The sequence below is a fragment of the Peromyscus maniculatus genome, chromosome 5, assembly GCF_049852395.1.
Source record: "Peromyscus maniculatus bairdii isolate BWxNUB_F1_BW_parent chromosome 5, HU_Pman_BW_mat_3.1, whole genome shotgun sequence".
NCBI classification, from domain to species: domain Eukaryota; kingdom Metazoa; phylum Chordata; class Mammalia; order Rodentia; family Cricetidae; genus Peromyscus; species Peromyscus maniculatus.
In genome coordinates this window covers 53,096,723-53,199,506 of record NC_134856.1, presented here as the reverse complement: position 1 = coordinate 53,199,506, position 102,784 = coordinate 53,096,723, and the positions used below count along the sequence as shown (strand labels likewise).

Genomic DNA, 102,784 nt, shown 5'->3' with positions numbered 1-102,784 from the left:
TCAAGACCGAGGGCCGAGGTGTGACTCCCTCTGGTTCTCAAGGTGGCTTGGGGAGGGTCAGCCAGGTCAACCTTGGTCCAGGGTTGACCTTAGTGGCGAGCCCCCCAGGCCAGTCCCGAGAGCAGAGGAGGGCCTCTAAGCTCCTTGCTTACATACTCCTGAGCTGAGGCCAGGGAAAGTTCTGGACTTTCCTTTCACATGTAGCACAGGGCTGCATAGTCACTGTCACCAAATAGGAGTTATGAAGAACAGTACCATCTCCTTGTCAGGGACAATGGTATTAACTCACGTGTGAGTCTACCTGTGTCCTCTCAGTCAGACTGACTGATGGACACCTGGATGGGATGTCCTCAGGTCCTGGTGGTCATGACCAGTGGCTGTGTTCGAAGCAGAAAGGGCTCTGAAAAGATCCGGGAGGAGCCAGGCCTGGTGGCACATGCCCATAATCCCAGCACTCAGGAGGCTCCCCAGGAGAATCATGAAAACTTCAGGGCTAGCCTGGGCTGGTAGGGAGATCCTACCTCAACAAAGAGAAACAAACAAACAAACAAACAAACAAACAAACAAACAAACAAACAAAATTCCAGCCGGGCGGTGGTGGCACAGGCCTTTAATCTCAGCACTCAGGAAGAAGGGCAGGTGCATCTCTGAGTCCGAGGCCAGCCTGGTCTACAAAGTGAGTTCTGGGACAGCCAGAGCTGTTCCACAAAGAAACCCTGTTTTGAAAAATCAAAGCAAAACAAAAACAAACAAATCCCCAAAGATCCAGGAGACAAGAGAGGTGGTGGAGACAGGGTCAGTCGCTGCTTCCTGGGGTGGGACTCTGGCCTGTTTGCGTAGAGAAGATAGTCATGTTTGCGCTCCTCGAGTCCCATTCTTCTATGTGGAGACACAGCACACCATGAGTCCTGAGCTGGAGACCACATGGCCTTCCTTCCGTGACATTCCTGATCTTTGAGATGTGGATTCAAATTCTTAGTTGGTTAATCCCAGGACTAAGAGGACCCATGGAGTTCTCCTTGAGGTCCCATGGCTGGTTCCAGGAGCCCCTGATCCTGCTGTCATTGCTGGTGAGGAGGGACATCTCCAGATTCTCTTAGGGGATCTTGTTAAGTTCCTGAGGAGATAGGAGCGAATATCTGTTTCCCCCATGTTAGGTACCATAGATAGACCAAAGGAATTCCACTCACGTCAAGCTTGGTGAACCAGTGAGTTTTACTGGGGTCACTTTCGGAAGTGTGGGTGGATTATTTATAAAAACAGCTGCATCAGCGAAAAGTCCACCCAATATGGATGATTCCAACCACCTTCTGTATCCCTTCCAGGTACTCTAGCATCTCCCAAGATCACATGCAGCTGGGGCAGAATTACAGTTGGAGAAAGGGCGCAGGAGTGAGCGGCTGGATTCTTGGGCGAGGGTCTCATGACCTTCCCAGCCCCTCTGTCCATGAGGGAACATCTACAGACTCCCCACATATCAGATAGCTCCAGTCAGATCTCAGGGTCTCTTGTGGGCAAGGTTAGTTGGTCTGGTGACGATAGTCGTGGCATCCCACATAGGGGAGGTCTGAGCAATCTGTGGCCACCACCGGTGGAGTGTGCACACACAGCAGCCTCAAGGCTGAGCTTTGAAGGGGAACAAAAGTCTGTTACGGGATCAAAGGTCGAAGGTGAAGAGAGCATCTAGGAGGAGGCTGCAGGGGCCCCAGTGGAGGCAGGGGTCCCTACATTTTTAAACTGGTGGCAATTGCCCAGCCCTTTGACCTGCTTGTTCATAGGATGCTCTTTGGAGCCATAATGTCTCATGTCACCTCTGCCTGGGTGGCAGCCATTGCCGCTGGTTTTTCAGCGCCATCTCAGGACTCCAAAGTCAGTGACCCCACTTTGAAGGCTATTCAAAGTCTGAGCATCCTTTGAAAATTCTCCCGGAACTGGCACTGAAGGACACTGGTTCTCAACTTTCCTAATGCTGAGACCCTTTAATATTGTGGTGACCCCCAACCATAAAATTATTTTATTGCTACTTTGTAACTGTATTTTGCTACTGTTGTGAATTGTAATGTAAATATCGGATATGCAGCCTCTGTGAAAAGGGCATTTGACCCTGGGGTCACGACCCATAAGTTGAGAAACTGGTCTAGGAGTAGATTAATGAGATCTATCAAGTTTGAGCATCTGGGGCCTTGCTGCTCAGGCCTTAGCAGATGCAGAGGTCTCTAGAGCCGAGGCGCACAGGGACACGTGTGCTGTACTGGATCCGAAAGCAGTTGAGAGAAAGCATCTTACAGGCCACTGGCCCCACACCCAACCCAGCCCAGCCTCACCCACAGTCTCATGGAAACTTAGAAGGGGCACTGAAGAGTGGAGGTTGGTATGAAGTCTCTGTGGCCAGAGAGGGCAGACTCTGCCTCCTAGCCCTCACCCCGGACACCTTGAATATAGACTTCTAGCTTCTGTACAGGGGGATGAAGTTTCTGTTGCATCAGGGCGCCCAGTCTCTGAGTCAGGGTGTCTGGTCTCCCTGTCAGGGCGCCCGGTTTCTGCGAAGCAGGAAGCTGCTACAAAATTTGTTTCAGAAAAATCAATGTCCAACACACAAGGACAACCCCTGCCGTGGGTCCTCAGAGAAGAGGCAGGCAGCTGGAGCAGGTAGGGTCTCCTGGAACCCACAGGCCTGCAGGGACTCACTGCGCCACAGTGCCCCTGGTCCTGCCTGTGGGCTCTGCTCAGCCTGTGTTTCTCCCACCTTCATGTGCACGTGTATAGCCTGCTTAAAATGCAGACCCAGCCTGTCCAATGATGGCAGGCTGCTGCCCTTGGACCTGGCATCGGTGAGCAAAGGTTTGGGAATAAGAGTGTACCTCTAAATATTCATGAGAGATGGGGCACGGAGCAACCTCCAGGAATTCGGGGAAGAGTCCACAGCTTGGACAATTTTATCCTGCCTTCAGCCATTTTAGCCTGGACAGCAGGGAATGTATGCCAGCTGGCTACAGAGAGATGGGCCTCTGCTAGACCACAGGGGCTGGTCCAGCCTCCATGCAGTGATCACCCGGCACTGGGTTTCTGTGAAAATGAAGCAGCTGCCTGGTCACCCTGCTGGTTTCATTAGGCAGCTGGTTGGAATTACTTCTTCCACGCATTTCTGTGGAACGTCCCCCACTCCACCCCCCATGACAGGGAAGCACTCTAAATTAGGAGAGTCTGAAAATCAGGGCAGGGCGACTGGAAACAGGCAGGAAGAAGCCTGGGGAACTCTCATACCAAGATGTTCAGGGATACCTGAGCTGGAGCCACAAGGTGAGTGTGCACTCTGTCTCCCCCCTCCCAGAAGTGACAGCTGGAAGCCTGTCAGCAGAGAGGCCATCTGTGCCTAGGATTCATCTGCAAAGGGACACATTGACTTGGTTGGTACTGGGCACTCTAACACCGAGACTACCTGACCTGATGCAACAAAAACACTCTCTCAGTTCGGGAAGCTAGAAATCCACAGGCAAGGTGTCGCCTGGGCGTTTGTTTTTGTAAATGTATTATTATTGGGTGCATGTGGAGGTCGGAGGACAATTCTGTGGAGTGGGTTTTCTCCTTCCCCCTTTACCCGGGTCCCAGAGATCAACTCAGGTCACCAGGCTTCATGACGAATGCCTTCCCACTGAGCCATCCTGCCAGTCTAAGACTTGGTGGCTTTTAAAGATTCTAGTCCCTTCTAAGATTCAGTTGTTAAAATAATTTTTTAGATCTGATTTTGAGACAGGGTCTCCCTGTGTAGTCCTGGCTGGCTTGGTCCTTGCTGTGTAGACCGGTTGGAGTCAGACTCACAGGAGTCTGCGTGCCTCTGGGTGCTGGAATTAAAGGTGTGGCCCACCACAGCCAGCCTAGGATGATTTTTTTTTAATGAGTTGGGCAATGACAAATTGTTTTACCTTTTAAAAAATGTACTTGGTGGCAAAAACCTGGGTGCAGCTAGCTGTACACTGGCCCTGGGCTTGCTGCATTGACCCATGGAGCGTGCAGGTCTAGATGCCGCCGACATTAGCCCCTCTGTATAAAGATGCCTGTGCAAGGATGTTAGGTACAAGCCTGTCCATAGAGCGACGGGCAGAGTAGCTGCTGTGCCCAGCAGGAAGGGATTGACGGGGTACATGACCACGCCCTCACTCCTTTCACATGCTGGGAAAGTGCATGCAGACTTGTGTGAACACTGAATACGTGCTTACGTGGAGGGAAAGAGCAGGTGTGATATTGTGGGTGGTGTCCAGTGTGTAAGGGGACAGGTGGATGTGAGTGCGTGTTCACGTAAGTGTGGGAAAACCCCTCGGGACCTCTAGTGGCAGCTGCTGTGGGAGCCCTGGGTGGAGATGAGATTGTCTTTCTTTTTCTTCTTTCTTTTCCTTCCTTCCCTGTTCCTCTCCCTCCCTCAACACTTCTCTCTTCCTTTCTCGCACGGAGTCTTCTGCATACTAAGCCTTCTAACACTGAGCTACATTGCCACCTCTCTCTCTCTCTCTTCTGTTTATTTTGGGACAGTCTCACTGAGTTGCCCAAGTTGGCCTTAAACTTTCAATCCTCCTGCCTCAGATTCCTGAGCAGCTGGGAAGACAGCTCCAAAGTCCAGCTGAGATTTTTTTTTTCAAATCTTCTCTCAGACTTTTTTTTAAAAAGATTTATTTATTTATTTATTTATTTATTTATTTATTTATTTATTTATTTATTTATTTATTTATTTATACACAGTGTTCTGCTTGCTTGCATGTACCTGAACACCAGAAGAGGGCACCAAACCTCATTACAGATGGTTGTGAGCCACCATGTGGTTGCTGGGAATTGAACTTATGACCTCTGGAAGAGCAGCCAGTGCTCTTAACCTCTGAGCCACCTCTCCAGCCCCTCTCAGACTTTTTTATAACAAGTTTACAACGCTTGTATGTTAGGAAGAAAATGCCTGGTATTTGTGTGTGTGTGTGTGTGTGTGTGTGTGTGTGTGTGTGTGTGTGTAGGTGAGGTGTATGTGAGGATGTGGGCTTTTCTTCACACCCCAGCATGAGGACAGCCCATCACTTTCACAATCTGGGGGCTTCAGGGATGCTCAGGGCCTTTCTTAGAGACGAGGTGAGAGGCAGAGGTGCCTCTCTTTCTCCTAAGCGTCAGGAAGCTGTGCTGACGTCTGTACTAAAGGGCTGTTCCTCTGCTGGTGGGCACCCCTCCACTGCTAACTCTGCCCTTCTACCTGGCGAGAGGCCCAGCTGGGGGTCACCCACCCATTCCCTCCACATTCGCCATTAGCAGAGAGAGTAGGGCCATGAGGATCCCCGGTGGCAGCCTGGAATACCCCAGTTGTCTGAAGTACCCAGGCTGCCTGAACGCCTCTCTGTCCCCGCACACCAGCCTCTCTCTCACGGTGGCCTCAGCCAGAACAGCATGGCTGAGCTTTGAGGATCGATCTGGGTGTTCGTGTCGTAGGGCCGCCGTAGGGAAGAGCCACAGACAGGACAGCCTGAGCGATCACCGATCACCGTTCTGAAGTCGGATCAATGTGTGGGCGGGGCTGCCTCCTCCCTGCGCTCCTCTCCAGGGCTGACAGATGGCATCTTTATGTGTGAGCCACAGTCACGCCTCTTTCATTTGGCTCCTCAGTCCTTGGCCCAGTCCCTGTCTGTGGAGCAGTGGGGAGAACTCAGCTTTCTGAGTAACACTCCTGCCTCGACTCTTTGTGTGCAGCGGACCCCTCACTCACTTCTACCACATCGTTATGGGGTGTCTGCTCTCAGGCCTCCTCCCTCGAAGGTGTGCTTTACACTTTCTGGCACACAGTAGGTACGCAACAGCTGTGCAGATGCATGGCTAATCATGCAATGATTTTACAGGCTTGGATTCTGCCCCCTCTTCCACCCCCCTACCGCTGGGCCCCAGGGTCCCCTAAGGAAGCTGGTAGTATCTGGGGTCTAAAATGATATGTGTACATGTGTGTGCCAGTGTGTGTGCATGTGTATACATGCAGGTGGAGGCCAGAGAACATCCATGGTGTCCCTCCTGAGGCACTGTCCACTTCGCTGACACACGCTAGCCTGTTTCTGCTCCACCCTCTAGTGCCGGAATTCTGAGCACACACCACCAGGCCTGGCTTTTTTTTTTTTTTTTAAACAGGTCTGTGGATCAGAACCAAGTCTTCATGCTTCCATGGCAAGAACCCTACCAACAGAACTGTCTCCCCACCCAGGAGCCCTGCCAGCATCTGAACTGTAAAGAGATACAGCACACACATCTCACGTGGGATTCTGCCTTCCCTAGTGGTTCCTGCCTTGAGTGGTTAATTTGTGCGGTATATCTTCTGCAAGGTGAATCATCTGGGGACTGTCCCAGAGGACTCCACTCGGACTAGAGGCACTGGGGGATGGGCAAGCTGGTGTTCTTTGTTTCAGCCAATGCTGCCCCATCTACACTCCCAGCACAATTACTGTTCTAGGTCTGTGTGTCCACCTGTGGTCTGTCTTGGTTTGGATAGTGTGTGTCTGTTGTAAAGGTCCCTGTGGGGGAAACTGCATGAAGGGCATGTAAGACCATGCAAAATGATCTCATTTCAACACAGCTTTAAAATCCAAAACATTTTAACTTCTTTGAAAATTCTCTCTCTTCCCCTCTCCCCCCGCACTCCGTGTGTGTGTGTGTGTGTGTGTGTGTGTGTGTGTGTGTGTGTGTGTGTGTGTGTGTAGGTCAGAGGACAATTTGTAGGAGTCAATACCCTCCCACTCTGTGGGTCCTGGGGATTGAACCGAGGTCATCAGGCTTGGTGGCAAGCCCCTTTACTCCCCGAGCCCTCTAAGTGGCCCCATATTTTACCTGCTTTAACACCACCAGCTCTGGTGTGCTTCACCTTCACACTTACACCTCCATTCAGACCAGCCAGGCTTCCTTCCCGTAGCCAAGTTCAGCCTGCGGCTACTGTGCTGTGGGCACAGCTTGCAGCCCCCTGCACCCTCGGGTGTCTCTCTAGTTGGCTGCCCTGGAGGCAGAGCTAATGTGCTGTCTCCCCCACTCGCTGCTCACTTGGTGGACCAGCTCCTGATCTTCCAGACATGGCCTTCTCTCCCGAGTGGGACTGATGAGACTACCCACCCCTACCCGCCCCTGCCCACCCCTACCCACCCCTGCCCACCCTACAGAGTTCTTTTGAGGGATACATGAGATACTCTGTTTCCAGCTCTAGCCTGGGTGTGGTTCATTTTAACCACTGGGCCGGAAGTTAGCCGACCTTATTTGACTTGGACACCTGCTTCTTCGCCCAAGGCACCCCGGCCCTTCTGTAGAGAGTTAGATAGCCACCAGCACCGAGGCCTCGCCAGCCTCTTGTGAAACTGAGCGCTTCCTCCGCCCTCCCTGTCTGCACTTGGTGGCTGGTGGGTGGCTGCTCTTGGCCCTATAAGGCAATCTCTGCTCTCGGGGACACAGGTGAGCAGGCAGCCAGGGGCCTCTCTCAGCAAAGCCGCAAACTCTCCCAGCTAAGCTGTGCGCAGGGGACTTCAGCAGCTGGGAGACTTTGTCACCTTTTATGGCTTTGGAGGAAGACAAGAGACCCGGGCTTCTTCACAGAACAGAAGCACAGAGCCTCCCACTATGAGGTGTGTGGGCTGAACTCGGAGTGACACCTCAAAGCCAGCCTTTGCTGGAAGCCCGGGGGGGGGGGGGGGGGAACACTAGCTCTGCATGGTGACTGCAGACCCGAGGTGGGGACAGCGATGGGGCGGAGGGCAGAGTGTCCTCCAGGGCTCTGCCCCCAGCTCCCTGTGGGGTCTGGTCATGGCTTGGGTTGTCAGCACAGATGTCTGCTGTCCGGTTCCTTCATCTCAGGGATGGGGCTGGGAGGTTTTGAGGGGATGTGAAGGTTCGGAGGGGGCATCTGAGCAGAGGCCTGAGGGGGGAGGGGTGGGGAGGAGGGGGAGAGGTGAGGAAGCTTGTTCTAAGCAGAGATGAAGGCCCTGGGGAAGTGGGCGTGGACAGACACGGGGCCCTGAGAGGTGGCAGGCAGGCAGGCTTGGGCAGGTGCTGAACCAGGTGAGAGGCAGGCTCCTGTTTGTGGCGGGACTGAGCTGCTGTGGGTGGGGGAGTTTTCAGCCGAATGTTCAACAGTCACTTTGTTTGAACCAGGGTCTCCAGTAGCCCAGGCTGGCTTCAAACTGACTATGTAGCTGAGGATGAGCCTTGAATTTCTAATCCTCCAGTCTCCACCTCCAAGTGCTAGGATTACAGGCACGAACCACCGTGTCCAGTCAGTTAATGTGGCGCTGGGGATGGATCCCAGGGCTTCATGTATGCTAGGCAAGCACTCTACCAACTGAGCTAGCCTCAGCTCAAGGGCCACTGTTTCAGCACCCACTGTGGGCAAATCCTTCCAGGTGCAGGATGGAACACAGCTCTCCAGGGCTTGGGCTTTGGCCATCGTAGGGGATGGGACGAACCTGCCTCCTCACTGGATTCATAGTTCTTTTCTGTGTGTTCTTTGCTGGAGTTCCTATTAAGGAGACTGGGTAGGTTTTACTGGTGTAATTTTTTGGTGTGGGAAGAGGTGAGACCCATGAGCTATTGTTTTATACACCAAACTTTTTTTTGGTATGTGTCTGTGTATCATCTTCCTCCTTCACACTCTACCCTGCTCTTTGAGTCAGGGGGGCACACTTGTAACCAGGCTAGCCCGCGAGTCCCAGGGACCGTCCCGTCTCTGTCTCAGCCTCCCTAGTGCTGGGTCTCAGATGCAAGCACACTCTGTACTTGGCTTTTTATGTGGGAGCTGGGAATAAGACAGGTCCTTGTTGTGTGGCGAGTACTTCACTAACTGAAGTGGTGCTCTCCCTCGCTCTCTCCCTCCCTCCCTCTCCCCCAGGCTTTTCAGGTCTTATTCTGTAGGGCAGGCAGAGCTTCACTTTGGATTCCTCCTGCCTTGGCCATGGAGTAGCTGGAAGCCTGAGCTGCCCAGTCTGGCTAGAATGTAGTCTTTAGTTAGTCACAATGTGTCAATGCCAGTCTCAGAATGGTGAGAATGTGCTGGAGAAGTCCCCAGTGGTGATGGCAGATGAGAGGCCGTGTGGGTTACACAGCAGCCCTCTGATGCATCTGAAACCTTCTGGAAAATTAGGACTACTATGTTCTTTTTTGTTTTTTAAAAAGATTTATTTTGGTGATGTATGCCTTTTATTTCCAGCACTCAGGAAGCAGAGGCAGGTGGACCTCTATGAGTTCGAGGCCAACCTGGTCTACACAGTGAGTTCCAGGACAGCCAGAGTTACATAATAGAGAGACTGTCTTAGTCACTGTTCTATTGTGGTGAAGAGACACTCTAATGTCAACTTAACACATGCTAGAGTCATCAGAGAGAGGGAGCCTCAATTGAGAAAATGCCGCTGTAAGTTTGGGCTGTAGCCAAGCCTGTACGGCATTTTCTTAGTGATTGATGGGGGAGGGTCCAGCCCTTTGCTGGTGGGGTCCTGCGCTAGTGGTCCTGGGTTCTGTAAGAAAGGAGGCCAAGCAAGCTATGAGGAACAAGCCAGTAAGCAGCATCCCGCCATGGCCTCTGCATCAGCTCCCTGCCTGAGTTCCTGTCCTGGCCTCCTCCAGTGATGAACTATGATGCAGAAGTGTAAGCCAATAAACTCTTTTCTCTTCAAGCTGCTTTTGTCACGGTGTTTCATCACAGTAATAGTCACCCTAACTAGGAAAAAATCATGATCACAGTAACTCTTATAACAGAATGCATTTAACTGGGGGCTGGCTAACAGTTTCAAATGTTCAGTCTATTATCTTCATGGCAGGAAGTATGGCGGCAGGCATGATGTTGGAGAGGAGCTGAGAACTATACTCTGCAGAGAGAGGAAGGCAGGCGGAGAGAGGAAGAGACTGGGCCTGGAATGGGCTTTTACACCTCAAAGCTCACCCCCAGTGACACACTTCCTCCAACAAGCCCACACTTCCTAGTCCTCCTAATCTTTTCAAAGAGTTCCAGTCCCTGGTGACGAAGCATTCAAATATTCAAATATATGAACCTATGCAGGGCCGGTCTCTTTCAAACCACCATAGAGACCATCTCTCAAAAACAAAACAAAAACACAAAAAGGACTGTTTTCATTTTACCAGTGTTTTGCCTGCATGTATGTATGTGCACCATGTGTATGTGTCCCCATGGAGGCCAGAAGAGGGACAGATCTAGTCAGATCTCCTAGAACAGGAATTACAGGCTTGTGAGTTGCCACATGGGAGCTAGAAACCAAATCTGTGTCCTCTGCAGAAGCATTCTTCTTTATTTTTAAATTCTTTATTTTTAAATTTAATTTTATTACGTTTAACTGAATGTATGTCTGTGTACCATGTATAGGCAATGCCTTTGAAGGCAAGAAGGTGTTGGGTCCCCTGACACCAGACTCACAGATGATTGTGAGCTGCCATGTGGATAATGGGAATCAAACCTGGGTTCCCTGGAAGAGCACTTAGTGTTCTTATTGCTCCTGCCCCCACCTTCTCTATTCAAAAACAAAACAAAACAAAACACCTTATTATTTTGATGGTTTGAGATAGGGTTCATGTATCTGAAGCTGGCATCGAACCCCGATTTTCCTACGTCATCTTCTGAGCCCTGGGATTTCAGGTATGTGTCATCAAGCCCTGCAAAGCCAAGGATTTTGCAATTTTTAAACTGAGCTGTTGCAATTAATTTTGCAGCAACGAGTGCCACCTAGTGGGCATAAGGCTATATGGCCTTGCTGTACCCAGGAAGAACTCTCTCCAAGGTCTCTGGTACAGACAGTGGAGGGGCCTGTCTCATGCCCTGTGGTGGTTCCTAAGACAGAGAGGAAAACCTTCCAGGACAAGTTAGGACTCCTAAGCACAGGAGGCTCTGTCTGCACCTTGACTTTGTGTTAGACACAGAGCTGATGCATCCCACTGTAACTGACCCTAGGCAGCCTTTGGGGGATGACTTCATTTCCTGCCACTGACCCCCAGTCCTGCTTGGGGATGACGGGGAATCTACTGCCTCTCCCTCAAAGAACTTCCCCTACCTACAGGCTTTTCAGATCCCAGAGTCACTACACTGAGAGCAATTTCAGTTCATCAAGGTCTACAGTGAGGCAGGTGCAGGGTCTCCCTTCTCTTCCCCTACACCTCCAGTGTATGTTTTTGTTTTTATTGTTTTGTTTTTCAGCACTGTTTTTTGTTTTTGTTTTTGAGACAGGGTTTCTCTGTGTAGCCCTGGCTGTCCTGGAACTCGCTCTGTAAACCAGGATGGCCTAGAACTCAGAGAGATCTGTCTGCCTCTGCCTCCCTTGAGTGCTGGGATTAAAGGTGTGTGCCATCACTGACAGCTTTACTTTGTGTGTGTTTTTTAAGTCAAGGTGTCACAACCCACTGAAAGGTTTCTACACCCCGATAAGCTTCTCTGCCAATGCAGCAATCCAAATCAGACCAAATCAGACTGAATTAGAAAAAGCCCTGGTTTAATGGGTAAAGAGCGTTCCCAGGTGATTCTCCGGCCCCCCAGAGAGGAGATGGGGATGAGAGACTGAAAAACCATGTGTCTGTTTTCTGGGATGCAGTTTAAACACCCTATGGGAGCGGTCTTGAGCATCTCTTGGGGAGGAGATGTGTTTGGTGGGCTTTGAGAGGGCAGGTTTGGGAAAAAAGACAGGGGAGGGGAGTTGAGGTGGACCTTCCACCAGAACACCCACACCTTGAACAGTTGAGATAGATAAGGATGGCCTTAAACTTCCAATCCTCTTGCCTCCACCTCCTGAGAGCTGGGACTGCAGGTGTAACTGCTATGTTCATAGGATTATGGCTGGGGTCATCTGAGCCATCCAAGATGCTCTTCATCTCAGGGTCCTGGACTCAGTCCCACCCACAGAGTCCCTTTGGAGGTGGCATCTGCACAGGGCACATGACCATTTTGGGGGCATGCTGGCTTCACTCTGTCTGAGCCTGGTCCATGTCTCCCTCTGACCTCATGGTCCCCTTTGACACCTTCCTGATGGCTTTATGCTCCCCGATCCCACTGGGAATTCCTCTGGCTAGTGGCTCCCCGGTCACCTGTCAAAGCCTGTGAGGCTCTCCATGTTTGGCTCCCGCTGCCTTGGAAAGGTCCTTTCTGTCCTGACTCTGGGCAGCAAGCTCACATGTCCCAGATCCCCACCTGGGCCTGCTGCTGTGAGCAAGTGGTCACATCCCAATGGCTAGGTGCCTGGCACCGGGGTATGTGCTGAGGGGACAGTGGCAGGGCTGACACGTGTTTTTATAGGAGGTGGGCGACAGATAAGTCCAGCTAGGTCCAAGCGTGGCACCGGGGATGCAGAAGGCCGCTCAGGGGTCCCAGGATGAGCATTGCCCTGCAGGCATGAAGAGCTGGGTGTGGCAGTGTGAGGGTGCTCTGCTCAGGAGGCGGCTGGGCAAGGAAAGGCTGAGGAGTTCCAGGCACTGGCAGGAGCTGAGGTTGGCTGTGCAGTGGGGCGGGGGAGGGGGGGCGAGGGGGAGTAGTCCTGGCTGAAATTAGAAATTTGGTGACAGGTGAATTTGAAAAAAAAGGTCTTGTGAACCACAGCAGGAAGCCTTGAGAGTCTTTCAGGGAGGGGTGGTGTGATGACATCTTCCTTTAGGGTGGCTCTGGCCACCGGGTAGGCACAGAGTGAGGTGAACAGTAGGCGAGACATGAGGCTGCCGCGGCCCAGGTGGGCAGAGCAGTGGACGTGTGGTGACAGTGGCCAGGAACGCGAATGTGGGGAGAGACCCCTTGCCACTGCTTTCCTCTCTGGCTCTGATACCTTGAGCCGTCTTCCTCGTCCTGTGTGTGTCAGGCATTTTCTGTGCAGAGTTCTCCTTCCAGGGCTCTGCCCAGCAGGCGGACAGACGTGCTGGGTCCCTGCATCAGAGTGCAGTGGAATCCCTGGGCCAAGCCAGTCTCAGGTGCCTTTCTCCGAGGCTCCTGCCCATCGGCAGACCTCATAGGGCCCCTAGAGACAAGGCTGCCCACACTGGACATTTGCATTTGGGAGGAGGAGGCGGCAGGATTGCAAGTCTGAGGCCAGGCTGGACGACAGAGATCTCATCTTAAACGACAACAAATGCTGAAAAACCCATAGGGCCAGCAGGATGGTTCAGGGGGTAAAGGAGCTTGCCACACGGCCTGATGACATGCGTTCAGTCCCCAGCACCCCCATGGTGGAAGGAGAGAATCTCCACAAGTCATCCTCTGACCTCCACACATATGCACATGACGTAACAACAACCAGGCCCTCAAAACCAAACCCACGGGGCATTCTCTTCCCTGGAAGTGACTGCCAGGACATCACGACAGGCTGCAATGCAAAGAGCCCTCAGCTTGCCATCAGGAGTGTCTGTGTCCCTGCAGTGTGTGCCCAGGAAAGTTACCCTCTCTGGGCCCTGGCTCAGAATATGACCCTGGCTTCTGATTATGAAAGGCCTGGTGTTGGAGCCCACTAGGCTTCCTAGTGGCTGTACCCAGCAGGACTGCATAAGAGGATGATTTGATCACGGGCCTGAGTACCAGGTGTTGGTAAGGGTCCACACTTGGCTGTAACTAGCAAGGGGGAGGTCCTTTGCCCCACCCCTTGGCATTGTTATAACTAGCCCTTTGGAATGAAGTTCTGGGCCGGTGGATGAGGATCCAGGCCCACCCGAGGCTATCCTGTGTTTTCTCTCTGTTTCTCTCCCCTCTTTATTTCTACCTAAGTCATCCCTCAAGTGTCCCTGGGGTAAATACATGTGGGAGCTGGTCTCCCACAGCCTGGAAAGGTGGCTGACCCATGGCATGGAAAGTAGCATGTTTGGATGGACTCTCAAGCCCAGACATCCCAGTTGGGATCTTTATAACCCATCTGGCTTCTTGCTAGTAGCCTCTGGACCTCAGCTTCTCTCCATCTCTTTCCCCATCTGCCCCAGCTTTCATCCATGGCCACACCTCCATTCCCACCCTCTCCCCTTAGTTTATTCATGCCAGGTGGGGACTGGATGAAGGAAGGAGGGTGCTGAGGACAGGGACTGTGTGGCCTCCTAGATGGCCTGACATGTGGCCAGGTGCCACAGACTGAAGACGCATGCTGCCCTAGAGGACCCAAGAGCTGTCTTGGCTGCTCAGCCCGACTACCCCAGGATGCCTCCTGCCGTCCTACATCAGCTTGTGACTGTGACTGCGCCCGCGGACTCAGGCAGTTTTCACAGGAGCTTGTCGGAGGCTGGGGCTCAAGTCAATTCAAGACATCTCAAGCAAGCCCGAGACACGACTCTTTCTTCCCAAGGACTGGAATTAAGGTGAGTGGGAAACTGGTGTAGCTTGGCTGGGCGCAAGGCAGGCCGGCTTCTGATGGCCATGTGATTTCCGTCCACTAGGGGGAGCCAACTGTCCATTTCATTTTTTCCTCTGCCTTCTTCTCTCTGTTCTTCTCCTTCCAGTCTCTGTATCCCAGGCTGGCCTTGAACTCACTGTGTAGACCAGGCTGGCTGCAGACTTGCAGCAATCCCCTGTCTAGGACTCCTGGACTGTTGGGATTATAGGTGTTTGTCACCACACTCAGCTGGGGTGAAGTCATTAAAAAAAAATTACGCGTGGGTGTTTTGCTTGATGTGCACCGTGTGTGTGATGCCTTGTGGAGGCCAGGAGAGGACGTTGGATCCCTTGGAACCGGAGTTACAAGCAGGTGTGAGCTGACACGTGAGTTCGGAACTAGCGTCCTCTGCTAGAGCAGCACGTGATCCTAACTGATCCTAACTACTCCGCCACCTCTCCAGCCCCTGGTGTCATCTTTCCAGCTACAATTTCAAACAGCAAAGCTTCCGTTACTGTGGGCTTGGGAGGAGTCCCCTCTGCCACTCGGGTGGTGGAGTTCTCTGGAAGGGGCTGCCTGTCAGTGGGCACATCAGTGCTGAGAATTCTGGAGCTTCCCTGCATCCTGCCTCTGCTGTGTCTGTCACCAGGGCCAGAAAAGGTCGGGTGGGGCTGACTGGAAGCTATCCTACCCTCCTGGGGACAAGACCGGCTGGCATCTACTTCTGTGCGTCAAGTGCTACACGGGCCGCTGGGATGGACTGCAGGAGGTAAGGAAGTCCGCTTTCCCACTCTAATCCTGGAGGGCTAGCCTCAGCCCAAGCCCTTTGTTCCCAGCTTCCCTGATCCCACCATCCTTGATCTACCCCCGGCTCCCCTGCTCCCAGCCCCTGCTGGGATCCCCCTTCGCCCAGGCCCCCTTCTATCAGCCCCTCGCTCTCAAACCCCCTGCTCAGCAGCTTCCCAGCACCTCCTCAAGGCCCAGGTACCGCTTTCCTAGAACACTAGCCGCTGTCCCCCGGCTTCCAGCCCCAGGTTCTCCTCTTCGCAGACTCAAGTTCACCTCTCCCAGGCTCCTCCCACTCCCTGTGAACTACAACTCCATTGGTTGTGCTCTTTCTCGGGCTCGCCCTCTGAGTTGCCCTTCCCCAATTGGTGCTCACGACCATCCGTCAGCGCTGTTGCTAGGGAATGGGCTGGGCGACCCGGGCAACCCTGGCGCCGTGGACGCACCGGAAGGAGCTCGGTCCCTGTGGGCCAAAGCCGGTGAGCCTGAGGTTGGGAGCACTGCGGGGAAGCTAGGGACAGATCAAGGAAGGAAGGCTTGCGGGGTGGCCTGAGCAAGCCCCCCAAGGAGCCTTCCCTCGGTCAATGCTACGGTTAGAGAACCAGAGAGCGCCTGGGAAGGGTGAAGCGGGGCGTGCTCAGGAGTCTGTGGGCCTGCCTTGTATTCCAAGACAAACCCAGCGAAGTTCCTTCAGAGCCGAGCTCAAAACCCAGTTAGGTAGAGGCGAGGGAGAGCCTTAGCCTGCACCCCTGCGGGAGGCTGAGCTGGAAGAAGAGCGTCCAGCCAGCCGCAGAGGCCCCCGTGGGCTCCAGGATTCAAACATGGGCTTGATACGGCTGCTCATATGGGGTGGTGGACATTGACCCCAGGAACCAGAGGGTCATGATCCCTTGGAGGCCTTTGTGGGAAGAGCCCCGAGGCACACCCTAGCCTGCCACCGGGATCCCGTGCTTTAGGACAAACTCAAGGAGCTCCCTTCTATGATTGTGGGCCCACCCGTGTCTGTTTTAGGCCTCTGGGAAGCAGGACCAGGCACTCCGATGGCTTCCTTCAGTCTGATGCCCTAATGTTAAATGATTCACCCGAGCCTATTAAAGCATGGCAGAGCAGACTCCTTAAGGCTGTGGAGTAGTGAGTTGGTGATGGGATTTCACAGCTGGGGAGAGGCTGGGCTCCGCTGGGAATGCATCACCTGGTTGGGGGAGGAGAAAGGACCTGATTGGCTAATAAGGGTGGTGGAGTATTGACAATGGACTGCTGCTGAGATTGGATTGTTCAAGGCAGTGGGTTTAGGAGACTTAAGATCTGGTCAGGCAAAGGCTTGCCCCTTGATTGTACCCAGGTGGGAAAGCAGCCGTGTGCCCATTGTCCTGGAACAAGTGTTGGGTGGGGCCACCTTTGCTCAGGCTGAGACGGCAGAGCTTTGACCCTGTGTGGAGAATGGCTCGGGCTGTGACTCTGGGTGACCTTCAAGGGGCCCCTCCTGTTGGTCCCTGAGCTGAGTTTTCATCAAGCCATGGCTGGATGCTTTGTGAGGTTCTGTGCCCTGTGAGGTGTTTAGCAGTGTCCCTGGCCTCTGCCCAGTGAGCAGCACCCTCCCCTACCGCCATTTCTGATAAGAAAAAAGGCTCTGATCCTCTTGAATGTCCCTTCTGGGTTGCAAGGTTGCTCACTGCTACAGCTGACCTTACAATAACTGAAGCATCCTCACCTATGAAGAAGGGTGGATATAAGTTGGCAGGGGAAGGCTGTCCCATGTCCCCATGAAGTCCTGTACTCTAGACAGAACCTGCCTCTGCCTGCATTGCTCTGTGGACACATCAGTAGACCTTGTTCCTGGAAGCTGACAGATTTCTAGCCACATTGCAGAGCTTGTAGCTTGGAGGGACGGCATGGGGCCCGAGGACCACTCTTAGTGCAGTTGTGAAAGGAGACAGGCCGCTTTTCAGCTGCAGTGGCTGGGGTGGCACAGGGTACAGAGCTGTAGTCTGAAGGTCCCTCCCCAGTCTTCCCTGAGCTGTGGGCTTTAGACCTGCCCTCCTCTCCCATGCACCCCCCCTACACACACACACACACACACACACACACACACACACACACACACACACACACACAGAAGCTGCACTCTGGCTCTGTCCTGGCATCTGGCCCTGTCCCATGCTGCTCCTGGCTTGTTTTCTGTTCAAGGCTGGGTGCTTATCAATTACCTTCTCAGTAAGTTGGGTCCCCATTGAGGCTTCTCGTTGGCAGGCCATGGTTCTACAGGTGACATTACTGAGCAGGGGCAGGCCGTGGTTCTGTAGGTGATGTTACTGAGCAGGGGCAGGCCATGCTTGGTGGGACAAGCAGTGCTGACTATGGGGCCCCTGTGGGTCAGGGTGGGCTTGAGCCCTTGGGGGCTGCTGCTTAGGATCTGGTGGAGAATTAGCACTGGACCCACAAAGTGGAAGGAGAGGGTGCCATTTACCTGACAAAGTAATTTAAGAGAGGGAAGATTTATTTGGCTCACAGTTTGAGGGAGTACAGTCCATCACAGTGGCGAAATAACAGAGGCAGGAGCACGAGGCAGCTGGTCACGTGGCATCCACAGTCAGGAAGCTGAGAGGAATGAACACTGGTGCCCAGCTTGCTTTCTCTCCTTTCTCTCCTTTCTCTCTCCTTTCTCTCTCTCAGTCCAGGCCCCCACCCCATGGTTAGGGTGGGTCTTCCTGTGTCAGTCAACCTAATCACAGTCATCCTTCACAGACTGGCCCAGATCTGTGTCTCCCGGGTGATTCCAAATTCATCAAGTTGACAATCCAGATTAGCCACGACAGAGAACAAACCATGCCCTGAGAGGCTGCAAGGGAGCAGACTCGGCCATCGGTACACATGTCCTGTCACCTCAGGCTCAGGCACAGGACAGTGGTCGTGGGTCGTTGTCCCAACCCCGCCTTAGGGCACTTCACAGTGGTCCCCACGCGGTTCCTGATGGTCAGCTGGCTTCGGCGAACGGCAGAAGCAATGTCTCTTTCCCTGTGCTTCAAGCCTGGGCGACTGGCATGGCTGTCCCCCTGGACCATCGACGCCCACCCTTCCAGCTGTTTTGAAGCACACTATTCACTGTCCACTCCCCCGTGCCCAGCGCAGGACTCCGTACCTTCCCCTAAACAGCAGTGACACTGAATTTGGTGACCCTCGCCCCCCCACTGGAAGTCAGTGGCTGTGTGTAAAACTCAGCTGGGGTGACTGATCACCTGAGTCCCCGATGGCCGAGCTGCTGCTTAGGGTTGCAGTCCCAGGGGTCTGCTCCAGGTGACAGCAGAGGCTGTGTCCCTGGAGGGGTGGGGTTCAGTTGTGCTGCCGTCTGATGTGGAGGTGAGGCCAGCCTTGTGCTCCTGGCTGTGGAGTGCAGCCTGGACTTGCCGCGGAGTCTCTTAAGAATGGGTGGACCGAATGCTGTGTGTGTGTGTGTGTGTGTGTGTGTGTGTGTGTGTGTGTGTGTGTGGTGTGGCTGAGGGAGCCCCCTTTGCAGCCTGCCTTTGTGAGTAGTGCTTCGGTGAGCCCTCTGGAGGGACATGGGACATGGCTTCTGGGGAAACTTGGTAGCATGGACGCCTTGACAGCAAAGAACCAAGGTTGGCGGGGATGCGGAGGAAGTGGGACCTTGTCTTGGGCTGGTGGGAATGTCCTTGGAAGAACAAGATGGCGGCTCCCCAAAACATCAAGTTCCACTGTCCCGCGTCTGAGGCTTGAAGCCTGTGGGTGGAGTACTGAAAAGAGGAACTCGGGCACGCAGGATCGCAGCAATGCTAGCTGCAATAGCTCCACTGTGCAAGCAGCCCAGATGCCTGCCGGTTAGTGACTGGTGGACAGAATGTGGTATGTCCATACTGTGGCATATTATTTGGCCATGAAAAGGAGTGAAGTATTGATATGTGCTAAAACATTCTTATGTAGCCCATTCTGGCCTCAGGCTCATGGCCACCACCACCCCTGCTTCAGCCTCCTGAATTATGGGAGGAGCCCATAGGATTATTGGCTGTGCCGCTAAACCAGGGCCAAGCAGTGTGGTTTTAAATGAAGGGATGGGGCTGCTTCAGTTGACTGGAGGGATCCCGATGGGGCCTTCATACTTCACCTGTGCCAGCTGTTCATTTCTACCCCGTCAAATCAGAATTCCTATCAGAAGTATGATAGCTGCATTTTGCAGTGCGTGGTCGTTCGCCGCCGCCACCATGGGTTTTCGATATTTCGGTGACTCATGCTCTAACTCTTCTCTCTTCCCGGTCTGCAGAGAGCTCCAGAGGCCAGGGAAGATGGGGAATGCCAAGAGCCTGTCCAGCCAGAAAACGTGCCCGAAGTTCCTGCCCGAGGAGCAGGCTGAGGTGGACAGGCTGTTTGACGCCCTGTCCTCTAATAAAGGTGCCTCCGCACCGGGAACGTTCTCTCTGGAGGCGCTGAAGGCAAGAGCGACCACGTGGTGGGGATGTGGGGTCTGCAGGTGTGCTAAGTGCCACAGAGCTGGTTTATGGTGAACAGCCCCTGTCTGTGGCATTGTGGGCTCCACGACTGTGTCACAGCCATGCTGCTCTGTCCTTGTTGGGGGGAAAGCGGTGATGGGCCATGGAGGAATAACACTCCCCCCACTCTGGTTTTTTTTTTTTTTTTTTTTGAGACAGGGTCTTGCTACATGGCCAAAGCTGGCTTAGCTTGGAATTCACTATATAGTGAGTTCACTGCCAGTGGTTCTCTCCCCTCAGCCCTCTGAGTGCCGGTGCAAAAATATGTACTAAAGCGGGGACCTGATGCCAGGCGTGGCTGTGCCTGCCTGAGGTCTACACACTCAGGAGGCTGACGGGAGGGTTGCTGAGTCTACGTAGTGAGGCCTTGTCTCAGAAAACAGGAAGGAAGGTCAGACAGAAGGGTGGAGGGAAGGAGAGAGGGACTCGGAATGCACTGTGACCGGGCAGGGTTCAGGATAGTTCTAACTTGGCGTGACGTCAGAGAGGAGGAGCGGCTGCCATGTCTGGGGGGTGGTCTAGAGCCCGGCTTGATGCCTCAGCTCTCGGTGGCCTCTAGAATGTGGTCTTGACAGGAAGGAATTTCCTGGCACTCCTCACTCAGTACCAAAGTCTCAGTTTGGGAAGTGAGAACTGGCCATGTCCTCAGGGTGACTTCCTGCTCCTCAGGACTCAGACATCGCAAACATCAGCTTGCTCCCAGAGACCGGGGATGGGTGCCGTCTTCAAAGTCATTCTAAAGCGGCAGTGTCTAGAACATTGGTTCTCAACCTGTGGGTCATGACCCCTTTGGGGAAGTGTCGAACGACCCTTTCACAGGGGTCCCCTAAGACCATTGGAAAACACAGATATTTACATTCTGATTCATAACATTAGCAAAATTACAGTTAGGAAGTAGCAATGGAAATAATTTTTATGGTCGGGGGTCACCACACCATGAGGAACTATATTAAAGGGTCCCAGCATTAGGAGGGTTGAGAACCACTGATTTAGAACATGTGGAAGTCAGCTGATGGGGGCTTTGAGGATCCAACGCCACATTCAGCCAGCCAGCCAGCTGCTCCAGAAGTTATGGGGCCCCCACATGTGGTATATGTGCATATGTGTGCATGTGCATGGGTATACGTGGGTGACTAAGGTGCAGCTGCACATGCATGCCGCTGGAGCAGATAGACCAGTCAAGCCTGCAGCTTCTATCAGGGAACATGGTGACAAGTTGCTACGAGGCTTGGCGACTCTTCTTTGGGAAGGCAGTAGTGGCTTCTGTGCCTCAGCCCTTTGGGGATTTCCCTCCCCATGTATGAGGGACGAGCCTGGCAGCAACTATGGTATTCTACAGTAACCCACAGTAGGGGCAGGTTATGGGCGCCCTGAGCTGTTGGGAGGATCCAGCACAGACCCTATAGGACACCTGTGACTTTGTGAGAAAGACTCCCTTTCCACCTCTCTGTGACCTCTGGGCCAAGACAGATTGGATGGCTCCAGCCGTTTGCAGAAGGTGAAGGTCTGAAGAGTTGGTTGGTCTAACGGCGGGTGCTGTCGTTCAGTGGGAGGGTGCTAACCTGGCGTGTGTAAGGCTGTGGGCTCCCCTGCAGGACTGCAGAGGAAAAGAGTGAAGAATAGTTGAGAACACGGCGGGAGGAGGAGCCAGCCAATGCATAGCGGCCCAATGCAGGGACCACACCAGCTCCCCACAGGCCTGGTCCACATGTTCGCGAGCTCAGCCAGGGCTGCAGCCACAAGAATCTGTGAGCCCGGGCCCTAAGCAGAGAGAGGAGCAGAGGCAGGAAGGGCATGTCTGGCCTGAGGAGACGGAGTGTGAGGGGCAGGCAGTGACTAGACAGGAAGTATCTAATGGCCATGATGAACTGGAGTTCTTTGGGTTTTTTCTTTTTTATTAAACTAATTAATTAATTGATTAATTGGTTTTCTGATACAGGGTTTCTCTGTGTAACCCTGGCTGTCCTGGAACTCACATTGTAGACCAAGCTGGCCTTGAACTCAGAGATCTGCCTTCCTCTGCCTCCCGAGTGCTGGGATTAAAGATGTGTGCCACCACTGCCCGGCTCCCCCCCACACTACTAAAACTCAAACCTTGGGCTTTCCATGTGGCAGTGAGCTCGATACCACTGAGCCCCACCCCAGCCTGAGCCGGTACACTTGGGGACCCTCTGGTTGGGGAGATGGCACTGTTGGGTCCTGGGAAGGTTAGGCAGCTGCAGGCGGCGTCCGGGGAGCAGCGGTTGGTCCTGTCCTCAGCGAACCCTGCCTAAGGTCTCTTCTGTTTGTCCCCAACAGAGCCATGTCAAGGAGGCTCTTCCTCCAGGGATGGTCACCAGGCTATATAACGGCATGTGGAGGGTCCAGCTGACCCACAAGGCACACGGGGGCAGCGGGAACGTTTCCCGGGAGCAGTTCACAGTGTTCCTGTCCCACCTGTTGAAAGGGAGCTTCGAGGAGAAGGGCCAGATGGTTATGAAGATGATCTTACCTGCAGAGGGTCCTGTGAAGGCCAGAGACGTCCAGAAGGTAGACACTTGGTGTCCTGGTGGGGGGCCTGGGACAGGGCCTTAGGTAATGATGGCGGCATGACCATGCTGGCCAGCCTCAGGGAGCTGAGCCCACACAACAGCTTGGTTGGTTCAGAATTCCTGACCTAGTTTTGGCAAACTTTCAGGTGAACCAAGAGAGGTATTAGGAGAGTGAGAGCTGGAGCCTGGAGAGATGGCTCAGTGGTTAAGAGCCCTAGCTTCAATTCCCAGCAACCACATGGTGGCTCACAACCATCCATGAGATCTGGCGCCCTCTTCTGGCCTGCAGGCATACATGCAGGCAGAGCACTCATCCATAAAATACATAAACAAACAAAAAAAAAGAATGAAAGCCGGGCCTTGGGGCACAGGCCAGACATCCCAGCTACTCAAGAGGGTCAAAGGTCAGCCTAGGCACCTTGCTAAGACCCTGTGTCGGAATTTAACAAGAAGGGGAAGAGGGCTAGGGATGTGTTACCACTTGGTAGAATTTTCACAGAACATCCACAAGGCCCATGGTTCCATCCTCAGCAGCATCTAACAGGTGCAGTGGCCCACATCTGTAATCCCAGCACTAGGCAGGTAGAGGCGGGAGTTCAAGGTCATCTTCAGCTACGTAGCAGTTTGGGGGCCAGTCTGGGCTACAGGGGATGCTAAGAAAAGACAAGACATGAATAGCTACACGAAGTGGGCTGATGCCCACGCCGTAGTCCACTGTGGTTGATACCGAAGAGACAAACGTCACATCTTCACTGGGGTGTGCCGGGAGTGGGCCGGGGAGGGTTTGGCTTTAACAGTGAAGTATGTCTCCCAGTTCACAGAGGAACTGGTGGCCTCTGCAGTGCACGTGCTCACCCACCGGCATGAGCTTCGAGGCTGGACTCAGAGGAAATCCACGGCGTCCCCCACCAGTGTGCAGGCGATGACGGCCCAGCTGCTCTCAGAGATGAAGTTTCAAGGCAAGTGTGGGACCGTCCTGTGCGATTCAAACCTTGGCGTGGTGGGGCAGCATGGTTGCTGGGACTGTAGCCTCCCAGGGAAGCTCCGCTGTGGTGTGTGTGTGTGTGTGTGTGTGTGTGTGTGCCTGCCTGTCTCCTTCCTCTGCCCTGAGATTACTATGGGATGTCCTTATGCAGAAGCCACCGTGACATCATCTCACTTCCTCCTCTGGTTTCAGTGCCTGAAATCTTTTTTTCTTGGTCAGTCTAGTAGAAAGGGTCTCAATATTTTTGTTGATTTAAAGAAAGATTTATTTGTGTGTGTGTGTGTGTGTGTGTGTGTGTGTGTGTGTGTGTATACATGGTCATGTCAGGCATCTTTGTGCTTTCTCCATCTTATTTCTGAGACGTGATCGCTCACTGAACCTGTGGCCCACCCATTGGCGAGGCTGGCTGGCCCAGAAGCCCCAGGGATCCACTTGTCTCTACCTCTGCTCCCCAGTGAGGAGGTTAGACACAGCTGAGGATCTGAACTCACGACTTCAGGCTTGCTAGGCCGGTACTTTACCAACCCAGCCATCTCCTCAGCCTCCTAAATGGTTAGTCTGAGGTCTCCATTCTGGAGTGTAGGTGTTTGATTAGTGAGTTCTCTTCTGTAGTGTAGGTGTTTGGTTGGTGAGGTCTCCTTCTGTAGTGTAGGTGTTTGATTAGTGAGGTCTCCTCCAGCAGTGTAGGAGTTTGGTTAGTGAGGGTTTCTGTAGTGTAGGTGTTTGATTAGTGAGGTCTTCTGCTGTGTAGGTGTTTGATTAGTGAGTTCTCTTCTGTAGTGTAGGTGTTTGGTTAGTGAGGTCTTCTGTAGTGTAGGTGTTTGGTTAGTGAGGTCTCATCTGCAGTGTAGGTGTTTGGTTAGTGAGGTCTCATCTGCAGTGTAGGTGTTTGGTTAGTGAGGTCTCATCTGCAGTGTAGGTGTTTGGTTAGTGAGGTCTTCTGTAGTGTAGGTGTTTGGTTAATGAGGTCTTCTGTAGTGTAGGTGTTTGATTAGTGAGGTCTCTTCTGCAGTGTAGGTGTTTGATTAGTGAGGTCTCATCTGTAGTGTAGGTGTTTGGTTAGTGAGGTCTCATCTGCAGTGTAGGTGTTTGGTTAGTGAGGTCTCTTCTGCAGTGTAGGTGTTTGGTTAGTGAGGTCTCATCTGCAGTGTAGGTGTTTGTAGCTGTGAAGTCGTCCTCCAATCGTTCTATAGCTGCATCCCAGAGGCTGGCATGTTCTGTTTTTGTTGTCATTCATCTGTTTCCCTTTAATTTAGTTTTATTTATGTGTGTACGTATGTGCACATGTATGTGTGTGTCTACAGAGGCCAGAAGAGGGCATCAGGTCTTCTGGAGCTGGAGTTACAGGCACCTGAGAGCCACCAGACATGGGTGTGGGAAACCCAACTTTACCACAGGATGTGGTGGCGCACGCCTTTAGTCCTAACACTTGGCAGGCAGAGGCAGGAGGATCTCTGTGAGTTCGAGGCCAGCCTGGTCTACAGAGCAAAATCCAGGACAGCTAGAGCTACACGGGGAAACCCTGTCTTGAAAAACCAGAACCAACCAAATAAATAAATAAATAGAACAAAATTATACTAAGAAACAGAGACACGAGTTTTGCTAATATATCCAAAATATGCTTCTAACCTGTATAATGTGGATGTTGCAGTATGTTACAGCCAAATTTTCATACCGACTGTTTGAAATCGGGAGTGGTCATTAGGCTTAGGACATGCCTCAGCTCAGACGAGCCACCTCCCCAGGTCCACAGCCCACGTGTGACTAGTGGGTCTTAGCTTGGTCATCGCGGGTTCGGGTGGCTGCTGTGACGTGGTGGGCTCACTGACGCTCATTCCTTTTCCTTAGATGGCCACAAGTTTCAGGGGCCCCAGTTCCTGGACCAGGTCTGTGAGCAAACCGTGATCGAGGACTGGGTGTTCCACGTCCCGCACGTGGGCATGTTTCTGGGCGTGGTCATCCACCGGGGCCTTCGCCTCCTGAGCTCAGCCCTTGACCTTTCCACGCTGGTCCCCGAGTGCCACGTGGACCCAGGGCAGCCGCTGGAGAGCATCCTGGACGCGCTGTCTGTCGTCTACCTCAACTCGCAGCTGGCCGCCGAGCTGCGGCTCCGCTGGCGCCTGCTCTTCTCCACACAGCTCCACGGACAGAGCTTCTCTCAGCTGTGCGGCCGCATCACACACCGGGGGCCCTGCCTGCTCGTCCTGGAGGACAGGGACGGCCATGTCTTCGGTGGCTTCGCCTCCTGTTCTTGGGAGGTCAAGCCTCAGTTTCAAGGTAAGACTTGGAGACGGCGGCGGCAGTGGGTACTCTGCTGGTTAGGGCGAACTGTCAGCTTGGCACAGCCTAGCATCCCCCCGGGACAGAGTCTGAGGCGTTATCCGGAGCAGGTCCATAGTTGATGGGGGAAGACCCCACCCACTGCTGGTAGCGCCCTTGTGTGGGCGGGGCCTAAACTGCCCACGAGTAAAGAAAGCCGGCTGAGAGCGAGTGGGCGCAGCAGGTACCGTCTTTCCCCTCTGCGGCCACTATGGCTGTGGTGTGCCCAGCGGCCCGAGTTCTTGCCTTGACTTCCCCCAAATAATGAACCACGACCTGGAATTATGAGCCACATAGTCCCCTTTCCCTGCCTTGCCTGTTGTCCGGGTCTTATCACCGCAGCAGACGAGGTAACTAGGATCCTCCTTCTGTCCCTGTGACCTGACAAAGGAGCGGCTGAGGATGGGGGGGCTGTCATGGCTCACAGTCTGCGGGGTACAGTCCATCAGGGTGGGCAAGGCAGGGCAGTGGGAGCACCGGCTGGTGGGTTCATCATGGTGGGCCGACGGCCGCCCGTCCACATCGTGGTGGCTTAAGGAGCATCGCAGTGAGGCTGGAGAGGCGCCTCAGAGGTCAGAGCACTGGCTGCTCTTTGCAGAGGGGGCGGGTTCGGTTCCCAGCACCCACATGCTGGCTCACAGCTGAAACTCCAGCTCCAGGGGATCTGATGCCCTCTTCTGGCCTCGGGGGGCACCAGGTACACATGTGATGCACATACATACATGTAGGCAAAGCACACCTAGACACATTTTCAAAAAGCGTATTGTCGGGGGCAGGGCAGAAGTGTCACTGGGCCGTAACCTCTGAGACCTGTCTCCCCAGCCACCCTCCTCCTCCTCTGTCTAAAGGTTCCACAACCTCCCACACAGCTCTGTTAGCCTGGCACCTGTGGGGGACATGTCACACTCAAACCTTAGCACAGACCTAAATCCTGAGGGCAAGCTTGGGAAGGGCTGGTCAGGTGGCCACTGCCCGGACACAAGCTCTGGCGTCCATATGTATTTGCCCATACTTGTACACACACGCACGCGCGCACACACACACACACACACACACACACACACACACACACACACACGCACACATCCTGACCCTCCAGTGGTTTCTGCAGTGGAGGTATTATGCTCCTCTCTGGCATCACAGACCCCCTTTTCTTTGGCCCTGGCAGGGGGTCAACCCTGCTTCCAGGTGACAGCAGAGATGTCACCAGATAGATGCCCAGGAGGGCATGTGAGTTCCCTCCTCACAGGGATGCCTGCTCACTGCACTGCCCCCTCCCCAGGGCCGCCACCTTGCCCCCGCTTTTCTGTTCTTGTGGCTTCGTCAGCTGTGGAAGCTCCGTGTGTGACTGAGTCCGTTGTAACCCTCCCTCACTGTTCTCACAGGAGGTGTCCTTCCTGGCTGTCCCCAAGCTCCTCCATAGGTGGCAGACCGCCTCCCGTGCCCACAGATGGCCAGCTTTCACCAGAGTGCCACCATGGTGTCCCTATGTTACAGCGCACCTCTGGGCTTCCTTATCTTCATTCTACAGATGCGGCTCTGGAGGCCAGGGGGCCGTGGGCAGGGGGGACTGCCATCCCCGGAAGTCTTCCGGTCAGGCTGGTGGCCACAGGCCTGGGAGGGGAAGGAGCGGTTGGTTGAGGTTGTCTCATACATGCTCACACACACATGAACACACACATGTTCCCTTGGTTCCCTAGATCAGGTGTGCTTAGGATTTGATTTACTGCTAGGTTTTGGGGTGTTCCAGACCTTTGACCCAGTTCAGGGAACGGTGGGAACCATCCCCAAGTCCAAGAGCCTTTGTGCCGACCTTAGACCGTGCTGCAGGTCTCAGATCCTGGAGCCCTCAGCTTCTCCGTCTGGGCCCCCAGACATCCATAAGGCTTGTTTTGTGTGGTGCCCCGGCCTGCCCTCTGATCACCAAGACTTCACTCCACACCCCTCCTCAAGATGCATAAGCTCTTGGTTGCTGCATTCTGAGATGCAGCCTGTCAGTGTTTGGGGTTCTCTGTGTCTGGCTCAGAAGCAGTGACTGTTTCGTTGGCGGCTGTCTGTCACTTCCAGGGGACAAAAGATGTTTCCTGTTCTCCATCACCCCCAGCATGGCCACGTACATGCCCACGGGTTACAATGACCACTTCATGTACTTGAATCACGGACAGCAGACCATGCCCAATGGACTGGTAAGCAGGTGGGGAGGGGGTGTCCCACCAGCCAGGTGGGAATGCTTTCAGTGTGTCTGTCCCTTCTGCGGTATGTATGGACTCTCCACGTCTTCCTTAGTGATAGCCACGCTTTTGCTGGGCTTTCCCCGGGTTTGTGTGTAAACAGCCTGGCCCTCTCCATGGGCCCCAAACGATTGGCCGGTGTCCCGAGGGGGTGTAGGCAGCAGACCTATTACAAGGCACTGCCGTCCTGCCCCACACCTGCACGTGAGCCTGCGCACCGAGGCTGTGTGCCGAGCTTCGTGGAGGTGGGAGATCCCTGAGCTGAGGATTCTGGGCACTGGGTCTGGTCCTTAGTAACTTAGGAGACAGAAAATGGGCTCTGCTTGTGGTGGCCATGTTCTTGCATGTTGATAGAGACAGGGAAGGAAAAAAGAGGGGGGGAGGGATAAGAGGGGAGGGGTGAGGAGAGAAGGAAAGGAGAGGAGAGGAGAGGAAGCTGGAGACCAGGCCACCAATAGCAGCTGGATGTGTGCTGGTGTTGTGGGATGGATACCCACCAGGATGCTTGGCATGGAAACCCAACCTGCTGGCCTTTTTCTTTTCTGTTTTCTTGATGAGTCTTCTGGGAAGGCCCAGCTCTGTGCTTGCTGAGCTGAGAGCCAAGTCGAGATGTCCCCTCAGCCAGCTAGAGAGGGTTAGGTCCCAGGCTCACACCACAGCGAGTAGAAGGGGGATGGCCAGGTCTCCAGGATGCCAGGGTTTTAGACACTGGACTCCTCTCCGAGTGAGCCTGGCTGTCAACCCCAGGAGCAGCCTCAGCATCCACAGGAACCACTCACCTTTGGCCTGGGGACCAAAAGCGGCTTCTAGACATAGGCTTAGATCCCTGCATGTCCAAGGTGGGAAGCAGGTCATATCATGTGCTCCAGGTCCATGAGGGACAGGTGTGTGTGTGTGTGTGTGTGTGTGTGTGTGTGTGTGTGAGTGTGAGTGTGAAGGAGGTGGCGTCAGGACAAAGCGGTCAGGGAGGCAAGGTAACAGCTGGCTTGAGCCTTGCAGTGGGACTAGGTGGTGGGAAGAAAAGGTCTGAGTTGCCACGCCTAGCCTGCCACCTTTCCTGAGGGAGGTCATTGGGCGGAGGTCAGTTTCCCATGGGGACGGGGCAAAGATGGGTTTCCAGGGCCCCTGTGCTCACCTCATCCCTGAGTAACGGCTTGGGACACCCAAGGAATCTGCAGATTTTCTAGTCTGCTGTCCCCTGTGCGTAGCCTCCCCAGGGAGCTGTAGAGCGTGCTCTGCTGATGTCCATGACCGTTTGGTAACTTGGAATGTGATTATAATCACAGCCTAAGAAAACCAAATGGCCCACTGTATTCCTGCCTCCCCCATGCCTCAGGCAGGCCAAGAACTCAGGACCCTCCTGGTTCTCGGGCGTGACAAAGCATGGCTGCTGACTCTCATCTGTCTCCACTTGCTCCGCAGGGCATGGGCGGGCAGCACCATTACTTTGGGCTTTGGGTGGCCGCCGACTTTGGGAAAGGACACAGCAAAGCCAAGCCCACCTGCACCACCTACAACAGCCCCCAGCTGTCCGCCCAGGAGGACTTCCAGTTTGACAAGATGGAGGTGTGGGGGCTCGGGGACCACTTAGAGACCCAGCTGGTGAGTTCCACACGGCGGTGACCTCACACAGAGCCCCAGCCTTTCCGCTTTTTCTTACCTTTACTCCGCCTGCTTCTCCATCTAGGGACATTCGTCTTTTTTTTTTTTTATATATATTTATTATGCATACAGTGTTCTGCCTGCATCCCTGCATGCCGGAAGAGGGCACCAGATCTCATTACAGATGGTTGTGAGCCATCATGTGGCTGCTGGGAATTGAACTCAGGACCTCTGGAAGAATAGTCAGTGCTCTTAACCTCTGAGCCATCTTTCCAGCCCCGGGGGACGTTCGTCTCTAGCAGCTCTGGGCCACGCCAGGGTACACGCAGCAGAGTAGAGTGTGGGTTTGCCTTAGAAGTGGGGACCTACCTAAGATGTGCTCCTGGCCCAGCCAGATGGTCCTTTGCCTCCCCTACCTGTCTGCAAGAACACGTGGTTTCTGCCTGACCCTGGCGCTTACATCCCAGCTAGGGAGGCTTCAGGGTACCCGTGCCTCCTGGCCTCTTTGTGGCTCCAGTCTGAGAAGCCGGCCGCTGGGAGGAAGTCACTGTGTGGCCCAGGTTGGTGGGACCTGTTACCTCCCTGTGCACTGAATACGCTCATCCCCTTCTTCCCAAGGTCAAGAACAAGAAGAGCATCCTTGACTCGAATCTCGAGGCCCAATCCCTATTGGAGATCAGTGGGCGGGCTCGCCACAGTGAGGGACTGCGGGAAGTCCCTGAAGATGACTGAGGCTCCTGAACCGTGGGCTTCCTGGAGCAAGGTCGGGGACTCCCCGAGAGATGCAGCGCACACAGCGTCCAGATTCCTCACTGCTGGGTAGGCAGAGCCCCTCAGACCCTCTGCCCTGACTCTGGCTTAACTTTAACACAGCCACATCGCCACATCCAGGCCGTCATGGCTGTACTTAATCAGACCACAGCCACACCAAGAAAAATCCCTCTGAAGCCATAATTGGTGGGTGTCACCTCCCAGGATCCCTGAGCATAGTTTAGAACTTTGGCCTTATACTTTGTTTTATGTCAGTGGAATCCAAAGACAGAGGCTTGAAACCTGCTGTAACGGGTGATTGTCGGGGGGTATGTATTCTTGCTTTGGGGTCCCAGTGAGTGCCTGATGGCCCATCGTGTGTGGGAAGACAGAGGTGCTCAGATGGATCTGAAGGTCATGTTTCTGGGGCCAGGACTCTTAGAACAGGTGTGTGATGGGGTTCCCATCTAGCTTTTTCAACATTTTTAAATGAGTCTGATGAGCAAATGTGAAAACTTGACCTGTCTGCCCAGGGACCAAGCCGTTACTGTGCTGCTAATTCAGACATGAGGGCATTTGGAGAGAGCCAAAGTCTGGGTGCTTGATTAGTGGATGCGTAAGAGCCATCCCTGAAGTCAGTGGTGGGTGGTGTCTAGTCTTGGCCGGGAGGGGCAGGCCTCTAGGTCTCCTCTGAGGTCACAGCTCAGGGCTTCTCAGAAGGATGATAACTAATGGAGCTGTGTAGACTGACTTTAGAAAGACTCCACTGATCCGAGAGATGGAGAGTACCCAGGTGGGCAGGGTGCCCATCACACTGAGTTATTGCCACCCAGTGTCACCCACTCAGAGGAGCCCTGGGCCCCTCTCTGAGATCTCTACCTCTTCTGTTTGCCTTTTTGCTGTAAACTTCAACTTTTACAGACCTGATAAAGAGTCTACCTTTGATTGTACAGTTTGCCTCAACTAAAAGCCATAGAAAAGCCAGCTACGTGCATTTTTCCAGCTCGGCATTCTTGCCCAGGAAGCTCCTGGAATACTCCATGTAACCATCTTGAGCACAACAGGAAGTCTGAGGCATGTACCTTCCAAACAAAAGTGCTGTTCCTGTGCACGGAGGGGTAGGTGTGTGGTGCAGAGGGCTGGGCCATTTTGGTTTTCTTGCTAGGAAGCCAGCTGTCAATGGTATATGGGATAGAGAGAAAATACTGGAAGCTTCAGACAACCCCATTGTAACCTCACAGGATTAGGTCGCTGTGCTATGGAGTGTTTTTAATAAAAATGTAGTCATGTCTCTCGTTGGTAGCAGACCTGTGGTGCCCATGGCTTGGTGTGATCCATTGGGAGTCATGACACCATGGCCCCCATGCTTTCTGACCTCTGTGCTGACTAGAGCTTCTCAGAACAGTACCCTAAAGACAGGAGGGCCTGGGAGCCCTCATGGGGGTACAGGTGACAGGCTCTGCTTCTACACACACACACACACACACACACACACACACACACACACACACACACACACACACCTCTCAGAACGCAAACGTGTGTGGGGTGTCAGCTAGGCCCTGAGGAACTTCTCACGTCTTCCAAATGAGGAGTGTGGTCTTTTGAGAAACTGGAACAAGAATTCAGCTGTGAGTGCCAGAGACCTCCTTACGCATGGGGCCTGATCCGAGCCCAGAAAGCGCTTGAAGGAAGAAGTAAGAAACAGACCATGCTGCAAACATGGTTGTTGTTAGAATGAATGCTGGAATGAGGTGCTGGAGAGGAGGAGACAGGAAAGGACAGCTCTGGGCAGGCATGCCCCACCCCCGCTCCTCCTCTGGGCTCCTCTGGAGGCCACCCTCTGCACGCTGGGGCCCAGCTGTGTTTATACATGGCCTGTCTTCCAGTGGGCGTTGCTCAGGGCTTCCCCATCTCCTCTCCCGCTGTTTCTGTCAGCTCTGCAGATGTTCCATCCCGTTAGGCAGGCCAGCATCTTCCTGGAGGCTTATTGTTGCCATAGTGACCATCGTGAGTCTGGCATTGTGTCTCTAGGATGAACTGAATGACTAGTTGGTTTAAGATGCTTTCCCCCCCTCTTCATTCTTTTTGGTAATGCTGTGGAATGCAACCCAGCCCAGTGTGTGCTAGGCAAGTGCTCACTACTGTGCTGGGTCCCCAGTCCTTGGCTGCTATGTAGCCTAGGCTAGCCTTGGAGTCACGATCCCCTACTTCTGCCTCTCGAGTGCTGTGACCACAGTCGTGCCTCACCATGCCCGGCTGAGGCATGACAGGGCTCTTGACTTCCTTTCACCCCATAGCATACTGAGTGCCTGCTCCCCGGGGAGTGGCGGTGGGCAGCTCCATTTTTCCAAGTGTCTGGGGTGGTCTGAAGGAAATTCCAGCGGGATTGGCACTACTGGGAGGTGTGGCCTTGTTGGAGGAAGTGTGTCACTGTGGGGGCAGGCTTTGAAGTCTCATATATGCTCAAACCGCGCCCAGTGAGACAGTTCACTTCCCGTTGCCTTTGGATCAAGATGTAGAGTTCTCCAGCGCCGTGTCTGCCTGCACACCGCCATACTCCCAGCCGCCACGCTCTCCACCATGATGATAATGGATAAACCTCTGAACTGTAAGCCACCACCTCAGTTAAATGTTTTCATTTATAAGGGCTGCTGTGGTCATGGTGAAACCCTAAGACAGTGTCCCTCTGACTTTCTAGGGTGTCTCTCTCCACTTTGGTTTATAAGAGAAAGGGCTGGAGAGATGGGTCAGCAGTTAAGAGCACTGGCTGCTCTTCCAGAGGACCTGAGTTCAATTCCCACATAGCAGCTCCTAACTGCCGGTTAATTCCTGTTCCAGGGAATCCAGTGCCCTCTTCCAAGGCAGCAGGCGCACACAGAGGTGCACAGATACACATGTAAGCAAACCAATATAAGCGTAAGATAAAAATAAACATTTCAAAAATGAGAAAACAAAAACAAAAACAAAAACAAAAAAAAATAACCAGCCTTTGTCAAAGCAACACCATGCTTATTTGGAGTGGTTAAAATTTGTCTTAGTTTGTTCAGCTTTATCTGGGGCGGTTTTTCTGCCCATACATCTTAGCTGTTACGTCACACTTGTCTGCATCCTCTCTTAAGCAGCTGCACACCCTCCACTCGGGATAGAAAAGGTTACCTACCTCTGCTATTCCTGTGGTTTCTGGTTATATATCTTTGGCCCAAAGTATTTTTTAACCTATATCTCATCCCTAAAGTTCTAATGCTTTTTTTTTTTTTTTTTTTTTTTTTTTGGTTTTTCGAGACAGGGTTTCTCTGTGTAGCTTTGCGCCTTTCCTGGAGCTCACTTGGTAGCCCAGGCTGGCCTCGAACTCACAGAGATCCACCTGGCTCTGCCTCCCAAGTGCTGGGATTAAAGGCGTGCGCCACCAACGCCCGGCTTCTAATGCTTTTTTTAAAAAATTATTTTAAAATCAATTATGTGAGTATGGAGGTCAGAGGACCATTGGAGGAGTCGGTTCTCACTCCCACCATGTCGATAAGGTCTCTTATTTCTGCGGCCTTGCTGTGCACTGCAGGCTAGCTGGCCTGAGATCCCGGGTGCCTGTCCTGCCCCTGCAGCGCGTCCCGCTGTAGGAGTGTTGGGGTTACAGATGCGCACTCCTGTAGCAGGGCTTGAACCCGGGTTATCAGGCTTTCTCAGCTCCTCTCTACCCAGCGAGCCATCCCCTCAGAACCCTGCGTTAAATGGTATGCCTTTCCTCTACTTACGCTACTTGCTTTAAAGTTTTACTTCATTTCTATATTATGTGTAAATGGGCATTTTGTTTGCATGTCTGTCTGCACACCAGAAGAGGACATCGGATTGCATGGGACTATAGTGATAGATGGTTGTGAGCTGCTATGTGGGTGCTGGGAATTGAACTCGGGCCCTCTGGAAGAACAGCCAGTGCTCTTAACCACTCAACCATCTCTCCAGCCCCTTAAGCTACTTTCTTATCAACTGACTTTCTGTGTGAATTCCAGCATCTTCCTTATGTTTGAATACTGGAGTTTTAGGGGTGGGTGTGGTGGCGCACGCCTTTAATCCCAGCATTCGGGAGGCAAGAGGATCTCTGAGTTTGAGGTCACCTGGTCAACAGACTGAATCCCAGGACAGCCAGGGATACACAAAGAAACCCTGTCTTGGAAAACCAAAATAAAAAAATGAACGAGTAAAATGAGTTTTACAGTAAAAGGTGAAGCAAGGGTTCTTTCCCTCCTGTAGTCTGGAATGGCCTCTTGGGTTTGCTTTTCTCTGAACTTCAGTGGCATGGTGACTGTTTTTAAAAAGTCAGATGGTGGAGGCTGTAGTGTGGAGGTAGATTCAAGAGCCTGCTTGTGTTCATTAACCACTGGTTAAGAAAATGTCCACTTAGCTCCATAAAAGACAGAAGCTCACTTCCCAGATGCTCAGTGCCTGCCCGGACAGAAGAGTCCATTATGGCCAGATGCTGGCATGAAATGAGTGAACACAGGAGCTGACGTGAAGATACTGCGTGGTGTGAACAGGTACCGGCACCACATGCCTCTTTGTGTGTGTGGCTTATGCCTGTGTGTCTGTGCACGTGTGCATGTATGGCATATACCTGTGTGTGGGTACACATGTGTGCACGTAACATACGCCTGTGCGCAGGCAGGTAGGGGTGTGTGTGTGTGTGTGTGAGATGTATGCCTGTGTGCAGGTGCACTTGTGCATGTGACATATGCCTATGAGTATACTTGAGCACACACGGTCACACGTGTGTGAACTTTGTCCCTGAAGCTTGGGGCTCGCTCTGGCCCCCGCCGGCGGCGGCGGGATGGTTTTGTTCTTGTGTATTGTCCTGAGTCTGCAGGCGTTGCTCCTCCAGTGGCATTATCACACACTGCTGTGATTCCTTTGTTTTTCAGTGTGGAACAGCCCGGGACCTCATCCACGCCAGGCAGACACTCCAGTGCCAAGCCCCAGCCCTTTTCACTCAGAGGCAGAGGCAGGGGGATCATGAGTCCCCCTGAGTTGCCCAGGCAGTAATCCTTTTACCTCAGCCTCTTAAGTAGCTGGCATGTCAGGTGTGTGCCCAGCTCCACAACACTGACAACTCCTCCCTCTCGGGGAAGTTCTGGTCTTTCTCCACGAGGCATGATGTCGGCACGTGCTCTGGTGTATCTGTTTTTTTTTTTGGGGGGGGGAGGGAGCTTCCATGTGTGTAAGTGTTTATGAGGCATCCCTGTCAGAAGTGGAGGAATTCTGAAAAAACTTGAGGGTTTTATTTTGGTGTCTGTGGAGTGAGAACTTTGCAAACCCAAGGCGTCTGTGTCCTTCATCACAGCAAGTGGAAGGCAGCAGCTCTTGGCGTTTCGGCTTTTTAGATGACTAATGCCTTTCCCCGCTCAGTGGCACCACCTTGTTTTTTGCATAAATCATACTTGTGGAATCTTTTTTGAACACTGGGGATTGAACCCCAAATCGTGAGACAGCTCTTTACAGAATTGCCCTTAAGCCCTGCTCTTTGATGAGGAAGCAAGGTCTCCAGGGGGATGGCTGTGGGTAGCGTGGCCGTGCTCCTGGTCACCCTGTGCCATCATCACGTGGGGCCACATTGCTCAAGCACAGAAAGACAGGTTAAATAAAAAAACACGGTGGTTTAATAAATAGTGCCATGTTTTAGTAAGCTCCGTCCTGACCTGTGCATCCCAGCAGGTCAGGACAGGTGGAGCCAGGGTCCTGATGCTGCGTGGTCACTGAGGGCAGGGACGGTGGTTCCTTCACATGGCCCCTGGGAACGTCTGGGGGGTCTTGCCTCTGGAGCAGAACCTCTCACACAGCTTGAGCAACTCCGACAGAAAGAAGACGGACGAGGCCAGGCCGGCTAACAGCAGCAGGTCTGTGGGAAGAGAGGCTCAGGTGGCCGTGGTCACCTGCCACGTCCTGCAGTGGCTCCCTCCGTGTTCTCTGCCTTTCTCCTCAACCCAACAGACTTGTGGGGGCTGAGGGGAAGGGGCTGGCCACTCTTGAAGAAGCCAGGGTCCTTCTGTGACACTGGATGCCCAAATGAGTCACCATGGCTTTTGCAAGCTGACTTTCTTTCTCACCATGGAAAAAGCTGCTTAGAAACTTGCTTGGGGGTTCCTGTCTTTCTGAGATAGGGTCTCGTCGGGTAGTTCATGTTAGTCTCGAACTTATTACGCAACTAAGGACAACTTTGTGCTCCTGATCCTCCTGGCTCCCTCTCCAGTGTCACTGTTGGAATTACAGGCAGGCCTAGGTTACGTGGTGCTGGGGATGGAACCCAGGGCTGTGTGCGCCAATCAAGCACTCTACCAACAGCTACGGCCCCAGCCCGAGGGTTTTGTGTGTGGGGGCTTGCAGGAACATGCAGGCAGAGGTCAGGGGTCGACATTGGGTGTTGTCTTTTGCTCTCCACCTTTTTTTTTTGAGACAGCTCTCTCACTGAGCCTGGAGCCCACCATTTTCAGCTAGGCTAGCTGGCCACGGAACCCCCGAAGTCCTCCTGTCTGCCTCCCCAGCCCTGGCATTACTGGTGCATGCATTCTGAGGCTCAGACTTGGGCCCTCATGCTGTCCTGTCTCCCCAGCTCCTGGGTTCCTTTTCTTTGCTCCCATAGGGTGCTCGCTGGGGCCAGCAGGGACACCGATTCTAGATCACAGGGAGGGGGGCCCATCCTGGCTTTATCCAGGTCTCCAGTGCCCTGTCTGCACATCTCCACACCTGGATGACTATTTGGGGTCTGTAGTGAGCTGTGCTGGACCTGGGAGCTGACCCTCTGTTCTCCACTCCTGGGTGGAGGTGACAGAGGAAAGCTAGGGACCTGTCACGGCTGTTCTTGGACTAGTTCCTCTGCAGGGCCTGTCCCTGCAGGAATAGGGACGGTTTGCTTCCTGTCCCCCCAGCTCTTTGGCTGTGGGAGCGTCCTGGGCTCCAGAGCAGAGCATGCACACAGTGGCCTTTGAGCATCCCAGGCAGCTAAATTATGTCCCTTTCAGCAAGAACTGCCTGATGGCCAGCTCAGATGAGCACCTGTCCAAGTCACCCCAGTCAAGCCCCCAGACTGTGTGTGTCCTGAGGTTCGGGGTGTTGCCACCCAGCCCTAGCTTCAGGCCCCACTTTCAGCAGAGGGGGGGGGCTCTTTCTGGGCTTCATTTGCGTTCCCTGTATCTGCATGTCACCTCCCTCCTCTAGGTGACACAGCAGATGCTGCAGACCAAACTCTTTCCGGAATGGCCCTGAAAGCTCCCTCTCTCTGGTCCCCGCAGCTCCACCCCAGGTGGCGGTAGTCTCCGGGGACCACTTGTTCCTGTTCCCTCACTCACCGAGAGCTCTCAGGTTTTCGGTCTGGAAGACCCGCTGCAGGGGCGGGGCATAGATCACAGCCAGCTGCCCGAGAAGGGACCCGAGGACCGAGTAGAGGAACATGCGGTTCCGGAAGAAGCCGATCTCAAATATCAGCTTGGTCTGTGGGGGAGGAGAGGCCTGATTGGGCTTTTGCAAGCACGCAGTGTGGGTTCGGCAGCTCTGCCCCCGGGACACTGTGCAGTCTGTGTCCGTCCCTGCCCAAGTTGGCACCTGGACAGAATGGCAAGTGCTGAGGCTTGTTGGACCTGAGCCACTGGGGGACATGAACTCTGATCCCTGCACCCCTCTCCCCAAAACTTTGCCAAGAGGATAAGAGGCAGTGGAGCAGTGTTCCCGGTCCACAGGGGCCCCCTGTTGTGGGTCCACAGGGGTGGGGCTTGGGGCGGGGTCTGGGGCGGGGTCAGCCCTGCTCACCTGAGAGCGACAGCTGAGGGCATTGAAGAGGTCGAAAAACACGAAGCAGGTGAAGGCCATGGTGGTGGTGCGTGGAGTACTGGTCCCGTTCTCTGGGATCTGGAATCCGGCACATAGGTATGCTCACGGCCGAGAGGGAAGGGGACCCCCTGCCTTAGAGCTGAGGGGTACAGTCAGCGTGCCAGGGGTGACCTGTGTGTGCTGCCCGAGGATTGCTGGTCAACCGAGCCCCAAAGGTGTACCCTAGAAGCTGACTCTGTGCTATGTTTCTGTGCCGGCCCCAGGGGCCTCCCACCCTGGGAAGAGCCTTGTCTTCTGTCAGGAGTGTCGGCGGCCAGCACCGGTAGTAGAGAGAGGAAAGACAGCTGCTCCTGGGGCAGCAGTTCTCAACCTGTGGGCCGCGACCCCATCGGGGATAAGCGACCCTTTCATAAGGGTCATCTAAGACCATCGGAAAACATTTATGTTGTGATTCATAAAAGTAGCAAAATTACAGTAATGAGCTAGCAATGGAAATAATTTTATGGTTGGGGTCACCTCAACATTAGGGACTGAATAAAAGGGTCGCAGCATTAGGAAGGTTGGAAACACTGTTCCAGTGGGTAACTGCCTCACAGGTCACGACACTACCCCAAACCCACAGATCAGAACCCATGAGGAGTGTGGGACAGCCGCTCCCAAAGACAATGTGGCTTGGTAAGAATGTCTGTTGAGGCCTAAGCTGTGTCTGCCTGGGTTGGCTCGTCACAAGGACTGGCCAGAGCCCCAGTGAGATGGATTTGTGGGTGCAAGTTTTCAGATTTTTTTACCTCAGTCCCCCCTCCCCACCGTGGAATCCTCATCAGGCTGGAACACAGCTCAGTCAGTCCAGTATACACCCCTCTACCCTGGCTACCAGGCAGGCTTTCAGAAGGAAGCTCTCATCTGGATGCCCTGGAGGACGTCTACACACAATAGGGATCCCTGCTTAATTCCTCATCTTGGCCATATATAACCATGCCAGAGGCTCCCTGGCCCGGTGGGCCTTGAAAATTGTCCTGTGCTAAGATAGTCTCAGAGTGTAAAGGGATCCTGTAGTCTCCTGTGACGATAAAAACCGCGCCCGCCATCCAAACACCCGCTCTCTGTGCTCTGGCCACAGTACCTGACCCCCACGCTTCTCCCCACCTCTCCCAGGCATCTGCACCCACCACCCACTCTCTGGCCTCTGATAGCACCAAGCTGTGTGTCTGTCTCCCCGGAGAGATCACCCAGTCCTGCACAGGGCTCCCGACTGTTCCTGAGCGAGCCAATGCCTGCCCTGCTCACCTCTCTCCAGAAGATAAAGAGGGTCCCTCCTATGATGACAGCAGCGGACATGAGGACCTTCAGGATCAGGGCTCTGTTCAGGATCGTGTCCCTGACGCTCCGGGGAGGCCTCCGCAGGGCATCTCTGTCCACAGGCTCCACCCCCAGGCTGCGCAGAACAAGACAAGCGATGCTTTGAAATAGCAAGGTCACTTGGAAGCTGGGCCAGGGGGCACACACCTGTAACCCCAGCTTTCCGGAGGCTGAGGCAGGAGGATCTCTGAGTTCAGGGCCAGCCTAGGTTATATAGTGAATCCCCCAGCTAGCCTGAACTACAGAGTGATAGCCTGCTTCAAAAAGCCAAAAGTTTAAAAAGGCCCCCCGAGACCCATGCTTCAGCCTTGCCCTCTGGCCTGTCGCCCGTGAGCGGGGATGTTCTTGTCCCACAGTGACTATCCCAGGGATGCCCATAGCTCTCTCCTCCTTTCTCTCCAAGTATCTAGATGCAGAGAGGCCAGAGCACCTAGCAAGGGCCAGCACCAGGCTTTGGCCTTTCCCATGTCATGAACTCCTGACCCCCGCCCTCCTCCCCACAGTTCCCACTACCATGCAGGGTCCTCCAGGGTCCATCTGTCAGAGACTCATCCTTTGTCACTCAAACATCTGGAGAGCCCAGTTGTACATGGGCTAGAGACCTGGGAGCTACCTCACCTGCTGTCTCTCACACACAGGGAGCCTTGTGGAAGCTGCAGCCCTCACTGGGCTCTGGGAAAATGAACCGGCCTTCCCTCTCGGTGGCCCCCAGCAGATGGTTATAGTGATGTTAACAGTAACACCAGCCCCATTTGGAATGATACCTCTCAGTGCAAGCAACCAAGGCTGCTGGGCGCACAGGTCTCCTGTGCCACCAATGAGTTCATGAGCATCTTTGTCATGTAAGCACCACCCAAGGGTCAAGGGGCATCAAGTCCCTAGTCACCAGCTACAGTAGGGATGGGTCCAATCAACCAGAACAATGATACTCTGCTCTTTGGGGAAAAGGATGGGCAGAGGCCCAAGGATGAGGCCACCCCTGTTAGAGTGATCAGGGAGGACTTCTTGGTGGTGGTGACCTGACTATACAGTGGGACTGAGCCATGGGCTCCAGGAGTGGGCTGTAACAGAGAGAGCGCAAGGCTCCATTTCTGCATTCATGCCCGTCAAGAAGCTGCTCACACTTCAGCAGCCTGGAGAGTCCAAGAGGGAGCTCACGTGGTCCTGCCTTCAGCCTGCTGCCTCACCTCTGCGCTGGCGGCCCATCCATGATGATGTTCACCCACAGGATCTGCATGGCATTGAGGGGGCTGGGCAGGTTGCACACGGTGGACAGGGTAATGAGGCTCAGGGCTGCAATACTCCTGCAGGGCACAGGCGACAGGCAGCCCATTAACGCATGCACCAGATCCAGTGCCCGCTGACCACGGAGGAACGTCTGCCTCTGCTTACGTGCTCAGCTGGAAGCGGACGAAGTTCTTGATGTTGTAGAAGATGCCTTTGCCTTCCTCCACCGCACTCCTGAAAGGGAGGTGAGTGAGTGCGGGCAGAAAGGTCCTGGGGGCGGGGCATGGTCAGCTCACACGCAACAGTGCAGGTAGCCCTTGCTGGCACAGCTGGGACACCCTGGTGGGAGGTGATGTCCGCCCTTCTGTGCAAATCCTGTGTGTGACCCTCTCAGCTGGAGCCCAGGGCCCCACCTGTGCCCGGATGCCCGGAGTACAATCCACCTGCAGTTGGACACAGCAGAGCGGAAGAAACCCAAGCTCCGCACACGCTGGAGGCAGAACAGGAGAGGGTCTGAGAGGTTCAGAGACATCACCATCTCTCTCTCTCTCTGTGTGTGTGTGTGTGTGTGTGTGTGTGTGTGTGTGTGTGTGTGTGTACGTGTACCTGTGCGGTTTCTGTGTCAGAACATGTGTGTGGAGGCCATAAGAACATGCTGGATGTCCTGCTGACTCTGCCTTACTCCTTTGGAATCAGTGTTTCACAGAGCCCGGAGCAAAGCTGGCAGCCAGCAAGCCACAGGGGCCTCCTCTCTCTGCCCCTCATGGTGCCAGGCTTACAGGCACACTCCTATGGCCATGTCTGTGGGACACACACGCACACTAAATCCTTCTTGGAAAAGTATTTTTAATAGCAGAGAAATGTTGCTACGCTGGTGCCTCTGCTGTTCAAAGCACTCTTCCAAATGTTCTTCTGCACCCTCCGTACTGATTTACTAAAGATTAGTCTTAATTATAGCTTCAAATTAAATCCAGGGGAAGGCAACTTTAATCCTCCTGCCTCACCCCCTGAATTCAGGATTCCCAGGTCTGTGCCTCCTTGTTGGGCCTCCAACTGTGACTTCTGTTTGTGCAGATGTGCACACATTTTGGGGTCAGAGGGACAACCTGGGTGTCGGCCCCAGGACGGCTGTCCTCCTTGGACACAAGATCTCTCACTGGCCTGGAGCTCACTGATGGGGGAGGTTGGCCAGCTAGCCAGCCCTGGTTCTGCCTGTCTGCTCCGCAGCGGTAGGATCAACAGCCTGTACCACCTCACCTTCATTTTCTCGAGAACTCAGGGTGTCACACTTGGTTCCCCATGCTTGCAGGCCAAGCACTTTGCTGCCTGAGCCATCCCTCCGGCCCCCAAACGTGGTTTTTAACAGCTCTCTGTTACTGACTAGTCAAGTGGCTCTAGGCTTTCTTTATATCCCAGTGACGAAGGACAGGATGGCCCCAGGACCCAGTTTGGAGTGAGCTTGGGATACAGCTCTCTTCAGAGAGTCCCCCGAACCCCGAGCAAGCCCCCTTATACCCACTACAGTACATCCTGGGGATGCTAGTTATAGCAGCTCACATAATGGTTGAGAAGTCGTCGTCCACCAGAATCATGTTGGCGGCCTCTTTGCTGACGTCCGTCCCTGTCTGGCCCATGGCGATCCCGATGTCCGCAGACTTCAGGGCGACCGAGTCATTCACACCATCCCCCGTCATGGCTACAATTGCCCCTGACTCCTGCAATGCCTTTGGGAAGAGCAGGTGATGGAGGGCCGCAGCCCGAGGACCCTCCTAGACTTTCTTGATGCCCTCCCTGCCTGGTGAACCACGGAGGCAGCAGCCACCCATCGGCTAGACGCTGGCCTGGTCACAGTCACTCTACGGTGGTGGAAGTGGGCGTGGCCCTGAACTACTCAGCCTTAGTTTCTCCATCTGCAAAGCAAGTGGCAGCCACCATCCTGGACTCACAGGCTGTTGTGACACCCCATCTAAGACAACAGAAGTGACTTGTAAAAGCTGCTGTTGGTGAGCAGTAAATAAAGCCATCAGAAGCCTTATCTCTGGGCTGGCAAGATGTCTCAATGGGTAAAGGAGCTTGCCGCCGATCTCGATGACCTGAGTCGTAGAGCCACATGGTTAATAGAGAACTGATCCCCACAGGTTGTCACCTGACTTCCACACATGCACTGGGGCCTGTATGCACCCATGTTCGTATATACAAAATTTGTTTTCTCTCTCTCTTTTTGGAACAGGGTCTTTCTGTGTAGCTCAGACTGTCCTGGAACTCATGATCCTCCTGCCTCAGCCTCATGAGTACTGGGATGGCAGTTGTGAGCCAGCATAGGTGGTTGGCATTTATTCTTCATCCCTAAAAATTAAATGCCCAGTACCCCCTCAAACTTCCCCCAAAGAGCTCAGGGAACTGCCAGGTGCAGACGTGGGAAAGCCCTGAAACTCACAGGCTTCTGGTTGTGACAAAGAGAAACCATGGCAGGTCTGTGTTGGCACCTAAATATTTTCTCTTTACATCATCTAATTCCCAGGGCTGTTCCTAGTGTCTGTGGTCAGTGGTCCCCAGCTTCCCAACAACCCCATAAGGGGATCCATCCCCGGTTTTAGCTGTGAAGTGCCCATCCCACTAGAGATGGCATTTCCCAGCATCCTCTGAAGCTAAAAATGTGATAGCATTCTGGCCCGCAAGCAGGGATGGATACATGGGAGGCATGCAGCTGTCAGGAGAAGAAAGCTACAGACAAGGCCAGCTTAGCAGCATCCCCCCCCCACCCCGCCCCCGACCATCCCTGTCACTTGGCCAGCTGAGAACCTGCCACCCTGGATGGTCCCACCCTGAATGGATCCTGTCGTTCAGCCCAGTTACCTTTATGATTTTAACCTTGTGCTTCGGGCTGGTCCTGAAGAATATAGACACCTGGCATAGGGAGTCCAAGAGTCATCAGTGGACAGAGGAGCTGGAGGACCTCTCCATCCCTGCCCCGTCTGCCCCCCGGGAGAACCCACCTGCCTCACTCGGGCAGCCAGTGCGTCCTGCTCCATGCCTTCCACCTCCTCCCCAGACATGGCTTTCAGCTTCTCGTGGCACAGGCCGATGGTTCTTCCTTGGGAGGGGAGTTAAGGCTGAGGAGTACCTCCAGGGCCCGAACTGTGGTCCCGTCCCACCCAGCATGTGACACACCTGACTTTAGTCCATCTGAGTCAGTTGTCTGATAACCACGGTGAACCCATATTTGCCCATGATGAGGAAACTACGTGAAAATTGGCTTCCCTGAGGCCACACTGCTGGGAGGTGCCCCTGGCACCTCCCATGAGGGCTCTGAGACTCTGGCTGTGACCTCACGGCCTTGGGCTGAGTTGGGCAAAATCAAGATAGACAGCTCAATAGACACGATTAGAGGAGGCAGAGGGGCCTGGCAGCCCACCGCCGATGAAGAGACTGGAGGACCAGAGTGGCTCTATGACTTGTCAAAGATGCCCAGCCAATGGAGGGAGCCAGACTGGAACTCCACGGTGTGGGGTGCCACCTGGGCCTAAACAAGCCCCTAAACACATAGCAGGTCCTCAGTTTACCTGTGGACTTTCCCCCAGTTTGGACGCAAGCTGGAGCAGGGAGCACTGGTCTGCACAGCTCAGATCCCTGTCAGCTGGGTGTGATCCCTGCACTCCCAGCCCCAGCCTGGTTACCTATGGCCATGGCCGTCTCTAGGGCATCTCCTGTCACCATCTTCACTGACACACCAGACTCCGAGAGGACCCGGACTGCTTCCTTGACGCCAGCCCTCGGGGGGTCGATGATACCCACCAGACCCAGGAATGTCAGTCTCCCCAGCTCGGGCCCAGACGCCAGGGCCAGCACTGCAAGAGACACAAGGACAGGTTTCTGGGGGCCTGGTGACCGTCTATAGTCCTAGCAAGCACTGCTGTGACCCTCAGGGCAGCACAGGGGTGCTGGGTAGGGAGGGAGGGGTGTGGGAATAGCTCAGATGATTGTCTGAGGCTGGTTGTCCAGCTGAAGCCCCTGGGAGATGGCAGACAGGCATCTGGGACAGTCCCGCCTGCCACGGGCTCAGTGCACACTCATCTGTCCCCAAAGTAGGGAGGTCGAGGTAGCGGACAGGGTGAGCCCAGCGCCTCTCCCAGCCCTGTGCCCATGGAGTACAAGTCTTCCAGGGTGTTTTGAGATGTTTTCTCCAACAGGGGACAGGGCAGCAAATGGCACAGGGTTTAGCACCAGCCTGAGGGGACGACATTGACCCCGAAGCCGAGAAAGCTGCATACGCCACGAAATGAAGCGTCTCCCCTCGTCTGAGAGTTCTAGGTTTTCATGGCAGAAGGCAGGGAGTGAAATGGTGCCTGAAATTATGTTCATGGCACAAACTTCATATGCCCTAGAGAACTCGGCGAGCAACACCCCTCCATAGATGAGCCACACCTGGATTAGCGGGCGTCATGGGGGGCTGGGGGTGACTAGGCACTTTGACTGTGGAGTTTCACGTTGGGAATTGCTGTCAGCTCACCCCGGCCTGCATTCTGGCTGGTGGCAGATTCACCCCGGAACCCTGCTCTCATGCATCTCGGGAACACTACAGGCCAACTCAAGGCCCCAGTGGGCCGAGGAGGGAGCCCTGACACCAACCCCGCAGGCCAAGCGATCCCATCTTCTTCTCTTCCTGCTGCCAGTAGGACTTCTGTTGGGGCGTCAGAGGCAGGGGGATGCCCCCATTGTTGTACATGCTACAGTGATGGATCACTTCCTCAAAGGCCCCCTTCATGAAGTAAACGTCTTCCTGCTCCTTGGAAAAGAAAAGGAAAAAAAAAATCCGCTGTCGCCGGGCGGTGGTGGCGCACGCCTTTAATCCCAGCACTCGGGAGGCAGAGCCAGGCGGATCTCTGTGAGTTCGAGGCCAGCCTGGGCTACCAAGTGAGCTCCAGGAAAAGGCGCAAAGCTACACAGAGAAACCCTGTCTCGAAAAACCAAAAAAAAAAAAAAAAAAAAAAAAAAAAAAAAAAAAAATCCGCTGTCACTGGGTACTTCTTGCTGCCTCACACTTGAGCCTACACCAGAATCCCCCAAAGAAACAGGTCCCCGGGTCCACACCTGGACTTCCCAGTGCAGGTTAATAGGAGTCGGAGACTCCACAATGCTAATCCCCAGGGCCGAGGCTGGGTCAGGGTCTCCACTGTGAGCATCATGGGTCAGAAAGCCCCCGTCCATGGCTGTCACCTCCGCTTGGAAGTCTTGGAAGGTGCTGGGCTTGCCATCCTCTCCCCCCAGGTGTTTGGGACTTGGTTTGGTAAGGGACAGAGGACAGCACAGCCATGGTGTGCTCCTGCCATCCATCCCGGCTCAGCTTGGCCCCCACAGTGAGACTCTGTCTCAACACCAGCCAGGCTCACCTCATTCTTCGGGCTGCACCTCACTGCCATCCACTTCTGCTCCGAGCTGAAGGGAATCTCTTTTCTCCGTGTGTAGGAATCTTTGATGCCGCCTAAGTTCATCTAGGGCATAAGACGGGGTGTTTTCAGGGAGTCATCCCAAGCCAGGCTGTAGGCCAGTGGTTCTCAACCTTCCTAATGCCGCGACCCTTCAATACAGTTCCTCATGTTGTGGTGACCCCCAACATAAAATTATTTTTGTTTTTACTGCAGGCACCCCATGCATTAGAGACAGTGTTTGGGAGAGAAAGGAATTCCAGAACTCCTGCAGAAGTGGTAGAGGTGGGAATGGATTGGGGAAGGAGGGGCTCAGAGGACCACTTCCCCATGGAGACAGGGTCTCACTGTGTAGCCCTGGCTGGCCTGGGATTTGCTATGTAGGTCAGGCTGGACTTGAACTCACAGAGATCTGCCTAGCTCTGCTTCCACAGTGCTGGGATTAAAGGCGTGTGACACCATGCCTGGAAAAGGTTCCCCATCCCCCCATCCTCCTCAAAGCACAGATATGTCAGCAGCCCCCATGGTGGTGAACAGTGGCTGTGCTGTGGAATGCTGTCCTCTGAGAAAGGCAGCCATCAGTATCTTTATCTGAGAAGCTGTGACTTATCCCGAGACCCTCAAAATGAGGCCTGTTGTCATTCCCTCAGAAGGAGGGGTAGGGCGGGCATCAGACCCTCACCTCCTCAACCCTACCTCAGCTGCAGCAGGGATATGCTAGAGTATTCGGAAGGCAGAAGGTTCCAGGCAGGGGGCACACCAGATCAGGGCTGGGCTCCACAGGGATGTGGCTGTTTGTGGTCACCATACTACTTTGAGCAAACCCAGTGAAGTCAATCACCCACCAAGTTGGGCCTGGGTGGAAATGATCTTTTGGGGGTGCCCTATCTGGGTGAGTAGATGTTTGTTTGTGTCACCCCAGTTCACAAAACATGGAGATGTGATGGTGGGCAGGGTGTGGTGGCACGTGCCTGTAGTCATACCTACTCAGAGGCTGAGGCAGGATTGTGAGTTCAAGACCAACCTGGGCCACACAGCAAGGGCGTTTCTCAAAGTAAAAAGGCCTGGAGTTTAACTCAGGCGGAGATGATGCCCTGGGTTCCATTCTCACTACCGAAAACTAATAATATTGTGAAAGTGATATAAAAGAGGGGTGGGCAGATCACAAACATAATGTCTAGGGCTGGGGAGATGGCTCAGCAGGTAAGGGGGCTTGCTGTGCAAAGCTGAGGACTGAGTTCGAATCCCCAGAGCCTGTGTCTACTAGTCAGGGCTTCCTAAAGGAGCAGAGCTGATGGAACCAATATAATCACATGAAAAAGAAAGAAAAAAAGCACAAATACCTGCTTAATATGTGTATCTATGCACAAACACATTTTCATTGGTTTGTTTGTTTGTATTTTGTTTTCCCAGACAAGGTTTCTCTATATAGCAGTCCTGGCTGTCCTAGAACTCACTCTGTAGTGACCTCGAACTCACAGAGATCCACCTGTCTCTGCCTCCCAAGTGCTGGGGTTAAAGGTGTGTGACACCACTGCCAGCACAAACACATTTTTTTTTTTTCCAAGACAAGGTTTTTTTCTGTGTAGCTTTGGTGCCTGTCCTGGATCTTGCTCTGTAGTCCAGGCTGGCCTTGAACTCACAGAGATCCACCTGGCTCTGTCTCCCGAGTGCTGGGATTAAAGGCATTCGTGTCAGTTATAATCCTTGTTTCTGTAATTGGTCGCCTGGCCTTAGCTGGTATTTATAACAATGTTGACGTGAGACATGATTGCTCCCGGCAGCACCGATCTACTCCCGAGAGGATGTTGGGCATCGAAGACACTCCATATGGAATTTGTTTTCTTCTTGGCAAAAAATGGCCTGTTGGGCAGAGAACTGCCCTTGCCTGGACTGCTGACAGTAAGCACGCTGTCCAGTCTGGACAAGCAGGACACGAGGAAAAGCGACTGATGGAACTTGCCGAGACAGGGTGGGACTGTCTTTCAAATTTTCCTGCCTCTGAAGATGGTCTGTCCGATATTCTAGGCCTCTGCCGACAGTGGACGCCCCAATGTTGCAGAGAAACACTGGGTGACTGTCCAGGCAGCCAGCTGTCTGTCATTCCTTGCGCAATTTTTCAGAAGTTGCTTGCACTTCCTGCTTACTCAGGTAATGTTATTTTCCTCCTCAGGTCTTTGATGGGGCTGAAGACTAGATGGTTACAGTTACAAACCTCTGGTATCTTAGCTAAGAGCATTTCAGGTACAAGATTAGGTTCTTCAAGATAGGACAGCTTTTGGAGTGATCTCTGTAACTCGCCAATTACCTAGGGCTTGGACAGTTAGTGTGTGTCTCTTGCTTGATGCTGTTCTTGCTGGTTGTAGTTGCATTTTTGTTTGTGTTATTACCTTTTCTTCCTTCTAGACAATACTTGATAATTGTTCTTGTTGTATATAACTTTGTATTAGGTTTAGAACCTTCTTATTTAGACAAAAAAAGGGGGAGGTGTTGTGGGAATTCATTCCATTCAACCAATGACTTTTGGGGTGTCTGATCAAATGGGTGTGGTCTTGTCTGCGTATGTGACCATTTAAGAGGGGAGAGAGAGGGGGGTCACAATCTCTCTCGGGTAGCAAGGACCGGATCAGGCAGTGTGGAGCGGCTTGCTGTTGGTTCCCCTTGCCCCTGGGCGGAACCGAGGGCAATGGCTGGAGAAGCACAGTGTTTATCTCGTTCTGTAGCTGTGAGCGTATTAGCCCCATTTTATATCTTAATAATTCCTGAGCTCCTTTAACAGACGCTTGTGGGTTCACCTAACTACTTTTCTTTACTACCAATTCTGTCCTTCCTCTGCCCTCAGCAAGCACTGAGTGACTCACACCTTCGTTCCTGACGGGTCTGTGCACCAGCCTGCCTGGCCTGGGTTATAGTTTCCCATTGACTTTAATCACAGGACACGGCGGCACCAAGAGATGCCCTGAAGGGTGCCCTGCACTCCAAACATACTCTTTCCCACCTCCCTCGTGGAGAGGCAATCCAAGTGCCCCTTGGCAATCAGTACCCTGCTCCACTGTTCTTCCTTTCTTGGCCTGTCTGCTTCAGGGGATCAGAAACCCAAAGTGGCCAGGGGGGAGTCTGAGCTTCCACTTGGGTGGAACGTTCACTGTGTCTCCCGGCGGGAGCATTTCTCCTTTGGGAACCAAAACTTCTAGGTCAGCAAGTGGTTATGTGTGCCTGAGTGCTGCTGGAAGACTGGGTGGGTGACAGGGAGACAGCTGGGCCTGAGATGGCTGCCAGCCTGGCTTAGGTTCCCGTGAGCGTCCCTGTCTCAAGGGAACAACTGAAGAGCCACAGAGAAGGCCACTGATGTCCTCTTCTGACCGCTTACCTTCATGGCCAGCACTATCAAGGCCCCTTCTGTGGGCTGTCCCATTACAGTGTTCTTCCTGATGACAGCGTTGTTGGCGACGCAGCCTGCCTGAAGGGGGGCGGTTGGAATATCTGCAGTCAGAACTGAGATCTAGTGCCTGGGTCCTGAGCTCACCCATGCCATGAAAAGGTTGGACACTGTAGGTATGGCCTTAGAGCTGGGCCAGGCAACAAGAGTTTCCTTCAAATAAGTCAGTGTCTTAGAAACACACAAGGATCCCCCTACCCCTCCATCTTCAGGCATTGGACTCAGGATTTCTCACATGCTAGGTAAGCCTTCTACTACTGAACTGCACACCCCGGACTTGTTTTTAGTTTTTTTTTTTTTCTGAGATAGGGCTTGCTAAGTTGCCGAGGCTGGCCTTGAACTTGGAACCCTCCTGTCTCAGTCTCCTCAGTAGCTGGGATGCCAGGCTTAGGAGGAGTCTGTCATAGGGGAGCCCGGGGTGCAGGAGGACTAGGGTCTGAGGTAGGGTGGTGGGGTGGTAGTGACTACTCGTGGGTCTCCACTTGGGGTGACACTGTGCTCTGGGGCTGGAGAGTGGCAGAGGAGGAGAAGCGGGCGTCACTCAAGCCATAGACTTTATGGAAGTGTTCTGCAGTACACAGCCAGCTTAGAGAAAAGTCTAGAAACCTGACCGAGGAGTGTGGGCAGCTGCTGCTTCCCTGCCACACTGGAGCTGAGCTCTGCCCTCCAGGGGCTTCTCTGAGTTTGTTTCTGAGGGGGCCGAGGGGAGGGAAGGCCGCAGACTGTTAGGGAGGAGGCCCTGACTCCCTGGAGGCCGCTTGCCATGCATGGAGGGCAGTGGACTTACGTGGAGGACCGCACCTGACACAGTGTGGGTGATCCGCACCCACAAGCCCAGCCAGGCTCTGCCTTTCCTTGCCCCTCATCTGTCCCATCCAGCTGTGGGTGATGTCTGCAGCTGTGACAGCCTAAGCCCTGTCAATCACCCCCTTTATCATTCCAGGCAAGTCGCACACTGTCCTACTATGGGTCAGTGCGACCCAACACTCACCTCCACCAGCTTCCCCACCGAAACATTGCTGAATCCCTTGATTACTTCCTTGGACGGGAGGAGGTACACAGTCCCTTCGCCGCTGTACCCAACTCCACTGACCTGGAGGGACATGGCAGATGGAGGGTATTACCGAGAGCCAACCCCCAAACCCGGGATGGCACCCGTTCCCTCTCCTGGGGTCGCCCCAAAGCCATGAGCCTATGCGTGAGGATGAGCCTGCAGACTGTCTGCCGCCCAGGACCTCTCTTTGACAGTTGAGGTGCATGCACTATGACAAACTACTGCAAGCGCTCCTCGTGGAGGCGGCGGCTGCACAAGGGCCCTACATGCTAAGGTGGAAACAGAGACGTCTTGGGAGTAGCCGTACCTAAGCCAAGAGGAAATATCCAGGCTTCTGCAGTTCATAAACCTGTCAGTCAAGATAGTGCAGCCCGGGGCTGAAAAGCAACCAGCCATGGAATGTTTACAGATGGGCATGACAGTGTGCCAGGAAAATGGTATTGAGTGCATACTGGTCTCGTAAGGGACCCAAGTTCAGTTCCCAGCACCACCACTAGATGGCTCCAAACTGCTTGTAACACCAGCTTCAGGGGACTCCAACACCCTCTTCTGGCCTCCAAGGGCACTGCACCTATGTGCCTACACCAGTACACAGGCATACACAAAAATAAATCTGTCTCAAAAAAATACAACAAAAAAGCCTTTAGAAAGTTAAAAAAAACATTATTGACAAGAGAAGGCCATGGCCTATGGGCCCCATTTGCTGACCCTTTGCTCTGGAGAGCTCTGTGGAAAAATATCCAGACATGAAATTGCTGGTCCTGAAGGGTGCCATGTGAGAGTCAGAGGAGCACAAACAGTGAGTCACTTGGTCAGTTTGTCACGGGTGGCGACAGGTACTTATGTAGCCTTTAAATTTTGCAATGAGCTGGGCATGGTGACCCACGCCTGGCAATCCCAGCATGTGGGAAGCTGAGACAAGACGACTCATCACAATTTCCGGGACAGCCTGGGCTACATATTGAGTTCCAGCCTAACCCAGACTATACAGAGTGGGATCCTGTTTCAAAAAGCCCCAAAGCAGCAGGGCCTAGTGGCCCAAGCCTGTAATCCTAGCTAGCGGAGAGGCCGGGGCAGGCAGATCTCAAGTTCAAGGTCAGCCTGGATACAGAGCAAGGCCTTGTCTCCAAGTGAAAGTGAAGGGCGAGCTGGGGAAGACAGCTCGGGGTTAGTGTTTACTGGGCATGCCAGGCAATCCCCAGACCCCAAAAGCAGGGTGGGATGTTAGTGAGGGGCTGGGAGTACGGTTCAGTAGTACAGTGCCTGTCTAGCATGGAGGAGACCCTTTGGTTCTATCCTGCAAAAATATAAAAAATAAAATTGGATAATTAAAAAAAATCAAGGAAGCCATCTTAAATTGGTCACCATACTTTCTTAGACAGACCTCCAAGGTATTTATTTCTTCCTCGCTGTCCTGGGAGATTCTGTGTAATCTTTCTGGGCAGGGGAAGGGCCAGCAGGGTACACCTTGGTCTCCTGCCTTGTGGGATAGCACAAGGCTTACCTCAGCGTGGAACCCATCGGATGTGACGAGCTGGGTCGCTGTCATTTCGTTGGCTGTCAGCGTGCCTGTCTTGTCAGAGCAGATGACATTGCAGCAGCCTGGTGCCATGGGAACAGGTTTAGAGAGATGAGTTGACCCTGCCAAGCCTCTGGAGGGGGAGCAATCCCAGCCCCACACCTCCACCTGACTCAATTTGCATTTTGGGGAGGGAACCCTCACCAAGAGTCTCCACGATGGGCAGCTTCTTCACAATGACCCGCTTCTTAGCCATCCTTAGCACCCCCAGGACCAGTGTCACCATGACAACGATGGGCAGCCCCTCTGGGATGGCCGCCACAGCCAGGCTGAGTAAAAAAGCAGAACCAGACTCAATACACCCAAGGGTGATGGGACTTCTCAACTGGTGTTGGTGACCACGCTTTCATCTAGTGAAGCTTGTCTTTGCCTCCGTGGACATTCTATTCAATTTCCAATCCCACAATGCACTTGCCTCCTTCACCATTTCTGCCCTGACCGCTCGGCTGCTAAACTGCCTCCCCAACTTGGGACAGGACCTCTCCAGGCAGGTGGTCACGGTCTCGGTGTGAACTGGGGCCTGTTAAGTCCTTTCACATTCCCAGCATTCTCATTTTATTAGAGGCAGAGCTTCAGGGGAAGCACATGGCAATTCCAGAGTCAGGGAACTAGAGGGAGGGGAAACTGAGGCTGGGGTGTACTATATGAGAGAATTTTTTTTAAAAAAAGGAGAGAAAGTGGCAGGTTTTGGCATGCAGACTCTTCTCCTGGTCCCTTGAATTTCAGTTGTCTAATGGCTTAGCTATTCTTCCTGTGGATACCAAAGGAACCAAAGCACAAGCACAATGAACCCCCTCACCCCACCCCACCCCCACCCCCCCGCACACACCTTCTCGATAGAGTAGATCTGATGGCTGCCCACTTCATCACCACCCCCTCCAGTGCTGAGAGCGCCAGGCTGAGATCTTGGGAGAAGCTGACCACACCCACCCTCCAGCCCCCTCCCCCCCCCATTTGGCCCTGGAGTGAGGGCGGAGATGTGCGACTTGTAACCACAGTAAACTCTCAAGTATTTTCATTAGAGGGAACCGCCCGCGGTAATTTCTAGAAAGGGACTACTTGGGGTGTAGGAGTGACAGGGAAAGCTCTGTTACCTGAGAAACCACACAAGAGATAAGAGAGGGACGGTCCAAGCCCTGCTGAGCATGTGACCCCCCCCCCCAGACCATTGCTCAAAGCAAGCTGTCACCCAGAGGTCTGGGACAGGAGTATTGCTAGAACAACTATCCTTCCCAAGAAACTGGAGGCCAGGTACCATTTTAATACAGTGACTATATTTGTTTTTACAAGAGAGGGTCTCATGTAGCTCAGGCTGGCCTTGAACTCACTGTGTAGTGAAAGATAACCTTGGTCTTACTTACTCCACCTCACAAGTGTTGGGATGAGATAGGAGCTCAGCCACACCTGGTTTCTGTGGCCTTGGATTCAAACCCAGGGCTGCACGCATGCTAGGTGAGTGCTCGACCATGAGCCACGTGTCCAGCCTTACGAGGACCTAATTTTAAAGCACTGATAATAAAAAATTTAAATATAACCGAGTTCAGATTAAAAGCCGTTTCTGGCTGCATTGGTGCAGGGACTGCGTTTGGCCCAGAGACTGCGTTTGGCCCTCTGTGCTCCTCAGGCTGAGGTGTCCAGCTGACACATGCTGAGGCGACAGGTGTGAGACCGGGAGTATCCATGAGCACCTGACTCTTGCTGGTGCAGAGCGAACACTTAGCTCAGGTGAAAAGGCAGAAAAATTGGTGGGGCCTCACAGGACCTCGTCACCCACGGGACCTCAGCACATTACATGGTGAACGCTGTCATGATTTGGTGGCCCACGGAGGAAGGGAAGAGAGGTTGGTGAAATGGTAAAGACACCTGCTGTCACCCTCTGATGACCTGAGTTCCATCCCCGGGAACCACATGGTGGAAGGAGAGACAATTTGTCCCCTCACCTCCATATGTCACTGTGCCACATGGGCACCCCCATCCCCACATAAGTAAATGTTTAAAAAAAAAATCAGTGGTATGTGTGCTGTAGTATAGGGTTTCGGATCACACCGGTATAAGCTGCCCTCTGGACAAGCATGGTTTACACCTGCAGTCCCAGCGCTCAGGAGGTAGAGACAGGAGGATCACCACCAGTGTGAGGCCAGCCTGAGCGACAGACCCTGGTCTTAAGAAAACACAAGAAAGAAAAAAAAAAAAGAGAGAAATAGAATATGAATAGTGACCTTTCACCTGGAGACAATGGGCCATTCAGAGACAAGTTATATAAACCAAGATTACTGAATTTGGTCAAGGAGCTTGGGGTGGGGCGTGGGGGGCGTTTCCATGGTGACAGTGAAACCAGCTTCCTTGGTTTTATGGCCTGGGCTGGCCAGACCAGCTAAGCTAACATTTACAGAAGATTATGAGGGGACACCCCCGTATGTCAAGGGATGGGCGTAGTGTGCACACCTGGATATGATTATAGCAATGAAGAATTAATCCACAAACTAATAAAGATTAGGAGAGATCAGGAATAGCAAGTTCTTTGAATCATCTTTAGAAATGCTCCAGCCACCAGGGCCTGAGGAAAAGTTTTTAGAAGAACAATTCTCTGTTTTTATTTATTTTGGAAAGTTTCCTCCTTGGCTTTTCTGCCATTTCTACCTTCCGATTCGGTGGTTTGGAGTGACTGGTCTACCACAAAAGCTTGAAGGTTTTTGCCTATTTAATGTTCCAGGGAAAGGAACAGATTCTTGTCCAGGTGCGCCAAGAGCCATGGAGGGAAGGATCAATGTGGACACTGGGGTCTTTTGTTCTTTATCCTTCAAACATGATGTGTTTCTAGGCTCCTGCCACTTTTGGAGGTTTATAAGATGGGAGATAATACAGCATAGCAATTCTTTGTGGCTAGGGGTGGGGATGGGACCCAGCACCTTGCCCACACCAGGGAGGTCCCATGGCCCTGAGCTCTGCACTGCTGGCCTGCACCCTTCTGTGGAGGGTGGCGTTTCAGTATCTTGGCTCCTGAGGGCTCTGCTGTCTTCAGCAGCCCCTCAAGGCTCAGAGTCCCCTCCTCCTCTCCCTCTCTCCATGGCTTCATCAACAGGGCACTGTTAGGGTGTTGAGGCCTGGGCCTTTGGTTCTGCTTGTGCTGGGACCTGGCTGGGGGAGGTTCTAATCCCAGTCCCAGAGTGTGTCCTGGGACAGGCATCTTGGCGCTTCTGGGAGCTTGTTAGAGACAGCAATCAGGTGTCAGTGGTGTTCTCCTGGTGGCACTGATCTGCCATGGGCTATCCCACCCCAGGGCCTTGATACCTGCCTAGTGCTCCCTCCCTTCCTGCTAGTCTCTTAGCTGGCCCTCCTCAACTTTTTGCTTTCAATATGACGTAGAAACCACCCCTGGTTACCTTCCCAGTCCCGCACCCCTTTCTGTCTCCTTCCCACTCTCTCTCACAGCCAACATTTCCCACTGGGTATCAACACAGGCACAGACGCTAAGCTGTAACTGCCTTGTTCACCCACACTTAAATTGCTCACATTCACTTTCTCCACCAGTCTGAAAACCCCACGAGGGCCCAGGCCTGTGGCTCAGTCAGTCAGTACTTTGATGATGTAACAGGTAGCCCGTCAATGCTCAGTCAATATTTGTGGGCCTCCGGCTGCCAGCTGCCCAGGGTGGGAACAGAACCTTAGCAAGTGAAGGGTCCCATCCTGCCTAGAGGTACTGTGAGGGGAGGTTCAGAGTCTGTCCTCCACTCCTGGATTCTGTCCTCCACTCCAGGGCAATTGTGGAGCCTGAATCTCAGTTTCCCCATTTGTAAGGTGGAACATGTGTGACCTTGTGGAACTGAGCTAGGACCAGCTAGGGTCACATGTTCAGTTCCTGTTCCTTGTCCTGGCATCAGGAGATCCAGACTCCCACTCCTGGGCACCCAAAACCCTGGGCTTAATTCCCAAAAAGGCTTAAACCAGCTACATGCAGGGTGATCAGAACCTCAAGGCCATCCTTGGCTATGTAAGACATTTAAAGCCAGCCTGGGCTACATGAGATCCTGTCTTAGAGACAGAGAGATTGATGGATTCATCCAGGTCCTAACCCTGGATGTATGGCTGACCTTATCCAAGAACAGGGTCCTTGCAGATGTTCTCAGGTCAAGGTGAAGGGCTTCACTGATCTTTTTTTTTGTGCAGAGATGGAACCTAGGAACTTGCTTTATCACCGACCTATATGCCCCGGCCCCTGTTAGAGTCAGTCTGGACTGTCAGTTTGATTGGATGGAGAAATCGCCAGGAGGTTAGTAAAGTGTGTCTCTGGGCCCGTGTGAGAGGACTGACTAACCTGTGTGTGGGCAGGTGACCGTGGGCAGAACCCTCGGAAACCTTGAGTTCCCTTCCTTCCTTTGCTCGAGCCTTTTGTCACAGTAACTAGAAACTGAAAGCCCTCACCAAAGAGGGATGAGAAGGGGACCCTATGATCTATACTCCTCCCACATGCTGCTGGAGACCCGCTTCGGTAGGGTCAGGAAGTGCCTCCCCATTCCCTGCCTGCCCTGTAGTCCGCCACCTGCTCTGCTGGGGGAGGGGCCTGGGAGCCTTGACAACGCACCTGACCCCGATAGTGAACATGCTGAGAAGGGGCTTGCCTTGGATCCAACCAACCAGCATCAGGAGACCTGCAAGAGACAGGACAGCATCAGCCTGGGTCCCTGGGTCCCTGGGTCCCCAGTGCCTCACCGTGCTTTTAGCCCACTTCCGGAGGGGCCCTCTGGGAACTCAAATGCTGGATATAAGGAGTGACCTCAGGAGCGTGAAGCTTCTGGGCTGGAGATGAAAGATGGCCTAGCATGTATGAAGCCCTAGGTCCAATCTCCAGAATTGGGGGGTGGTGGAGAGGGTAGTTCAGAGGAAATAACCTGGATATGTAGGCATGGTGGCTCCTACTTATAATCCCAGCACTCAGGAGGCTGAGACAGGAGGATGTCAAGAGTTGGAGGTCAGCATGGACCTTGTTTCAAATGAACACAAACAAATAAAGAGAACCTGCAACCACGCATTCTACTGGGGAAAAATCCAGTTTTATTCTTTCAGAAGAGTCCTGCTGTCTAAGTTCTAAGTCCAGGCTTAGGGTGAAGACACTGACCACCAGTTCACACCGGGCCATTTCCCATTTATATTCCATGTCACTCGTGTGAGGGAGGGTAAGACTCTGCTGGTCTCTGTCTCTGTCTCTGTCTCTCTCTCTCTCTTTTCAGTGCTGGGAATGGAACCCACACACACCAGTAAGCTCTCTATCACAGAGCCACACCCCAAACCATGGGCCACTGCTTTTTAAATACGTCTTATATCCTGATTAAGTTTCCTCTTCCTCCTTTGCCAATCCATCATCAAATGTTTACTAAACACCAGGCTTTTGCTGGGTTCCGGAGGCATGGAGACAGAAGCAGCCTGAGCCACCACTGAGACCCACGAACAAGTTCACAAGATATTATAGCAGTGCAGAAAAGGACTGGGAGCAGCCAGTTGTAGCCTCAGTGTCTATACCTGTAAAATGGGAGCATGGCCACACCTCCCTGTCCTTGCAAGGGACACAAATGACAGTGAGAAGGAAGGGGGCAGGTGGCTTGTTGACAGTGCTTAGACTTGCTAAAGGGTGCCAGCTTTGCTCTGCAGGGCCCAGGAAACTGGGGATGGCCTATGCTGGTGTGTGCGAGTGCACGCACGTGTATGTGTGTAGGCGCTCACAGGATATGACCGGTCATAGAACTGAGTCCTCGACTGAAATCTTTGCTGGGACCCAGATGAATCGAGATGAAATGAATTAGGGGGCTCTGTTAGGCACAGGGGCTGGACAGGGAGCCCAGCGCCCTCTCTAGGAACTTCATCTGTCCTTGCAACCAGAAGATACCGCTGCTGGCTAGCGAGGCCTGGCGAGGGGCAGCCATGGGCATCCGTCCCATGGCCGCCTTCAGTGACCTGCTCTGGATAGCTTGAAGGTGGCCATGCCAAGAGGATCTAACCAAGGGAGCTGGTAGATACCATCATCTCTTAGAGAGACACTGCCAGCTTCCCCACAGCTCCTGAGGGCCTCCAGGAGTCCCGGCAACTCAGCTGACACCCCTAGGAGCCCCTAGAGGGCTCTTCAGAGGAGACTCCCTCAGTGAGCACCTGTCTTGACATAGGCATGCCATGGATTAAACTCTACTTTAACATGGCAGTCACCTGTGAGCCTTCCTTCCGCCTTGGACATCTGTGTGCATATGCATGTTTGAGTGTGTGCAGGTACCAAGAGTGTGCCTGTGTATGTGCACAGGTGTTCATGTGGGGCCAGAGGGCAGCCTCAGCCTAGATCTTCAGGGTGTGTCTATCTTGGTTTTTGAGATGTGGTCTCTCATGGGGACTTAGGGCTTGCTGATTTGGCTCAGCTGGCTGGCCAGAGAACTGTAAGAATCTATCTGTCTCCGCCTCCTCAGTGCTGGGTTTATTAAACACACATCACCACAGCCAGATTTTATTTTGAATATTCTTTTACAGGTTCTTAAATTACAAATATCTTTGTGTGTGCATGTATATGTCCGTGTATGTGTATGTTTGGGTGCACATGCCATGACATATATGTGGAGGTCAGAGGACAACCTGCAGGAGTCAGGTCTCTCTTTTTACCTTGTGGGTTCCAGGAATTGAACTTGGGTCATCATTGTGCTTGGTGGCAAGAATCTTTACTCACTGACTCAGCTCACTGGCCCACACCTGACTTCTTAAATGAGAGTTTTGGGAATGGAATCAGGTCCTCATGCTTTCAAGGTAAGCATTTCACAAACTAGCTAACTCACAGGCCCAGCATTATTTGTTTATTGAGTCAGGTTCTCACTGTGTAGCCTTGCCTTGTTTGGAACTCACTATGTAGACCAGGCTAGCCTCAAACCCACAGAGATCTGCCTGCCTCTGCCTCTGCCTCTGCCTCTGCCTCTGAGTACTGGGATTAAAGGTGTGTGCCATCACACCTGGCCTTCATCACCATTTTTTTTTAAAGAAACTTCATCTTGTGGACAAGCCTGCTTGTCCCTGTCATCTCCATGACAAAGCTCTGCAAACATGAGGATCTGAGTTCGAACCCGTGGCACCCACCCCGCATAAAAAGTTGGGTATGGCTGTGTGCGCTTTTAATTCCAGCATTATGGGGCAGAGAAAGGCAGATCCCCTGAGCTCTTGGACCAGTTAGAAAGACTAGAACACCCCCCCACTCCCATCAGGGCTGCAGGTAACAACACAGAGCATGTGCAACATCTCCCAGAGAGGGGCTCTGTGCAAATGACCTATGGAAGAGTGCGGGCTTGCATCTGGGACCTGTCATCACTCTCTCGTCCACTCCATTCTCCATCACACCTTTTTCTTCTGGAATAAGACGTTCTATTTCTCTCACCGTCCACAAGCCTTGGGTCCAATTCTTTGTTCCAGGACACATGAACTTGGAACTCTCAGCAGGCGCCTTCACTAATCTGAGTCACCCCACTAACAGTATCATTATAGGGTCTGGAGAGGCCACTGAGGATGGGCCACTTCCTGAAGATTCTACCTTTGGCTCCCGGTAGGGATAGTAGGGATGGGCATTCTGATCTTCTCCAAAGTTCAGAACATTACAGGCAGTTGTCTCCTCCCTGAAGAGTTGGTCCAGCCAACTGCCAATCACCAGTTAGAGACCACCCCTAGGGAGGCTGATTCACCTTAAGTCATTCTAAGGAGGTGGGAGGAATAATTATCCCCTTAAGGACATAATGTACTTTTCCTCCCTGGAAAACCTGCCCTTGCTGCAATTCTTCACAGAGCCCCACGAGGCAACTCTGATAAGTTGGCCCCATTTCTGAGTCCTTTTCATTCTTCCCTATCTCTTTCTTTTGGGTATTGGCCAAAGCCGAAACATTTTTCCTGGCGCTTTGGGCTTTCTCGTTCTTTCTCTGAAGCCACCCCTGACCTTGCCTCTTTCTCCATATGGCTGCTGCTGACCTCCATGGCAGAACATTCTGGTCTGACTCTAGAAAGGCATGGATTTCTGTGTTCTTTTCCCTGGAAGATGCCCACCTCCTTCCCCCTGGAAGATGTCCTAGTATTTTCTCTCAAACTCTAATAAAAATGTCCTCAAGATCCCTTCCAAATTCATTTTAAAATTCTTCTACTAATGAGACTGAGAACCCAAAGGAGGGACCCCAGTTTTCCCAGTCACGCGTGGTGCCCAACACGGAGCTCCTGAAATTTCACCAGCACGGCCAGCCCTACTCTCCAGAACCCAGCAGGAAATAGCTCCACTCACCAATGATGCCAAAGGAAAAGATGGTCAGCTGCTTGCCCAGCCTGTCCATGCTCTTCTGCAGCGGAGTTTTAGGCGTCTGCAGGTGGGGGGCGTGGGAGGACAATGGCGTGTTAGAACCCCATGGTTCTTATGACTGTTCTGAGTGACAACTATGTGGGGTACACATGCACATATATTTGATAAACATGGTAAATTTTAATTTTTTTTGAGGGGGGGCACACATGGAGTTCTGAGGACAATTTTGAGAATTGTTCTCTCTTTCCCACGTGTGGGTCCCTGGGATCAAACTCAAGCCATCAGGCTTGGCAGCCCACACCCTTACCGTCCAGCTAGCTCACCAGCACATACGCCGAGTTTTAAATTTAAAAACAAAAAGCATGCTCCCATTTCCCGTGGCCTCCAGCTTTCTGTAGGCGAGCAGGGCTGACTCTGGCTTAGAACAACCCTGATACAAACCCGCGGCCATCCATTGCCCAGTGGCCCTCACCTCTTCTGCCTGCATCATCTTGAACACTTCTCCAAACTGAGACTGTTCCCCGGTTCCGATCACCACTCCCTGTGTGGAGGAGAGAGGGAGGTAACACACGGCCCGGAGCTGCATGGCCAGGACCCCAGGGCTTTACTTACCTGACCCTTCCCACACTGCACCAGGGTCCCCATGAAGACCACGTTGCTCAGGGTGCTGAGATCCCCGCTGCTGCCCACCAATGGGCTGTCTGTTTTGCTGCATGGCTCCACTTCTCCTGTGAAACTGGATTCATCCACCAGGAGGTCTGTGACCTGGGGGGCAAAGGTGAAACTCTGAGATCCCCTCTTGCCCTTCAGAGGATCTGAAGCTTGCAACAATACCAAAAGCCCTGTAAGATGTCAAGTGGGGAAGGAGCCTTGGAAACCCAGACTCAGAATCACAGAAGCAAAAACACTTAGTGCTCGGGGCCCCTCCAGGAAGACATTCAAGTCTCACGCCTTGTTTAATGCTATTTGCAATGTGGGAATTACTAGAAAACATGGCTCAAATGCTCCTTGGAAAATGTCTTTACCTCTCCAAGCACCTGGGCCTGCTTCTCACCCAGCACCTTCCACCACTGTGAGCCATATGGCATGGTAACCAAAGGCTCCACTCTATCTGGAGTGAGCGTCTCCAGCAGTCTGTGTGCTGTGATTCAGTTCCCTCTGTGAGTTGTTAACGGGGTGGAACAGGGCCGGTGAGATGGGTCAGCAGGTAAAGACACAGGGCAGCGAGAAAAGCCTCTAGGAGGAGGCTGGTAGGATGGACAGACCTGAGCTGAGACCTCAGGATGGGAAGGGCCAAGTCCTTGGAGGGGGACATAGGGACACACAGACACAGTCCCAGCAGCAGACAGGGCCCCTGTGTGTGGAGATAGCAGCGTCTCTGGAATGGAGGTTGGGCCCGGCTTGTAGCTTGGGCCTTTTCTGCCCCAAACAGTTAATTCCCATCCATTTGACCTCAAGGTTAGTTCCCAAGTGGTTGTCTCCAGGGAGCCCCTCCTGCCCTCCATAGGTGGGGCTGGGCTCTTGAATCACCAGGACTTTCCAGCCTAGGCTCCCAACAGCCACTGAAGGGCTACCTGCAGGGACAGGCTCAGGCCTGCTGCTCTGAGCGCTAAACCCAAGCTCAGGGTCAAGTCTGTTTCTGCAGTATCCTTGGCACCCAGCACAGTGCCCTGTGCATAGACACCTTAGATCAGCTGGGCCTGGCAGTGCCAGTCTGTCATTCAGAACTTGGGAGGCTGAGGCAAGAGGACCAAAAGTTCAAAGCTAGCCTGGACAACTTAGTGAAACCTGTCTCAAAATAAAAGTGAAACAAAGGCAGGAGAGATAACTCAGTGGGACATGCGGGCTGAGCATGCATGAGGCCTTGGGTCCCTGTCTCAGTGCTAGAGGGCGGTGGGCACAAAGGAGGGGCCCTGGGATAGAAAGAAGGGCTCAGAAAAGGCCCTTGGGCATGGACCCTCCCAAGACACCCACATCCCCATCTTTGGAACATGCAGCTGAGTCACCCAGTTTAGTAGAGGGAACTTGGCAGGTGTGACAGGCACTCTGAAATGGAGAGGTGATACTCTCGAAAGAGAGAGGCAATGGCATCCCGAGATCCTTGGGGAGGACAAATGATCAGAGAGGAGAGAAGTGTTGGAAGGAGCCATGGACTGGCACCTCCCATTACTGGGAAGCTGCTGGTCTCTAGAGCTGGGAGGGAGCATGGTCCGCCTGTACCCGGACTCGGGCTTGTTCCAACAGCTGCTGGCACTTGATAGGCAGAAGGGACATAGGAAGACAGTCATAGCAGAGCAGGGATAAGGACAGCAGATCAGAGCCTCACAGCCAGGTGCAAAGCTACCCTGAGTGCCACCTCAGGAGGCAGTAACAGCCCTCTAGGCCACCAGGAGGAAACGAGGGACTCCCACAGTGTCAACAGGCTCCTTAAGTATAAACACAGCCACATGTGTTCACACTGGGAAAACACTCTGATAAATGTGTCTTCATGCAAAGCCAAGACGGCTGTAACATTACTAGGGGGCCGAGTCCGGGGGGCCTCTGCTGTGCATGTGGCTCTAGTGACCTGGAAAGCAGTTTGCAGCGTGTGATCACAGAAAAACACTGGTCTCTTCCCAGGAGCCCTGGAGAGCGTCTGAATGAGGAGGAGCAGGTAGTGGGGAGACCCCAGTGGGTCCAGGATAGGACTGGGGACGTAACCCACATAGCCGCAGCATGACCAAGGTGGCTGTGCTGGAAAACAGGGACCACGGAGGCTCCCTGCCTTTCCAGGCCACATGTGTCCTCTTGTTCTCTCCACTGCCCTGTGTGCCTGTCCCCAGTGCTAGGACGCCTTGACGAAGCTTCCTCGGAGTTCTGACAACTCCATTCTACAGCCTTCACTTTAGACTCCGCAGGGGAAGGACAGACAAGAACGTTTGCCTTGGTTCCCACTCAGGGGAAACAGAAGGTAAGGCTTTGTGACCCCACACAGCCATGCACAGGCTATTGTGAGTCATGTCCTCAGGCTTGTGAGCCTCCTGTTCCCGGAACTCGGTGGTCAGGGCTGGCCACTCCTGAGTCTCAGGGCTCAATCGCTGATAAAGGTTTTCTGTCGTGAATAAACAAAGCTGTTGATTGTCCCGGGGAGTTGCAAAATGCCGACAGGGAGACAGACGTGTGGGGCTCGATGGTGTCACGCTTAGCACTGTCAATATGTGCAAGGTGTTACTGAAATGAATACGGGGCGGCAGCAGTCAGGGAGATGCTTAAACCCGTCTAGAGGCCTGTGGTCTGCTCAGGGCTACAGAAATGTAAATCAGCCACCAGCAGGTGGACCGTGACAGGTCATGGATTGCCTGTCTGCACGGTAACTGTGCAGTCTGGACAAACGCCAGTTCTGTAGTGAGACAGAGGGCCAGGACTTAAAGCCCAGGGTTCCCTTGTCCCTCACACATGCTGGGCTTCTTAGGAGCCAGTCAGTGCTCCCACAGTTCTGCATCCATGAAACTATTTAGTCCTTCTAACTGCCCCGGGCTGTTATCACGTCCTGTGTTACACAGAAGGAAACTGAGGCACAAAGAGGGTAAGCAAAGAGCTCCAGGTTACACAGTTAGCATTTCAGGTGCTGAGTTCAAACCCAGGCTTGTGTGCGGCCCCTCTCGTGGCTCTGCCTCTTTGTCTCCCAAGAACACTTGCGCGGGCACGGCTCCCGACCAGATGTGCGGCATCCTCAGAACTCCGTGAATAAACCCCTCGTCACCTGCTTACAAAGAGTCCAAACAGTACTGGTCTGTTCTTTGAAGGAATTGTCACTCAGGTGACTCTGTCACGCAATCCTCTCTCCAGAATGTAGCATCATGTCGTACAGCCCCAGGTATGGTTCTGCTAGATGGTAACTCTGAACCCTTAAGGTGTGGGAGGAGCCAGCCACACCGGAGTCACCAAACCAGGCCTCGGCTGCACTTGATGGTTCTCTGCCTCAGTTTCCCTCCTTCCTATGAAGCAGCCCATAGCCTCCCCTAGTTCTGCCCTAGATGGTTTTGCCTTTGTGATTTGCTCTATAAACCCCATAACCAGGCTGGGAGATAGCTTTGTTGGTAAAGTGATGATTTGAGTCCCAGATCCATGCAGGGAGAAGAAAATAGAGAAGATGAGGAGGAGGGAGAGGAGGAAGAGGAGGAGGAGGAAGGAGTGACCGTGGCAGCAGGGTGTGGTGGTAAACCCGGGGTTAACTGTTCAGCCAGCTGCGGCTACTTCACAAGCCCTGGGCCAGTGTGAGACTGTCTCAAAAACCAAGGTAGACTGTACCCGAGAAATGACACCCAACATCACATGATCACACACACACGCACAAAACTCCACAAACCAAGATGTGTTAGGCCTGTGCTGGCTGTCCCCAGCTCAGCCATGGGACCATGCTCCCAGCTCCCCAGAGGATGCCCAACTATAAGAACAGATTATAATAAATGTTCTCTCTGTCTGTCTCTGTCTCTCTCAAGAGTTAAGAAAATTACTAATATTTTTGGGCCACAGTTGACTGTGGGTAACAAACTGTGAAAATGGAAACCACACAGTCAGGAGCACCTTTTATCTTAGAAGGTAAGCCACTTGGGAACGGTGGCTTTGGGGGTCTTGTGCCTGTACTCCACCTGCCTGTCCATCAGGACCAGCTGTGACATGTAGCTCACCTCAGTGAGTCGGATGTCGGCAGGGATCCGGTCTCCGATGGACAGGGACACGATGTCCCCTGGAACCAGGTCTCGTGCGAGCATATGCTGGAGCTTGCCGTTCCTCAGGCTGTGTGAGAGAGGAGGTAGAACCGTGAACCCCGTATCATAAATCCCTTGGACAAGCGGATTTAGAGGTCAACTTGGGGTTTCGATTGCAGGCAAACTCTCGAGACTTTACAGCTCTATTTTTTAAACTCTTGTGTCTCAAAATTCGTGGGAAGGCATATGACTGCCGAGAGACCCTGGGTCTCACCTGAGAGATGAGCTATGCCTCCAGAAGCCTCTGCTGCTGGAGGCCAGCTGCTTTACGGCACCTGGGGAAACACACTTTGACGCTGAGAGAACGTACCACCCTGGCTTGGAAATCAGGAAGGGAGGATGTCATGGAGAAGGACACCATGGAGGGCAGGGGGCAGCTTCAATGCCTGGGAAGCCTGGCCCGCCTCAGTGTGTAGCCACCTGCCCTGGGACAATCAGCGGCGGTCTGGGCACAGGTTCCAACTGCAATGCCCCTTCTCCTAGTCCCTCTGGCCAGCAGCCAGGGAGAGCTAGGACAAGTTCCCTCATTCTCCATATGCTCCAATGGCTACTCATGGCCTTGGAGGCAACCCCACAGAAATCTGCTGCCTGACCTGCTATTCCTGGTTCCATTCAGGTCTTAAACACACACCCCTTTTGTGGCCTTAGGGTCTTTATAGACCTTGACAGTTAGGGTGGGCACCCCCTTTATCCTGGCAGGGGACACAATTTTGCTTAGGCCTTTACCCTTCTCCACAGCCACAAGTTTATTTAGCTAGTGGGTCACACCTGGGTGTAATCATCAGAGCGGTTCCATCCTTGCCTGGGGCAGGCTTAGACATGAACGCGTCACAGAGCTCCAGCTTGACAAGAGACGTTGGCTGGAACTTGTGAGAAAGGTTTCCTTGCCCTGTACACACAGTCTCAGCAGTGGGACCTTGAGTGTTTTGTGTCTGTGATGTCTGGAGCTGTGGCAGCCCTCTTGGCACCACAAGGGAAGCCAGTGTGCAGAGTGCAATGCCAACAACCTGAAGGTGGCAGAGTAAGGAGGCAAGAGCAAGCCCGGGGCACCATGTCAATCAACCCCCACTCCGGTCCCTTGCTGTGACACAATGTCATTTCCTTGTGTCCCATGTAATTAAGTTTTCCATTCTTTGCAGCCAAGAGCACCAGGCACACCCTGCTGCTGCATGGCTCTTCCTTTCGTGCCATTTCTTCCTCCCGTGTGGTATCAAGGCTGTCCTTGTCCTCCCCATCACTGCACACCTCTGGGGCTGTGGTTGATGTGTGAGGTTTGGGCAGTGGTCACCTGGGGAGTACCAACCAGCTGCTTTCCGGTTGTCCTGTCTCTCAGCTCACTACCCCACCCCACTCACCCAAGGATCCTGAGCTCTCCGAGACCCCACCCGCAGGATACCTGCAGCCCCCCCCCACTCCTCCCACAGGGATGACCTCATTGCTATGCACCTCGCTGTGTCCTCAGCCCTGCTTTGAAGAAGATTGTCTCTGGAGTGGCCCCTGGGGACATCCGTCACACACCCCACTGCTTTAGTATTTAAGCTGGAAGACCAGCCAGGCGCCATCACAGGTTGACCATCATAGATTGTTCGTGCGCATGCTGCTCAGCTGATGATGTCCCCTGTCTGGGTTTGTGACAGGCTCGTTCTCCAGCCGTTGAGTCCAGATATAGTCACAGCTCCCTGCATCTTCTAGAATGCTCATCCTGCCTGTGGGCTCATATCTCTCGCTCCATGTGCCCCTCTTCCTCCGTCTTGCGTCTGTCTCTGTCTCTGTCTTTGACTCTGTCTTTCTGTGTCTCTCTGTCTGTCTCTCACACTCCCCATAACTGCTGGCACCTTGACCGGCCAGACCCATGACCTGTGAGGCTTTCTTCCTACCTACAGCCCCAGCTCATGCCACGGGTGTTCCTGCAAACTTCACGCAGAGCCCAGCGCTGAGCCAAGTGTCTGAGCCTTCCAAGGTGTCTCAGGCCACACGGGGACTCTTGTCCTCATTTGGAGCAGCACAGGTGCCGGGGGAACTCTGCAACATTTAGGGGCCTCAGCTGGGTTGGTGGGTGGGGGAAGGGCAGGTCTTTCCTGTGCCTTTTCACAGGCCCGAGGTGGTTCGTGAATTCTACACAGTGTCCTTAAAAGCTGTCCCCAGAGCTGTGAGATGGCTCAGCAGGGTCAACCTGACCACCTGCGTTGGATCCCCTAGAAATCACATGGCAGGAGAGAATTGACCCCCAAAGTTGTCCTCTGACCTTATACATACCATGGTATGCTACATTTATACAAATACACACAAATAAGCAAATGTAAAAAAATTTTTTTTGAAATTGGCGCCTTATGCATGTAGAGTCCTTTCTGTCCAAGAGCCCCATCTTGCCTACACGCTCACTTTAATAAACTCAATAAAATGACAGAAAATGAGGACTCCATCGCCTCACTCAGCCACATTTGGAGTTCTTGTTAGGCACCCATGGCTAGTGACCCCACACTGCATGGGGTGGGTGAGAGGATACTTCTAGAAGTTTCTATCGCTATAGGTTGTACTAGGTTGGAATGCCGTGAAGGACAGATGGTTGCTTTGTTATTTTCCTTTTGAAACATCATCGATGGGAGCTGGGGACATGTGGGCTGGCAAGAGGTTGTCACCTGCCCAGAGCTGCTGAGCCAATCAGAGAGCACCCTTGTGGTGGTTTGAATGAGAATGGCCCCCATAGTCTCGTATATTTGGATGCTTGGTCCCAGTTTATAGATCTGTTTGGGAAGGCTCAGGAGGTGTGGTCTTGTTGGAGAAGGAGTGTCACTGGGGGGTTCCAAAAGCCCATGACATCCCACTTGGCGTTCTCTCTCTTTTTCTGCCTCATGGTTGTTGTCTCAACATGTGAGCTCTCAGCTACTGCTCCGGGGCCATGCCTGCCTGCCGCCATGTTCTCCACCATGATGATTATGGACTCACCCTCTGAAACTATATGCCCCAAATAAAGTCCTTCTAAGCTGCCTTGGCCACGGCGTCTCTTCACGACAATAGAACAGTAACTAAGACGAAGACATCCCTCTGCACACAGCCCTGCCACAGCCACGCCGTACTCTGCGGCTGCGCCTGTCGCTGCCCCAGGCTTAACTTCGGTTTGGGGACACAGACACCCCTGGCCCCTCTCTTCAGGCAAAACTCAGGTCTCTGCTTTATTTCACAGGCTCTTCCCTTCCATCTGCAGCCCCAGGTCACACACCCCTAGCTAGAGCCTGCTGCCAGAGCAGAGGCCCAGAGTGATGGAGCCTCCTGACTATGGCCACACAGCAGGCCACCACCAGGGCAGACACCAGGCCTTGTCACCCTCAGTGAGGCTGAGCTCGCCTTCCCCATGTCACACCACGAAGGAGACAGCGCTAGCCAAGCCTTGGTCAAGTTCATCATGGCATCCGTCAGCTCCCTCCGTGGACCACAGGCTCACGGAGGCCCCGACTTACCAGTTGCACTCTGGAGGTACCAGCTTGGTCAGCTCTTCCAGAGATTTCTCGGACCTGTATTCCTGGCAGGAAGCACATCAGATGTGCTGTTCAAAGGTGGGAACCCCCGACAAGGCAAGTGCCCATCACGTCCCGGTGACCCCACCCAGATGGGATCTCAGGATGTACACACCTGGATGAAGCCAACGGTCACCACGATGAGCACCGCCTAGAAGACAGGGTGCCGGGAAGGGGAGGGCGTGAGCACTACTTCCAGGTGAGAGTGAGGCCAGAGCCAACTCCCGGAGCACAGGGTCTCTGAAAGCACACTGCACTCCAAGCCCTGCAGTGCAGACCTGTAACCCAAGCTGCTCAGGAGGCTGAGGCAGAAGCCTGTCTGAGCAACTTAGTAAGACCATGTCTCAAACTATAAAAAGAGGGCTGTGTGTGTGTGTGTGTGTGTGTGTGTGTGTGTGTGTGTGTGTGTAGGGGGGGGTCAGGTGTAGAGCCCCTGCCTAGGGTCACCCAGTGAGTGCTGAGGGTGTGGCTCAGGGGCGGAGCACTTGCCCTGCATCTGTGAGGTGCCATGTTCAATTCCCAGCACCACCACAGAACAGAACACATTGCCGGTTCTCTTTGCAAAACCGCTGCTCTGTACAGAAACTCAGAAAGCAGCCCCCTGCTCCCCAGGGCTCCCACACTGTGAGCCCGTCTAGATTTTTCTGCAGACACACTTTTCATCATGGCATCATGCGACACAGACGTGTTCCCTTCCAGCCTGCCGTTTTCACCCCTCAGCTCGAGGGCTCCCCTACACCTGCAGGTGCGACTCTGCCCCCAGCGTTCGGAGAGAGGCAGCGAGTGCTGAGCCCCGTGTGTGGGATGGGCCGGGGATACAAAGAGGTGGTGTGATAGTTGTCCAAAGCATCTGCAGGGTCAGACACAGGCGTGATTAAACCCAGAGAGAGGTGAGGCGTGGAGGCCCTCAGGGCTGCACAGGGGTTGGGGTGGGGATACAAATGACCGTCCATGGCACGGGGCTTCTTTTGGGGCAATGAAAGTGTTTCATTGGGCTGGACAGAGGTGACCAAACAAATGTGCAAAATCCCCCTGAATTCTTCACCTAAACCATCACTCTTGGTTTTTGGGGATGGCTCAGTTGGCAGAGTGCTTGCTTTGTGAGTATGAAACCCTTAGTTTGAGGCCCAGAACCCGAGTGAAAAGCCAGGCATAGTGGTAATGGCGACCCCAGGGCTGGGAAGGCAGAGGCAGGTGGGTCCCTGGGGCTCACTGGCCCGCCAGCCTGGCCTGCATGGTGAGCTCTGGGCCAGTGAGAGACCCTGTCTCTACACAAGATGAATGGTTCCTGAGACTCGACAGCTGAGGTTGATTCTAGCCTCTGCATGTGTGCACACATGTGTTCCCACGTACACACACACATACACAAACCATGATAAGTTTTGAAAAACACCTGGCAGCAGAGCCATGGCCAGCCCTGGGCATCCCTGCCCAGGGGCCGAGGCTGCCAGTCACTCACCAGGGCGATGCTGATGGCGTCCTCATACTCCTTGGTGAGGACACTCACCATGGCGGAGCCCAGCAGCAGCAGGATCAGGGGGTTCTTGAACTGGAAGATGAACCACAGGGCAGGTCTTCATTTCACAAAGGCCAGTGCAGGCTCCCACCTGCAGCTGCTGGGCAGCTCAGACCTTCACGTGAGGCCAGGCTTCCAGGTCTCCCTGCAGCGTCTAAGGGTTTGGGAAGGGCACTGCTCTATCTGGTATTCCTCCTCTGTAGCAAAGTCCACCGTCGACAGCCCTCTGGGCTGATCCTGACACTGCCCCATCCAGACCCGGCCCTGACTCTGAGTTCTGTGTCTTGCCTGGCCACATCTCATCCATCCGGGGTTCCCTTGGGATACATGATGGATGCACATCCTGGCTATTATCGCCAAGCTCTCCTCTCTTGCCACACTCAGCCTTGTGTGCCACAATTATTCTGCTCCTGCGGTCATCTCTGGGGACTCTAGTGATGTTCCTCTTAGGTTGTACTTTTTTTTTTTTTAAAGATTTATTTATTTATTATGTATACAGTGTTCTGTCTGCATGTGTCCCTGCAGGTCAGAAGAGAGCACCAGATTTCATTATAGATGGCTGTGAGCCACCACATGGTTGCTGGGAATCGAACTCAGGACCTTTGGAAGAGCAAGCAGTGCTCTTAACCTTTGAGCCATCTCTCCAGCCCCTTAGGTTGTACTTCTGATTGTTGCTGTCTGTCACCCCTTTACGTGATGACGATCCATGTCACAGAGAATGGAAAAGAAGAACAAGTACAGAAACAGGTCAAAGAGCAGACCCGGGAGATCGGGGAGAGCACCGAAGGACCGACAAGCGTGTCTCCGCCGCTGAGCTTCCCAATGGCCAAGGTGCAAAAGGAAATACGGCCCAGTGCATCGGTCCCACAGCTCGTGAGAAGGACTTACTTCAGTGTGTGCTGGTGTGACATGTGAAGGGATGGACCCCACCCTCACCCCGGAGCTGCCATGTGTTTATTCTCTGTGGGAGAACCCCAGAGTCGGCTCTAGCCAAAGTCTCGACTCTTCAGCATCGGGAGGCCCAAAGACATGTTGGTTTTGGGTTATGGTTTGTCTTTGATTCTACTAACCCACTTCTACTTGACAGCTGGGAGATGACAGTCCTGATGTCACAGACCCTGCCTGCCCTGGATGACCCAGCGCAGGGTCTATGGTATGGTGTGATGGACAAGAACTCAGAAATCTCGTTTTTCCTGCCTGTCTCCACCACTGGCTCACAGATAACCTGGAGCCATCTGACTTCTCCCGGCCTGTTTCCCAGGGCGCTGTCTTTTCTCCTCCTCTCTCTTCCCCTCACTCCCTCCCCCTCTTTCTCTTTCATTTTGGTCTTTGAGATAGGGGCTCCTCAACTGGCTGCATGGTCAAGGATGGGTTTGAACCCTTGGTCCCTTTCATGTCCCAAGTGCTGGGGTCACAGGCACCCACACCATGCCTGACTATTTTAAGTTTTCTGGATCAACATCTTAAGATGTAGCACAGGCTGACCCAGAACTCACAGTGATCCTCTGCCTCAGCCTCTGAGTACTGAGGTTACATATATGAGTCTCCTCCATGTCCAGTTGCTCCTGGCAACAAGAGTAGCTTGCCCAGGGCTCAATAAATGTCCACTGGCCACAGGATCAGGCTGATACTGTGGTATTTGGTAATTGGTGGAAGGGAGAGATTGTGGCTAAGTAGCTCCGGGAATGGCTCTTGACTTAGCAGGAAGTTTCTCAACCTCCTTGCCAGGGCCACAGAGAGGAGGGATGGGAAGGGATAGGAATGGGTGGTTCTTTTGGAGAGAATCCACCACACAGTGGGATACTTACAAGCCCCAGCACTTGGGTCTGAGACACATGGGGTGGAATCTGCTGCCAAGGAGAAGGGACCCGCTCCCCACAAAGCCCAAGACCTACTCCAAAGTACAGATAGATTCATCCCGAAGGCTGCAGCCTTCTCCCAAAGAGTAATGTCACAGGATACAAATGTTTCCTCCCCAGACCCCACCATGTTCCACAGACCTTCATGAGCTATTTAATGGGACCTACCACCCAAGGCAATGGGTGGGTCTTGTTCATACCCTTCTGAGACTCAGAAGCCAGCCCACCAATCACAGGGGGAGGCAGAGAAGAGGGTCCTCCACAGTTGGGGTGGGGAGTCCTGACCAGTGTTGCAGGGAGCCTTCAGTGTGGAGTCTCCAAGCCCAGAGGAAATGAAGACAGGGTGGACACCTAGCAGAAAGCCAATGGGGCGGCGCTGTCTGAGCCCCAGCTGGTCTGAGCTCCAGCTGGTCTGAGCCTCCATCTTTAGGCTTAACTTCAGGAGCTTCCATTGCCTGAACAATGGACTTTCAGGAACCTTCTGGGCTGGGCCAGAGTCACCTTGGTGCCTACAAGCCAGTTTTGGTGCCAAACAGTCAATGCAGGGCAGCCACAAGGAGAGAAGAGGGTGCTACCTGAACCGTGTGGTTGGTCCTTGAACCAATCAATCAATAAAGCTTTAAACATAGAACCAATCAGAGGGCAGCTGAAGCCTAGGGCAGCTCAGGAGTCTACAAACAGGGAGAAGGGAGGTGTGGCCTGGAGTGAGAAAGGAAAGAAGGGAGATTGAGGACCAGGATGCCTCAGGTGTCAGAGATCTCTGCCTGGTCACAGGGCAAAGTACAGACTTCTAGACCAGAACTGGCAGCCATGGTCATTCCCCTTTCCCTCACAGTGGCTAGACATTTGACTTGCAGACATCAGCACCAGGCCGGCACCGAGCTATGATGGAGCGGTGCTCAGGGGCAGGCTGCATCACAGCCTACTTCTGGGTGACTTTGGGCCCCTGCACCCAAGATGAGCAGGTAAACTTGAAATTCAGGACCACAGGGAAGTGCGCAAATGTGTGTGTGTGTGTGTGTGTGTGTGTGTGTGGGTCAACCTTGGTTTGTTCCTTGGGGCTGTCCACCTTACTTTTTGAGACATGTCTTTTACTAGTCTGGAACTCACCAAGCAGGCTAGGCTGGCTGGAGCCGCCTGTCTCTGCCTCCCTGGATCTAGAATTTCAACCGCACACCACCAAACTCAGCTTTTAAAAATCAGGTTCTTGTGCTCATTCAGCAAAAACACTTTACTGAGCTGTTTCCCTAGCCCGACAATAACTTCACTTTTACAGTCTCCTGAGGCATACTTCTAGTCAATTATTTCTCCCGTGGCCTTCTAAAATGCCCGTTTGCCAGGACATCCGTGTCTTTCTTTGCTTCCTCTGGCAAAGCTACATGCCATGCAAGGCCTTTGCCAAGCAAAGACTTCCTGCTTCTCTGTCCCACCCTCTGCTTTTGCAAATGACTTTAGGGGGATGATAAAATAAATTAACACTACATATTTACTTACCATTCAGCATGGTGCCTGGCTCATGGCAAGTGTCCCTGGTGCCCATCATGGCAGGTCAAGTCATGGCTACCTACATTTTTAGTCACCTATGCAGGGCTCCTCCTGGAGGCTCAGAGCATCCAAAAGGACAAGACTGTTTACCTTGAGACTCATTCACCCCACACCCCAGGTGGGACCTGTTCAAGGACACCCAGGATCAATATTTAAAGAATGAGTGCTTGGCCCGCCCTTCCTGGCTAGTGCCCCTAGTGAACACAGAGAAGGGAGTCCTGCCCCTACCTGGTCCAGGTACTTCTTCCACACGGGCTCAGCGTTGTCAGTGACAAACTCATTCCAGCCATGGACCAGCCTGCGCTGGGCCACTGCCATCTCTGACAGGCCACTGTCCAGGTCCACCTAAAAGGAGACAGTAGATGTAGGGTGAGCACAGTACCGGATCCAGCAAGGACCAAAGAAACAAGTCACACAGTGGCCTTGAGCCACAGTGTCAGCAAATGGAACTGGAGATGGGAGAGTGGAAAGGTAGAAACAGGGTCTTCTCCTTCCAAAGAAAAACTGCGGGGCAGTGGTGATGATGCCTTTAATCCCAGCACTCAGGAGGCAGAGGCAGCAGGGTCTCTGTGAGTTTGAGGCCAGCCTGGTCTATGGAGCAAGTTCTAGGAAAGCCAAGACTACACAATGACACACACACACATACGCGCACACACACACACACACACACACACACACACACACACACACACACACACACAGAGAGAGAGAGAGGGAGGGAGAGAAGAAGAGAGGGAAAGAGGGGGAGAGAGAGAGAGAGAGAGAGAGAGAGAACGAACGAACCTTGGATATAGCTGCTACCTAGTAGCTTTTCAAAATATTAAACAGGATTACCACATGTATACCAGTCATTCCACTCTGGGTATACAGGCTCAAAGGCACTGGAAGTGGACACAAAGAGGTGCTTACACCCCCACACTGGGGGCAACATTGGTCTCAACAGTCTAAAGGAGGAGGCAGTCCGCATCTGTTGAGGTGAATGGATAAGCCATGTTGTGTAGACTCGTGACAGGGCTACGTGCTTCAGAAAGAAAGATCGTTTTGTTGATGGGTGGACCTGAAGAGCAGAACTGAGGGGGATAAACCTGTCCCTAGGAGAAAGGCTATACAGCTCATATAGGCAGAATGTAAGCAGAGCTGCAAGGCCTGAAGGAGGGAGGTGGAGGCGTTGTTTAACGAGGACAGAGTCCAGGTTTGCAAGATAGGCAGAACTCCAGAGGTGGATAACGGTGCCATTGGCAAAGAGTGGCAACTGTGCTTCACAGAACATCCACTTAAAACTGTTAAGAAATCCTGGGCTTGTGGTGCACACCTGGGATCCAAATGTGTGGGAGGCCGAGGCAGAAATTCAAGGGCAGCTTCAACTACAGAGTGAGTTTGAGGCAGCCTCGGCTACATGAGACCCTGTCTCAGACACCAAAACAAAACAAAACATAAATGGTTCAGAGAGCCAGGCATGGTGGGTATACCTGTGACTGCCGTCCTTGGGAAACTGAGGCAGGATTGTGAAGTTCAAGGCTAGCCTGGGCTATATACTGAGATCTTGTCTTAAAACAAAAAACAACTGTGAGTTCGAGGCCAGCCTGGTCTCCAAAGCAAGTTCTAGGAAAGGCGCAAAGCTATACAGAGAAACCCTGTCTCGAAAAACCAAACCAAAACAAAACAAAAAAAGCCCTCAAAACTCAAAACAAAAACCCAAACAGCAAACCCCAAATAACTTATGTTGTATCTCTTATTATCATCAAATTCCATATTAAACAAAACAGGCATCCCTGAGAGTGGCTGAAGTGACCATATCACCCGCCCATGGCAGATGCTAATCCGGCCCTTAGTGAGAACAAAATCATTAGGTGCAGCCAGTTTAAGTCATCATGTCAGGGAGCTTTGTGCTCAGGGGAACTTTCTGAGAAAGCTGCACAGGGCTGTGGGGTGGGGAGGAGAGAGAGTGGGCTCCAGGGGTTCTCTGTAGGAAAAGAGGGCTGAGCTCCTTTTTCTGGCTCAGGAAATGTCTGAACAAGGAAAAAGACCTTCCTCCTCTTCTCCCCAAGAAGCAGGGCTTGAGATGGACTCATAGGTCATTCTTAAGGCCTGTCATGGTACCACATGCCCTTTCCCTGCTAATCTTTTCTTTTCCCAAGGCAGGATGAACTATGAATAATACATGCCCACGTTCACACATGCACACACATATACCCTCACACCCATCCAGAATGCACATGCCCATGTAACATATATCTGCATGCACATACTCATGTACATACATGCACACATATACATATGTACGTGCACATACATACAACACACCTATGTACACATACCCCCCCACATGCACATGCATACACATGTGCACACATGCAGGTGCACATATATGTACATGCACATACATACTAATACCCATGCACAGATACACATATGCCCATGTAATACATATATGCATGCACACATATACCTGTACACAAATGCGCATGCATGTATGTACATGCACATTCATACAACATACCAATGCACACTTATGCACACACATGCATCACCATTTCTGCCTGGCGTTCGAAGTAATATAAGTTATGGTGCTGGCTCCATCCTGCGGCCCCAGAGGGCAGATTCCTAGACCAGGTCTGGCTTTTTTCCTGCGATGCTCCCAAATTCTAATTCCCTCAGGCACTTGTGAGAATTTGATGTCTGTAACTGGCCTTTCCACGTCATAAAGATGAAAAGGGAGAGGCAGGCGTGGGCGAAGAGTTTGAGCCCTGATGACAGAAGCCTGGAGGAGCCCGGGGCCGCACAGCTCCCTAACAGTGCTGGTCACTCACTCCGGTTCTCGCCATTTGCCAAAGGAACTGTGGGCGGAAGGACACTCGGCCTCCTGCGGGGACCTCAGGCACTGGCCCCACGGACAGCAGCATTGTAGAAACCAGAACTGTTCTCCACTGACAGCTTCGTGGTACTTTCTCTTAATCCACAGACTACCTCACAGTGGCATTCAGCGTGACGGCTCCTCTTTTGACAGGAGTTAGGATGAGGGCATTTCCAGAGAGGTTTAACTGAGGTAGGACCCATCCTGAATGTGGGTAGCACCATCCCGTGAATGCGGGGCCAGGCTGAGCACCAGCATCCGTCTCTCTCTGCTTCCTGACTGCAGGTGCAAGCGACCAGCTGCCCCACGCCCCTGCCACCAGGACTTCCCACTATGATGGACCTTGAACCAGAACCAGAACGGCGCTGCCTTAAGCTGCTTTTGGGAGGCATTTTTTTGTCAAGACAACAAGAAAAGTAATAAACACAGATACAAACAGTTCTTACATGGAAGGCTCTGGCCAAATCCTCTTTGCTGCATTTACACGCTTCCCTGGGTGGCAGAGCTGTGACAGTCTTTTCTCTTTCGATGGCTTTCAGCTCACACTGGTCATCAATCTGTGGAGAGAGCAGTGTGGCTGGTGAGCATCGGACGCTTTGCTGTGAGGTCTCTGGTTAAAGCAGGACACACATATGCAACGTGTGCACACCCCGAGTACACATGCCTGCCCACGCGATCTGCTCCCACATCATGAAACAGGTGACATCAGTCCCCGAGCTCACTCGCCAACCACCCAAAGGGTTTTTTTTTTTTTCAATGTGAACTCTATGGAAATGGTCACATGCCCAGCACCCTCTGACTTTGCTCCCTCTCCACGTTAGTGACAGTGGGCAGGGTGCCACACTGCTCCCTCCACAGGTGCTCAGCTTCCTCTGCATGTATAGATTCTGCTCCCAGCTCTCCCTCCTGCTAGGGGCATGCGGGGCTCATTTGTAGTCGTTGGCTATTATTGACACATCTGTTTGGAAATAACCTTTTTCTCTTATTATTATTATTATATTCGTGTGTGTGTGTGTGTGTGTGTGTGTGTGTTATGCACATACATGTGGCCAACACTTGGTATTTTCTATCATTGTGCCCACTCTTTTTTTTTTTTTGAGACAGGGTCTCTCATCTTTTGAACCCGGAACTCACCTATTGCCTAGACTGGCTGGCCAGTGAGCTCTGAGGCTCCACTTGGCTCTACACACCTGTGCCCTGGGTTAGGTTACAGATGTGTTACAGATGTGTGCCACCACACTCATGTCTATGTGGACACTGGGGATATGAATTCGGGTCCTCAGGTCTGTGTATCAAAGCACTTAGCCATCTGAATGACCTGTCCAGCTGCACCAAACAAACTTCTTTAATAGGGATTAGGCTGGCAGATCAGGGTGACATTTTACATGTTCAAAACCCGGACCCCCTTACTGCAGCAATCCGGGCTGAGTGTAAACTGTAAAGAGTGTCTCTTGATCTGGGGTGGTGGTGGTGGTGGTGGTGCACACCTTTAATCCCAGCACTCAGGAGGCAGAGCCAGGTGAGTTCGAGGCCAGCCTGGTCTACAGAGTGAGATCCAGGCACCAAAACTACACAGAGAAACCCTGTCTTGAAAAAAACAAAAAACAAACAAAAAAAGAGTAGCAATACATGGTATCGCACCCTAGTTCCATGAGTTTTTCTAAATAACTCGAGGAAAGGGGTCGAGGCCACCATTGGTCCTAGAAGCCTGAGGACCTGTGCCCAGAGCCCCAGGCCATCAGACACCAGGGGCCTGGGCCACTGTGATGAGAGAGGGACCTCGGTGCCAGGGCACATCGAGACACGTACAATGTTCTTCCCAGAATTCTGGCACTGGGACACGATAGCATCTTTTCCTTCTCAAGCCAAGCCACCAGGAACTGGGAAGGAGGAAAGAGAGAGGTGCTAACAACTTCCTTTAGCTGAGGTGCCATCCAAGTTCCTCTTCCCTTCTCACCAACGCCGCACCCCACGTGCAAGTGAGCAGCCAGCAGCCGATTTGTCCACAGGAACCCCCAAACACATCCACCTCCTGGGATTCTGCTCTTGATATCAAAAACCAGAGCGCGGCAGTGCAGACACAGCCCCTCGCCAGTTCTGTGGTTCCCGAATGTCTCCACACCAATAAAGAGCTCCCGGCAAATTCCCTCTACAGAGAAACATGCACCACTGAACTGCTAGGCTCTGGTTCCCATGCAGCCATCTCTCTTGCTCCCTCTGCGTGGGAGACAGCCCTGGGTGTGAGCACACCTGCATCCTTCCTTCTGGCTATCCCACACTCACTTTCCAAATACAGCATCCTGTGACAATGAAATGTCACGCACACACACATATACACAGGCACATAAACATAAATACACACATACACAGGCGTACACATGTATACATTTATCCCCCCCCCCAACCTCTGGCTTGGAGACACTCAAATCCTGCCTGCTTTCAGGACACACCCATCTCTTTTGGCCTGGCTGTGGTGACTGACACACCCTTGGCCCACCCCCTGCAGTCTTCACGGCCATAGACTTGATTTTCTCTGAGCTTTAACCTCTGTGGATTTCGTACAATAGAATCCCACACTAGCTGACCTCCCCTGCCTTTGTGCCTCCTTGTGACCCCAGAGTACTGTTTGCCTGTAGCAAACAGCCTGCTGCTCCCAGGTGGGGCCCTGAGGCAACAGTCCAGGACACCGACATCCTCGGAGAAGTTTCCCCAGCAGCAGGCTCAGGCTGGAACTCAGCCCAACAGAGACCTACAAAGGGCAAATGTGATCTCCCGTGGCAGACACAGGCTCAACAGACATCCGGGAGCTCAGGGCAGAGAGAGCACTTGGGCAACAGGGCCCAGCCTCCCTCAACCCCGTCCTGGCCTCTCTGCCTCCCTGTCTGTCCAGTGCAGAGATCTTATTCATTTCGCTTAGATCCCAGGATCTCTAGCCTGTTCTGGGGCTGATAACACGTGTATTCCTACAACATACTTGTTAAAACGGACCCCTGCCTCAATTTCTTCCTCAGACTAGTAGGGGTTGTCACAGCAGGGCATGACCGACAAGGAGAAGGGTTACTGGAGAGGAGGAGAAGGAAGACCCACGTGCGGTTCCTGGCACCAAGAAACCCCAAGCGCAGGTGATGAGGGGGTGGCAGGGTTCCTTTCAGTAATCAGGGTCCTGAAGACAGGTACCAGGCTCAACAGACATGAGTGCAGAGGCCCCGTCACCTCTGACGTCCAGATGAGCACTCAGGAATTCCTCTGTGCATGTGAACCAGACACTGCCAGAGACTCATATCCACTAAGAAAAAATTAGTCACACTGGGCATGGTGACATTCCTCTACAATCTCAGCACTTGGGAGGCCGAGGCAGGAGGACTGCTGAGAATTTAAGGCCGGTGTGAGCTGCACAGCAAGGTCCTGTTTTTTAAAAGACCAACAGTGTGGTGCTGCCTTGATGGAGTCATTGAGCTCTGTGATGAAAATGGAGGGAGGGGTCACAAGTCAAGGGCAGCAGGTGGGAAATAGCTCCCCGCCCCCCAAGAACCCACACAAGGAGCTGCCCTGGTCAGACTGTCTTCTACCTGTGAGACCCAGGATGGACTCTCGTTCTCCAAGCACCAGGGAGCACATGGCTGTGGCCTGGCGTGATGGAGGTGTGTGGTGTCGCGGTAAAGCCACGGTAGTTCCCTGGTGCTGCCATCATCTGTCTGCTTGCTGAGCACCAGACTCCAGCCCCTCCCTGTATCCAGACACATGGGTCTCCCCCACTTCTCTAGCGGCCTCCTGGGAGAGGGGCTGTCATGATCCAACTTACACAGGAGTGTCAGCACAGTGCATGCAAAGCGGAGGGCGCTCCAACATGCCGTGCCATAGAGGGGAGAGAAGATGAGAACAGTCTCAATGTTGATACTAGAAAGGGAGGGGGTGAGCGGCGCGGACAGCTGCATGCACAAGCAGGAAGTCAGTCAGAAAGTGCAGGCACAGGACCAGGCAGGGAGTGGTGTTCACAATGCAGACTGCCCCTTAAGGCCACCACCCACATCCCCACAGAGGCCAACGCCTGTGCTGTGGCCTCTGCAGCAGGCACAAGTCTACCCTAACAATGCTTTCTTGGCTTGCTCCTTTATTCCCTGGCTTCTTCCTGAATGCAGAGAACCCTGCCCGCTGCCTGGGAGACCACAGTTCCTATGGTCCATGCCAAGAAATTATGCAAGCACCTTCACTTAAATCAACAAATGAGAAGACAGGACAAAAGACAAAGCCATCCAAGTGCAAGAGGAAGCCAAGGCCTGCCTTTTCTTAGGATCACAGAGTGAGAAAGGACTTTCTAAGTACAAGATAAAACTAAGATAAGAAATAGACTCAAGTTCCAGACAGAAAGGGGACTGGGCCGTGTAACGTACAGCGTGAGCACTGTGAGCAGAGTCCAACAGTAAAACTACTGCAGAACACCGAGACAAAAATTTACCAGAACAACGTGAGTCTCTGACCTTGCGAAGAATAACATGACTGCCCATTGTTTCTATTGCTGTTGTTTTGTGAAAATTGGGAAAAAGATGTACACTAAGAATGTAAGCCCCATGACAAAGCTGAGGACATCCACACACCGGAACTGGTGGCGGGGAGAGCTGGCTTGCATACAGCTGTGAGGTATGAATCAGGACAGCCCCCACTGCAGAGTGTGTGGCTTCATTCGAGTTGGAAATGCTCTGCTCACTTCTTGTTCAGACGCCCTCTTTACAGAGGGTTCCTCGCAGAGCCACACCTCACAGTACTGTCCACAGTGGCTCTGTGTTAGTGTCAACCCAGACACCCACGAACAGGCCGGCTGGTTAACCATGAGACCGCTGTAACGTGTGGCGCAAAGCTGCCCCTGAAAGAAGAGTTCCCTGGATGGAAATGTTAACTGCATATTGAGGTATGCCTGCCGTAGTCACGTGTGTAAGTCACGCACAGCTGTACCGAGACTCACATGCGTGTATGTCTGAGCACCACCCAGACAACGACGGAACTCACAGCTCCCAGGATCGTCCTGCCACTGGGCCCTCTCTCACACGCTGCCTTCTAGGAAGATTAAACATCCTCACTGCTCTGCACAGGCGTCTGCTCTGCCTGCTTCAGAAAGCCACAGAAGTGTCACACCCGGGGACCCCAGTCCTCCTGGTATCTTTGTGAGAGTGGCTATTTCTCTACCAGTGAGGGCAGGTCACTCTGTTGCTGTGTGGGACCATGGGCATTTCATCCTATTACCATATAGCAACCTGGCATCATGATTTATTAGCTGGTTGCTGGGGCTGGCATGTAGGCTGTGTCCGGTTTGGGCTGTTAAGTCGTACATGGCATTGCTAGGTCCCAGGGCAGGTGTGTAGTTATAACGGACACTTCCACGGGGTCCTCCCCAAATAGTGGGACCATTCACAAGAGGTAGAAGAGGAAAATTAGAGGTGTGGACCGCTGGGCATAAGGGGGTCCACGTAAAACATGGAGAAAAAGAAGACAGAAGATATGCTTCTGGCAGAATCCAGCAGACCGCACGGACTTGGGTGGCCTTTGGGTTTGGAAACCTGGTAGCTGAAAGCAGGGGCCTTGGGAAATGGTTTTGTGCTTTGGGGAGTCTGGAACTACAAGTAAGAGTTACTGATTCAAAGCGGGGAAGCCAGTGCTGGCTGGCCCGGGGACAGGGGTGGAGAGAGGGGCAGTTGCTTCCCCAGGAAAAAATGCTGAGTGGCCTTAAGACCTTGCTCACTAGGGAAAGGGCTCATGAGGAAAAGCCTCCATTTCCCTCCAGCAGGCCCAGAGGGAATGCTGCAGGGCAGAGAGCATCTGCCGTGGAGCCCCAGGTCCTACTCACCCTGAGAGGCAGGTCACCTGGCATAGCTTAATGCAGTAGAGAAAAGAGGGACAGACGGTTGTGAGTGAGCCCGGCGGGGCCCACCCAGTGCTTCTTAGTATCAAGTGGAAAAATGTCTCAATGCAACAACCCAGGCAACTGTGGATATAGGGGGGCCAGCCACTTGCTCAGAATTCAAATTCTGGTTCCCTACCTGCCTATTGGGCCTCCCACAGCAAAGCTTATGCCTTTCTTAAGTCTTGGTGTGTTGTCCTATGACATGAACTCAACAAGAACATGCAGCCAAGACTGCGGAGAGAACAGCTGCAGCTGCAGCCTTGGGGCAAGAGGGGCAACGAGTTCTTTCCTGGGCTGCAATGGTGTCTGGAGTGTTCATGTGCATGTATTCACATGCATGCATGCATGTGTGCATGTGTACTCATGTGTGTGAGAGAGTATGAGCATGTACGTAAGCACATATGAGTGTGTGCATGCTTGTGGGGTGTGTGTGTGTGCAGTGTATAAGGCCTAAGGGACTAGCCAGCTCTCAGCAAGACCCACCATGACCCACCATGTGTGTTATTCAGGAGGAACAGCATAGACATGGACAAGAGGACACAGCTGGGCCGAGTGACAGCCAGTATAATTGGGAATCAACACATAGGTGACAGGGAGGAGACTGCTCACACACAGGGAGATTGTATGACTCGGAAGTAGCCTGATAACCTCCGTGACTGGTGTTCTCAGCAAAGTCCTCAGGGAGCGGGCATGGGCTGTTAGGGATTCATTGGATTGGAATGTACGAGTGTGTATGCGTGCAGACGCAACACTGAATATGGACTAACAGTGTACGCGTGCGCATACCCCTCCTCCCACCAGCAAAGACAAGCAGCGGCAGATTTTGTTGTTGTTGTTTCTTAACACAGTGGTCCAAGCAAAATGTACATCCAGGATCCAGGATCCAGGATCCAGGGCTGCTTCCCCGACTGGGGAGAAACGATGGGAGGTGGGTGTAGAATTTCTTCCTATCCCATCAGCCTCACCAGAGTCCGGGGAGGGTTAGGAGGGCACGGAGGCCTTACGAAGGGTCTCTCACGAGGCGGATGTGGGCAGCCAGAGCAGGCTGAAATGAATACTGACAGCAGACACTAACAGAATCAAATCGGAATGCGTGTGTTCACACGGGTCTGAATGACTTCAGGGCTGGGGAGAAGAGGAAGCTCTCCCTGGCGTGGGCAGCTAGGAAATGACTGAATAGTGGGATTAAGAAATCACTCAGGCGAGCATCGCCCATGCAGGCCGAGCTGAGAGGGTGACACATTCGTCTCAGCTGAGGGGAGGAGCTGCCGCCACCAGCAGTGGGACAGACAGCATCACAAAGACACGGGGGACATGGCTCAGTTGGTGAAGGGCTGGCCATACAACCATGAGGGTCTGAGTTCAGTCCGCAGCGCAGCACCGTGTAAAAGCCAGGCACGTGAGGGCTTTTCTGTAACCCCAGTGCTGGGGAAGCCAAGGCAGCCGATCTAGCCCAAGCAGCAAGCTCCAAGCTCAATGAGAAACTGTTTGAAAAGTGAAGTGGAAAAGAGAGGGAAACGCCCAACATCAAGCTCTGGCCTCCGCACACACGTGAGCACTCACACAAACAAATACCACCTCAGGCTTCTTGACACAGTGGAGTGTGGGACTCAGCACTACCCCCCCCCCCCATGAGGTCCCTCAGGAGAACGGAGTCAACGTCTACCTGAGGAAATGCTAGACCAACCCAAATCGGGGAAACACTCCACAAAGTTATCAGCTTGGAATCTTTAAGAACACCACAGACCTCAAAGACCAGGAAAACCCAAGGAACCATTCCATGTACAGGGGACAAGGAACGTGTAACTCCAGGAGGTTCCAGACCTGCATGAGTCCATGCACCATGTGACTGTGCCCATGGCTGAGTCATGGTGTGAGTGGACTGTAAGTGCTTTGCTGTAATTAGGAATGAATGTCTTCAAGTGTTTAGGGCCAATGGATCATCATGCAATTTGTGCCCAAATGGTAGTGGCAAGCGTGAAGGTAAGGTGGTCAGCGTGGCCATGAATTAGCTGTAAGGGCCTGATGAAGGACATTCAGTGTCTGTCTCACGGTCCTCTAACAGTCCCCTCTGTGGCTGTAGGCCCAGCTTGCATTCACTGAGCACAGCCTCCCCAACACAGCTGCCAGTTCTGCATGCCCCAGCCCCCAAGTCTGACCAAAAGGCCGGGCTAGCTGGTGATGTGCAGTGACCACTTTGTTGTAGGGGCGAGTGGTGTCCCAGGATCAAAAGACTTCACCTAAGGTCACAGCAGGCAGGTTTTGAGTGAGGACTGAGCCCGCCTTTCTGTTGGGCCGTGGACCCTCCACTCCACCTCCCTGCCTCTCAGACAGCTGGGCCTCCATCTCACTCACTTATTCTCGGTTTGGCTGTACAAGGTGGGTTTCCTTAGGACCTGCTGTGGCCTGTGCAGCAGGAAGTTGCAGGGCCTGAGCTGAGCCCAGGATGATAGGAAAAGTGGTTCCAGGAAGTACCACACCTGTGTTCCTGGAAGCAGAGTCACACCTCTGGTTTCACCTGCAGGTTCTGCCTGCCTGTCTTGAGGCCACTTCTGTGGGCCTCATTTCTGGAGATCAGCAGATCAGTGTGGCTAGCCTGATTCCTCTACCCCTGGGGAAAACCTTCCCAACTCTTCCTGAGATGCCAAGGGCTTCCCTGTGGGCACTATCTGACCCTGAAGCTCGGTGATGCGAGGTCTCTGACCCTTGGTCTTGGGAGCATTTGGCCCCAGATCCTTGGCTGTAGCAGCACTGGGTTGCTGGGATCCACCTGGCCAGGAGGAGACAGGAAGGATGACTGGATTACTCACTGGATAGTCAGCCCACGTGCCAGGGGCTATTTGCAGAAAGAGCCTGTTTCAGTAGCCCAAGAGATTAGCCAGCAGCACAGAGAAGTGAAACTTAGAAGTCAAAGGACCAGCCTCCAACTTCCCAGGCATGTTGCCTCACTCTAGGAAAGCTCCTGACATTTTGGAACCTCTGATTGCTGCGGAGATTTTTCTCTAAGGATTCAAAACAGAGAGGGAACCAGCTAAGCGTGGGGCAGTGTGTGCCAAGCTACCAATGCTGCAGGACTCAGGGGAGGTGGCGGAGCCAAGGCACGGTGGAACTGGGGTGGCTCTCTGCAGGTGGAGTCATGTAATAACACCCTCCTTTAACTAAAGAGTAACAGTGGGGGCTGGGGAGATGGCCTTTCAAGCATGAGGACCTAAGTTCAGTTTCCAGAAATCACATTAAAAAAAAAAAGAAAGAAAAAAGAAAAGAAAAAGAAAAGCCAAGCAGTGATGGGGAGGAGGCAGGTTGGAGGCTGAGACAGGTGGATCGCTCTCTGGCCAGCAAGCCTGGCCTACTTGGCAATTTTCATGCCAGTGAGAGAGAAAAATGGTGTCTGAAGAATGAACTCAAGGTTGTGTGGTCTGACCACAGTGTGGGTGTCCACGCCGGCACACACACACAAACTGCCCTCCCATGACACTTCACTCCTTATTTCATATTTAATCACTCTTTAATGACTTAATGATTTAATCCTATATTTAATCACTCTCAGGAGGCACCTCCCGATGTACATAGTTTATCCCATTGTACCGAGGGTAGATTCAGGTATGGGGACATGGAGACATTACGTAAGTTCTCACAGGGCCAGGTGTAGCGATGGAGTCTACAGGAAAGGAGCCTGGGCCAGGGAATCCTGCAGCATATCCCACGGCCTTTAGAGCAGCTCAGAGAAAGGACCAGGATGCCCCTGCACATCACAACCTGACTGTCACACAGTGACAGACCAGCAGTGCCTGGGAGAAAAATGGAACCAAAATGTGTGGTGGGGGTGAGGCGTGGCACTGTGCCCACCGATATTGCTGTGGGTTCACGGAGGCAAAATAAATTACAGGTATACAAAGGGGAAATGAGAATGTAGAAAGGGGGAAATGGAAAGAAAAAGAGAGCGGAGAGTCACATTCAGTCCCGAGGGTGGGTGGGGGGGATAAGGCAGGGGGATTCCCGAGACAATAATTAATACCAACGGACATGGGCAGAGACGTCAGGACACACTGAAATTTCACTACATTGATACTTGGGGGATATACTGGGGACAGCTGTGAGGAGAACTCTTCAGAAGCCAGAGAGAGTGACACAGAGGAGGACCAGCCCACAGGGCTTCCTGGGGAGCAGGCACCTCCCCAATCAAGGAGGAGGAAGTCTGGCTTAATTTCCCAGGTATCCGCTCCCATGGCCAGGCTATGGGCTCTATGGTCTACGTGGTGTGACCCAGGAGTGTGCCAGTCAAATGCTAATCTCAGTTCTCTGTGCCCCACCTCTTCCTCCAGAGAGTGTCTGTATCACAGCAGAAGCACCAGGCTTTGTCTGTCTGTCTGTCTGTCCGGCTCCTCCCTCCCCCATAGGGCCTATTTCATATACTCCATAGTAGGACAGGCATTCTGCTGACTCTCTCTCACCCCAGAGAGGGTGCACAGGAAGATGATGTCTAACTGATGAGAAGCTGCTGATCCATTGGATGGGTCTCATGGTTCAGGGAGCATCAGAGCCACCAAAGCCAGCTAGAGCCCAGAGTGCCAGAGTGGCCGTAGGTGCCCGTGTGTGAGGCCTGGAGCAGGCCCAAGACTGCACTTCTCACGTGCCCCCAGGGCTGCTGGGGGTCAGTGCAACGTCTTGGTCACTCCATTTACTCTCCGTGGGTGCTGAGGGAAGGCCTATGGGTGTGCAAGGCCCATGCAGACTCTGCTTGTGCTGCCTAAAAGCTATGAGGAGCTAGGAAGGGGGCAAAGGAGGAAACCAGAGGCCCGAGAGTGAGCCTGACTCCTTGATTCTCATGACAAGTGTCTCCTTACACAACAGGACACAGGATATGCCAGAGGAGGCACATCAGCCTCCTCCATAGTACACCAGGAAGGGGAGGACCCACGAGGTGCTGTGGATGGAGATCCGGGTCGGGGTGGTCTCAGATTAGCACTCCTTCCCCTAACACCCCCGAGACTCCCACTTTTGATCTGTCTAGAAGCAAAGACTTACAAATCCTGGGGAATACATGAATGGTCTTGTGGGTGATACACAGACTAACCAGGCCATATAATCATGGCCATTCAAGAGAGACCATGTGCAATACTGATCTCGGTTCTGGAAGTTTTCAGACTCACAAGTCATGGGCATGTCTACACTCGATTGTGCTTTGCTGGGCTCTCTTCCCTCCAGTAGGTCAGCAGAAGGTTCTGGAAGAGCCTTGCATTCGCACAGTTTCTGCCTAGAAGTGGGGACAGATGGGGGCCTTAACCTAAGTTCAAGTACTCGGCAACCTCCATGGAAAACTTGCATTTTTTCATGATGATGGCACCTCCTGTTTTCCATAGGGAACTTGGAGCTATGTGCTGCATCCCCTTCCAGGGCCACCACCACGCCAGCCTTAGGATATGGCTTCTCTACAGGCTGGGCTTTAAAAGAGATGACTTGAGATGAAGCAAGGTCACTAAAGGCGGTTCATCAGGGTGGAGTTCTTAGGAGCTCAGGACACAAGACACCCTCAGAGGATGATCAGGACAGGGTGAGGGAAATGATGCTCTCTGTCTCAGAAGGAGCCGGTTGGCAATACCTCCGTCCCAGGACTCTAGTGTGAGCCATGGCAGGTTGCAGAGAAACAGCACCTCCTCCAAGGGAGGACTGGCCCACCCCAGGGCATCTACACCCATGAGCAACACTGTTGAACTCCCGCCCCCAGCTGGGTACTGTAGATAGGAAGCAGGCAGGAAGTCAGAGAAAGACCCCAGCCCTTCAGCTGTGGAAGCCATAGTGACCACAGGCCCCACTGAATGGTGCTGCGCTCCGGTCACTGCCCATATTTCGCAGGTCAAAAGCCCTACAATGGGATGGGTGGGATGACTCAGTGAGTAGAGGTCTTTGTTGTCAAGCCTGATGATCTGAGTTTGAGTCCTAGGACCCGTGTGGTAGAAGAACACCAACTCCCACAAGTTGTCCTCTGACCTCCACATGCACAAAATAATTCATAAACATAATTTAAAACAGCCCAGGAGCTGCCCAGTGCAGCCCCAGGCAGCACAGGCCACTACTGTGCTTCAGTGTTAATCTTCCCCTTCCTCTCCCGTGAGAGCCCCTGTGCTTCAGTGTTAATCTTCCCCTTCCTCTCCCGTGAGAGCCCCTGTGCTTCAGTGTTAATCTTCCCCTTCCTCTCCCGTGAGAACCCCTGTGCTTCAGTGTTAATCTTCCCCTTCCTCTCCCGTGAGAGCCCCAGGCACGTCCCACTTAGTGGCTCCCTGGGTGTGAGACCACAGGCGCACAGAGATCCCAGCTCTTAAGGGATGGGAGAAGAAGAGGCAACCTGGAGCTTCCTGCTCCGTGCTAGCCGTCTTGATTTATCTTCAAGTTTGTGCCACACAGAAGAAGCCCAAGGGGACAAAGAGACGGGCTTGGCTTGGGGCTGGGTGGCTCTGCTTGCGCGGGGTTCCACTTCCCATCACCCACCGTTCCAGTGGTCGTGACCACCCTCCCTCTGCTGTCTCTGTACACGCCCTGTAGTTATCCACAGGGTGCAATACTAGGAAGCAGTCAAAATCCATAACAAGGCCATTGGCATGGCTTAGCGGGTAAAGGAGTCTGTCACTAGCCTGATGACCGGAGTCAATCCCTAGGCCCTACATGGTGAAAGGAGAGAACCATTTCCCAAAAGTGGTCCTCTACCTCCCTATACGTGTCATGGTGTGCATGTCCCCTGCCCACTAACCACATTTTTTTTTTTAAGAAATTGAGGCTGGTGAGATGTCTCTGCAGCTAAAGGCACCTACCTGCACTTGTAAAGATGAAACCAACTCCACGAAGTTGTCCTTGGACCTCTATGTGTGTGCTGTGCCCATATGCACAGTAACCAATAAAATAATTTTGTAAAAGCCATGACAATGGGAGACGGAAAACCATTCTCCTCCTCTATGCACAGGGATCCGCATTTTTCTTTCGTACCCAGTCCCGGAAATTGGGCAGCCAGCTCTGCTCTCACCTCTAACTAACTACCTTGAGCTGAGCCCCTTCCCCGAGCGCTCACTCCCATGGTCCTTACGGTTCTGACCCAAAGTCATCGCGGTCAGGAATCACTGGGAGAGGGGAAGCCCAAGAATGGCAGCCTCTGTCCCCCAAATCATCCTCTTCCCATTGGCACATCATGCGACAGACAGGCTGGGGGCCTGATATGCTGTTCACACTCACAGCCACCTCATCCAGCTACTGCAACCCTTAGCCCTTGACTCTGCCAGGGTCCCTGGCCAAGGCCCAGTTTGTCCCAGGCAGGAGGTCCCCAGATGCACTTTCTGCCAGCTCTCATTTCAACTGGTCACTGCCAGGGCAGGAGGCGAGCTCAAATACTGAGGTCCTCTAGAAGCTAGGCAGCTTTGAGCATGAGACAGACAAGTTCCTACCCTGGTGGAGGGTAGGAACAGACTATACCCATCCATCTGGTGGATGATCTTGTTCTCACTGAGAGTGCTCAGGACCCCCAGCCCCCAGCTCTACACCCCCTTCCCTCAGATACACACCAAACACTTCACTCATATAGATCTTAGTTTCAGAGCTCAGGGTCTAGGCTTCTTTACCCTTCAGGACAAGGCTTGTGACATTAAGACTAGATAGATCCCATGGTGTCATCTTTGGATTGATTCTCCAAGAACTTCCGGTTCCCTGAGAACTTACTAAGTTGAAACTCCTTCAGCTATTGGCCTGATAAGCATAGACCTGGTGGCACCAGTGACAAGAGTCTCACCACACCTCGGTAACAGGAGAATGGAGACATCACAGATCTCAGCTGGGGACTCTCAAGTGTAAACTACAGAGGTGAGAGGGCCAGAGAGGGGCAGCCAGCTGCCAGCAGGTGACTGGCATGGATCCTGTCTTTGTTCGCAGCAGCTCATGGCCTGCCACCTGCAAGGAGCCCTGGAGTGAGTTATTAAACACAACAGACTGAAGTGAAGAAACACCATCTGCAATCCAGATGTTCCTTATCTGCAAGCGGCCAAGCCAGTTCTGCAGCTATGGGTCACAGCCTGCTTGCCGCCAGGTGTCACAGGCCTGAGACCTTAAACTAGCAAGCTCCTGCATATTGACATCCCATTCTGCACACACGTGTGGAAACGGCCATTCTTGGCATGAGCATGCTCAAAACCTCCAAACTCTGAGTCCAGAAACAATTGTGTCAAAGGAAACATCACAAAACTAGGGAACTCCTGAACAGGCTCTGTGTGTGCGTGTGTGTGTGTGTGCGTGTGTGTGTGTGTGTGTGTGTGTGTGTGTGTGTGTGTGTCTGTGTGTCTGTGTGTCTGTGTGTGTCTGTGTGTGTGTAGCCTTTATACTTTGAATCATTTCAGCTAAAAAAATCATCCTCTGTTTTTTGCTCTTTTTTGGGGGGACGGAGCAGGGTCTCATGTAGCCCAGGCTTCCCTTGAACTGTCTGTGGAGCCAGGGATGACTCTGAAAGCAGATCCTCCTGTTTCCACTCCAGAATTCTGGGATGATAGATATGCACCATATCTGGCTGGAAATCTTCCCTACTACTGTGGGAGGGCAGCCTGAGGGAGGCCCTGATTGCCACCCCTAGTATTCACTCAAGCAATGCCATCCCTTTCCTAAGAGGGGACGTAGCCTAGACTTCCTCCACAGAATTGCAGCAGAAGTCGTAAGCCCTCATTCTCAGGCCGAGTCACAGCTATTCTAAGTCTGCCTTCAGTCAGTCACACTGTGCAACCTGTCTGCTGTACAACAAGGAGCCCCTCGGAAAGGACCATGTGGCCAGGAAACAGGCCTGCCACAGCCCAAGTGCTTAGAAGTGGGCGCTCCAGGTGAGTCCCCAGCCACGCACACAATGTGACCACCACCTCGTGAGAGATCCTGAGCCAGAAGCACCCAGCTGCACAAGCTCAAGAATCTGCTACAAGCTTGGGGACAAAGTGTTATTCCGCTAGGGATGGAGAGCAAACAGCCATTGGTCATCATGGGCTGGGTCTTAGCCTTTCTGGTCCTGTTAAAAGCAGCTTTGAACTTCATACTTACAAGCTTGTGTCCACAGCTGAGCTGTAAGCCTGTGGTTCCTTTGATTGGCAGGTTGAATGTTAACATGGATTGAAGTCACACCTCAGTGTAAATTGTTGGAGAAGACATGAAGTAGAGGGTACAATTCTTTTCTCTAACATACCCACATACTGGTGAATTTTGAGGGGTGTGGGTCAACTTCAGGCTATGAGTATATATGTATAAGTCCTGTGATATGTGATGGGGGCTAGAACCCAGGGCCTTGCACATGCTAGACAAGTGTTAGGTCTTTTTTTTTTTTTTAAATTAATCTATTTTTTTTTAATGTAGATGGGTGTTTTGTCTCTGTGTGTGTCTGTGCGCCACATGCATGCATGCAGTGACCCCAGAGCTCAGAAGAGTACATGGCCCCCTGGAACTGGAATTACAGATGGCTGTGAGCTGCCATGTGGATCTGGGAATTGAACCTGGGTCCTTCGGAAGAGCAACCAGTGCTCTTAACTGAGAAGCCATCTCTTCAGCCTGAGTGGCAGGTCTTAAACATGCAAATCTGAGACTGTTTTCTTCACTGAGTCTCTAAAGGCTGGCCTATTTATGAGTATGTGAACAACTGCCAAGTCCTGATTTAAAACCACTCAAAGGGCCCCACCGCTGTAAGTAGAAAGGTCAGATTCTTTCTGACAAGACTCCTGGGGTCACCTGCGTAGCCTGACCTTCTCAGGCCAGCCCCTGTACTTCCCTCTTCCTGACGGGAACTCTGCCCAGCTCACTCATCTTTCCACTGCTATTAATCTCAGACATGACTCCCTCCCAGCTCCCACACTCAAAAGTCAAGGTCAACTATGCCCTACTTCTTCTGCCCTCCACAATGGATGCCTAAGGGCAGAGAGTGCGTGCATTTTCCTCAGCACGGCCCAGCACACAAGTGCTGGAGTCTGGGTGAAATGACAGGGTGCCCACTGCAAGTGCCCAGCTACTGGCACCCAGGCCCAGATCTGCAGAGCCCAGAAGGGTGACAACGTCAAAAGCCAGGATGGCAGGACAGGTGGGAGTCACACCCACCTCGGGAGCAGCCTCGAGGGCAGAGTTGGCACCTGGGCCTTCCCAGAAACAGGAATTTCTAGTCTAATGTTCTTCTCCTACTGTGCAGGACATCAGAGAGAAGCTTTGTCCAGCATCAAAACCAAGGAGTCTTTCAAACACACTTCTACTGGTCACCCTGGAAATAACAAAAAAGATCTAGCTTCCCAGCTGGGGTGCTGATCTCCAATTCTGCCTCCGCACCTGTAACTTGGCGATGTCTCCTTCCAGACTCATTGGCTCTCTCCTTCGACACATCGAATCAATAAGAGCACTGATTAAACATCTCTTGTCTTTCACCTGTCACTCTCCTCACCTCCTGATGACTGGTTTGTGAATACCTTGCTCCTCAGCGCTGGCCAAGATTGTCCAGGCAATACTCAGCAAGAGCCGAATGGTGCCCACCCACCTTCTGTCCCCAGATTGCCATTAAACTCCTCTGGAGGCCAGAGGCCTAGGAGGGGACCCAGCCAGTTCTCAGGACTGATTCCTCTCATGGCTGTGTGTGCTGTGAAGCCCACCAGTGCCTGGGCCACAGCACACACCAGATACTCATAAAACCAAGTCAGGACAGTTGCAGACGTGACCCCAGAGTGAACAAGACTTCCTTCCCTCAGCCTCTTGGTTGGGGACAGGGTTCGAAGCCCAGTGAAAAGCAGCGTCTCCTCTGGCCTTCTTCCCTCACCTCACTTCCAGGGACTGGTTTTTAGTGGGGTTGTTTCGTTTCATGTGGTACTGAGGATGGAAGCCAGGGTCTTACATGTTGACCCACCGCAGAGTTCCGCTGTCCCAAGACCCTGACTGTGCACCCCTATTGCGTACCTCTCTTTGTAAGGCCAGCTCTGGACAGCTCAGTGGCAATAGCTGGCCTTTGTTGAGAGCTGCCAGCATCGCCGGCCTCCCCAGAAGTCTTCAGTCCTGGTCACCACATGCCCAGGCTCCCTCGCTGTCAGTGTACTACAGAGCACCCGACCAGGTGGGGAGTACACCTGCAGACAGGTTGCCTTTGAACAGTTCAGGGGAAGGAAGCCCACCCGGCTCAGAGCATCTCTGTGTGGGTTTACACCAAACCCACACCTGCACGCTCTCAGACGCCCTGATGACAGCCAGCTCTGTGTGCACCAGGAGTACTCAGGGATGCCCAGCTGTGTGCAAGACATCAAAAGACGGAGAGAACTAGAAAAGGGAGGAAGGAAGCCATCCATGTCAACAAACACACGCCAAACCCCTGTTAACAACACATTACAGACATGTAAGGACACACTTGGCATTAGCAAAGGATTATGGCATACCGCTAACCCACAAGGCGCAGACTAACACGGATAGTTTTGAGCCCCGCAGTTCACAGCCCTAACACCAGAATTCTTAGACCGACACCAACACTGATGCATACAATAACCTTTGTAAATAAATGTGTAAATATTTAAGAACCATACCATCGAGTGTTTTGACTGTGGCATTCTTTGGGAAGAAATAAAACTGAAATGTTGCAAAAGATTTTCTGTCATTACAAAACAAATTTCCTGGAAACCCCTGCCCCAAAACACACACACACACACACACACACACACACACACACACACACACACACACACACGAGCACGCGCATGCGCGAAAAGACCATATTTGGGGGGCATTGTTCCCCAGGGGCAAGCATGGGAGTTCTGGATGTGCCATGAGCTTCCACTCTCAGACCTTACAAAGCCGGTGGTGGGGAGGGATTGTGCTGGGTCACCAACCCACTGACTGTACCCCAGCTGCCCCATCAGAGGCACAGAAACAACTTCATGGTTGTTGGTCCTAGAGACAAACTCTTGGTACTGAAGTCCTGGAACTCACTATGTAGACTAGGTTGGTCTTGAACTCTCAGAGATACACCTGCCTGTCTGTGCCACCATGCTGAGCTCAGAGCAGCTTTTAAAAGCCATACTGATGTAGAGGAAATGAAGCCGTAGTCCTACCATACCGCTTCAATTTTCACTATTAAACTTCAGCAAGATTTCGTGTGGCTTTTTTTTTTTTTTTTTTTTTGGGTCCTCACCTCAATTCCAGCAGCTTTTTAAAGTCCATCAACTGCCTGTGTGTGCACAGGCATTTAAATTCCCTGGAGTCAGAGAAACCTAAGTTAAGTGCCTGGCCAGGTGGCCTGCCAGCTGCATGCCCTTGAAGAGCACAGGTCTCAGTTTCTCATTGCCCAAACGGGCTAGCCTACCCAGGCTGACTGGTGAGTTTTGTGCCTTGAGTCGGGTGGAGCTGCTTCCTCCGAAGCCAGCTTTTTTTCAGAGTTAAAGGAGGTGATGAGCAGAATGTCAGTGCCCAGTGACACATGGGGTCCCGCGGGTCACGTGCAGGATCCTAGGGGACAAATGTGGAAGTCTGAGCCCCTGCCTCACGCCAGATCGGTCAGACTCACCAAGGTCTCTACCTCGTCCCTCTCCAGCGCCTTGTACCGGTGGTCCTGACCCAGGAAGGCCAGTTTCTGTAGAAACTTGAGGAGTCTCCCCATGGTGAGCGGGTGTCCAGGCTGCTCCACGGACGGGCGTGGGGCGGGTCGCAGTCCCTGCCCGCGTCCCTGGGGCCCAAGCGAGGCCGCGGCTGCTGCGCGCCCTGGCTTCCCCGGCTTCCCGGGCGGCCAGGTTGCCCGGGAGCTGGCTACCTGGTCCCCAGGTGAGCTCCGCCCCTGGGCAGGGCTGCAGCAGCGCCGCCCTCTGCACAGCTGGCCCGCCCCGCCTGCGCCAGGACCCCAAACTCCCAGGGTCCACCGCAGGGGCTCTGGAAGAACCAGAAAGCCACTGTGTGGTCTCAGAGCTGTGGTTCTTGTCCAAACCTGCCAGAGCATAAGAATCCAGGAAGGGGGAAGGTCCTGAGCCAAAGCCTTACTTGGGGTAGTAGTGTGGTTCTGGGCCACTTATCTGGCCTCTCTGAGCCACCTGGCTGCATCTGTCATTGAAATGGAGCAGAAGGCTGAGACCTTACCTACAGGAGCCTTACCTACACCGGTTACCTAGGTGTGCCCTTGGGAGTAGGGAAACTGGGGGTACCACAGCCACCTGTGGAAGATCTCCAACTTTTCTGTTCCCCTATAGAGCAGTCTTCTCCCCTGTAAATGGTAAGTGAGTGTTGCATGCTTCCTGAATCTTTGGTTATTGCCCTGCCAAATAGCCGTCAGGACAATACCCACTTCCCAGGAGAACTGGGGGTCCTAAGGGCAGGGTGATGGGGGGGGGCATCCTGCAGGGCTCAGCACAGAGCATGCTTGTGTCAGCTGCATGCTGGCACACTCTGGTGGGAAGAGGAATGTCACACAACTCCCAAAGGCTAGGAGCACATGCGCCATGTTACTGTTTTGGGTTGTCCAGTGTGTGCTGAGGAAAGCCAGAAGGCTTTAGGGTGGACCAGGGTCCCTAACGCCACAGAGCAGAGGTGGCCCTGGAGAAGGCTGGGCCATGTGCTCCATCCTGGGTTTACTTTTGACGACAGGCAATCAATTAATTAACTGCATTAGTCTGTGTAACTAAACTGTCCCCTTTGAGCAAATATCCGCCACCTGCCTCACTGGCTCCCCCAAGTGGTGGCCACTCCAGTCCCGGTCAGCCTGATGGGACACTTCAGTGGGCCTCACGGCACCCCATGTCTTTCCTCTCTTTAAACCAAAGCGCCTCCATCACGCTGCCCATTCCCCACCACACTGCCTGCTCTGGCTGTGAGTTCCCTCCCACAGCTTGAGACCTCCAGCCCCGGTTCCCAAAGAGAGAAACCACTGAACTCTCTCGACGTCGCAGTCCAGGCCCCATACTTTCAGATGTGTGTGAGCGTGGGTGACTTTTCCCACCTCTCTCCACCTCAGTTTACTCCTCCACGAAGAGGGAGTGGCACTACCTGGCCCCCTGTGTGAGCTGGGGTCCCCGAAGGAAACGGCACCCTCAAACTGATCTGAGAGCTGGAGTGGGAGACTGTCCCCAGAGATGTGGACACAGGTAGGGGGCCTGAGATAGCAAAATAGGGTGAACTGGTTCCTGTGCATGGAGGGCCTCCCGAGCAGGCACCTAGAGAGGGGAGAACCTCTGTGTGCAATCGGGAGCTTCAGGGGAGGAGGAGGCTCTGAGCAGAGGCCAGTAAGTCATCGGTGCCTCCTCCTGGGCTGAGTTCCCAGGAGATGGGTAAGAAGGTACCCATCTGTGGCAGCAGTAGAGAAGCTTCCAGAACAAACGTCAGGGTCTGGTGTGTGGCTGGTGAGCGCTTGGGCAGTGGGGAAGCTGGGCCGCTGCCTAGCACTGCCCCACATGGGTTCTCAGGAGAGTCTGTGGTTCATGAAGAGGACCCCTGGGATCTTGGCTCCTTTATCTCCTGGCTCTTCTGCAACTTGCCTCCTGTGGTTCAAAGAAGGATGCTGGGGTGGTGTGGAACCTCTCGCTTTCCCGGGGAGGCATTGCTGATGAGCCAAGGCAGACACTGACATCAGCGGCAATGGTTTGGTTGGTCAACACCTCCCCTGCATGGCCCAGCTCCTGGGTCCCATCACCACAGCCCTATTAACACCAGATGTGTGGAGGGTAGAATTTGTGGGCAGGCATGAGAATGCACAGTGGGAGATGGGACAGTGGGTGGTGGATGTCGTGGAACCCCGCCCCCCCCCCCAAAATGAAGCAGATCATGGAAAGATCAGCGTGGTGACTGGAAGCGGCTGGGTGGGCCCCCTCAGGCTTCAGCGACTGAAGTTTCAGTTTGTGTTGTGGTGAGAACATGTAGCCCGCACACACCTCGGCTAGATTTGAACTTACTGAACCCTTATCAGTGCTGTGCAGTCCACATTCTTAGGCCATATCCCACGGCACTGTTAGCTACATGTCTGTGCTGTTTGTAAAAGTGTGCTGTTTGTAAGCTGACTCCGTCGGCTGGAACTGTCTGGCCCTGTGGTTTTCTTCTTGGCAGCCACATGATCTGACACAGGGGTATGTGTGTTGGGGGGAGAGTTTTGAAGTTTCCTTTCCAGCCATTCTCCTGTCCCGTCTGAGTTTTCTCTTCCCGTATTAGTGTGTCTGGCTGGCCTCTCTCCACCTCACGCCTCATGCCCACTGTTTGAGGCGAGCACTCCCAGCCTTTCATCTTTGGCTTTGATCTGGAGCGAGCAGGGCTCTTGGACAGGTGTCCCCAGCAGCGACACCTGGGGCTTCTGCTGCTTCTCAATCTTTCTTCTTCGTCTTGTCACGGGCATACCGGGGTCATTCCCACAGACTCCAAGGGTTTTTATTTTTCCTTTGAGAAGCTTTGATTGTTTGATTTCTGTCTTCACCTTGGAAGAATCTAGAACCCACATTTTAAGGAATGTCCTGAGACAAAGCAACCGGCTGGGAACCCCTGAGGTGTGCAGGTTGGAGATGGCCCTCACAGCTGGACCAGGGGTGAGCGCCAAGGGCGGGGCCTGACCAGAAACATGTTGCCTTTCCTGAAATGTCTGCTCTGGACACCTTGAGCAATGAGTGAGGTCACACTGGTCAACTCCCTTCACTCTCCTTGGAAGTGGAGTCCTTTCCTTCGGCTCCCGAGAACGCATCTCTCAGAGCAGGCTTGACACAATCTCAAGGCACCTGAAATTGATTTGGTCATAAACTGCACTCCCGGGTTTGACCATTGAAGGTGTCTTTTTCAGAAAGGGTGCACTGTACACAGGTGTACTCCAGACATATTTTTAAGTTGTAGGAATGAGCTGTAAGTGGCGGCTCCTTGTTCAAATACTTCCCAGCTTGTGTGTTAGTACCGTGCACACACAAAATAATACAACCACGGAATCAGGTACAGTACACCTACAATCTCAGCACTGGAGAGTTAGAGGCAGGAGGATTGCTATGAGTTTAAGGCCGGGCTGAGCTACATACAGTGTGAGACCTTGTCTCAAAACAACAGTAAGAATATATTGTACAGATGAAGAAAGTTACATCACTCATTGATTTAGCACATTTGTGTGTGTGTACATGTGTGTGCATGTTGTGGAGGTCAGAGGTCAACCTTGTGTGTCTTCCTCAGTCGATCTCCACCTTGGATTTTGAAACAAGGTCTCTCACTGGCATGGATCTCCCCAGTATGACCGAGTGGCTGTTGGGCCGCGGGAATCTATGGAATCTACTTCTCTTTGCCTTCCGGGCACTAGGATCACCAAGGTCTCCTCACATCTTGAACTCTGTCCCCGTCTGCCTGTGTCTCCTGAGTGCTGGGATTAAAGGAGTCCACTGGCTCTGCCCTACCTGTTTGTTTGTTTTTTGTTTTTTTTTAATTCGGGTATGGGGGATTGAACTCAGGTCTTTGCTTGCATGGGAAGCGCTTTGCAGACTGAGCCAGCTCCCAGCCCCTCAACAGTACTTCTTAAGCTGTGGTGCGGGGTGGTGGAGAAGCAGCCAGGAGCACAGCGTGCTCTGGCCCTGTCCTGTCTCATGGGCGGGCCGGGCGGCTGGGAATCTCTGTGTGGTGCAGCACGAGGCAGTGAGGTTGCGGGCTGAGTGACGGCTGGGTGAAGACAGTCCAGTCCTCACCTGCCGCTTTTTGTCACTGCTGTGACAAAAATGCCCGACAAAGACAACTTGAGGAAGGATTGGTTTGTTTGTTTTTTACCCACTGTTCCAAGAAGTACATTCAACCACGGTGGGGACGTCCTGCGGGCAGGAGAGTGACTAGCTGGTCACACTGTCAGGAAGTAGAGAGAGATGGATGTTGGTACTTAGCTGATTTCTCTGTTTGAGGAAGTCCAGGAGCCCAGAACCCCAGCTTGGGGCTACCCATATTTAGGGAGGTTCTTCTCACCTCCATTAACCTGGATAATCCCTCACAGACATGCTCAAAGCTTGGTTCCATGGTAATGCTAACTCCTGTCATGGCAGCCATCACATTCAGGAGTGGGCCTTTGTCTGGAATGAGGGTTTTCACAGGTGCACTTATCCTGAGCCTCTGGGGGTAAACTCAGCCTGGGCTGACTGGAGGTCCTTATCATGGAGCCAGAGAAGACTGCTCGGACAAGGGTTTAAGCCACTAGACAGTCTTGATTAGCTGGCCAGTGACTACACTGGGTGCTTGGGATTCCACTGTAGCACTGAGTCTTTCTCAGGATGAGCTTCTAAGCACAGAAACCATATTCTGGGTTGACATACTTCAGTTAACAAGAGCAGGGAGCCAGAAGTGGAACTACAGAAGCCAAAAAGCAAGGTTAGAACATTAGAGACTTCCCCAGAACTATGGACTTCAATGGATTAGGCCTTTGTTTTAGTTTTGGCAGGAGGTACCACCTATGATCTGAGATTTACAGCCTGAATGGCACTTCCATCATGGAGTCAGTTGTGCTAAGGTCTCTTGGCCTACCAAGTCTGGGACCCTGTCACAGTTCTGACTCCAGAACTTGCGATGTCACCAGAAGTGACAGAAAGGGAAATAGGTGGGTGAGGAAGGCTCAGAAGCTGAAGCATCATCAAGAAAGATCTGGAGCCACCCACCCAAACTTGGAAGGAGCAAGAAGGACCCTGCCCCAGAGCCTGCAGAGAATGTGGTCCTGACAGTACCAGATTTCAGGCTGTGACTTCTGGAACTGAGAGAACATATACTTTGAATTTTAGGTCATGTGGGTAGGTGCTAGTCACTGTCACAGCCCAAAGATGGGGACAAGTAGTTATGCAATGAAAAAGTATCTTATATTAAAAGAGATGATCCAGATTCAGAAAGACAAATATTGTATTTCACTCTCATACATGAAGCCTAGCTTTTAATCATCAAAAATGAGAGTGGAGGCCTGGAAAGGAAAAGGGGTCCATGTGATGGGGAGGGCACGTGATGTGGGGGGCAGTAGAACACATGTTGTGTGAAAGTGGACAGGTAGGTGTAGCAGGGGCAGGACTGGAGAGCAGAGAGATGGGGGGGTCACTAAAACTAAGTGGGAATGACACCCCCATAATGAAATTTGTATGCTAATTAAAAAATACCCAAAGGGGTGGAGGACCCGAGTTCAGTTCCCGGCTCCCCTCCGGCACCCTCCTCTGCCCTCTGTGGGCATCATCAGGTTTGTACATGGTGCACACACACATACAGGCAAAACATGGATCCACGTGATAGAAAAGAAACAGAGAAAGATAAGCAAACCGGGTGGCCTGGATGGGGCCTTCACGGTTGGGAGGGGACTTGGGGGCGGGGAACTGAGAGTGAGGAAAGGGGTCCTGGGGGAGGGCGGACTCTGCGCAGCAGAGGGCACAGCCAATGTCAGAAGCAAAGGCCTGGCAGCCCGTGCCACAGCTGCGAGGCCCAGTTCCTGTGTTTTCTCGCGGTTGCGGTCACTGACGTGCCCTCAGAATCGTCTCCAGACCTGCTGCAGCCACTTCTCCGCACGCAGCCTGGTGACACCAGTGGTCCTGTAAGGTTTTCATTCCAACAGGAGGGATGAGCCCCAACCTGTGCGTGGTGACACCAGGGGCCCCGTGAAGGTGCCCCAGGACTCACTGGAGCCCAAGGGGTAAACACATAGCTCAGATGCCTGGCTCCCTCCCCCTCCTCCCACAGCCGTAGGCATCTCTGTTTGGTCACCAGGTCACAGCCATGGGTCATTTTCCCCTGGGCTGGGGCAGGCCTGAGAACCCTTCCTTCATCATTCTTAGTAGCCGCCATAATTGTTGACACCTGACACATAAATGCATCTATCTAACAAAGGATTTTTTCTTTTTTCTTTTTTTTTTTTTTCAGGAAGAAGGCAGAGCTTGGCTGGGAGGACTTCAAGGAACCTTCTAGAAGGTAGAGCTATAGATGCAAATCTCCGAGATCCCTTTACATGCGTCCTTCGCAAGCCAGTGTCATGGTGTGGTAGGGATTTGTGGTTCAGTCTGAATGGCTCCACTGGGCTGGAAGGACGGCTCAGTGGGCCAAGAGCTTGCTGTAGACGCAAGAGTGAGGACCCGAGTTCGGATCCCTAGAACCAAGGCAGAGTGTGACATCATAGTGTGTGTGTGTGTGTGTGTGTGTGTGTGTGACCCCAGCTCCCCTCCAGCAAGACAGGACGCAGAGATAGGGGACTCCCTAGAAGCTCCTGCATTAGCCAGCCTGCTCTGCGCAGTGGTGAACAAGAGATCCAGTCTCAAACAAGGTCAAAGAGGGGCACTGACGCCCAAGGTTGTCCTTTGGCACACATGCACCCCCACTCTCACACAGAGATGAAGATGAGGAAGAGGAGGAGGCAGGCAGGCAGTTAAGAAAGATACTTGTCTCTGATCGTGGTGGTGCATTTTTTTTTTTTTTTTTTGGTTTTTCGAGACAGGGTTTCTCTGTGTAGCTTTGCGCCTTTCCTGGAACTCGCCTTGGAGACCAGGCTGGCCTCAAACTCACAGAAATCCGCCTGCCTCTGCCTCCCGAGTGCTGGGATTAAAGGCGTGAGCCACCACCGCCCGGCGGTGGTGCATGTTTTTAGTCCCAGCACTTGGGAGGCAGAGGCGGGTGGATCTTTATGAGTTTGAGGTCAGCCTGGTCTACAGAGCGAGTTCCAGGACAGAACAGGTTACACAGAGAAATCCTGTCTCAAAAAAACCAAAAAGGAAAAAAAAAAAAAAAGGAAGGCACTTGCCCTATGGCCTCTGCATGCTCACACACATTGCATGTACACATGTACACATGTGAATACATACATAAATGAAAGTAAAAATAAATGGCTCTTCTTTGTGGCTCCCCCTGGACTCATTTCCCAAACCGGTAGTGCTGGGAATCCCTTGAGACCTGAGCCAGGGCGCAGGCATCCCCCTGCAGTAACTCTAACCACTAGTCCAGACCCACAGGCCCCTCTGTCACCCTGTCCGTGCCCACAGCCCTCATTCCTGGTCGCTGTTGAAAGGAGAGCTCACCAGCCCTGCCTCCCAGCCCTGATGCTCACGGGTTTCTCAGCCAGGCATGATCTCCCCAAGCTATTTGTGGAGCATCCTCTCTTTCTCCAGGCCTAGGCATAGAGGTTCCCTCTCGGAGAAGCCTTTTGGGAACCCCACTGCCACTGTCCCTCCGATCATTGTATACCTGTTTTCTGCAATTTGAAGCCTCCTCTCACTGAGGAAGCTCATGAGAATCATAAGGGATTGAAAGTAGTTGCAAGGCCCCTCCTGAGGCCGTGTAAGCAGTGAGCAATTGCTGGGGAGAGGAGAGGAGCTGCCTGTGCCCAAGACTCCAGAGATGCAGGTTTCTGTGAGCTGTCACCTGAGCTGGGGTGGACTTCCCGGTCTCCCATGCTGTGGTAGGTAACCCCAATATGGTCACTGACTCAGGCAGGTCAGTGAGAAAGGTGCCCCCTGCAAGGTTGTGAAACATGTGCCCACAAGACACTTGCCAATCACAAAGGGAAAGCAGCCACCTCACAGGAAGACACCCCGCAGGAGTCCACCTGGCTGTCACCAGGAAGGGACAGGGGTGTCCTATGCCCTGGTAGGATGGATGTATGAAGGAGGGAGGGAGTTTTCTTGGGGAGTCTTTCTATTCACCCTAGGGAGGGTACTGACAGACTGAAGAGAAGAATTCACAC

General features: G+C 53.0%; 2 protein-coding genes across 3 annotated transcripts; one reads left to right on the top strand and one right to left on the bottom strand.

Moving 5' to 3' along the window:
• The first annotated feature begins 14,721 nt into the window (after positions 1-14,721).
• On the top strand, positions 14,722-31,328 carry Meak7 (MTOR associated protein MEAK7). 2 transcript variants are annotated; one of them, XM_042277775.2, is made up of 8 exons: positions 14,722-15,084; positions 19,378-19,546; positions 21,902-22,132; positions 22,949-23,093; positions 24,968-25,396; positions 27,506-27,624; positions 29,092-29,271; positions 29,890-31,328. In XM_042277775.2, exons 1-8 carry the CDS (start codon positions 15,071-15,073, stop codon positions 30,001-30,003), a joined length of 1,401 nt encoding a protein of 466 aa, XP_042133709.1. In that variant the 5' UTR covers positions 14,722-15,070; the 3' UTR covers positions 30,004-31,328. The 2 variants fall into 2 exon arrangements, with proteins under 2 accessions (XP_042133709.1, XP_006990229.1); XM_006990167.4 differs by lacking the exon at positions 14,722-15,084 and adding an exon at positions 15,467-15,580.
• A 4,318-nt stretch (positions 31,329-35,646) lies between these two features.
• Atp2c2 (ATPase secretory pathway Ca2+ transporting 2) lies at positions 35,647-94,921 on the bottom strand. The gene is made up of 27 exons (XM_016008477.3): positions 94,676-94,921; positions 76,700-76,810; positions 73,628-73,744; positions 69,939-70,028; positions 68,595-68,630; positions 68,423-68,484; positions 64,884-64,992; positions 60,826-60,978; positions 60,686-60,754; positions 60,199-60,274; positions 56,500-56,566; positions 52,062-52,186; positions 51,843-51,940; positions 50,276-50,377; positions 49,216-49,305; positions 45,810-45,911; positions 45,049-45,205; positions 44,097-44,267; positions 43,416-43,513; positions 43,276-43,326; positions 41,977-42,143; positions 40,585-40,653; positions 40,380-40,496; positions 39,121-39,268; positions 37,813-37,911; positions 37,356-37,497; positions 35,647-35,908 (listed from the first exon to the last, which is right to left on the bottom strand). The coding sequence occupies exons 1-27, from the start codon at positions 94,766-94,768 to the stop codon at positions 35,790-35,792; spliced, it is 2,838 nt and encodes a 945-aa protein (XP_015863963.1). The 5' UTR covers positions 94,769-94,921; the 3' UTR covers positions 35,647-35,789.
• Between the last annotated feature and the right edge of the window lie 7,863 nt (positions 94,922-102,784).

Excerpts from the sequence above, each read along its gene's own strand:
- Meak7 (XM_042277775.2), top strand. Across the intron at positions 25,397-27,505 it reads GGTCAAGCCTCAGTTTCAAG|GGGACAAAAGATGTTTCCTG; the intron begins GTAAGACTTGGA and ends TGTCACTTCCAG. Across the intron at positions 27,625-29,091 it reads AGACCATGCCCAATGGACTG|GGCATGGGCGGGCAGCACCA; the intron begins GTAAGCAGGTGG and ends CTTGCTCCGCAG.
- Atp2c2 (XM_016008477.3), bottom strand. The coding sequence starts at position 94,768 with ATGGGGAGACTCCTCAAGTTTCTACAGAAACTGGCCTTCCTGGGTCAG. Across the intron at positions 50,378-51,842 it reads CCGATGGGTTCCACGCTGAG|GTCAGTGGAGTTGGGTACAG; the intron begins GTAAGCCTTGTG and ends ATGTCCCTCCAG. Across the intron at positions 44,268-45,048 it reads GGGATCGCTTGGCCTGCGGG|TGCTGGCCCTGGCGTCTGGG; the intron begins GTTGGTGTCAGG and ends TGTCTCTTGCAG.